The following is a 112,348-nucleotide window of genomic DNA, read 5'->3' as shown; positions in this document are numbered from 1 at the left end:
GGAGGGTGCTGGGAGGGGGGCGGGTGTTTGGGGGGGGCGTGGTGTTGGGTGCTGGTGGGGCGCCAGGCCGGCCCGCCGTGTGCCCCGTGCCGCTGCGCTGGCCTAGGTTTCGTCGGCTGTGTTGGTGTAAGTCGCCCCCCGGGCCCTGGACTGGTTCTTCTGCGTGTGGTTCTGGTGGGGCCATGGTGGTCGTTCTTGGGTTGCTGTAGCTGCTTGGGGTGATCTGGGGGCTTATGTTGCCATTGTTGGGTCCGGGATGGCTGCCCCGTTCTTAGGTGGAGGTTTCACGCATGCCAGATCCACCACTCCAGCACCTATTAAAACTCGTTTAGAGAGTCAACCCCGCACACAGATCTCTGAGTTAGTGGAGGTTGCTGGGTCAGTGCTTGTGGCTCTCACTATGCTCTCTCTCTTTTTCCTCAGATCTGAGAACTTGGTGATCCATACTTTCCTCGAGAGACGAATGTGAACCTGGTCTATTGGGACAACTCTTGGTGATGATTGGATGGAAGGGGTAGAATTAAGGGGCACAAATAAATCCATTGCACTTTCTTCTCAGAACACTGTGTTTTTGTCACTTTTTGTTTGTTCATGTTGTATGTTCACTGCGGTGTGCACAGCCCTCTACGGTGGTAAGCAGGTAATAAAATCAATAAAATAGGAATAGGCTAGGCTGCCAAGAGGGCAGGTGACGGTCACAATCACTATAAGAATAAAAATTGCATAGAACTCCAGCAGTGACTGACGTTATGTCCGTCACTGTGGAGCACGAATGCAGACAAGGTAAAAAAATAAATAAATAAATAAATAAATAAATAAATAAACCAGCGGTCCCCAACCTTTTTCCTGACACGGACCGGTTTCTTGCCGGTCAATTATTTCGCAGACCGGGGGTGTAATTAAATAAAAAGAAAAATGAATATATTCTTAACAATAAACGTTATATTATGCACTTGCAATAACTATTATAAACAAGTATTACACCAATATCTACTCACCATAAATTATGGTCCCAATAATTACTTCTGTCCTTCATGTTCACATTTTTTGTTTAATAAATACCACATTCTTGTGTTTTAATCCAGGGTTCAGGTCTTTTACTTCTGGGTTCTTGTCTTTATGTGCTGAAGCAGTTTTGAACCCTTCATTGCTCGTTAACAAAGCTAATCAGCTGTTGTAGATAAACCGTGTTTTAAGTCTGACTCCTGGTTTGTCTGTGAAAATAAGTTTTATTTTCTTCCTCCTCGGTTGGACTTTCCATTAGCAAAGAAGCTCTGCAAAAACGTTTGTTTTGTAATTTTATTTTCGCTAGATTACGTCTGTTTTTAGTAACGTATCACGTAAAGCATGACAATTCACAGGTGAATTTTACGTTGGCGAAAATCCGGTTGTTTTTCAAAATAAAACAACTTTTAGACGCTAATAATCGATACAACTTAAATTGCATACATTATTTATTCTTTCTGTGCGGCCCGGTAACAAATGCCTCACGGCCGCGGCCCGGTGGTTGGGGACCACTGGTTTAAACAACATCTGGACAGTGTGAAAGGAAAGACCACTGCCCGTGCAGCACTGATGCTGCGTTTAGCCGGAACCACGTGGGGAGCCTCCACCGAGGCCCTGGTCCTTCCTGCTACTGAATACTCTGCCCCAGTCTCGAGCCGTAGCACCCATTTACAAAAGCTGGACGCTGCTCTTAATAGCACACTACGGACTGTCTCCGGATGCCTACGTGCCACTCCAACCAACCAACCGATCATACCCGCCTCAAGTCCAGTCGCCCTTTTGCCGCACAGGCCCAGGAACTGCTTCGCACAACACCAGCTGACATGTCTAAGGAATCCTGGGTGAAGGCCAGATGGAGGGACCAGTGGAAGGCGGCAGTACCATCCAGGCTCCACCGCTGCATTGAGCATCCAACAGATGTTCCTGGCCAGGACCTACTCCGCAAGGATGGGAATACCCTCAACCGGCTGCGGACAGGAGTTGGACGCTTTGGTGCAACAATGCGGAAGTGGGGTCTTGCAGACAGTGCCCACTGTGAATGTGGGGATCCATCACAGACTGTGGACCACGTGCTGACCAGCTGCCCCATATACCGCCGGCCAAATGGTGATCAGGGCTTAATTGACTTGGACAATGACACACTGGACTGGCTTGCTGCTACAGAGCTGAAGGTCTAAGGACATACGACAGAAGAGGAAGTGCTACACAACACAACACAGGGAAGAAATTATACAAAGTTACAGGAACAAACATTGACCAAAGTATGTCTCCATGGTAACCCTCTGGCAACTGAGAGGCTCCTCCCCCTCAGGATGGCTCAGAATTAAAAAAAGATTTACAGGTCATTTGTTTAACCATTTTATGCATCACATTATTTTATGGATGAGTTTACTTGTTTAATCTGTTGCTATGGGAACCCAAACAAACAGTGTTCAAAACAGATTAACTCCAGGAAAGGGAGCAAAGGAAAAATACAGAGCTCATCAAGGATCAAGAAATATGAACGTCCAGAGACAAGACTTCCTGTTTCAGGCTTTTTCCTTCAAAATAAAACAACAGCTTTTTTCGGGTGGAATGAATTTCGAGTGGATCACCAATGAGCAGATTAATGGATTCCCCCTTTGATCCGGATGAACCATGGTTTGTTCTTTCATGCATTCAGTATGCCTCTCTCATCAAGTTGAAAGGGCTCAAGATACGACACAAACTTTATGTAAATTTACCATGACATAAGGCATCTTCTTTATGAGATAATATAACATTTTCAACATCAGCGGCTTCAAAACTACGTCGCCATTCCGTGACGTCGGCGACAGAACCGCTCAGGTTACTACGACTGTGTTACGACCACTGTTAGGAGGTAATTACAAAGTGGAAAGGATTCCTATAAACCTTTCACATTTTCATAAACTACTTCAATGCTGGATCTTGTCTGAACATAGGGGGGTCTGAGCAATGTCGTTACCATACCCCTAACCCATTGACGTCATCAATGTGCACGCGAAAACATGGCGGCGACCACGTATGAATTTATGTTGTAAACAAAACGGATTTGATAACTTAGGAGAAATTTTTATATATTTTTGTAAATGTACTTTTAGACCGATTTGTAGTTACAGTTGAGGTTCCCTTTAAGCTTTTACCCAGGTGCAAATAGTCACGTCTCCAGCGGCTAGCAGGTTGCAAGCAGAACTGTCACACCCACAACACCAGGAAGTTGGGAAACCATAAGGAAGACCCCCAAGGACAAAACTCCCTGGAGTGAGTTTATTGACAGGACAGGGTGTTGACGGATCAATGAGACTGGGAATATTCATTGGAATGGAGATGGAGCAATGGGACTGGGAATATTCATTGGATTGGAGATGGAGCAATGGGACTGGGAATATTCATGGGATTGGAGACGGAGCAATCAGACTGGGAATATTCACGGGATTGGAGATGGAGCAATCGGACTGGGAATATTCACGGGATTGGAGAAGGAGCAATCGGACTGGGAATATTCATGGGATTGGAGACGGAGCAATCAGACTGGGAATATTCACGGGATTGGAGATGGAGCAATCGGACTGGGAATATTCACGGGATTGGAGACGGACCAATCGGACTGGGAATATTCACGGGATTGGAGATGGATCAATCGGACTGGGAATATTCACGGGATTGGAGAAGGAGCAATCGGACTGGGAATATTCATGCGATTGGAGAAGGAGCAATCGGACTGGGAATATTCACGGGATTGGAGACGGAGCAATCAGACTGGGAATATTCACGGGATTGGAGACGGATCAATCAGACTGGGAATATTCATGGGATTGGAGACGGAGCAATTGGACTGGGAATATTCACGGGATTGGAGACGGAGCAATGAGACTAGAAATATTCACGGGATTGGAGACGGAGCAATGAGACTAGGAATATTCATGGGATTGGAGACGGACCAATCGGACAGGGAATATTCATGGGATTGGAGACGGAGCAATGAGACTAGGAATATTCATGGGTTTGGAGACGGACCAATCGGACAGGGAATATTCATGGGATTGGAGACGGAGCAATTGGACGGGGAATATTCACGGGATTTGACGGGGTTTCCAGTCAGCTGTGTGAATTCTTACAAGACAATCAGTTATTTGAGGTTTTCCAGTCGGGTTTCAGAACTCATCATAGCACAGAGACAGCATTAGTTAAAGTCACCAATGACCTTTTAATAGCGTCTGATAATGGACTTGTCTCCGTGCTTATTTTATTAGATCTCAGCGCAGCCTTTGACACAATAGATCATCAGATTCTGTTACAGAGGCTGGAACAGTCTGTTGGTGTTAGAGGATCTGCATTGAACTGGTTTAGATCATATTTATCTGATAGATTTCAGTTTGTACGTGTTCATGATGAATCTTCTACGTACACTGAAGTTAAATATGGAGTTCCACAGGGTTCAGTGCTTGGACCTATTCTGTTCACGCTGTATATGCTACCCTTAGGTAACATTATTAAGAAACATAGCATAAATTTCCACTGCTATGCGGACGATACTCAATTGTACCTGTCCGTTCAGCCAGACAAAGTCGATCAGTTGGTTAGACTTCAGACGTGCCTTAAGGACATTAACTCCTGGATGACCGAGAACTTCCTGTTATTAAATCTAAATAAAACTGAGGTTCTGGTTCTTGGGCCAAAGCATCTCAGAAATGTCTGTTCTAGTGTTGTAGTTGAACTAGATGGCGTCTCAGTGTCCACCAGCACCACTGCCAAGAATCTGGGTGTAATCTTTGATCAGGACCTGTCATTTCAGTCCCAGATAAAGCATATTTCAAGGACTGCGTTCTGTCACCTTCGGAATATTTCGAAAGTCAGGCACCTACTAACCCGAAAAGATGCAGAAAAAATAGTCCATGCTTTTGTGACTTCCAGACTGGACTACTGCAACTCCTTACTGTCCGGCTGCCCCAAAAAGTCTATTAAACATCTCCAGCTAATCCAGAATGCAGCAGCTCGTGTTTTGACGGGGACCAGACTGAGAGAACACATTTCCCCTGTTCTGGCGTCTCTGCATTGGCTTCCTGTTAGGGAACGGATTGAATATAAAATCCTTCTACTTACTTTTAAAGCCCTCACTGGCCAGGCCCCTCCTTACCTTACAGAGATGATTATCCCGTATTGCCCCACTAGGACCCTGCGGTCCCAAAACGCTGGCCTGCTCGTGGTTCCAAAAATTTCCAAGAGCAGACAGGGGGGCAGAGCATTCAGCTATCAAGCTCCTTTATTGTGGAATCGGCTCCCCGTTTTGGTTTGTGAGACAGACACCATCTCTATGTTCAAGAGTAGATTAAAGACTTTCCTTTTTAACAAAGCTTATAACTAATCAATGCAGTAATCAGTATAATCAATCTGCTGTCATTAGGCAGCATTGGTGGCTTAACATCATGACACACTGAGCTCCTCCCCCTTTATCTGATTATTTATGTTATAAATAGATGTGTGCAATATGTCTCTATTCCCCGTAGTCTTGTTCGCTCTCTCCCGCTGTTTGTCCCTCTCTCTCTTTCAGGTCCTTCTTTCCGTGGTGCTGCAGAACCTGGACCTGTGTCCCTCAACACTGAAGTCCACGTCGCTAGCATTAGCATTTAGTTTTTGTCTGCTCCTGCTCTGTCTCACTATCACTTCCCTATCCATCTCCTTGACTCGTCTCCGACCTGCCATTCTCTCTCTCTCTCTCTTTCTCTCTCTCTCAACCCAGCCGGCCAGACAGATGGCCGTCCACCATGAGCCTAGGTTCTGTCCAAGGTTTCTGCCCGTTAAAGGGAAGTTTTTCCTTGCCTCCGTTGCTCTTGTGGGTCAAGTTGGGTTCTGTGTTTCCCTGCAGGTCTTTCCCTGCTAATCCTGTAAAGTGCCTTGAGATGACTTTATGTTGTGATCTGGCGCTATATAAATAAAACTGAATTGAATTGAATTTGAGACGGATCAATGAGACTGGGAATATTCATGGGATTGGAGACGGAGCAATTGGACTGGGAATATTCACGGGATTGGAGACGGAGCAATGAGACTAGAAATATTCACGGGATTGGAGACGGAGCAATGAGACTGGGAATATTCATGGTTTGGAGACGGAGCAATGAGACTGGGAATATTCATTGGATTGGAGATGGAGCAATCAGACTGGGAATATTCACGGGATTGGAGACGGATCAATCAGACTGGGAATATTCACGGGATTTGAGACGGATCAATCAGACTGGGAATATTCATGGATTGGAGATGGAGCAATCGGACTGGGAATATTCACGGGATTTGAGACGGATCAATCAGACTGGGAATATTCATGGATTGGAGATGGAGCAATCGGACTGGGAATATTCACGGGATTGGAGACGGAGCAATGAGACTAGGAATATTCATGGCATTGGAGACGGACCAATCGGACAGGGAATATTCATGGGATTGGAGACGGAGCAATGAGACTAGGAATATTCATGGGATTGGAGACGGACCAATCGGACAGGGAATATTCATGGGATTGGAGACGGAGCAATGAGACTAGGAATATTCACGGGATTGAAGACGGACCAATCGGACTGGGAATATTCACGGGATTAGAGACGGAGCAATGAGACTAGGAATAATCATGGAATTGGAGACGGAGCAATCAGACTGGGGATATTCATGGGATTGGAGACGGAGCAATCGGACTGGGAATATTCACGGGATTTGGAACGGATCAATCAGACTGGGAATATTCATGGGATTGGAGACGGAGCAATCGGACTGGGAATATTCACGGGATTGGAGACGGAGCAATCGGACTGGGAATATTCACGGGATTGGAGATGGAGCAATCAGACTGGGAATATTCATGGGATTTGAGACGGATCAATCAGACTGGGAATATTCATGGGATTGGAGACAGAGCAATTGGACTGGGAATATTCACGGGATTGGAGACGGAGCAATGAGGCTAGAAATATTCACGGGATTGGAGACGGAGCAATGAGACTGGGAATATTCATGGTTTGGAGACGGGGCAATGAGACTGGGAATATTCATTGGATTGGAGATGGAGCAATGGGACTGGGAATATTCAAGGGATTGGAGACGGAGCAATCAGACTGGGAATATTCACGGGATTGGAGACGGATCAATCAGACTGGGAATATTCATGGATTGGAGATGGAGCAATCGGACTGGGAATATTCACGGGATTGGAGACGGAGCAATGAGACTAGAAATATTCATGGGATTGGAGACGGACCAATCGGACTGGGAATATTCATGGGATTGGAGACGGAGCAATGAGACTGGGAATATTCATGGGATTGGAGATGGAGCAATGAGACTGGGAATATTCATGGGAAGAAACAGGTGGGAAATGTGGGATTTTATTGTAAAGCAGAACTTTCTGTCTAAAGAAAGGAACCAGCAGGACGACTTCAGCCTTCGTCTCGTTAACAACACAGGAAGTGATTGTGATCCGTGAACAGACAGAAAGCACTGGGGGAGGGGCGGAGTCCAGGAGGAACAAAGACACGCCTGTTTACTCCGACACCTCCGGACTCGTTAGTGTCCAAGTCCCGCCGCAGGTTCCAGGAGGACTGGAAGCAAAGGAAGGATTTCTGAGGACGGACAGCAGAGACGACTCTAGAGGCCGTCAGATGTCTCTCGTCTCAGATCACATGACCCCAGGAGGACCAATAGGACAAAGGGAAAGCACAAACAACCCAGCAGCCGAAGAGTTAAAGTGTAACGATGGAGGACGTTCTAAGGACGTCGGATGAAGACAGTCTTAAAGATCCTGTTTGACGTCTCCAGAGAAGAGAGACGAGAACAATCCCCGAAATATTTGAATGACACCGTTTAGACTCTAATCAATAAGTATCGATCACTGGATCCTCGTCGCTGATGTCTTTGATCGGATCGTGTTCTGGTGAAGACCCGGTGGACTCCAGTTCAAACAGGATGATGTGGGGACACCGCTCCTTGTCCCAGAACCCTGCGGAGACAGAACCAACAGAACTGAGCAGAAACGCCACGAAGCCACACCCGAACCCGATCAGTCCACCTTAAATGTCCAGGTGGACTCATTGTCTTTGTCCAACAACCTCAGATCCCTTAAGGTGAAACAGCTTCACCTTTTGTTGTGGAAAAGACACCAAAGGACAAAGACTATCTTGTCTCACAAGTCTGACAGAGAATAATCTCCCCGTGTCAGAAGGTTCTTCTACACATAGTTTCACACACGAAGACACTCACTGCGTTCATTCTGTCCTTGTCCCAACGCGCGCCGGCTGGATGACGACCTCTGGCTGGATGTCCACCTCTGGCTGCATGTCCGCCTCCAGCTGCATGTCCAACTCCAGCTGCATGTCCACCTCTGGCTGCAGTCTCTTCGTGAGCTCAGCGCTGTCCTCAGAAGGTGGACGAGGTTTACCTGGATAACAAAGACGCATCAGTCCACCGCTCACGGTTGCAGGTGAACGGATGCGAGTGGATCACCAGCAACACTCCATCAAACAAAAGTAGCTGCTGCTAAACAGAGGAGACGAAGAACGGGACGTCCTCCGAGAGGAACCGGGGACAGTTTAACGCTTGTGTTACAAAAACAGTCCCATTCATGACCCTTCAAGTGGACAAAATGTCCACCTGTAAAATGTAATATTTTTCCTGACCTCATTCTGCACCTGATCCAGTTGGAGAGATAGAGACACCCCACCCCCACCCTGCATGACTGTGTCAAATTCCATAAACATTGATAAATAATCAACTGAGATATTGAGGAAAATATTTTGAATCTCCATTGACTGCAATATTAACAAATAGTTCCAAGTGATCCAGAATCCAGGATCTCTTCTGGATCATCACCTAAATGTAATCATCTGTTCCTGGAAACATTCCCGACAAATCCTGGAAACTTCATCCAGATCCGTCCAGAACCTTTAGAGATATCTTACTAACAGCCGGACAGACAAACGGCGGTGGGAAATATGGGTTTTCAAATTTAAGCCCAAATTACCCCCCTTTCAAAAATCACCCCTCTGTGACCTTTTCTTGGACACTATGTAGAACAAATGGACATGTTTGTCTGAAGGGTCGTGGACAGGTTAAACATGGATTACACAGTCAAATTATGGACGTTGAGATTTTGTGACTCCGCCTCACCAAAGAGGACGGTGGTTGTCCTGGAGGGAGTTTAGAATTTTTGAAATGGACTAAACTGTCCAGGAGTTACTCAAGGGTCAACACAGCACGACTGTCTTCCCTGGTCCGTCATCGTGGTTCTGGACTCTGAAGCTGAAACCACCTCCTGTTTGCTTCATCAGGTCAAAGTGTCCAATCAAAGCCAGGAGACAGAGACTGGTTCTGTCTGGGTCGCTCACCTGTCCTCTGTCTGTACAGCTTGAATCCAACGGCAGCCGTGAGGACGGGAAGAACCGCTGCAGTGATGACGATGATGATGATGGCGTTTACGTTAGTGGGTTCCTCTGGAGAGCAGAAAACAACAAGTCAGAGAACAACGTCCATGTCCCAACAGAACCGTCCTGCAGACGGACACCACCTGGTTGGTGGTCCTGCCGTCCACTTTAGGTGGTTTCATGTCCACCTGTCCACAGGAGGACGGTCTGTGCTGCTTTCTGTCCTGATGTTGGTTCCAGTCTCAGGGAGACTCGTCCAATGTTCTAATGTTCTAGTGTGTTCTAATGTTCTGACAGAGGTTTGACTTTAAAACTAGAAACTTCTGAAAAATGAAATGGATCCAAAATACTCTTTCTCCAACTCCAGACTGAAACCTCCGAAGCGCTGGAACGCTGCGTCCCTCTGCTGAGGCTGGACAGTCCCACAGCTCTGTGGACCTGTCCTCATGGAGAAACACAAGGTTCTGATAACATCCTGGTCCACATCAGGAATATGGGGAACGTTTTACATCCCAGCTTCTGGAGAAACGAAGGAACGTGGTGAAGAACGCTGATTCCATAAAGGAGCGTTAGAATCAACGTGTCTTCCCACGGTACTGAAGGACTTCATGTTGGACCCGTGTCCCACCCTCCTAGCTTCATGTCAACATTCACTGGGTTCTGGATCATCCTGCTAACAGATCCAGGTCCAATCAGAACCTCCTCCGCTGAGGACATGAACTGACTTTACTGACATCGTCCTGCATGAATGAAAGCCCAGTGGACATCGGACCGCCACCACCAACAGAACTATCACTGATTCAAAGGCTTCCGTCTTCTGTGCAGGTACCGGGTTAGGGTTCTGGTACCGTTGTCTGGGTCCCGGGTGGTTTATTGATTATCTGAACTCTAAAGTTACACAGAAAACAGCAAACAACAATAAAAGAAACAAAACTTCTGTCCAACTCTTCAAACCCATGATCTGGACCATCAGAGAGACAGAAATGTGTCCCCACCTTCACCCCCTGATCCCAGTCTCACCCCAGTTGGTCCAGATCTTTCCCTTGTCCAGTCTGGTGACCAAGTCGTCCTTCACACCGAAGAGCTGGAACACACAGTCGTACCTCCTCCAGTCTTCAGCCGCCGCCGATGAAAGGTCCAGGTCCACACTCATCTGGAAGGTTCCGTCATGGTTGGGGAGGATCTCTCCGTGCTCCACCTCCTCATGAAGCTCCTCCCCATCCTTCCTCCAGAAGAGAGCGGCTCTGTCTGGGTAGAAACCTGTAGCGAAGCAGCTGACGGGAGAGGAAGGAGTCTTCTGGAGGAGAAACACTGAGGGGAGGTCTGGAGGAGGAGACAAAGACACGTTATAGAGGGGAGCTCTGGAGGAGAAGACAAAGACACGTTATAGTGGGGAGCTCTGGAGGAGGAGACAAAGACACGTTATAGAGGGGAGCTCTGGAGGAGGAGACAAAGACACGTTAGCGAGGGGAGCTCTGGAGGAGGAGACAAAGACACGTTAGAGAGGGGAGATCTGGAGGAGGAGACAAAGACACGTTAGAGAGGAGAGATCTGGAGGAGGAGACAAAGACACGTTATAGAGGGGAGCTCTGGAGGAGGAGACACAGACACGTTAGAGAGGGGAGATCTGGAGGAGGAGACAAAGACACGTTAGAGAGGAGAGATCTGGAGGAGGAGACAAAGACACGTTATAGTGGGGAGCTCTGAAGGAGGAGACAAAGACACGTTAGAGAGAGGAGCTCTGGAGGAGGAGACAAAGACACGTTAGAGAGGAGAGATCTGGAGGAGGAGACAAAGACACATTATAGAGGGGAGCTCTGGAGGAGGAGACAAAGACACGTTATAGAGGGGAGCTCTGGAGGAGGAGACAAAGACACGTTAGAGAGGAGAGATCTGGAGGAGGAGACAAAGACACGTTATAGAAGGGAGCTCTGGAGGAGACAAAGACACGTTATAGAGGGGAGATCTGGAGGAGGAGACAAAGACACGTTAGAGAGGGGAGCTCTGGAGGAGGAGACAAAGACACGTTAGAGAGGGGAGCTCTGGAGGAGGAGACAAAGACACGTTAGAGAGGGGAGATCTGGAGTAGGAGACAAAGACACGTTAGAGAGGAGAGATCTGGAGGAGGAGACAAAGACACGTTATAGAGGGGAGCTCTGGAGGAGGAGACAAAGACACGTTATAGAGGGGAGCTCTGGAGGAGGAGACAAAGACACGTTATAGAGGGGAGCTCTGGAGGAAGAGACAAAGACACGTTAGCGAGGGGAGCTCTGGAGGAGGAGACAAAGACACGTTAGAGAGGGGAGATCTGGAGGAGGAGACAAAGACAGGTTAGAGAGGAGAGATCTGGAGGAGGAGACAAAGACACGTTATAGAGGGGAGCTCTGGAGGAGGAGACAAAGACACGTTAGAGAGGGGAGATCTGGAGGAGGAGACAAAGACACGTTAGAGAGGAGAGATCTGGAGGAGGAGACAAAGACACGTTATAGTGGGGAGCTCTGAAGGAGGAGACAAAGACACGTTAGAGAGAGGAGCTCTGGAGGAGGAGACAAAGACACGTTAGAGAGGAGAGATCTGGAGGAGGAGACAAAGACACATTATAGAGGGGAGCTCTGGAGGAGGAGACAAAGACACGTTATAGAGGGGAGCTCTGGAGGAGGAGACAAAGACACGTTAGAGAGGAGAGATCTGGAGGAGGAGACAAAGACACGTTATAGAAGGGAGCTCTGGAGGAGACAAAGACACGTTATAGAGGGGAGATCTGGAGGAGGAGACAAAGACACGTTAGAGAGGGGAGCTCTGGAGGAGGAGACAAAGACACGTTAGAGAGGGGAGCTCTGGAGGAGGAGACAAAGACACGTTAGAGAGGGGAGATCTGGAGTAGGAGACAAAGACACGTTAGAGAGGAGAGATCTGGAGGAGGAGACAAAGACACGTTATAGAGGGGAGCTCTGGAGGAGGAGACAAAGACACGTTATAGAGGGGAGCTCTGGAGGAGGAGACAAAGACACGTTATAGAGGGGAGCTCTGGAGGAAGAGACAAAGACACGTTAGAGAGGGGAGCTCTGGAGGAGGAGACAAAGACACGTTAGAGAGGGGAGATCTGGAGGAGGAGACAAAGACACGTTAGAGAGGGGAGATCTGGAGGAGGAGACAAAGACACGTTATAGAAGGGAGCTCTGGAGGAGACAAAGACACGTTATAGAGGGGAGCTCTGGAGGAGGAGACAAAGACACGTTAGAGAGGGGAGCTCTGGAGGAGGAGACAAAGACACGTTAGAGAGGGGAGCTCTGGAGGAGGAGACAGACACGTCATCAGGAGTCACTGTTGTCGCCAGAGACACTGAAACAACGCAAATAAACCTCAGAGGAGAGGAGGCGACAAAAGAAGGGAGGAGCAGAGGAGAAGAAGACTGAAGGAGAGAGACGGAGGACAGAGAGGTAAAGGACAGAGTGTGTCTCTGTGTGAGGGTCAGAAACAGCAGAGGAACATGAAGGTTGTTGGTTTGAAACTCCACCAGGTGATGTGCTTCTACCTGTTCTCAGCAAAGAGCTCCTCCCATACTCCAGATACTTCCTCCCCCACTCAGGACACTCCTGGGTGAAGTAATACTTCTTGTATTCCATCCTAGCTCTATCATGATCCCATCTGTGTTTGGTGATGACAGCCTGAGGACTGGGAGCGATCCATGTCTCCGTCTTCAGGTCCAGGACGATGAAGTGTTCTCCATTATAACCAAACTGCTGAAAACCAGTGACCTCTCCAGTCTCATCGTCCCACTCACAGCCAGTCAGCCGCTGGAAAATGTGGACACCTGAGAGAGAGACAGACTCCAGTCATCGACCTGGTCCTCACTGGACCCAGCAGAACCAGTAGAACCAGCAGAACCAGTCTGTGTCCCGGAGCTTTAGAAACCCAGCAGTGATGCAAAAGGGTTCCTGCAGAGGTGTGTGTGTGTGTGTGTGTGTGTGTATGTGTGTGTGTGTTTACTTCCTACAGCATGAACACAACATTTAATAAACACAAACAAACCTTCTGATTGGTTGAAGCGCTTCCTTAAAGTTTCCATGTTGAATTTGGACTGTTCTTGGATCCCCACTTGGATCCCCGTCTGTCGGGTCCAGTACTCTGGATCCTCTGCTGTGACTTTGTCCATCCAGTCCTGTTTGGGTTCTGCTCTCTTGGTCTTACTGTCATAGTGATACATCTGGACGTCATCGATCAAACCAACGGACACAAACTCCGGGAAGTTTGAGACTCCAGAAGACGCCGTCTCGAAATACTTCAAAGAGTGAGTCTCTGAAAGAAAAACCAGAATCACGATCTGAAGGTTGAACCCGTTTCCACCTGATGACATCACTTCCTGCTCTCCACTCACACCTGAACCTGTGACCGATGACAACTTCTGGTTCTAATCACAGGTTTGAACTCTGAGGCTCCTGCAGCTGAAACCCAGCAGAACTTCTTCTTCTATGGTTTCACAAAGTCGCGCTGGTCATTTTCCACCATCAGCTGATAACTGGCATCATTTTCAAGGCCAGATGTCGGAGAGTTTGTGAATTAAAACGGTTTGACCCTAAAGATTTGGGTTTCAGCACCACAACAAATAAAGGTGTGACCCGGTCCCGAAACACCGTCAGGTCCTGATGGGCAGAACCTGCAGAACCCAAAACCTGTTTCACTCACAACAGATTTTGTGATGAATATTTCTCATTAATATTGATACATTTAATATTTGAAGGACACGGTTCTATATAAGAAAGGACGCCAGTCTAACACCAGTTATAACACCAGTCAGCAGTTATTACAGCAGTTACAATACCAGTTATAACAGCAGTTATAACAGCAGTTATAATATCCGTTACAGTCTGGATTCAGAGCGGATTCTGATCCTCTGACGTTCCAACATTCCCTCCATCATCAGCTGACGTCTCTTCCTTCTCGTCCTGGTTCTAACAGTTGGTTCTGTTCAGGTATCAACAGGAAGGTTCTCTGATTTGTTCTCTTTGAGTTCTGACACTTCCATTGTTGTTCTCCTCAGAACCTCCGCCGTCGTCTGAAGACGTGGACATCCTGTTTCTGTGTCACGTCCAGAATGCTGAACAAATCCGTCCCCTGCTCATAGTTCGGTGTGGAAACCGTGCGGTCCAGTCCATGCTGGGTTCTGAGGCTGACACGGGTCAGAACCCATCCAAACGGATCAGGACATTTGTCAGCTGGAGAATAAAGCTGTCCACTCTCTGGTGGACAAACTCTATCATGAAGACGCAGCTTGGAAACCATCTCTAAACCGGTTTGTTGTTGGACCTCAGCAGAACCACCGACCGACACCAGCACACCTCCGTCATCAGGTCTGATGTCCGTCTGAGCCGGAGGTTCTGAACCCATCAAATTAAAGAGGACAAAGAAGGAAGAACTACCTTTGTCCTCCTGTCCCAGTTTGACCTGAAGTAAATGGACTTTACAGGAAGAACTTTAAGATGACGGGTCGGTACCGTTTGGACATTTCTAGACTCCTAACATATCAGGAAGTCCAACAACAGAACCGTCAACCCAGACAGCAGGATAGAAACTCACCTCCCACCGCCCCAGGTACACCTGTACCCAGAACCAGAACCAGAACCAGAACCAGAACCGAGGTCTTCATCGTGAACTGTCCCATCTGCAGCTCAAACAACAGAACAGCCACAAGATTCTTTAAAGCTTCCAGTCCGACCATCAAGGGTGAAGTGAGGACAAAACACGAGAGGAGCGGACTTCCCCGTCCGTCTGAGCCAATCAGAATTTAGTCTGAGCGATGACGTCGCTTGTTACTCGGCAGAACTGTCACAGGTTGTGAATCAAAAGCGAAAGTAGAATGGATCTTATTTTAAGCTGCGTCAGAGTCTTTGTTTGAGCGTCTCAGCAGGTTCTGAGTTCTGGACGCTGAAAACTTCTGGACCGACAGAAACGTGAGCCGCTGTTGATGTTTGATCCGGATGCTGCTCCGCTTTCTGCTCCACTTTCACTGCGCTCATGTTCCTGGTAGAGTCAATGGGGAGGGGATAGGCATAGGCGGAACTAGGCGGTTGCCTAGGGCGCCACCAGCTGGAGGGGGCGCCACTCCAAGCCTCGAAAAAAAATTATATATATAAAAAAAAAATGAAAATAAACTAATAATAGTTATAATTTATTGCCCCAACGGGCGCCCTTTTCTCATGCTCTGCCCTAGAAAATAAAAAACAAACAAATACAGAAAAAATTAAAAACAACACCCCCCCTCGTTGTTTGTCATTCTTGGTATGACCTGAAACACAATGCCTTGACCGTCCAAGGAGAGGGGGGGGGCGATTTATCAGTGCGCACCTCAGCTAGACCGAGACAGTTGCTGCTGCAGCATACCTGTCAACCAGTACGTTTTTGCCGTACAAAGTACGGTTTTTATGCATTCTAAGACGTGTACGGCGTAGAAGAACATCTGTACGGGAAAACGCAAATTTGTAGCGTCCGTCAGACGCTGAAACAAGGACGAGATGGGTCTCAGAACAAGCTTTTATTAATCGGTAACCCCGCCGCTAACAGAACAGATATCCTCTCCCGTCTCTCTCACCCCCTCCACGCTCACACACACCCCGCCCCTCCTCCCTGGATGCCTTCACTGACTCTCTGCAGAGTAGGAATTACGAACACGAACACGAACTGTTACAGTCCCATCAGGTCTGCACCGAATATCAAGAAACGTGAAAAACATGTTTCCCAATCACAAGCCAGCAAAGGTTTGTATTTTCTGTCCCTGTTTGAAATTTAAATTACAAGCATCATTGATCGATACTTAAGTTTGGTTTACAAAAATAAAAATGCTAACGATTTCCCCCCCCGAAATATCTGTTTCTTATTTAAAAAATTAAATTACAAGCATTATTAATGGATATTTTAGTTTAGTTAAAATATCAAAATTAAACTGTATCCTAATTAATAATGTCCAACTATGTACATAAATAAACGCATTTGAAAAAAAATATATGGTGTAAGGTTATTTTGTATTTTGTAAGGAAGAAATCAACGGTTTGTAAGGCCATGGAGCCTTGGAGGTTGACAGGTATGCTGCAGAGAGGAGCTTCTCCAAACTAAAGCTTATAAAAACTGACCTGAGATCCACGATGTCACAAGAGCGTCTCAATGGACTTGCTTTAATAAGCATAAATCATGAGCTTTCAAGACAGGTATCATTTGATGATACCATCGATGCCTTTGCCGTGAGGAAGTCCAGACGTGTAAAATTTTAAATGTAAGCTATCATGCAAAATTATTTGCTATGTATCTGTTTTGCATTGTTTGTGTGGAAGCTGTCAGGACTTTTAATTTCCTCTTAATCTGAACAGTAACCCTGTTTTATTTCTGTTTATTTATTTTATTTTATTATTTGTATTGTATAGCGTGTGCTTGTTGTTTTGAAGAATAATTAAACTTTTAAGGTCCGTCATATGGCTGTTGTTATTAATGTTTTATATATATAATGTTTGCTGTGTATGGGGGGGGGGGGGGGGGGGCGCAAAATCATAATCTCGCCTAGGGCACCAAAATGGCTATTCTGCAATGCGGAATAATAAAAGTCCCGCCTTGAGTTCTTCAGCTGAGACAACAGAACCCATGATCCGAACAGGGTCCATCTTTACCTGACAGGTTCTGCTGTTGGTGACGTCGAGGCTCGACCTGCTGGTCGTTACCTGAGCTCATCATTTAGCTTCAGTAAGGAAGTAAATGTTATTTATATATTATATATTATTCATAGATCACCTTCACAGACAACAAGCCACAAAGTGGCTGGCCTAACTCTGAAGTTTAACCTAGATAGAAGGCCAAAAAAAAACACCCTGTGGAGACTGAATACTGGACTATTGAATAATAATGCGTTCAAAGCCGAAATGGCACAGGAACTGAAGACCTATTTGGAATTCAACGATAATGGAACAGTTAATCCTGCAATCCTGTGGGATGCTGCTAAAGCATATCTTAGGGGGAAAATCATAGCCAAATGTGTGAGGCTGAAGAGGCTAAGAGACAAGAAATTAGCAGACTTGCAGGCGCAACTAAAAAATCTGGAACAACTGCATAGTATCAATAAGGATCCTTCGACACTGGAGCAAATGAGGCCAATTAAACAGGACATTGATAAGATCCTTAGTGAGGAAATTGAAAAAAAAGCTACGATTTATGAAACAGCGACATTATGAGGCGGGATCTAAAGCATCTAGATTACTTGCATGGAAACTTAGGAAGCAACGAGATGAAAATTCAATCCACAAAATCAAGGATCCTATAACAAACAAGTCATATGATAAACTGGAGGGAATCCATAAGGCATTTGAAAAATATTATCAATCTCTATACACACAACCAGATAAGCCAGATGACTCTTCAATTCAGCAATTTTTAGCTTTATTAGATTTACCCTCTATAGGAAATGATCAAAACAATACATTGGTTCGTGAAATAACAATAGAGGAGATTGATGGTGGAATTTTGGGTCTCAGTGCCAATAAATCACCAGGCTGTGATGGGTTCCCTCCAGAATGGTACAAAGGCATGAGAGAAATGTTACTTCCTCTGCTGAAAGCCTCCTTCAACCACACCCTGAACTGTTGACTCCGCCCACCATCATGGAGTGAAGCATTTATATCAGTAATTTATTTATTTATTTATTTATTTATTTTTTATTTATTTATTTATTTCGACCACGTAAACAACCAAAAATGATAAAACAATGCCAAATACATGTGCACACATATACATAAACATAAATACATATATATACTGTACACACATATGTAAAGACATATTCACACACACACACGCAGCACATGTAATATTAATTAACAATAACTCAGACAATAAATAATAACCATAATGCACTATCTATGCCATTTACGTGAGCGAAAGGGAGTAGGAAGAAGTAAATACTTATTTAACCCTACCCCTTCTAAACTTAAATATACACACTAAAATTAAATATACATTATTTGCTCATATAGATAGCAATTCACCCCATGCTTGGATTCACGTGTGATATTGTCAGGTATTGTCCTTGTATGTTTGCAAAATCATTTCTTTGTGCCTTCTTTTAAATAAAGTCAAACTCAACATATTTTTCATTTCATTACTCAGTCTATTCCACAGTCTTACTCCACAGACAGTAATACAAAAACCCTTCTTTGTTGTGCGTATTCTACGGACCTTTAGATTTGACAGATTTCTGAAATTGTATCCCTGGTGTCTCTCATGGAACATGTTTTGTATATTGAGTGGTAATAAATAGTGTTTTGCCTTATATAAAACTTGAATTGTTTTGTGCTCTACTAAATCAAAAAAATTCAGACTTCGAGATTGCCAGAATAAATCATTAGTGTGTGCTTTATAATCCACATTATGAACGATACGTATAGCTCTTTTCTGCAAAATAAAAATTGGTTGGAGTGCAGTTTTATATGTGTTTCCCCATATCTCCGAACAATAATGTAGATATGGCATGATTAGAGAGTTGTATAGAATAAATAAAGCTTTATGATCTAAGACATGCCGAGCTTTGGCAAGGACTAAAATACTGCGAGAGATTTTTGATTTAACATACTTAATGTGAGGTTTCCAGCAAATTTTGTTGTCGATTATTACTCCCAAAAATTTTGTTTCCTGTACTGTTTCAATGTTGACACCATCAATTTGTACCTGATTCTGTATATTATAATCTCCAAAAAACATAATTTTAGTTTTGCTCAAATTTATTGATAATTTATTTTTGTCGCACCATATTTTTATTTTACTTAATTCCGAAGTGATAACATTCAAAAGTTGCTGCAAATTCTCACCCGCACAAAAAATATTTGTGTCATCAGCAAACAAAATACATTTAACCAGTCTGGATACGTTGCATATGTCATTAATGTAAAGGAGAAATAGTTTTGGTCCCAATACTGACCCCTGGGGGACCCCACACGTAATTGTCAGTCTTTCTGAAGAACAGTCACCAACCTTAACATATTGCTCTCTATTTTCTAAATAACTCTTAACCCAATTCAAAGCCACACCTCTGATCCCATATAACTCCAATTTCTTAATTAATATATCATGGTTAATTGTATCAAAAGCCTTCTTTAAATCAATGAATATTCCTGCTGCATATTGCTTTTCATCTATTGAATCTGTTATCATTTCTACGAGTTCAGTTAAAGCAAGTGATGTTGAATGTTCTGATCTAAATCCATATTGACTTTCAGCGAGTAAGTTATATTTTCCTATGAATTTGTCTAATCTGGAAGAAAATATTTTTTCTAGGATTTTTGAGAATTGAGGTAGAAGAGAGACTGGCCTATAATTAGTGAAATGGTGACAATCCCCAGTTTTATATATCGGTATAACTTTTGCTATTTTCATACGTTGTGGAAATTGCCCAGTTTGAAATGAAAGATTGAAGATGTGAGTAAGTGGTTTAGAGATCCCTATAATGACCTTTTTTAGCATCTTCATGTCCATATCATAATCATCAGTTGATGTTTTGTTTTTACATTTATTAACCGTATTTATTATTTCATTTTCCTGTATTGCATTTAGAAACATTGAAGAGGAATTTCTTTCCTTAACTTCCTCGAAGGGTCCATTCATATCTGTCTTGGGTATGTTTTCTGCCAATTGTGGGCCAACACTTACAAAGAATTGATTAAATTTGTTGACAACCTCCTTCATATTATCAATCTTTAAATCATTATCCATAAAAAAATTTGGAAATTTATGCTGCCTCGAGCCATTTCTTATTATCTTGTTTAAAATATCCCAAGTACCTTTCATATTGCCTTTATTCCTTTCTAATAATTTATTATAATAATCCTTTTTACATATCCTCATAATACTCGTCAACTTATTTTTATATTTCTTATATTTATTTTCAGCTTCTAACGTTCTGTACTTTAGAAATTCTCTATATAATGTATTTTTCTTTTTACAAGCATTTTGAAGACCCTTTGTAATCCATTGGTTATTATTGGATTTTTGTTTTATTCTGTTGTATTTAATTGGACAATGTCTATTGTATGAGGCAGTAAAAATATTTATAAATAAATCATATGCTTTATCACTCTCATTTTCTTTATATACAACTTCCCAGTCCTGCGCTAGTAGATCATTCCTCAGTTTATCCAAAGACTCATCTGTCTTAACCCTTCTATACTGTGGTTTGTTGTCATTCTGGATATTTCTATAGCTATTGTTGTAAATTGTGAAGACTGGCAGGTGGTCACTGATATCACAGACTAGTAATCCACTCACTGTATTATTGTCAATATGATTTGTAAAAATATTATCAATGAGCGAGGCACTATGAGAGGTAATACGACTAGGTCTGGTGATTTTAGGATAAAGACTTAAACTGTATAATGTGTTGATGAATTCATTTGTTATTTTATGTTCGTTTTGGTTCAGTAAATCAATGTTAAAATCACCACAAATAAACGTGACTTTTTGATTTATGGAAAAATTATCTTCCATCCAGTCCCTGAACAGGTCTATATTTGAACCTGGTGTTCTGTATATGCAGCTCACAATGACATTTTTCTTTCTCTCTAATAATATTTCTATCGTAATACATTCAAGAACATTATCCACTACCACAGACCGTTTTTCATCAATTTTGAAAAGCATCTTCCTGTCCACAAACAATGCAACGCCACCACCCTTCTTATTTTCTCTATTCACATACACCAGTTCATAACCATCCAGCTCAAAGTCAACACCCCTTTCACTATTCATCCAAGTCTCTGAGATGGCAATGATGCTAAAAGACTGTGTGAACTGGCTTAGGAAATATTTTATATGATCAAAGTTAGCATACATACTTCTGCTGTTAAAGTGAATTATTGATATTTTGTCTCTAGAAATGATAGTATCGTTAAATTGACCTTCTGTGTAATAGTGGCATTTGTTATTCATGTTAATGAGAAGGTTATTTTCTGGATCAATGTCATTTTCAATGTCCTGTGGATGATGATCAGTGTAATGAAAAGGGTTTATTTCCAGATCCACATGTTCGTTAATCCATTGTTGAACATTCATAATTCCAGGATGCATGAATGTTGTGTGTTCTGTCATTGAACTTGTGCGCGTAGTTACCCATACTGGCTGGCTGGCTGGCTGCTTGCTGTTGTCGCATCTACTTTGAAGCACTGTTGCGAGGACGAATGATCAGTTTGTCATGTCGTAGATAAGCGATGTCTCCTCTTTCTCTGGCGGCTCTCAGGTCTGGCATCAGCTCCTTCCTCTTCCTCCTCACGACATCCGTGTAGTCTTCATTTATGTAGATCTTGGTTCCCTTCAGGTTCTTGGTATGTTGAAGTATGATTGATCTGTCCGTATACCTTAAAAACCTCACCAAAATAGGCCTGGGCCTATCTCCGGCAGGTTTTCCTATACGGTGTGCTCTCTCCAGCTCCATGTCCTTTCGTATCTGTAATTTCTCTACCAAAACGCTTTTCACCTTTTCCTCTGTCTCAGACCAAGTCTCTCCAGGTGACTCGATTATCCCATCAAAGACCAAGTTGTTCCGTCTGGACTGTCCCTCCAGATATTCCATCTTATCAGTGACAGCGGGCAAACTGTCACAAAGTTTGGACAAATCTGTCTGTATAGCATTGCAGTGATTAGCTTGTTTAGCGTTGTCCGTTTTGATGTCATCCACCTCTTTCTGAGTAAATTGCAAGCTTGTTTTTATTTCCTGTACATCTTTTGTTAATGTCTCCAGCCTAGTGTTAGTGGAGTCCATTATCATTTTGACAAAGCCTTTAAAGTTTTCTTGCTGCTGCTGGAGTAAGGCTGTGAACATCTGCTGCTGCTGTTGCAGCATTTCTTTAACTTGTGCGAGCGATACTAGATCGTCTTCATTTTTTCCATCTTGTTTGGATTTCGGTGGCATTTTACTTCAGGCTAAGTTACTCACACTTCCTGAAGTTATCGGCGTTGCCCGAGTTGTTATTGTTGCCGCTGGACCCGTGGTTGTCGGCTGAGGTAAAGCCGCAACACGACAAACAACCCCACCACCGCGTTCCAAAATTAGATCCAAGTCGAAAAAATCCAAAGCCGATATTTTTCCTTGGATTCTATTGTTACTGTCCCATCCACCCGCGCGCCTTTACTTCCTCGTGAAATCAGGAGGGGAAGGATAAAATGGACTGTAAAGCATATAGACCAATTAGTGTGCTGAATGTAGACTATAAATTATACGCAGCTATTTTAGCCAACAGACTGAACACAATAATGGTCGTTAATCGATGAGGACCAGACAGGCTTCATGAGTAACAGGCAAACACGACAATATACGGCGAAAGTCAAGCGCAGTCCTTCTCAGCCTTGATGCGGAGAAGGCTTTCGATTCAGTGGGATGGGACTTCTTATTTCAAGTTATGAAAAGATTTTTATTTTGTGATTTGTTTATAGGAACACTCTACTCCTCACCAACAGCAAGGATAAAGATCAATGGCTGTCTCTCAAACCGTATAAAACTACAGCGAGGATGTAGACAGGGCTGCGCTTTAATTTTTTTATCGAGCCACTGGCACAGAAAATAAGAGAGGACCCTGCTCTGCAGGGCATAACCACAGGGAATGTCAGAAACAAAATGTTTCTGTACGCAGATGACGTTATGGTAACGCTTCCAAACCCTGAATCCAGCATTCCATTATTAATGAACACTCTGGAGATGTACGGGAAATACTCGGGCTACAGACTTAATGTCCAGAAACACAACTGTTACCTTTTTATTTTGTCCCTTCAAGACAACTAAGAGGCAGATATAAATTAAATTGGTCACAACAGCAAATTAAATACCTAGGGGTGTTCCTAACAAAGGATCTCTCACAGATGTTTGATGTTAATTATAAACATATTAACATGGAAGTTTATGATGATCTGGGCAGGTGGGGCTTGCTCCCTCTGGACCTGGGCTCCAGAATTCGGACTGTTAAAATGAATGTTCTCCCTAGACTGTTATATTTATTCACAGCTCTGCCAATTGAGATCCCAGTTAAGCAATTTAGGGAGTGGGACAGACACATTTCAAGATTTGTTTGGAATGACAAAAAGCCAAGAGTGAGATATTCGACACTGCAGCAGCCGGTGGAGAGGGGGGGGGGGGGGGGGGGGGGGCATGGGTCTACCTTGTCTAAAGGATTACTATCTGTCAGCTCAACTGAGGCCCCTGGTGTGTTGGTGCAACCCAGCCTACGAGGCCAGATGGAAGGACATGGAACTGTCTTTAACAAACCTACCAGTTCAGTCTGGATTGGGCTGCCCAAGCAAATCCATTGAACTACAACAATTTGGGAATCAATGTGTTAATTTCTCTTTGAAAATATGGTCAGGGGTGGTGAAAAGATTTAAGCTCCACAGAGAGATTGGACTCCTGAGCTGGCCGGCGTTTCATCCACACTTCCTCCCAGCAGTAATGGACCACAGGTTCAAACAATGGACCGAGCAAGGCATCACTGCCTTCTGTTCGATCGTAAAGGAAGGAAGGCTAATGAGTTTTAATGATCTATGCCGGACTTATGAGATGGAGAAAGAGGATTTTTACAGATATTTACAGATCCGCCACTTTTTCCATAATGAAATACGAGCTTCTGTCAATATAGAACCATCAAAGGTAACACAATTATTCATCGATGCTTATAGTTCAAAGGGTACTAGAGGCATTGTTGGTCAGTTGTATAAAGGATTTAATCTCATGAATAATAATACAACGACATATATAAAACAGCGATGGGAAAAAGAAGCCAACATTATTATATCTGATGAAATGTGGCTTCAAATATGGCATACTCAAACTTCATCCACAGATTCCTTTTTTTGGAGAGATTTTTGTTGGAAGAATATTATTCGTTTTTTTATTACCCCTCACCAGAAAACAAAATCGAGCGGGTTGCAGTATTCCTGTTGGAGGGAGTGTGGAGCAGACACTGCCGATTTTGTACATGTATTTTGGTCCTGCCCACTCCTCCAGCCCTTCTGGAGAAGTGTGGAACATTTAATCTTTGAAACTTTTGGAATATTATTTAAATCCTCCTTTATTTTTCTATACCTCGGGAAATTACCAGACGGGCTCAGAAAGACAGATGAGTATCTTCTGAAGATTTTTATGGCCGCAAGTAAGAAAGCAATAACTAAATGCTGGCTCCAGAAAAACCCTCCTACTATCAAATTATTTCAAAATATTATTAACTCTGTTTGTAATATGGAGAAAATGACCTTCGCTCTCTGCCTACAGAAGGAGACGGGGGATAAACTTTGGGAAAAATGGGACTGCTATATCTTTAAGACCCGCGTTGAATAACTGTTTTGAATTGTACCTGATATGTTTCCTATCATTTTTATATATTGTGTATCATATTATTGTAGCGACCTTGCCCTCACCTGTTCTATGGTTTTTTGTTGTTGTTGTTGTTGTTGTTGTTACTGTTGTTGTGTATATGTAATAAAAAATATCAAAGTCTAAAAAAATTAAAAAAAAATAAACAAGCCACAAAGTGCCTCACAAGGAGAAGACAGCCTCCACGTGGCCTCCGCTGTACCGAGTCTTGCGAAGATGAGTGTGTGGATTACTTTCTCCATGTCTGACCGTTGTAGCATGTGCTTTACTTTTGTAATCAATAGTTGGTGAAAGAAGCACGATCGATCAGTAGAATTGATGTGTGAGGTGAAGTCCAGATTGTGATCAAATATAACTCCCAGGTTTTTTGCAGTGGGTTTGAGGTTGTGTGATAGTGGACCAAGTACTGAAGGACAGAAGGGATCAGGGGGGTTAAATAGAATGATTTCTGATTTGGAGTTATTTAATTGAAGGTTAAAAACAGCAGCTAGGCTTGCTGGGTCACCAGGTCTCAGGGGAAGGTATATCTGTGTGTCGTCTGCATAACAATGAAAGGAGACGTTATGCCGCCGGATGATCTGGCCCAGCGGAAGCATGTAAATTGAAAATAAAATTGGGCCTAAAATCGAACCTTGCGGTACACCACAGCTAATGAGTGCTTTAGAGGAAACAAAGTTATCTATGGTGACTGCAAAAGTTCTTTTAAAAAGATACGATTCAAACCAGCTTAGTGCCTTGTCCGTGATCCCAACTCATGTATTTAAACGATCAATTAAAATCACATGGTCCACTGTATCAAAAGCTGTGCTTAAATCTAAAAGAATTAAGACGCACTGTCCCCCGTCAACAGCTAAAAGAAGATCGTTTGATACTTTGAGAAGTGCCCTTTCTGTACTGTGCCGTGCTCTAAAACCAGACTGAAACTCCTCAAATATATTATTATGACACATAAAATCTAAAAGCTGCGTTAAAACCACTTTCTAAAATTTTAGATAAGAAAGAAAGCTTTGATATAGGCCTAAAATTGCTTAAAACATTATTGTACTACTACTACTGTACTTTCGGCTTGTCCCGTGAGGGGTTGCCACAATTAGTATTTCAGAAAATATAGTGTGCTGCATTTCTTGTGAGGTATTAAATACAGTATTTTGTCGTCTTAATATTCTCTGCGTGCCAACGTAAAGGCCCTCACGTAACCAGCCATCTTAGGTTACCGACTCCTGCACTACAGTATTGAGTTGAACTTTTGCTATTGCTATCAAGTCATGTGAATTCAGTCATTTTCAGGATTTTTCTGGAAAGATAAATTCACATTTGAATCCTTGTACAGATTGTAAAGCTCTCAGAGGCACATTGTCATTTGTGAATTTCAGCGATACAAACAAAATCTGACTTGATACCATTTTGGACACTTCTCAACATCTTGTGCTGAAATGCAGAGATACAGCAAGAACAACATGTGCAGTGGCTTGCAGAAGTATTTATACCCTCTGAACCTTTTCACATTTTGTCACGTTACAACCACAACCAAATATATATATATGTTATTGGAATTTTCTGTGAAAGACCAACACAAAGCCGCGCACAATTGTGAAGTATAAAGAAAAGTGTACATGATTTTAAATTGAAACGCATTTATTTTTACAAATAAAAACTGAAAAGTGTAGTGGGCAAAAGTATTCAGTCCCCCTTTCTCTCCATGCAAACAATTGCACCCAAAAAGATGCAGAAAAGTTAGTCCATGCTTTCGTAACTTCCAGGCTGGATTACCACTGTACTTTCGGCCAAGGAACACACCTGACCATTCAAGAATAAAGTTTTAGGGGTGTGTCAAGGAGGTGAAGTTATAACTTCTTGGCCTAAATGCAAAACGATATGTGTGGATGAACGGCAACATTCTGAACACACCTCGCCTACTGTCAAACATCAAGGTGGCAGCGTCATGCTCTAGGAGTCTTTCACTTCAGCAGGGACAGGACAGATCAGGTCCAGGTTGATGGGAAGAGGGACTGAGCCAAATATAGGACAGTCTTCTTTCTAGTTCAGAATTATTCGTCACTTTGTGTTGCTCATTTACATAACAGTCTAATAAAATATAGTTATGTTTGTGGTTGTGACAAAATGTGGAAAAGTTCTGAATACTTTTGCGAAGCCATTGTACATATGGATATTCCATTTGAAGTTTTACAGTTTGTGAGTCGGAAAACACACAGTTTACATCGGTATTCTGGATACGACAGGCACATGTCCAGCTTGTGTCACGGTCCTAGAGTTTTGGACGTAGGGATCCAACCACGGGCTTGTCTGAGCAGAACTCCTTCCACCAGGATGGCCGCTCAAGCACCTGGCTGCCCTGCATAATCACAGACCACAGATTCCTGTAAAGCTGCAGAAGAGGAAGAACAAAACCAGGATTAGTCAAAGAATATTGACAATAAGCTCATATATCAAATAAACCATTACACTTGATGGCCAACCCACACTGTCACCCACGGAGCAGTGGCAGAGCTCCAGGCGTCTCAACCCAACACCCTCATCACCATCTCTGGGGATGTCAAACATGTCAACATGGACAAAACCCCGACAGCCTTCACCCAGTATGTGGACTGTCCAACCTGGGAGGGGAAGACTTTGGACAAGCTGTATGCTGACATTAAGGGTGCATACAGCTCTTCACCCCCCCCCCCCCCCCCCCTGGGAAGATCAGCCTGGTCCACCTGGAACCCTGTTTTGAGTCCATGGAATGGGATGTACTCTGTAGGTGCGTTTACATGGACACATTTAACCCGGTTAAAATCCTGATCGGAATAAAAATGCTTCATGGACACACCTTAACCGGAATAGTCTAACCCAATCCAGCCTGATCCGGTCACAATTCTATCCCGATCGAGAGGGGTGGTTTATACCGATTTGTGACCCGGTCAGGGCGCATGAAAACACTTATTCCGATGTTTCGGTACAAGTCGTCCTTACTGCGCATGTCTGTGACGTCAGCTACACGCGCTGCTGCTATTGCCGGAAGCTAGTTGAAGCAGAGCGAGCGAAAAGCACGGCAGGCGGAAGACAGAACTGGTCAATATCTGAGACAAACATGTTGCCGGAGACATTAAAGGAGGAAACTAAAAGCGCAAACGGGGAAAACGAGCGAAATAACGCTGACGTTTCAGGCAGGAAAGCACGGAGCGATGATTTGTTTGCAGCGGAAGTTGCTACGCTACGCTTCTTCTTCTACCATTTCCGGTGCTTTGGGTCAAACTGCGCATGTCAGAATATTCTGTTCCGATCAAAAGTGTGATGCATGAACACGCAAATCCTAATCGGATCGGATTTTTAGGGTCCATGAACACGGCGCATCGGATCACAAGTTTACTCTGAACTCTGATCGGAATAAAGAAATGTCGTCCGTGTAAACGCACCTAGTGAGTCACATGGAGACGACATCGACGGACTCACAGAGTGTAACAACGTCTGTGTGGACTCCAATGTCCCAACAAGGACTGTGAAGTGTCACCCAAACAACAAACCCTGGGTAACAACGGAGAGGGCATTCAGGGATGGCAATAGGGAAGAGCTGAAAGTGATGCAGGGGGAGCTGAAAATGTGAAAAAAGAGGCTGTACATGTACTGTATGTGCACATATATATGTACTTCAAACCCAATAAAAAAGATTTAAAGAAGAGAATAGTCTTCCTCCATGATGAGGCCATGGAGGAAGACTATTGGTCGGCCTTGAAGAAATTCTGGCAAATCGTCCGCTGCCTCGGAAGCGGAAAGCGGAGCAACTGACCTCGACTCGGGATATTGTCGGACGCTGGAAAGAATACTTCGAGGGCTTTCCTCAATCCTGTTTCAATGTCTTAAAACAACGTAGTTGCGGTTAGCAGGCGCAACGCCTTCATATTTTTTTTTTACCTGTCCATCAGCATTGCCAATCGGCGAATTGAGAATGAAATCGGGAGGTGCGAGAACATCCACTAAGGCGACTGCATCATCCTTCAACTGCAAGAGAGAGAAAGGGAATAAGAAGATTTAGAATTAGAATAAGCTCTGAGGCAGCAGCACCTACGAGACACAAACTCATCAGCCATCTTAAGAGAGAGAAGACGCCTCAAGAATACAGCGTCTGAGCAGCCGACTACATTTTCAGTTTGAAGGACATGTGGACCACTTTTGGACGTCTTTATGCCTTCAGTGTTGAGACATAAGTGTGGCTGGACTCTGGCTTGGATCAAAGTCCTGAGAATCTGGCCACAGTTTTGTAGAAATGGATCGGCCTACTGTTAGTCACACAGCAGCATGACCAGGAAAGTCTGGCTCTAATATATGAAGGGTCGACTTCTGAATGTTAAACTTTTCCTGTCAGGGGTCTCCAGAGCAAATAAACGTCCTCCACCTCACCCTGTCCTTTGCATCGTCCTCCCCAACACCAGCCACTCTCATGTCCTCCCTCACTACGTCCATGTCTCTTCTCCTGGGTCGTCCTCTAGTCCTGTTCCCTGGCAGTTCCATCTTCAGCGTCCTTCTACCGATATAGTCCCTGTCTCTCCTCTGGACATGTCCAACCCATCAAAGTCTGGTCTCTCTGACCTTGTCTCCAAAACGTCTAACCTTCACTGTCCCTCTTATTGTCTCATTTCTAATCCTGTCCAACCTGGTCACTCCCAAGGAGAACCTCAGCATCTTCATCTCCTCCTCTTCTAGCTCCGCCTCCTGTCTTTTCCTCAGAGCCACTGTCTCTAAGCCGTCCATCAGGCTGTCCTCACCACCGTCTCTAAGCTGTCCATTGTGGCTGTCCTCACCACTGTCTCTAAGCCGTCCATCATGGCTGTCCTCACCACTGTCTAAGCCGTCCATCATGGCTGTCCTCACCACTGTCTTGTAGACCTGTCCCTTCGTCCTATCACAGAGCACACCTGATTCTTTCCTCCCCCGTTCCAGCCTGCCTGCACACGATTCTTCACCTCCTTTCCACATTCTCTCCATCACTCTGCTCTGTTGACCCGAGGTACCTGAAGTCCTCTCCCTTCTTTACGTCTATTCCTTCTAGCTTCACTGTCCCCCCTGGGACCTTCTCATTCACACACATGTACTCTGTCTCACTCCTGCTCACCTTCATTCCTCTCTTTTCTATATGAAGAGTACTGAATCTTAATCCAATGTTTCCAAGGCCTTCTATTCCACAATAGTATGAACAGGGGCACGCAGAGGGACATGGACATTGTCCCTACCTGGGAGCAGAGTGTGAGGATGGTCGTCTGGATCAACTCGGCAGGCTTTGCACCGCTGAAGTAATTACCTGAACAGTAACAAAGCGTGTTAAATAATATTACATCTCATCTTGCATTTCCTCTCAAGCCGTCACCGTTCTATAAATGCACTCTCCAGCCTCAGAGCTGCTCCTTGTCATCCAGGATAGAGGTTCTGATCAGAAACGCCGCCGCAGCTCAATTCATTTATTCATTTAATACCCCTCCCGAGACCGGGGTTATGTAATCACCAGTGTTGGTTTGTTTGTCCTTCTGTTAGGAGGATAGCTCAAACAGTCACGGAGAGATCTTGATGACATTTTCAGGAAATGTTTGAAATTTTACCAAATTTTGTTGCTGATCCAAAAGAGATCTTTACCCTCGCCGGAGGGGAGGCGAGGGTATTGCAATTGGGTCCGTTTGTTTGTTTGTCTGTCCGTTTGTTTGTTTGTCTGTCCGTTTGTTTGTTTGTTTGTCTGTTTGTTTGTCTGTCCGAGCGCATAACTCAAAAACTAGTAACCCAATCGACTTGAAATTTTTACACAAGCAAGGTTCTGTCCGTGGCTCGGTCCTCCACGAGAATGGCGTTGATCCGGATCTGGATCCAGATTCTAGAATGATTTTTACATCTGGAATTGTGCCTGTGCTGTAAACTGCCACTTTAAGAGGGAGGGACACGAATGGCATGATGGGAAAAAGAGTCCAGAAGGAGTCTTGTAGTACGTTCCGGAGCAGCAAGCTAGAGCAGGTTTGGCCCCTCTGATCCGGAAGCCCTGTTTACTGTCTCACAAGATCCAATAGTCTATTGGAGGCGGGGTCTGCAGTCTCTGATTGTCGTTTTCTAGTTGATTATGGATCACTTTAAACTATTGCAGTAAATGGAGCTTCAAAATTTGCTCCTCGATAGTTCGGTTTATTATTGGCTGATGTTTATGGAATGTGACGCAGTCATGCAGGTCGGGGTATCGTATATATTGTTGTACATACCCTGGTACAGGTTGGCCATGTGGCTGCTGAGGCTCCACATTCCATATAAAGTACACAGCTTGCTGAGTACAGGTCTGAGACCAGCTGGCGTGTCCTGATCACAAACTAGCTCTTGAAACCTCTGGAGGCAGTTGGATTCAATGTAGGCCATGGCCAGGGAACGGCAGAAATATACCTGAACAAGCACACATATACGACACACACAAGAGCAGTGAGACAACACTACCACTGTTCAGATCCGATTAGAGCAGATCATGGGTGACAAGTAATGTTTAATAAAACAATGTCTACATTAATTCAGAAAAAAACAATGAATGATTTGGGACAGTTGGTCTTAGATTTTTAAATGCCATTATGTCGGCGAAGTTATCTCACAGTGGGATGGACTTGCGGACCAACTTGCTGGTTACCCGGCCGAACGGTCTTCTTCCCTTAAACTAAATGTTTTGTGGTATTTGAAAAGGTCTTACACCTGATGTGAAGAGATTGTATAAACCTAAAAGATGCCAGTAGATTATAGTAATGAGATTCCCATGAGCTTCAGAAAAAAAGTGTTTTAATAACCCTCCTTAGAATAGGAACAAAGCCTTAGAGAAAGGTGAAGTTAAAAAGAAACTGGTGATGCTCAATGACTATTTCACAGGGGACGTGATGCTTCATAGACTTGTATTCTTTATGTAAACACTGGTGATATGTCCCCACTTTTACATCTAAAAACCATGGAAAAACATGACCTCTAAAAACAGGAAAAATACCTCTAATAACATTAAAAATATATATTTCTCATACATTTATCTCATTATTTCAGGAAAAGATTCAGTGAATGCAATAAGCCTCCGTAAAGGTAAAGCACAAAGCAGTGTCTTATTGTCACTTCTTCTTCTTCTTCTTCTTACCTGGCTGTTGTTACGTGCCTCAAACTCATCCTCCCCAGAGGCCTTCCGCTGTTCCAGCCTCTTCTGGCACTCCACCAGCAGGAAACATACCAGCCACTTGTAGGCCGCCACTGGCACTGATTTAGGATGACATTTAAATAATGACTTATACAAACGCACTGTAACGCAAGGTTGGACCACAAAGTGTCTGACAGGAATGTAATCAGTCGTCATCGGTCACTGTCGCTGAGCTTCCAGACCTTATTACCCTCGCCGAGGGGGAGGCGAGGGTATTGCAATTGGGTGCGTTTGTCTGTTTGTCTGTCTGTCCGAGCGCATAACTCAAAAACTAGTAACCCAATCGACACAAGATTTTTACACAAGCAAGGTTCTGTCCGTGGCTCGGTCCTCCCCGAGAATGGCGTTGATCCGGATCTGGATCCAGATTCTAGAATTATTTTTACATCTGGAATTGTGCCTGTGCTGTAAACTGTCACTTTAAGAGGGAGGGAAACAAATGGCATGATGGGAAAAAGAGTCCAGAAGGAGTCTTGTAGTACGTTCCGGAGCAGCACGCTAGAGCAGGTTTGGCTCCTCTGATCCGGAAGCCCTGTTTACTGTCTCACAAGATCCAATAGTCTATTGGAGGCGGGGTCTGCAATCTCTGATTGTCTTTCTAGTTCTCCTTTTTGTCACAGTGTAACCCAAAGTGTACATTTACTGCACCACATTTGTGTCACTAAACAGTACACTGTTGTGCTACACACGGTGTCAAATGAACACCTGAAGCTCAGCATCAGCACAGCCAACGCAGTCTGCCACTGCAATGCTTCATATACGGACGTTGCTCCAAACGAACCACAAATTCTCAACACGACCGCTTCACACACAAGAATATTCAATAAACTGAATGGAGATGAAAGCAGGACCAATGTTGGATTTTTCAGATATCCCTATCATATCAAGCCAAAATTCTAGAATACCTGCTGGGTCCATACACTCGTCCATTGTTGTTGCTCGAAACCTGCTTTCCAAGATGTTGTGGAAATCATTTAGGAAGTCTACGGTGTGAAGAGGAGACTGAATCCGAATGGCACCTAAAAAGCACATAGCGATGAAAACATTCCTTCTCATAGAACAAGATGATGTTCCCCTCAGCAGTTAGGACATTAAATTGTCTTTGTGCATGGAGAGCTGACCTTGCTGCTTAGCATGGAGCCAGCTGACCAGATAGTTGCTGGTCTGCTGCAGCAGGACATTGTTGTCTCCCTCATAAGTGCAGTTTGGATCGTTGTCGTTCCGCAGCTCACCGAGTCGGTTCACTGGAGAAAAAACATGTTGGTACCGTGTTTTATGTGTGCCCATTATGTACAATAATACCACTATTACGTATCACATGTACAGTATACATACATGTATGTGGCATATGCCCATTGTTAATGCGCTGTACAATTACCTCCGCTGAGGCAACGGTTATGTAATCACATTGTTTGTTAGCAAGATAACGCAAAAGGCCATTGACGGATCTTGATGAAATTTTCAGGAAATGTTTATTTTGGTGATGATCCAGAAGAGATCCTGGATTCTTGATCACTCTGAAATTATAGTTAACATTGCAGTCAATGGAGGTTAAAAATCTGTTCCTTAATATCTTGGCTGATTATCGACGAATGTTTATGGAGTTATGTAGGGTGGGGGTGTCTATCTTTCCACCAAATTTCATCCGGATTGGATTTTCCCATTGGAGGCTTTATGCATTAATTTCACTCACCAAAAATCATGAAATGTCTTCTGGATCTGTGTCTGAGTAACAGACACAAAGGCCTATCTGTGACTACAGCACATGATAAGATGAGAAGCTACACTTGAGAGAAATGTAGTGTAATAAGAGCATTAATGTGAGACCAACCCTGCATTATAAGTCTCATGACAAGCATGCTAGAAAATACAACAATTTAGGCTAGTTAGTTTACAGTCAGGAATCTGTGTGTGTGTGTGTGTGTGTGGTGTTTATTCATATGTTTGTGACTGACTAGCCAAATATCCATGTCCGCCACAGGCCTCCCTACACTCCTGAATCCCCCTCTGTGCGGTCCAGGAGCCCAGTGCTTTACTGGAGCAGCTAATGGCATGGATCTCTCTGCCCAACTCAGCCTAGGAAACACAAAACAGATATACAACAGTTATGATTCATGCTCGATACAGACACACGTGCACCTCATATTTTACAGACTTGTCTGTCACTCTTGTCCTTCATCAGAAGTCCCATCTGGAATTCGATAAAGTTGAAGAAGATGGATTTGGAGAAGTTTCCCAGGGCATATGCTGCTGCCAGGTACGGGATCAGACGCCATTGCTTGAAACAACATATAAAACACTTGATGAATTTGTGTAAATATTCATTAGCCAGACTGAAAATTAAGAGCTATGCTTTAGACATGCGCAGATTTGATAAGGTGCACGAGCTGTACCTGTAACTGGTACTCCAAAACAGGAATCTCTTCCATGTATTTGGGTCCAAACTGTCTTCTTGTGGCCGAGAAGCGGATGGCAATAGTCAGGGCCAGGCTCAGGTTGACCACAGCCATCCTGGTGATTGACAGCCTGCCGCCCGACAGGGCTCCTAGAGAAACCCCGAAACGCTTGTTGGGATCCTAGAGCACACAGGAGAGAAAGCGTGTGCTCTCTGGTACATAGATCAGTACATAAAAGAGTATCGAGCAGCTACCACTAACCTTGAATGGGGTAACATAGCAGCCATCAGGAGTAACATCTCCAGTCCTGTTCAGCAGATTTTCCCGAGGAATTCTCACATTATGAAACAAAGCAAACCTGAAAAAAAAACAATCATGAGAGCCAGGTCAGAAAAGTGACCTTCATTACTTTATATTTTACTGCTCGTAAAAACATTCAGTTGTTTTGTTGGCGAATATAAACTGACCGAATGTGAATTTCCTTTTCATCTTTATAGTTGATCGGGAATGGGCTCACCAAAAATGAAGTCAATCTAGTAACACCCATGGAAGGAGTTTGTTACAACACAAAGTGTGATATTTTATTTTTTTAAATAGCTATAATCATGCGTGCCCAGTTTTGTGCACGTTATAATAAAGGAGCATGCCCATTTCAAGTGATCGTTGAATATGTTCCCGATATGACTTTTCCTATAAAGCATTGTGGCCTGGTCTTTAACATGACTCTATCTCTTGTGATCCATCAGCTGTTTAAGAAGACAGGACGTCAACGCCTCGTCAATATAGAAGTTTCAATAAAGAAAAGTTGTGGTTGTTTTGCTGCTTGAGTGCAGCAGCTGTGGATTTCTACTGCGCCGGATGTTCTGTGTATGCCGGGCAATGTCCAGTCAGCAGTCTGTAAAGTTTCACGTTACCTTTCATTACCTGCCCGGTTTATTGGAAAAGCAATGGAGCAGTTCCCCAAAACAAGCAAAGAGTCGAGAGACGAGCTGGAACTATGCAATGGAAATAGGGATAAAGGCTTTACCTTCTGACCGTGTGCTTTGCTAAGTCAGTCTGACACATCACTGACTCTTAAAGGGGACATTATGAAAAACTCACTTTTACAATGTTTCTACACTATTCTGGTGATTTTGGGTCTTTATCAACCCCAAAACAGCTAAATAAACCATCCAGCCAATCCTTTGTAGTTTGGGTCGGTCTGTAATCCCCTCCTGAAACACGTCTGGAAGAAATCGCTCCCCTTCTGACCCTCACCTGTGGTCACAGGCTTTGGGTAGTGACCAAAAGAACAAGGTACAAGCTGCTGAAATGAGCTCCCTCCATCGGGTGACAGTGGGAGGCGCCGAAGGGAGTGCGAGCACATTTAAAATGTGGCACTGGTGTAAATACTGCTGAACAGGAAGTAGTGTTGTTGTTGTTTATTAAAGTCTCTTTTGTATAAATATAATAAAACTGTCCAGAAAGGCCCTGTATGAAGTACGAACCAACTCACAAAATGTCAGTGAAGTAAATACAACTTCGAAATAATCACGAACCTCCTCATCGACCAAAAAGAAATGTTGAACGATGTGAGAGGTGTGAGTTCTCAGTAAACAATAAAAGTGATGTCCAGTACCTTGTTTGAGTGATTTATTTGATAATAATCACATAATAATGTGATAATGGCGGCGCAGGAGCGGTCTGATAACTATAAGCAGCTAAAACGGTAGAGTTTGAGTCACGGTACGAAGAAGAAAGCAACTGTGTCTGTTATTCAACACGATTACCGGTATGTAAAATCACAGAGCTGAAGAGTTTAGTGCTACCGAAGCAGAGCGACAGCTGCCGTTCAACCCGGGTGTCGGTGTCAATCCTGGCGTGTGTCACCAAAATCTGATGGTTCTGGGTTCGTATTCAGGTTCGGGTTTGGACGGATATAGTGAGCCTGACTGGGATTTGTCAGACGAGCGGTTCCCGTCTGGATCACCGAGGAGCAGCCCTTGTACAGCTGATTTATTGTTAAATAAATGTGTTACCACAGCATCAAAAGCTCTTTTTCAGTGTTGTTTTTATTGTTATCTAGAAGTAAACAACTCTCACTACAGCAATAAATATTAGAGATAAAGTCATCGATCCGCTAGAAATGTTTCTCTAAACAAAAAGCTAGTTTTCTGTTGGAAACTGCTGATTGTGCTGAAATCTGCCTCTCTTCCATTAACTCTAGAATGTAAAACAGCAGGAACATGCCTTTTTTTCCTGATGAAAGATGAGCCTTTGATCTTTAATTCGGTCTCTGCATAGTTATAGTATATAATATTCTGTGCGTCTTGAAATATACGGCAAAATGAGCGAAAACCACCGGTACTGAAGGTACGGCATCGGCTGGTACCGAGTGAGTTAACATTACTTAAAGGGGCAAAGAAAATGTTAAAATGTTCCTTTGATGTAAAATACCCATTATCCAGTCCATTCTGGCCCAGCTTCTTGCCCATGTCTCCAACAAGCACTCCAGGTAGAGCCAGTAAGTTCTTGGGATCTCTCACCTGCAACGTAATGGTTGCAACATTTAATTAATGTGCAAACTGTCTTCTGATCGTTTCATTCGTTGCTTGCCTTTAATACCCGGTCGGCGTGTTACATGATGAGATTAGAGATTTAAAAGGCAAGTTTGGAGAACGCTTATCAAACGATGAGCGACGTCCAGCGGGACAATGGCAAACTGCACCCCTCCTTCTCGACTGTTTCAGGCGAAATGGAGATGATTGAAAAAGAAACGGTCCTGGACATCCAGTCTACTGTTTTAGAGTGTTTTTTGTTTTGGGGGGGTCTTCAATTTTACTCACGGATAATTATATTAACTCTTACCTCATGCATAATGTATCCTTCAAAGTAGTGATTTAATATTTAAAGATAGAGCTTTAACTTTGTCTTAAAGTTAAAGGAAAAGAAATGTATCATTCATAGACGTCATTTTCCATTTAACTTTTGAATCATTAAATTTGACGTAAGAAATGAACTCATTTCTTTCACGGACAGTTCAACTTCGGTGAGGAGACTTACCGGGACGATGAAGGAGTGCAGGCCATGACACACCTGGTCCGGTGTGTAGAGCTGAGCGAACACCACAGCATGTGTTGCAGTCTTACCCAGGTTCCCCACCCAGAACTTAGCAGCCTCAAAGTCCGGGGAGTCGATCACAAACTCCTAGGAAGGAGAAGTTGGTGATTCGCTCAGTTTTTTGATCGATCAAATGAAAGTTTGAAAACCAAAACACTGCTCGCAAAGTGAGCTCGAATGATTGAGAAATATTTGCATAGTCATTTAAATTAGGTGCATTTTATGAGCAGGAATAATAATACAAATTTATAAAATTAAAAATAAAACTTGGAGAGGAAAAAAGACACAACCTTTAATTAAATTCATGTTTATTTATATAGAATCAGGTCATAACAGAACGTTATCTAACACAGGTGTAGCAGGGAAAGACAGAACGCCTCCACAAGAACAAGCACTTTGGCGACTGATGGAAGGAAAAACTTTCCATTAACAGTCAGAAACTTTGAACAGAACCCAAGGCTCATTGTCATTGTGCATTTCATACAAACTCATTTTTGTGCGCTGACCTGGGTGGTGGGGTCATATGTTGCTGTGGTCCTCATGGCTCTGGTGTTGCTGCCGTGGCTCAGCTCCGTCAATGCAAAGCAACCAAAGGTCTATAAACAGATAAACAGTTTGACATCGTGAGTCCATGGAGATGTAAATGTAGTCCTGTGCAGATGACTGCAAATATGTCGATTGCAAATGTCTGTAATTGATCTCTATCAGTGACGTGCGGTGGGGTTCGTGTCTGGTGAGGCACAGTCAGATTTACAAATAAATGAACCTACGGCTTGTTCATCATTTGATTGGCAACATTTAACGTGTTTTGTTTAAAAATTCGTACCAGAATTTTTTACATATTGTCACAAACCTGGCTCATCAGTTTATGACAAAAAGGGGAGACCACACATAATCTCCGTATTTACAAGAGATTTAATGAAATTATTCAACTCTGCGTATCAGTGTGCGTGCAGCGTTGAATGTGTGTGGATGTGTGTGTTGATCAGTTAAAGTTTAACTGATGTTTAACTGTTAAACACATGTTCTGAGACGGGTGTGGGTGAGGGGGCGTGTCGCCGTCCAGCTGGGGCTGCGGAGAGAGAGAGAGAAAGAGAGAGAACACGGAAGAGATATGCCAGCGATGGAGGAAAAGCTGGGCTTCATTTGACAGCTTAAGTTCTCTAGAACGTTACAGAACACTCGTTCACATCCAATGGACTCTGTCAGGCCCAGTCCGCCGCGGTTCTGCTCGAATCGGTCCCGCAAATTGACCATGAATACGCGCGGTCGCTGCTCGTGTTTGGAGGCTTCTCGGTAAATTCTTCATGTCGCAATATCCCATCCGAGTCCAGACATCTTCAGAAGTTGAGAAAAGAAGGCAAGAAAAGCAGAAAACACGGGTTCTTGCTTGACGTCCAGACAGCCAGACAGCCAGCGCTTCCGTGTTTACAAGCCCGTCTCGAACGAGCGGATCAGCTGATGAGTTCGCTGAATCACTCACGGGTCTCCTATTGGCTGAAGGCCGTATTACATGCGGCCTCATTCTGCAGTATTTTAATGCCGCTGAGCACAAGAATACGTGACGCACTAATTGTATTATTTAAAATAAAAAAATCATAAAATATACAATATAATATCACTGATGTTATATTATATATTATATGATTTTTATATTATTTTTAATAATACAAATACATGATTTTTATATGATGACAGCTGAGGCTGTGCCTCACCTGCCTCCCCTGACTGCACGTCACTGATCTCTATGTGCGCCCCCTCACTTCCTCCCACAATTGGGCCCAATCGCGTGCTTGCAGAGTCGATCGGAATCAGGCGTTACCTCCGGATCGGGACTCGGATATATATGGATAGTTATTTCAGATCTGAAGTTACGCGTTGGAACAGAGTGAGCCCTCTCGGCATGACATCACTTCCTGTGACACTATTGGTTGAATGCTGTCAACCGGGGACAAACACAGAAGCAGCTTGAAGCTAGTCGCGCGAATATGTCTGCGGTGTGGAAGTATTTGAAGTCGATGACAAAAACCTCACGATTGAAGTGCTGTTCATATTTATTTTATTTTTTCCGAACTTGTCTGCATTTGTGCTCGACTGTGACAACATACATAACGTCAGTCAGTGCTAGTGTTCTAAACCTGTTTTGTTTTCAATGACATGCTCGTGGAATCGATATCACAATATCTGGAAAAACACGCGTTTCTCAGGTGCCTCATCGGAATAAACCCTGAGCGAGGCAGAAAGGCTGGAAGATGTCTTTCCAACAAAACAGGAAAAGTCACAGTATTTGACATTTCCTGTTGTAACTAGTCCAAGTCCAAAGTGAAAAAAAATATTTTATTTATTACTTGAATGTTCGAGCTATGCCACAGAAGTGCTCTGTTTAAGAGTTAGATGTTGAAATAAGACGAATAGAGTAAAAAATAAGGGACATCCTGGATCCGTTTCTTCACTCCTCTTTAAACATTTTTTTTATATACGATAGAAGTATCGGATCGGTACTCGGTATTGGTTCAAAATCAAATGTCTCGGACACAAATAAAACCGCTGATACACTGTAAAGTTACAGGATATCAGGATAGAGCTATGATGATTTACCGTCATGTCTTCACAGTTCAAAACATGTTTTCTGTGTCTCTCTGATCCTGTGTTTGCCACAGTCGCACCAAACATCTGAAAGGGAAGATGATGTCAGCATCTTTTACAGGAACGCACCAGTGAATGTAAAGATGGCTACAGCAATGCTAACACGCTAATAGTGAATAATGTCTGAAAAATCCGCCTCAGTTCAATTAGAAAGGAAAGCAGATTCATATCAAACAGTGGTCTCAAAATTTATTGCCTCTTCTTTTGTGAGTATCTCAACCTAAACTGTGCGGAATCTTTTAAAGTTTATTAGAAAAACTTGAGTAAACACAAAATACGACATTTTGATTTTGTTTGTGTTACTTTAGAGGAGGGATTGCACCAGGGATTATCTCTGAGCACATTTTTGTTTGTCATAGTGATGGACAGATCATCCCTTTTCCAGTGACGTGCGGTGGGGTTCGTGTCTGGTGAGGCACAGTCAGATTTACAAATAAATGAACCTACGGCTTGTTCATCATTTGATTGGCAACATTTAACGTGTTTTGTTTAAAAATTCGTATCAGAATTTTTTACATATTGTCACAAACCTGGCTCATCAGTTTATGACAAAAAGGGGAGACCACACATAATCTCCGTATTTACAAGAGATTTAATGAAATTATTCAACTCTGCGTATCAGTGTGCGTGCAGCGTTGAATGTGTGTGATTGCGTGTGTTGATCAGTTAAAGTTTAACTGATGTTTATGTGAGGGTCATGTTGCTGCACTCGTTAATTTGCCTTATTACGCACACCTGTTTCTGCCTCTCGCTCCTGGACCTGCGGCGTGGGGATTGGCTGCGGTCACCCCGGGCGCACCTGAGGCAGATTGAGCCAAATCGCCACCAGCCCTCATAAGCCCTGGTCCGCCCGCTGTTCCCCGTCGGACTACTCTTCGGTTCTCGTTTCTACGTGCGGCACGTCTTTCTGCCGCTCCCCGTCCCCGCTCCCCGGGTCTCGCCTCGTCCTTGCCGACCGCAGCTGATCCGTGCGCCCGGGTCCTGCGTAGCGTTTTCTTTTTTTTGTGACCGGTTTTTATTAGAGCTGGCTTTTTGGTTTTTCTTTCTCGGCTGTGTTTTTTGTTATATAGATATTTTCATTGGGCTCCAGCCGCCCCGCAATCCTGTGTGCGGCTCCAGGATATTGTGCTTCCTGATGGACATATCAGTAAAATGTAAAGTCTACGATCGCGACATCTCCGTCCTCTGTTCCCTGGGGTCCCCTCGCACCCCTCGCACCCGTCCATAACAGTATAACTGTTAAACATATGTTCTGACTCTGAGACGTGTGTGTGTGTCTCCAGCCGGGGCGTGCGCGCTGCGGTTCTGCTCGTGTTTGGAGGCTTCTCGGTAAATTCTTCATGTCGCAATATCCCATCCGAGTCCAGACATTGTCAGAAGTTGAGAAAAGAAGGCAAGAAAAGCAGAAAGCACGGGTTCTTGCTTGACGTCCAGACATCCAGACAGCCAGCGCTTCCGTGTTTACAAGCCCATTTCGAACGAGCGGATCAGCTGATAAGTGCGCTGAATCACTCACGGGTCTCCTATGGGCTGGAGGCCATATTACACATGGCCTCATTCTGCAGTATTTTAATGCCGCTGAGCACAAGAATACGTGACGCACTAATTGTATTATTAAAAATGAAAAAATCATAAAATATATAATGTAATATCACTGATGTTATATTATATTACATGATTTTTATATTATTTTTAATACAAATACATGATTTTTATATGGTTTTGTATGATGACAGGTGAGGCTGTGCCTCACCTGCCTCCACTGACTGCACGTCACTGCCCTTTTCGTATGGGGGGATTATTGTACTGTAAAACCTTCTATCTCATTAACTAAAATTATTGTTTAAAACTTATATTTTGTGTCAACTCAAGTTGTGTTTTGTCCGCGTTGAATTTAGATTTAAGATCTGACACAGTTTAGTATGACAGACACACACACACACACACACACAAACAGGTGAGGATCTCGTACTTTCAACCACTCACCCCTTTGTTGAGAAAGTACTTTGCGGAAACGCTCCAGTCATACATGCCCAGACAAGCATTGAGCACCACAGATTTCCAGGGGTTGGAAATCAACTCATCATTTGTCAAGAAGCAATAGCGGAGGAGTTGTTTCACCCTGTGGATTTTCATAAGAAGGTAAATTAATTGCTGCGAGGATGAATTAACAATGAATGAAACTTTCTTCTATGTTGATAAAACGGTACCTGAGGAAGGTTAGTTCTCTCATCTTCTCAAGAGGGATGTCTTCACCAGGATGACGTGCAAACAGTGCATCATTTTCGAGTGTCTTGAACACATGTTGCTGTAGGATGAAAGAAACAATACACTGGATATGTAGAGGGAAATACTAGAGGGATTCAAAGAGGTTCCTTTATTGCTGAGATTATGCAAAGGGATACGGTACTTTTCTTTCCAGGTCCTGCTGAAAGTTTCTTTATAAAGTAAGTAGAATTCTGAATCAGGTCAGTGATCGATTGATTACCTCTGCCAAAGACAAGTTCCCATCATATTTCCTCTATGCAGACATTTGCCACGGCTGTGAAAACTGACAACCAATAACACATGATGCTTTGCTTTCTACCTCAACTTGACACGTGTGATTCAGTGTACTGGTACTAGAAAGCCCTGGCAGTACAAGCATTTCAAATGAGGATAAGGTTAGAGTTAGTGAACGGGCAAGAGAAGGAGACAATATGCATTACATTACACATTTAAATCGTGCCAGAGGATCCTGAACTCAATTCTAAGCATGTGTCACTAAAACGACAAATATTAGAGTCAAAGTCTAGAAATGTTTCTCTGCACAAGAAGATGGTTTTCTCTGGGTTTTTTGTTGGAAACTGGTCATTTCTGCCTCTGTTCAATGGTCAGTAACTCTAGAACGGCTGGTACTCAGCGTATGGCTGATGATGATGATGATGATGAATATATTTATTAGATAGAATGTTAGAGTACAAGTACAGTTACACAGTAGCATGTATTACAGTACAAGTACAGTCAAATAGTAGTATGTATTACAGTACAAGTACAGTTAAACATCCTGTCTAAGAGGAGCATTTCAAAAAAGCCCTTGCGGTCTTGTTTCCGTTGAAAGTCCTTCGTACATAAATCATCCACAATTAACAATACAAATTTAACAATACAAATAAAAATAAAACCAATATTAAATTACTCAACTGATGCAACGTAACATTAGAAAAACAAAAATAAAATGATTTTACACCGCCAGTGCAAACTAACAATTAATCTAAAATAAATTACACCACTGATGCAAGATGACAATGAATCACAATAAATAACTTACATAAATTACAATAAATTACTAAGGCAATTAATATGTGCAACGTAGGTGGACAAAAAAAAGGAGGGGGGGTTTGATCCGGAGAGAGTCGTGATGACTATCTCCGTTTCTGTCCCCCTAAAAGGTGTATTTTTAGGGCCTTTTTGAAGGAGGCCAAAGAGGTGCATGTTTTGAGGGCGGGAGTCAAACTGTTCCACCCTTGGGTGGCCGTATTGTAAAAAGATGATTTACCCATGTTAGTCCTGTAGGAGGGGGTAATCAGGTTGTTATTTGAGCTCCCTCTAGTGTTGTGGCTGTGGGTGTCACTAAATCTGTGGAGGTGTTCCGTCAGGTACAGGGTTATTATAGTTAACAAAAACTAACGAAAAAACGAAAACTAGAATTGAAAAAACATTTTCGTTAACTAGAACTAATAAAAACGATAATTAAAATAGAACACGAAAACTAACTAAAACGGTATTGTCCGTTCACAAAACTAACTAAAACTAATAAAAATTAAAGACACTAATCTCTTCGTTTTCGTTTTTATCAATTTTGAAATTGATTTATTTTGCTCGGAGTTACGTGTGCCGGTGGCTCCGTCCGGCTGTTCCCGTCACTGCTCGTTGAGAATCGGGTTGGTGACGTCACTACCGACAGAAGTCGGCAGGAAGCGCCGAGCGCTCCAGCACCGTGTGGGATTTGTTTATTACGACGGAGGGAAACAAGAAAGCTAACTGCGATTAGCCCCCCCCCCGTAACAGAAGCAGCCCCCCGGCTAGCAGTTAGCACCGCGAAGGAGACAACAATAAGGGACTGCTTTTAACCTGCACCGACTGGAGCCCCCCCCCCCCACACACACACACACACTGGGGGGGCATGGCTCGCTGCATTAATGAGACATGAGAAGAAGACGAGCTGCTTGGAGCCAAGCCCAAAGTGAGGAGCCCCCTGATGGAGCCTCGCTGATGGAGCCCCCCTTAGCCAGAAGGCCCTGGAGATGGTCTGGATGAACCGTGGATTGGATTAGAGACAGACGACGAGGACACTGAACACGTTGGTGAGTGGTTCTAGTCCCAAATACATTAGTCTTGTTGACCTTTTATGCTGATATAAAATGTAACAATAATTAGTGTTGTAAACTTTAATTGATATTAAAACCCCATAAAGTCCCAAAAGGAGAGGAAATAAATTATTTATTTTACTCATTCTGATCCAAAACCTAAAATGCCAATCACAAATGTTGGAGCCTCCATCTGCTAAAACCTGAAATGTATAATTGTCACACTGAAATCATCGTTATTGTCATGTCATGATTTCATATCTAATATTGGGCTTCATTATAAATATACAATATTAAATGGGTTATCCTGGGGAAACTAGTTTAGGGTGCTAACAGTGTAAGAAATTAAATATCATGAAACAAGTAACGTTATTATCCCTGCTGTAGGGGTTATTACAAAGTCCTAATTCATCAATAATTATTAAACTGTACTATTCTTTGTGTGTTTTACATTTGTTTGTTCTTTTTGCTCAGAGCTTGACCTGCCAGATGGAAAAACCAACAAGTTCCAGCTGAAGGGTGCTCTCACCCTTCAGCTCACCCTGAACGCTGCCTGAAGAACCCAAGAACTCGCTGATATCAAGAGCCAGAAAGCTCGTCCACGCTGAGAGCAAATCATCAGCGGCAAATGAAGTATTAAGTCCGAGATTGTAGCACGTTAGCAGCTATGCTGCGGACTGTTACGGTTGGTTGTTTAAAATTACTGAATAAATGTTTTATATGTTATCTTTTGTTGAGTTGTATTATTTTATTATATTTTAATCCTGCATCTGACAAATAACTGAAAGTATAAAAAACTAAAACTAATAAAAACTAAATTAAACTAATAAGAACAAAACTAAAACTAATAAAAACTAAATTAAACTAATAAAAACAAAACTAAAACTAATAAAAACTAACAAATCCACTCTAAAAACTAACTAAAACTAACTGAATTAGAGAAAACAAATTCAAAACTAACTAAAACTAAACTATAATTAAAAATCCAAAACTATTATAACCCTGGTCAGGTATGCAGGGATTGAGGGGACTGAGGGCAGAGCTGCATTGACTATTTTAAATGCCAATCCCATTTTGAGCTGTTTAACCCTGTCTTCTACCCTGAGCCATTTTAGGCTAGCAAAATGTCCAGGAAGAAGGTGGGTCATGGGCCCCAGATTGAGGAGTAGCCGAATCAGTTTGTTTTGGGAGGTTTGGAGCCTGGTTTTCAGGGACATTTTGATGTTTGAATACCAGGAGGTGCTAGCATAGTCAAAGAGGGGCTGAACGAGGGCTGCAGCAAGCGTCCGGAGAGCACTTTTGTTGACCAAAGCAGACATTCTGCCCAAAAATCTTGTTCTCTGATTGACTTTTTTGATCACCTTAGTTGCCATACTATCGCCAGACAGGTATTTGTCAAGAACACAGCCCAAATAGGTAATCTCTTCTTTGCTGGCGATTACTGTATTATCGACTGTGACCTTGAAATCATTAACATTTATATCACGTAGAGAGTGTTTAGACCCAAAAAGAATCGATTTGGTTTTACCAAGATGTAGTGACAGTTTGTTATCGGTAAGCCAAGTACGGATTCTGGTGACCTCAGAGCTGAGAGCCTCCTCAACCTGCACTTTGTCCTCTCCCGAAATCAGGAGTGCTGAGTCATCAGCAAACAGGAACAATTTACAGTTACAGGCAGCACTCATGTCGTTAATGTATAGGAGGAACAGTAACGGTCCTAGAATGCTGCCTTGAGGAACCCCACAGCTCACCGGGAGGGACGAGGACAAGGTTCCGTTTATGTCTACCATTTGTTCTCGTCCCTCTAGGTACGATTTCATCCAGTTTGTTGATGTGCTATCAAAACCAATCGCCCCTAGTTTATTCAATAGGATTGAATGGTTAACGGTGTCAAAGGCCTTCTGGAGGTCCAGCATGACCATGCCGCAGTATTTGCCCGAGTCTACTTCACGCTTAATGTAGTCGGTCAGATATATGAGGCACGTGTCAGTGGAGTGGGATGTTCTGAAGCCTGATTGGAATTCAAAGAGCAGGTTATGCTCGGCGAGGTAGCGGTTGATTTGCTCCTGGATTATTCTCTCCATAACCTTTGGGATGGAACAAAGGATGGAAACAGGCCGGTAGTTGCCAGGTTCTAATTTGTTTCCTTTTTTATACAGAGGGATAAGCCGCGCCGTCTTGAATTCCTGTGGGACGTGGCACTGATTGATGGATAAATTTATCAGATGGGTTACCACGCGGGCGATAGAGACAGCTGCGTCTCTGAGGAACCGGGCGGGTATGTTGTCAAGGCCTGTGGCCTTGTTAGGTCAAAGGGCAATTAGTTGTTTTAGCACATCAACGGTATTTACAGGTGTGAAAGAGAAAGTGTCCTTTTTAGCACCTAGCTTCTCATAGTGAGTTTGGATGTGGTCAGAACCATACAGACCTGAATGTGGGGGGAGTTTGCTGACCAACAGGGTGGCAATAGTGGTGAAAAAGCTGTTAAAACAATTAGCTACCACCAACCTGTCGGTCTGGAGCGAACCACTTGAGTTAATACAGATATTACTGGTTTTTGTTTGGAGTCTGTTGCTGCAGCCTAATTGTTTTAGGGCCTCCCACAGTTTTTGTGGGTTGCTTTTGTTTGCCTCAATGTTCTCATTTAAGAAATTCTTTTTGGCATTTTTTATCATTTTGTTAACCTCATTCCGTAGTTTTCTGCTTTTTTCAAGTAGTTCCTCGTTGTTGGTTTTTCTGTACTCAGAGTAACATTTGTTTCTGAGCTTGATGGCATTCAATATTTCCCCCTTCATCCAAGGTTCTGTACGGGCTCTGACCCGAACAGCTGTTATGGGTGCTATCTTATTGATTACAGACAGAAAGATTTAAAGGAAGACCAGGTCCCCTCGACAGAGGCGGAGTTTAAAGTTTCAGACCAATCAGTTTCCTCCAGCGCTGTTGTTAGAGCTTCTGGGGAGTAATGCTTCATGGTTCTGCAGTTTATTGTGGTGTGACAATGGGCTGCAGGTCTATGAATTTTTTGAGTGCAGAAGATCATGTTGTGATCACTTAGATTGCACTCGATGACACCACTGTTTTTGATTCTAGATTTGTCCGATGTCAGGATTAGGTCTATGATGGTTCTAGAAGTGGTGCTTACCCTTGAAAATTGCTGAATCAGCTGGGTAAAGTTATGCAGATTACAGAAGCTGCTGAAGGATTTGAAAGTCGGGGTGTCTTTCCGAAGGACATTGGTGTTACAATCTCCTATCAGAATGACCTCCGAGCTTCCCAAGCCAATCACATGCTTCTCCAACAAATCATAGAATGATTTTTGGTCTGGGGGTCTGTATACTGCGCCAATGACCAGAGGTTTAGCTCTGGGATAAATGATCTTTACCCAGACAGACTCTGTGTCTGTCCGGCTATGAGTGATCCCGCTACAAAAAAAACAGACCCACAGAATTCAATCACTACCGCCCCATAGCCCTAACACCCATAATAATGAAGTGCTGGTGAATATCATCCTTCCATTTGTCACCCCACACCTGGATCCCCACAGAGGATGCTGTGGCCTGCCTGCTACACCTTCTCCTACAGCACCTGGACTCCCCAGGTAACTTTGCCAGGATACTCTTTGTGGACTTTAGTTCCGCCTTCAACACCCGACAGAAACACCTGCTGATCCGGAAACTACACCAACTCAACACGCCTCCCCATCTGATCCACCTGATCCACAACTTCCTCACCGACAGACTGCAAGCAGTAAGGGTGGGTACAACCACATCTGTACCATTAATACTGGGGTGCCACAGGGATGTGTACTGAGCCCCTTCCTGTACATCCTCAATGACTGCCTCAGCATCTCATCCACCACATCATATCTCAAATACTCAGACGATGCAGCCATCCTTGCACTTCTCTCAGACAACAAGTCAACCCGTGTACACAAGGTTGCGGGTACAAACGGCATGCAGTTGTCTACAAATAAGTAACCAGGATACAGATTTATTCATATTTAAAAAGGAATATTTAATACCTTGAATGAATGCAATTCCTCTCCCTCTATGAAAATCAGCATATCCTTCCAATTGAAAGAGGCCTTTTTTCTGTACAAATCCAGAGGACCAGTGGGAAGGTCAGCCATCTTATGGTCCATCTTCTTGCATTCAGACTGAGGGTTCCTTGAGAAAAAGAACATACCGTAATTGCTGAACTATTATGCGCACCTGTGAAAAAGCCGCACCCACTGAATTAAAAAATATATATATTTTGTACTAAAATAAGCCGCACATATTCGTAAGCCGCAAGTGCATTAAGACAAATGCTATTTAACGGAACACGGCTCGTAACGATATCCGCAGCAGGTCTCCAAGGGAAGTCGGCAAATCAGATCCGTAACTTCGGGATAAGGATTGGCTCTAGGGGCTGGGTCGGTCGGGCTGGGGTGCGAAGCGGGGCTGGGCTCGAGCCGCGGCTGGGGGAGCAGTCGCCCCGTCGCCCTCCCCTCTCCGCCCGTCGGAGGCTGCGCGGCGCGCGCGCCCGCCCGGCGGGGTGTCCCCGTCCCCCTTGCCCCCGTGCCCCTCATCCTCCGTCCGCGGGAGCGCGGTGCGGCAGGGGTGGGGACGCCCGGGAGGTCGAGGGGGTGGGTTCCTTCCCCGCTACGCGGCGCGTCCGACGCCGCGTAGCGGATGGCGGACAGGCGGCGGGGACCGGGTACGGCGGTCCGGCGGCGGCGACTCTGGACGAGCGCCGGGCCCTTCTCGCAGATCTCCCCAGCTACGCGCAAGCGGGGCTTTCCCTCCGGGCGGGCGGGCGTTAATTTTGTAACGAAAATAAATAGGCTTTAACGAAACACGGCTCGTAACGAAAGTGGGAAAATATACGTAAATTTGCCGCGTCGTTGCATAAACCGCAAGGTTCAAAATATTGGAAAAAAGTAGCGGCTTGTACACCGAGAATTACGGTAATAATTATCTTTTTCGAGCGACGCACGTTTTCCAGAGGATGGAGGAGTCGTCGTCTGTTTTTGACGTCCAGGCACTGAGCTCTGACGTCACTTCTGAGTATGGAGCAGCAGACATTGCTGCACTGGCAGAGAAGTGTGAGGCTGTTCTGCAGAACCCACATTCTGGAGGTCATTACTGTGAGGCTGTTCTGCAGAACCCACATTCTGGAGGTCATTTCTCGTGAATGTGTTGAATTCAAGTCCATAATGAGTCTAGAACTTAAACATGGCCATTTTGGTGCCCTAGGCGAGATTATGATTTTGTGCCCCAACCCCCATAACGGCAAACATAATATATATAAAACATTAATAACAACAGCCATATGACGGACCTTAAAAGTTTAATTATTCTTCAAAACAACTAGCACACGCTATACAATACAAATAATAATTAAATAATAATAAAATAAATTAAAATAAATAAACAGAAATAAAACAGGGTTACTGTTCAGATTAAGAGGAAATTAAAAGTCCTGACAGCTTCCACACAAACAATGCAAAACAGATACATAGCAAATAATTTTGCCATGATAGCTTACATTTTAAATTTTACACATCTGGACTTCCTTGCAGCAAAGGCATCGGTGGTATCATCAAATGATACCTGTCTTGAAAGCTCATGATTTATGCTTATTAAAGCAAGTCCATTGAGACGCTCTCGTGACATCGTAGATCTCAGGTAAGTTTTTATAAGCTTTAGTTTGGAGAAGCTCCTCTCTGCAGTAGCAACTGTCACTGGAGTAGTGAGAGCAATTCTCACGGCCACCCACATGTTGGGATAAATCTCCTTCAGTTTCTTCTCCTGTATGAAACTGAAAAGTTCCAAGGTGGTCATTTTGGGTTTTGGCAAATCTGGGAATGATTGCAACTCCAGTGCCAGTTCCTGTCCATCGAGGTCGGACTGCCCATTCCAGCTCAGGGCACTGCTCAGTCTCTCACACGGCTTTTCCAGCTCTTCCTTGGGCAGCTGAGGGAAGTTGACAAGCACACTGAACTTTTTCTCGACTTCACCCATTGTCTGTGATCGTTCCCTTAGTGACACAATGCAGACAACTACCACCATATTGAAAAAGGAAATCTTCAGTCAGTTCCTCACCAGGAGCCTCGTAGGAGAACTGTCTCTTAGTCTCTTCTGCTTAAGAACAGCTTCAACGTTCATCTCCTCACACATTTCTTTGGCAGGTGCTTGTGCAGAAGCAAATCCAGTGTCTCTGTAGCTGGTAAGAGAGGCTTCAGTTTTCTTCAGGAGATCAACTGCAACATCCGTCTGCATTGTCTCAGACTGCAATAACTTGTTGACATGCTGAATTTCTGTCAGGATGTCATCCCATATCACAGTACAGACAGAGAAACGGTATGATGCAACCTCTTCAGCTAAAGACTGTGCCTCAATTTTTATCACCGGATCTGTGGTGTGGTCTCTCACTTCCAAAAGTGCATCTCTGACTTTTGCAGCCTGGTATCTCACAGCCTGTACACTGTTTATCCGACTTTCCCACCGAGTATCTGACCAGGATTTCAGTGTTGTGTGGACATGTGTTTTTAAGATGGACCATCTCTGAGTGGAGGCAGAAAATAGTGTGAAAAGCTTCTGCAGGTAGCCAGAGTAACCACTGGCATCTGCAGAGCTTTTTGCCGCATCAGCTACCACCAGATTTACTGTGTGTGCACTGCACGGCACAAATAAAGCTCGATTTATTATGCTGTGTTCTTCTGGCATGTACGCACATCACTGAACAGAAAGAAGTAGAGAATATCTGTAAAGACAGATAAGCCACGGTGTTACTGCTATTAAAATGCACTAATTAATTTGTTGACCTAAAATGTTCATTAAGATGTTGGTTGTGGTTATTTTCCCGCACGTCTGTTTCTTGTGTACGACCGGAACTAATGTTTGCCGTCACATGTGTTGCTACGACGGAGTTAGGTGAAGCGCAACACTAAGACTGCTGGCGCTGTGGTTGTTTTGACGTTTGTATGAAGATGGTGCTTTATTGAAGACATCCTTTTGTTTGTATTTTTGGTTTCACCGTCTGGGGTCTAAGCATCGACCGCAGAACACCCAGAGAATTGTATTTTTACTCTTTTCAGGACAAGCGGCCAACGAGGTATTTGTAGTATTGTTAGCTAGCGCCAGCTAGCGTGTGGCACTCAATATTGTTTGTTATGTATTGTGCAACAGTGACGTGCAGTCAGTGGAGGCAGGTGAGGCACAGCCTCACCTGTCATATAAAATCATATAAAAATCATGTATTTGTATTATTAAAAATAATATAAAAATCATATAATATAACATCAGTGATATTATATTGTATATTTTATGATTTTTTTATTTTAAATAATACAATTAGTGCGTCACGTATTCTTGTGCTCAGCGGCATTAAAATACTGCAGAATGAGGCCACATGTAATACGGCCTTCAGCCGATAGGAGACCCGTGAGTGATTCAGCACACTCATCAGCTGATCCGCTCGTTCAAGACAGGCTTGTAAACACGGAAGCGCTGGCTGTCTGGATGTCTGGACGTCAAGCAAGAACCCGTGTTTTCTGCTTTTCTTGCCTTCTTTTCTCAACTTCTGAAGATGTCTGGACTCGGATGGGATATTGCGACATGAAGAATTTACCGAGAAGCCTCCAAACACGAGCAGCGACCGCGCGTATTCATGGTCAAATTGCGGGACCGATTCGAGCAGAACCGCGGCGGACTGGGCCTGACAGAGTCCATTGGATGTGAACGAGTGTTCTGTAACGTTCTGGAGAACATAAGCTGTCAAATGAAGCCCAGCTTTTTCTCTTTCTCTTTCTCTCTCTCTCTCTCTCTCTCTCTCTCTTTCTCTCTCTCTCTCTGCAGCCCCAGCTGGACGGCGACACGCCCCCTCACCCACACCCGTCTCAGAACATGTGTTTAACAGTTAAACATCAGTTAAACTTTAACTGATCAACACGTTAAATGTTGCCAATCAAATGATGAACAAGCTGTAGGTTCATTTATTTGTAAATCTGACTGTGCCTCACCAGACACGAACCCCACCGCACGTCACTGTCGTGCAATGTATTAATATTTCTTTGTTGTGTACATTTAATGTAGTTTTCACGGCGTACGGTGTATGACAGAAGGAGAGAAAGAGAGAAGAGCAATAAACGCCCGTTTCAGAGAACCAACCTGTGTCTGTGTTGTCATGCAAAGAGCTACACACGGTATAATGGCGTTCTACCGTCGTCTGGAGAGGGAAACTGTTCCAGCTTGCTGCACACGGAGATGACGCATTCAAGGCGTCGGAGAACCATGGTGTGTTCACGAACATGGGACATGTGACAACTCACGTCAGAACGAACAATTATCGGCTGAAAACGCGTCTATGAGCCGTGCAACGCCAAACTAATAATATGGGCTTTCTAAAATACGTTTATTAGTTTATTATTTTCCTTTTTTTTAATTTATTTATATATATATATATATATTTTTTTTTGAGGCTTGGAGTGGCGCCCCCTCCAGCAGGTGGCGCCCTAGGCAATCGCCTAGCTCGCCTATGCCTCCGCATGTCGCTAAAGAGTAGTTGCAAGGTTGCATGCTCTTTAAGCTGTTGGGTTTCTGCTTTTCCTCGGTTCTTTTATTATATCTCGTGTTGGAGGTGTTTATTCAATAATGAGTCAGGATTATAAAACGAATCAAGTTTACTGAAGGTTTTCAGTAATTACAAAGCTGGTAAGGAAACACAGCGCCGGACTCTGCCGAATCCCAACAAGCCAAGCGATGACCCAAAGGGATACGGGCCAATCTCCCTTCTGTGTGTACCCTTCAAACTGCTGGAACGCCTCATCCTGGCTTGCCTCACCCCAGTGATCGACCCCCAGCTCCCCAAAGAACAAAAGGCTGGTGCCGTCTTCTTGGACCTCACAGCTGCCTGACACTGTCTGGCTGCGCTGGCTACATATGAAGCTTCTGAAGACCATCCCGGACAAGCACCTGGTGAGCTTCATTATGGAGATGCTGACTAACTGCAGCTTTAAGCTCCAGACCAGCAACGGCCAAAGCAGTAGGGTGAGAAAGCTCAGGAACGGTGTCCCACAGGGCTCTGTGCTGGCACCGATGTTATTTAACATCTAGGGCGATGGTGGCGCAGGTGGTTGAGCGGGTCGTCCTATGATCGAGAGGTTGGCGGTTCGATTCAATTCCCGACCTTCACATGTCCACTGTCGTTGTGTCCTTGGGCAAGACACTTCACCCACATTGCCTGTGTGAATGTAGTGAGCGAGTGAATGTTGGTGGTGGTCAGGAGGGCCGATGGCGCAAATTGGCAGCCTCGCTCCTGTCAGCCTGCCCCAGGGCAGCTGTGGCTAGTAGCTCCACCACCAAGTATGGTGTGAATGAATAATACACAATGTGAAGCGTCTTTGGGTGCCGAGAAAAGTGCTATATAAAATCAAGCATTATTGTTATCTACATCCACGACCTACCCCTAACAACATCAAGGAAGTATGCCGTCCTTGTACATAAGTATGTCGTCTGGCTATGCAGACGACATGGCAATCCTGCTTATCAAACCCTCTTGGGAAGCAGTAGAGGAAGGCCTTACAGAGGATATGGCCATCCTATCCTCTTATCTGAAGGACTGGCGACTCAAGCTCAGAGTCGAGAAGACTGTTGCAACAATGTTCCACCTCTACAACAGGGAAGCAACACGTGAAACCAACATCATCGTTGACGATGCACAGCTACAGTCCCAGTCCTCCCCGACACACCTTGGCGTGAAGCTCGACAGAACATTGTCCTTTAAACCAGCGGTCCCCAACCTTTTTCCTGACACGGACCGGTTTCTTGCCGGTCAATTATTTCGCGGACCGGGAGTGTAATTAAATAAAAAGAAAAATGAACATATTCTTAACAATAAACGTTATATTATGCACTTGCAATAATATTCACGGGAATATTCACGGGATTGGAGATGGATCAATCGGACTGGGAACCTTTTAGACGCTAATAATCGATACAACTTAAATTGCATACATTATTTATTCTTTCTGTGCGGCCCGGTAACAAATGCCTCACGGCCCGGTGGTTGGGGACCACTGGTTTAAACAACATCTGGACAGTGTGAAAGGAAAGACCACTGCCCGTGCAGCACTGATGCTGCGTTTAGCCGGAACCACGTGGGGAGCCTCCACCGAGGCCCTGGTCCTTCCTGCTACTGAATACTCTGCCCCAGTCTCGAGCCGTAGCACCCATTTCCAAAAGCTGGACGCTGCTCTTAATAGCACACTATGGACTGTCTCCGGATGCCTACGTGCCACTCCAACCAACCAACCGATCCTTGCTGGAATCGCCCAGGCAGAAATCAGGCGAGACGCAGCCATACTAGCTCTCGCTTGGAAGGCACATCTGAGCGAATCCCACCTCCTCCACAAGGTTGTCATGGAGACGCCACATCATACCCACCTCAAGTCCAGTCGCCCTTTCGCCGCACAGGCCCAGGAACTGCTTCGCACAACACCAGCTGACATGTCTAAGGAATCCTGGGTGAAGGCCAGATGGAGGGACCAGTGGAAGGCGGCAGTACCATCCAGGCTCCACCGCTGCATTGAGCATCCAACAGATGTTCCTGGCCAGGACCTACTCCTCAAGGATGGGAACACCCTCAACCGGCTGCGGAGAGGAGTTGGACGCTTTGGTGCAACAATGCAGAAGTGGGGTCTTGCAGACAGTGCCCACTGTGAATGTGGGGATCCATCACAGACTGTGGACCACGTGCTGACCAGCTGCCCCATATACCGCCGGCCAAATGGTGATCAGGGCTTAATTGATTTGGACAATGACACACTGGACTGGCTTGCTGCTACAGAGCTGAAGGTCTAAGGACATACGACAGAAGAGGAAGTGCTACACAACACAACACAGGAAAGAAATTATACAAAGTTACAGGAACAAACATTGACCAAAGTATGTCTCCATGGTAACCCTCTGGCAACTGAGAGGCTCCTCCCCCTCAGGATGGCTCAGAATTAAAAAAAGATTTACAAGTCATTTGTTTAACCATTTTATGCATCACATTATTTTATGGATGAGTTTACTTGTTTAATCTGTTGCTATGGGAACCCAAACAAACAGTGTTCAAAACAGATTAACTCCAGGAAAGGGAGCAAAGGAAAAATACAGAGCTCATCGAGGATCAAGAAATATGAACGTCCAGAGACAAGACTTCCTGTTTCAGGCTTTTTCCTTCAAAATAAAACGACAGCTTTTTTCGGGTGGAATGAATTTCGAGTGGATCACCAATGAGCAGATTAATGGATTCCCCCTTTGATCCGGATGAACCATGGTTTGTTCTATCATGCATTCAGTATGCCTCTCTCATCAAGTTGAAAGGGCTCAAGACACGACACAAACTTTATGTAAATTTACCATGACATAATGCATCTTCTTTATGAGATAATATAACATTTTCAACGCCAGCGGCTTCAAAACTACGTCGCCATTCCGTGACGTCGGCGACAGAACCGCTCAGGTTACTACGACTGTGTTACGACCACTGTTAGGAGGTAATTACAAAGCGGAAAGGATTCCTATAAACCTTTCACATTTTCATAAACTACTTCAATGCTGGATCTTGTCTGAACATAGGGGGGTCTGAGCAATGTCGTTACCATACCCCTAACCCATTGACGTCATCAATGTGCACGCGAAAACATGGCGGCCACCACGTATGAATTTATGTTGTAAACAAAACGGATTTGATAACTTAGGAGAAATTTTTATGTATTTTTGTAAATGTACTTTTAGACCGATTTGTAGTTACAGTCGAGGTTCCCTTTAAGCTTTTACCCAGGTGCAAATAGTCACGTCTCCAGCGGCTAGCAGGTTGCAAGCAGAACTGTCACACCCACAACACCAGGAAGTTGGGAAACCATAAGGAAGACCCCCAAGGACAAAACTCCCTGGAGTGAGTTTATTGACAGGACAGGGTGTTGACGGATCAATGAGACTGGGAATATTCATTGGATTGGAGATGGAGCAATGGGACTGGGAATATTCATGGGATTGGAGACGGAGCAATCAGACTGGGAATATTCACGGGATTGGAGATGGAGCAATCGGACTGGGAATATTCACGGGATTGGAGACGGAGCAATCAGACTGGGAATATTCACGGGATTGGAGACGGATCAATCAGACTGGGAATATTCACGGGACTGGAGGACGAATCGGACTGGGAATATTCACGGGATTGGAGACGGACCAATCGGACAGGGAATATTCATGGGATTGGAGATGGATCAATCAGACTGGGAATATTCATGGGATTGGAGACGGAGCAATCGGACTGGGAATATTCACGGGATTTGAGATGGATCAATCAGACTGGGAATATTCATGGTATTGGAGACAGAGCAATCGGACAGGGAATATTCACGGGATTTGAGACGGATCAATCGGACTGGGAATATTCACGGGATTGGAGACGGAGCAATGAGACTGGGAATATTCATGGGATTGGAGACGGAGCAATCAGACTGGGAATATTCACGGGATTGGAGATGGAGCAATCGGACTGGGAATATTCACGGGATTGGAGACGGAGCAATCAGACTGGGAATATTCACGGGATTGGAGACGGATCAATCAGACTGGGAATATTCACGGGATTGGAGGACCAATCGGACTGGGAATATTCACGGGATTGGAGACGGACCAATCGGACTGGGAATATTCATGGGATTGGAGATGGATCAATCAGACTGGGAATATTCATGGGATTAGAGACGGAGCAATCGGACTGGGAATATTCACGGGATTTGAGATGGATCAATCAGACTGGGAATATTCATGGTATTGGAGACAGAGCAATCAGACTGGGAATATTCACGGGATTGGAGACGGAACAATCAGACTGGGAATATTCACGGGATTGGAGACGGAGCAATCGGACTGGGAATATTCACGGGATTTGAGACGGACCAATCGGACTGGGAATATTCACGGGATTGGAGACGCAGCAATGACACTAGGAATATTCACGGGATTGGAGACGGAGCAATCAGACTGGGAATATTCACGGGATTGGAGACGGATCAATCAGACTGGGAATATTCACGGGATTTGAGACGGATCAATCAGACTGGGAATATTCACGGGATTGGAGATGGATCAATGAGACGGGGAATATTAACGGGATTGGAGACGGAGCATTGCGACTAGAAATATTCACGGGATTGGAGACGGAGCAATCGGACTGGGAATATTCACGGGATTGGAGACGGACCAATCGGACTGGGAATATTCACGGGATTTGAGACGGATCAATCAGACTGGGAATATTCATGGGATTGGAGACGGAGCAATCGGACTGGGAATGTTCACGGGATTGGAGACGGAGCAATGAGACTAGGAATATTCACGGGATTGGAGACGGAGCAATCAGACTGGGAATATTCATGGGATTGGAGACGGAGCAATTGGACTGGGAATATTCACGGGATTTGAGACGGATCAATCAGACTGTGAATATTCATGGGATTGGAGACGGAGCAATCGGACTGGGAATATTCACGGGATTGGAGACGGAGCAATCGGACTGGGAATATTCACGGGATTTGAGACGGATCAATCGACGTCGGATGAAGACAGTCTTAAAGATCCTGTTTGACGTCTCCAGAGAAGAGAGACGAGAACAATCCCCGAAATATTTAAATGACACCGTTTAGACTCTAATCAATAAGTATCGATCACTGGATCCTCGTCGCTGATGTCTTTGATCGGATCGTGTTCTGGTGAAGACCCGGTGGACTCCAGTTCAAACAGGATGATGTGGGGACACCGCTCCTTGTCCCAGAACCCTGCGGAGACAGAACCAACAGAACTGAGCAGAAACGCCACGAAGCCACACCCGAACCCGATCAGTCCACCTTAAATGTCCAGGTGGACTCATTGTCTTTGTCCAACAACCTCAGATCCCTTCAGGTGAAACAGCTTCACCTTTTGTTGTGGAAAAGACACCAAAGGACAAAGACTATCTTGTCTCACAAGTCTGACAGAGAATAATCTCCCCGTGTCAGAAGGTTCTTCTACACATAGTTTCACACACGAAGACACTCACTGCGTTCATTCTGTCCTTGTCCCAACGCGCGCCGGCTGGATGACGACCTCTGGCTGGATGTCCACCTCTGGCTGGATGTCCACCTCCGGCCGGATGTCCACCTCTGGCTGCATGTCCGCCTCCGGCTGCATGTCCAACTCCGGCTGCATGTCCACCTCTGGCTGCAGTCTCTTCGTGAGCTCAGCGCTGTCCTCAGAAGGTGGACGAGGTTTACCTGGATAACAAAGACGCATCAGTCCACCGCTCACGGTTGCAGGTGAACGGATGCGAGTGGATCACCAGCAACACTCCATCAAACAAAAGTAGCTGCTGCTAAACAGAGGAGACGAAGAACGGGACGTCCTCCGAGAGGAACCGGGGACAGTTTAACGCTTGTGTTACAAAAACAGTCCCATTCATGACCCTTCAAGTGGACAAAATGTCCACCTGTAAAATGTAATATTTTTCCTGACCTCATTCTGCACCTGATCCAGTTGGAGAGATAGAGACCCCCCACCCCCACCCTGCATGACTGTGTCAAATTCCATAAACATTGATAAATAATCAACTGAGATATTGAGGAAAATATTTTGAATCTCCATTGACTGCAATATTAACAAATAGTTCCAAGTGATCCAGAATCCAGGATCTCTTCTGGATCATCACCGAAATGTAATCATCTGTTCCTGGAAACATTCCCGACAAATCCTGGAAACTTCATCCAGATCCGTCCAGAACCTTTTGAGTTATCTTGCTAACAGCCGGACAGACAAACGGCGGTGGGAAATATGGCTTTCAAAAATCACCCCTCTGTGACCTTTTCTTGGACACTATGTAGAACAAATGGACATGTTTGTCTGAAGGGTCGTGGACAGGTTAAACATGGATTACACAGTCAAATTATGGACGTTGAGATTTTGTGACTCCGCCTCACCAAAGAGGACGGTGGTTGTCCTGGAGGGAGTTTAGAATTTCTGAAATGGACTAAACCGTCCAGGAGTTACTCAAGGGTCAACACAGCACGACTGTCTTCCCTGGTCCGTCATCGTGGTTCTGGACTCTGAAGCTGAAACCACCTCCTGTTTGCTTCATCAGGTCAAAGTGTCCAATCAAAGCCAGGAGACAGAGACTGGTTCTGTCTGGGTTGCTCACCTGTCCTCTGTCTGTACAGCTTGAATCCAACGGCAGCCGTGAGGACGAGAAGAACCGCTGCAGTGATGACGATGATGATGATGGTGTTCACGTTAGTGGGTTCCTCTGGAGAGCAGAAAACAACAAGTCAGAGAACAACGTCCATGTCCCAACAGAACCGTCCTGCAGACGGACACCACCTGGTTGGTGGTCCTGCCGTCCTCTTTAGGTGGTTTCATGTCCACCTGTCCACAGGAGAACGGTTTGTGCTGCTTTCTGTCCTGATGTTGGTTCCAGTCTCAGGGAGACTCGTCCAATGTTCTAATGTTCTAGTGTGTTCTAATGTTCTGACAGAGGTTTGACTTTAAAACTAGAAACTTCTGAAAAATGAAATGGATCCAAAAGACTTTTTCTCCAACTCCAGACTGAAACCTCCGAAGCGCTGGAACGCTGCGTCCCTCTGCTGAGGCTGGACAGTCCCACAGCTCTGTGGACCTTTCCTCATGGAGAAACACAAGGTTCTGATAACATCCTGGTCCACATCAGGAATATGGGGAACGTTTTACATCCCAGCTTCTGGAGAAACGAAGGAACGTGGTGAAGAACGCTGATTCCATAAAGGAGCGTTAGAATCAACGTGTCTTCCCACGGTACTGAAGGACTTCATGTTGGACCCGTGTCCCACCCTCCTAGCTTCACGTCAACATTCACTGGGTTCTGGATCATCCTGCTAACAAGCAGATCCAGGTCCAACAGAACCTCCTCCGTGGTTCTGGATCATCCTGCTAACAAGCAGATCCAGGTCCGATCAGAACCTCCTCCGCAGTTCTGGATCGTCCTGCTAACAGATCCAGGTCCAATCAGAACCTCCTCCGCTGAGGACATGAACTGACTTTACTGACATCGTCCTGCATGAATGAAAGCCCAGTGGACATCGGACCGCCACCACACACAGAACTATCACTGATTCAAAGGCTCCCGTCTTCTGTGCAGGTACCGGGTTAGGGTTCTGGTACCGTTGTCTGGGTCCCAGGTGGTTTATTGATTATCTGAACTCTAAAGTTACACAGAAAACAGCAAACGACAATAAAAGAAACAAAACTTCTGTCCAACTCTTCAAACCCATGATCTGGACCATCAGAGAGACAGAAATGTGTCCCCACCTTCACCCCCTGATCCCAGTCTCACCCCAGTTGGTCCAGATCTTTCCCTTGTCCAGTCTGGTGACCAAGTCGTCCTTCACACCGAAGAGCTGGAACACACAGTCGTACCTCCTCCAGTCTTCAGCCGCCGCCGATGAAAGGTCCAGGTCCACACTCATCTGGAAGGTTCCGTCATGGTTGGGGAGGATCTCTCCGTGCTCCACCTCCTCATGAAGCTCCTCCCCATCCTTCCTCCAGAAGAGAGCGGCTCTGTCTGGGTAGAAACCTGTAGCGAAGCAGCTGACGGGAGAGGAAGGAGTCTTCTGGAGGAGAAACACTGAGGGGAGCTCTGGAGGAGGAGACAAAGACACGTTATAGAGGGGAGCTCTGGAGGAGGAGACAAAGACACGTTAGAGAGGGGAGATCTGGAGGAGGAGACAAAGACACGTTAGAGAGGGGGAGCTCTGGAGGAGGAGACAAAGACACGTTAGAGAGGGGAGCTCTGGAGGAGGAGACAATGACACGTTAGAGAGGGGAGCTCTGGAGGAGGAGACAAAGACACGTTATAGAGGGGAGCACTGGAGGAGGAGACAAAGACACGTTAGAGAGGGGAGCTCTGGAGGAGGAGACAAAGACACGTTAGAGAGGGGAGCTCTGGAGGAGGAGACAAAGACACGTTAGAGAGGGGAGCTCTGGAGGAGGAGACAAAGACACGTTAGAGAGGGGAGATCTGGAGGAGGAGACAAAGACACGTTAGAGAGGAGAGATCTGGAGGAGGAGACAGACACGTTATAGAGGGGAGCTCTGGAGGAGGAGACAAAGACACGTTATAGAGGGGAGCTCTGGAGGAGGAGACAAAGACACGTTAGAGAGGGGAGATCTGGAGGAGGAGACAAAGACACGTTAGAGAGGGGAGATCTGGAGGAGGAGACAAAGACACGTTAGAGAGGAGAGATCTGGAGGAGGAGACAAAGACACATTATAGAAGGGAGCTCTGGAGGAGACAAAGACACGTTATAGAAGGGAGATCTGGAGGAGGAGACAAAGACACGTTGGAGAGGGGAGATTTGGAGGAGGAGACAAAGACACGTTAGAGAGGGGAGATCTGGAGGAGGAGACAAAGACACGTTAGAGAGGAGAGATCTGGAGGAGGAGACAAAGACACGTTATAGAGGGGAGCACTGGAGGAGGAGACAAAGACACGTTATTGAGGGGAGCACTGGAGGAGGAGACAAAGACACGTTATTGAGGGGAGCTCTGGAGGAGGAGACAAAGACACGTTAGAGAGGGGAGCTCTGGAGGAGGAGACAAAGATACGTTAGAGAGGGGAGCTCTGGAGGAGGAGACAGACACGTTAGAGAGGGGAGCTCTGGAGGAGGAGACAAAGACACGTTAGAGAGGGGAGATCTGGAGGAGGAGACAAAGACACGTTAGAGAGGGGAGCTCTGGAGGAGGAGACAAAGACACGTTAGAGAGGGGAGATCTGGAGGAGGAGACAAAGACACGTTAGAGAGGGGAGCTCTGGAGGAGGAGACAAAGACACGTTAGAGAGGGGAGCTCTGGAGGAGGAGACAAAGACACGTTAGAGAGGGGAGCTCTGGAGGAGGAGACAAAGACACGTTAGAGAGGGGAGCTCTGGAGGAGGAGACAGAGACACGTTATAGAGGGGAGCTCTGGAGGAGGAGACAAAGACACATTAGAGAAGGGAGATCTGGAGGAGGAGACAAAGACACGTTAGAGAGGGGAGCTCTGGAGGAGGAGACAAAGACACGTTAGAGAGGGGAGCTCTGGAGGAGGAGACAAAGACACGTTAGAGAGGGGAGCTCTGGAGGAGGAGACAAAGACACGTTAGAGAGGGGAGCTCTGGAGGAGGAGACAAAGACACGTTAGAGAGGGGAGCTCTGGAGGAGGAGACAAAGACACGTTAGAGAGGGGAGCTCTGGAGGAGGAGACAAAGACACGTCATCAGGAGTCACTGTTGTCGCCAGAGACACTGAAACAACGCAAATAAACCTCAGAGGAGAGGAGGCGACAAAAGAAGGGAGGAGCAGAGGAGAAGAAGACTGAAGGAGAGAGAAGGAGGACAGAGAGGTAAAGGACAGAGTGTGTCTCTGTGTGTGGGTCAGAAACAGCAGAGGAACATGAAGGTTGTTGGTTTGAAACTCCACCAGGTGATGTGCTTCTACCTGTTCTCAGCAGAGAGCTCCTCCCATACTCCAGATACTTCCTCCCCCACTCAGGACACACCTGGGTGAAGTAATACTTGTAGTATTCCATCAGAGCTCTATCATGATCCCATCTGTGTTTGGTGATGACAGCCTGAGGACTGGGAGCGATCCATGTCTCCGTCTTCAGGTCCAGGACGATGAAGTCTTCTCCATTATAACCGAACTGCTGAAAACCAGTGACCTCTCCAGTCTCATCGTCCCACTCACAGCCAGACATCCGCTGGATAATGTGGACACCTGAGAGAGAGACAGACTCCAGTCATCGACCTGGTCCTCACTGGACCCAGCAGAACCAGCAGAACCAGTCTGTGTCCCGGAGCTTTAGAAACCCAGCAGTGATGCAAAAGGGTTCCTGCAGAGGTGTGTGTGTGTGTGTGTGTGTGTGTGTGTGTGTGTGTGTTTACTTCCTACAGCATGAACACAACATTTAATAAACACAAACAAACCTTCTGATTGGTTGAAGCGCTTCCTTAAAGTTTCCATGTTGAATTTGTACTGTTCTTGGATCCCCACTTCGTTCCTCGTCTGTCGGGTCCAGTACTCTGGATCCTCTGCTGTGACTTTGTCCATCCAGTCCTGTTTGGGTTCTGCTCTCTTGGTCTTACTGTCATAGTGATACATCTGGACGTCATCGATCAAACCAACGGACACAAACTCCGGGAAGTTTGAGACTCCAGAAGACGCCGTCTCGAAATACTTCAAAGAGTGAGTCTCTGAAAGAAAAAACAGAATCACGATCTGAAGGTTGAACCTGTTTCCACCTGATGACATCACTTCCTGCTCTCCACTCACACCTGAACCTGTGACCGATGACAACTTCTGGTTCTGATCACAGGTTTGAACTCTGAGGCTCCTGCAGCTGAAACCCAGCAGAACTTCTTCTTCTATGGTTTCACAAAGTCGCGCTGGTCATTTTCCACCATCAGCTGATAACTGGCATCATTTTCAAGGCCAGATGTCGGAGAGTTTGTGAATTAAAACGGTTTGACCCTAAAGATTTGGGTTTCAGCACCACAACAAATAAAGGTGTGACCCGGTCCCGAAACACCGTCAGGTCCTGATGGGCAGAACCTGCAGAACCCAAAACCTGTTTCACTCACAACAGATTTTGTGATGAATATTTCTCATTAATATTGATACATTTAATATTTGAAGGACACGGTTCTATATAAGAAAGAACGCCAGTCTAACACCAGTTATAACACCAGTCAGCAGTTATTACAGCAGTTACAATACCAGTTATAACACCAGTTATAACAGCAGTTATAATATCCGTTACAGTCTGGATTCAGAGCGGATTCTGATCCTCTGACGTTCCAACATTCCCTCCATCATCAGCTGACGTCTCTTCCTTCTCGTCCTGGTTCTAACAGTTGGTTCTGTTCAGGTATCAACAGGAAGGTTCTCTGATTTGTTCTCTTTGAGTTCTGACACTTCCATTGTTGTTCTCCTCAGAACCTCCGCCGTCGTCTGAAGACGTGGACATCCTGTTTCTGTGTCACGTCCAGAATGCTGAACAAATCCGTCCCCTGCTCATAGTTCGGTGTGGAAACCGTGCGGTCCAGTCCATGCTGGGTTCTGAGGCTGACACGGGTCAGAACCCATCCAAACGGATCAGGACATTTGTCAGCTGGAGAATAAAGCTGTCCACTCTCTGGTGGACAAACTCTATCATGAAGACGCAGCTTGGAAACCATCTCTAAACCGGTTTGTTGTTGGACCTCAGCAGAACCACCGACCGACACCAGCACACCTCCGTCATCAGGTCTGATGTCCGTCTGAGCCGGAGGTTCTGAACCCATCAAATTAAAGAGGACAAAGAAGGAAGAACTACCTTTGTCCTCCTGTCCCAGTTTGACCTGAAGTAAATGGACTTTACAGGAAGAACTTTAAGATGACGGGTCGGTACCGTTTGGACATTTCTAGACTCCTAACATTTCAGGAAGTCCAACAACAGAACCGTCAACCCAGACAGCAGGATAGAAACTCACCTCCCACCGCCCCAGGTACACCTGTACCCAGAACCAGAACCAGAACCAGAACCGAGGTCTTCATCGTGAACTGTCCCATCTGCAGCTCAAACAACAGAACAGCCACAAGATTCTTTAAAGCTTCCAGTCCGACCATCAAGGGTGAAGTGAGGACAAAACACGAGAGGAGCGGACTTCCCCGTCCGTCTGAGCCAATCAGAATTTAGTCTGAGCGATGACGTCGCTTGTTACTCGGCAGAACTGTCACAGGCTGTGAATCAAAAGCGAAAGTAGAATGGATCTTATTTTAAGCTGCGTCAGAGTCTTTGTTTGAGCGTCTCAGCAGGTTCTGAGTTCTGGACGCTGAAAACTTCTGGACCGACAGAAACGTGAGCCGCTGTTGATGTTTGATCCGGATGCTGCTCCGCTTTCTGCTCCACTTTCACTGCGCTCATGTTCCTGGTAGAGTCAATGGGGAGGGGATAGGCATAGGCGAACTAGGCGGTTGTCTAGGGCGCCACCAGCTGGAGGGGGCGCCACTCCAAGCCTCGAAAACAAATTATATAAAAAAAAGAAAAAAATGACAATAAACTAATAATAGTTATAATTTATTGTCCCAACGGGCGCCCTTTTCTCATGCTCTGCCTAGAAAATAAAAAACAAACAAATACAGAAAAAATAAAAACAACACCCCCCCTCGTTGTTTGTCATTCTTGGTATGACCTGAAACACAATGCCTTGAACGTCCAAGGAGAGGGGGGGGGGCGATTTATCAGTGCGCACCTCAGCTAGACCGTGACGGTTGCTGCTGCAGCATACCTGTCAACCAGTACGTTTTTGCCGTACAAAGTACGGTTTTTATGCATTCTGAGACGTGTACGGCGTAGAAGAACATCTGTACGGGAAAACGCAAATTTGTAGCGTCCGTCAGACGCTGAAACAAGGACGAGATGGGTCTCAGAACAAGCTTTTATTAACCGGTAACCCCGCCGCTAACAGAACAGATATTCTCTCCCGTCTCTCTCATCCCCTCCACGCTCACACACACCCCGCCCCTCCTCCCTGGATGCCTTCACTGACTCTCTGCAGAGTAGGAATTACGAACACGAACACGAACTGTTACAGTCCCATCCGGTCTGCACCGAATATCAAGAAACGTGAAAAACATGTTTCCCAATCACAAGCCAGCAAAGGTTTGTATTTTCTGTCCCTGTTTGAAATTTAAATTACAAGCATCATTGATCGATACTTAAGTTTGGTTTACAAAAATAAAAATGCTAACGATTTTCCCCCCCGAAATATCTGTTTCTTATTTAAAAAATTAAATTACAAGCATTATTAATGGATATTTTAGTTTAGTTAAAATATCAAAATTAAACTGTATCCTAATTAATAATGTCCAACTATGTACATAAATAAACGCATTTGAAAAAAAATATATGGTGTAAGGTTATTTTGTATTTTGTAAGGAAGAAATCAACGGTTTGTAAGGCCATGGAGCCTTGGAGGTTGACAGGTATGCTGCAGAGAGGAGCTTCTCCAAACTAAAGCTTATAAAAACTTACCTGAGATCCACGATGTCACAAGAGCGTCTCAATGGACTTGCTTTAATAAGCATAAATCATGAGCTTTCAAGACAGGTATCATTTGATGATACCATCGATGCCTTTGCTGCAAGGAAGTCCAGACGTGTAAAATTTAAAATGTAAGCTATCATGCAAAATTATTTGCTATGTATCTGTTTTGCATTGTTTGTGTGGAAGCTGTCAGGACTTTTAATTTCCTCTTAATCTGAACAGTAACCCTGTTTTATTTCTGTTTATTTATTTTATTTTATTATTTGTATTGTATAGCGTGTGCTTGTTGTTTTGAAGAATAATTAAACTTTTAAGGTTCGTCATATGGCTGTTGTTATTAATGTTTTATATATATAATGTTTGCTGTGTATGGGGGGGGGGGGCGCAAAATCATAATCTCGCCTAGGGCACCAAAATGGCAATGCGGAATAATAAAAGTCCCACCTTGAGTTCTTCAGCTGAGACAACAGAACCCATGATCCGAACAGGGTCCATCTTTACCTGACAGGTTCTGCTGTTGGTGACGTCGAGGCTCGACCTGCTGGTCGTTACCTGAGCTCATAATTTAGTTTCAGTCAGGAAGTAAATATTATTTATATATTATATATTATTCATAGATCACCTTCACAGACAACAAGCCACAAAGTGGCTGGCCTAACTCTGAAGTTTAACCTAGATAGAAGGCCAAAAAAAAACACCCTTTGAGTTCTGACACTTCCATTGTTGTTCTCCTCAGAACCTCCGCCGTCGTCCGAAGACGTGGACATCCTGTTTCTGTGTCACGTCCAGAATGCTGAACAAATCCGTCCCCTGCTCATAGTTCGGTGTGGAAACCGTGCGGTCCAGTCCATGCTGGGTTCTGAGGCTGACACGGGTCAGAACCCATCCAAACGGATCAGGACATTTGTCAGCTGGAGAATAAAGCTGTCCACTCTCTGGTGGACAAACTCTATCATGAAGACGCAGCTTGGAAACCATCTCTAAACCGGTTTGTTGTTGGACCTCAGCAGAACCACCGACCGACACCAGCACACCTCCGTCATCAGGTCTGATGTCCGTCTGAGCCGGAGGTTCTGAACCCATCAAATTAAAGAGGACAAAGAAGGAAGAACTACCTTTGTCCTCCTGTCCCAGTTTGACCTGAAGTAAATGGACTTTACAGGAAGAACTTTAAGATGACGGGTCGGTACCGTTTGGACATTTCTAGACTCCTAACATTTCAGGAAGTCCAACAACAGAACCGTCAACCCAGACAGCAGGATAGAAACTCACCTCCCACCGCCCCAGGTACACCTGTACCCAGAACCAGAACCAGAACCAGAACCGAGGTCTTCATCGTGAACTGTCCCATCTGCAGCTCAAACAACAGAACAGCCACAAGATTCTTTAAAGCTTCCAGTCCGACCATCAAGGGTGAAGTGAGGACAAAACACGAGAGGAGCGGACTTCCCCGTCCGTCTGAGCCAATCAGAATTTAGTCTGAGCGATGACGTCGCTTGTTACTCGGCAGAACTGTCACAGGTTGTGAATCAAAAGTGAAAGTAGAATGGATCTTATTTTAAGCTGCGTCAGAGTCTTTGTTTGAGCGTCTCAGCAGGTTCTGAGTTCTGGACGCTGAAAACTTCTGGACCGACAGAAACGTGAGCCGCTGTTGATGTTTGATCCGGATGCTGCTCCGCTTTCTGCTCCACTTTCACTGCGCTCATGTTCCTGGTAGAGTCAATGCGGAATAATAAAAGTCCCACCTTGAGTTCTTCAGCTGAGACAACAGAACCCATGATCCGAACAGGGTCCATCTTTACCTGACAGGTTCTGCTGTTGGTGACGTCGAGGCTCGACCTGCTGGTCGTTACCTGAGCTCATCATTTAGCTTCAGTAAGGAAGTAAATGTTATTTATATATTATATATTATTCATAGATCACCTTCACAGACAACAAGCCACAAAGTGGCTGGCCTAACTCTGAAGTTTAACCTAGATAGAAGGCCAAAAAAAAACACCCTGTGGAGACTGAATACTGGACTATTGAATAATAATGCGTTCAAAGCCGAAATGGCAGAGGAACTGAAGACCTATTTGGAATTCAACGATAATGGAACAGTTAATCCTGCAATCCTGTGGGATGCTGCTAAAGCATATCTTAGGGGGAAAATCATAGCCAAATGTGTGAGGCTGAAGAGGCTAAGAGACAAGAAATTAGCAGACTTGCAGGCGCAACTAAAAAATCTGGAACAACTGCATAGTATCAATAAGGATCCTTCGACACTGGAGCAAATGAGGCCAATTAAACAGGACATTGATAAGATCCTTGGTGAGGAAATTGAAAAAAAAGCTACGATTTATGAAACAGCGACATTATGAGGCGGGATCTAAAGCATCTAGATTACTTGCATGGAAACTTAGGAAGCAGCGAGATGAAAATTCAATCCACAAAATCAAGGATCCGATAACAAACAAGTCATATGATAAACTGGAGGGAATCCATAAGGCATTTGAAAAATATTATCAATCTCTATACACACAACCAGATAAGCCAGATGACTCTTCAATTCAGCAATTTTTAGCTTTATTAGATTTACCCTCTATAGGAAATGATCAAAACAATACATTGGTTCCTGAAATAACAATAGAGGAGATTGATGGTGGAATTTTGGGTCTCAGTGCCAATAAATCACCAGGCTGTGATGGGTTCCCTCCAGAATGGTACAAAGGCATGAGAGAAATGTTACTTCCTCTGCTGAAAGCCTCCTTCAACCACACCCTGAACTGTTGACTCCGCCCACCATCATGGAGTGAAGCATTTATATCAGGAATACCAAAGGAGGGGAAGGATAAAATGGACTGTAAAGCATATAGACCAATTAGTGTGCTGAATGTAGACTATAAATTATACGCAGCTATTTTAGCCAACAGACTGAACACAATAATGGTCGTTAATCGATGAGGACCAGACAGGCTTCATGAGTAACAGGCAAACACGACAATATACGGCGAAAGTCAAGCGCAGTCCTTCTCAGCCTTGATGCGGAGAAGGCTTTCAATTCAGTGGGATGGGACTTCTTATTTCAAGTTATGAAAAGATTTTTATTTTGTGATTTGTTTATAGGAACACTCTACTCCTCACCAACAGCAAGGATAAAGATCAATGGCTGTCTCTCAAACCGTATAAAACTACAGCGAGGATGTAGACAGGGCTGCGCTTTAATTTTTTTATCGAGCCACTGGCACAGAAAATAAGAGAGGACCCTGCTCTGCAGGGCATAACCACAGGGAATGTCAGAAACAAAATGTTTCTGTACGCAGATGACGTTATGGTAACACTTCAAAACCCTGAATCCAGCATTCCATTATTAATGAACACTCTGGAGATGTACGGGAAATACTCGGGCTACAGACTTAATGTCCAGAAACACAACTGTTACCTTTTTATTTTGCCCCTTCAAGACAACTAAGAGGCAGATATAAATTAAATTGGTCACAACAGCAAATTAAATACCTAGGGGTGTTCCTAACAAAGGATCTCTCACAGATGTTTGATGTTAATTATAAACATATTAACATGGAAGTTTATGATGATCTGGGCAGGTGGGGCTTGCTCCCTCTGGACCTGGGCTCCAGAATTCGGACTGTTAAAATGAATGTTCTCCCTAGACTGTTATATTTATTCACAGCTCTGCCAATTGAGATCCCAGTTAAGCAATTTAGGGAGTGGGACAGACACATTTCAAGATTTGTTTGGAATGACAAAAAGCCAAGAGTGAGATATTCGACACTGCAGCAGCCGGTGGAGGGGGGGGGGGGGGGGGGGCATGAGTCTCCCTTGTCTGAAGGATTACTATCTGTCAGCTCAACTGAGGCCCCTGGTGTGTTGGTGCAACCCAGCCTACGAGGCCAGATGGAAGGACATGGAACTGTCTTTAACAAACCTACCAGTTCAGTCTGTATTGGGCTGCCCAAGCAAATCCATTGAAGTACAACAATTTGGGAATCAATGTGTTAATTTCTCTTTGAAAATATGGTCAGGGGTGGTGAAAAGATTTAAGCTCCACAGAGAGATTGGACTCCTGAGCTGGCCGGCGTTTCATCCACACTTCCTCCCAGCAGTAATGGACCACAGGTTCAAACAATGGACCGAGCAAGGCATCACTGCCTTCTGTTCGATCGTAAAGGAAGGAAGGCTAATGAGTTTTAATGATCTATGCCGGACTTATGAGATGGAGAAAGAGGATTTTTACAGATATTTACAGATCCGCCACTTTTTCCATAATGAAATACGAGCTTCTGTCAATATAGAACCATCAAAGGTAACACAATTATTCATCGATGCTTATAGTTCAAAGGGTACTAGAGGCATTGTTGGTCAGTTGTATAAAGGATTTAATCTCATGAATAATAATACAACGACATATATAAAACAGCGATGGGAAAAAGAAGCCAACATTATTATATCTGATGAAATGTGGCTTCAAATATGGCATACTCAAACTTCATCCACAGATTCCTTTTTTTGGAGAGATTTTTGTTGGAAGAATATTATTCGTTTTTTTATTACCCCTCACCAGAAAACAAAATCGAGCGGGTTGCAGTATTCCTGTTGGAGGGAGTGTGGAGCAGACACTGCCGATTTTGTACATGTATTTTGGTCCTGCCCACTCCTCCAGCCCTTCTGGAGAAGTGTGGAACATTTAATCTTTGAAACTTTTGGAATATTATTTAAATCCTCCTTTATTTTTCTACACCTCGGGAAATTACCAGACGGACTCAGAAAGACAGATGAGTATCTTATGAAGATTTTTATGGCCGCAAGTAAGAAAGCAATAACTAAATGCTGGCTCCAGAAAAACCCTCCTACTATCAAATTATTTCAAAATATTATTAACTCTGTTTGTAATATGGAGAAAATGACCTTCGCTCTCCGCCTACAGAAGGAGACGGGGGATAAACTTTGGGAAAAATGGGACTGCTATATCTTTAAGACCCGCGTTGAATGACTGTTTTGAATTGTACCTGATATGTTTCCTATCATTTTTATATATTGTGTATCATATTATTGTAGCGACCTTGCCCTCACCTGTTCTACGGTTTTTTGTTGTCGTTGTTGTTGTTGTTACTGTTGTTGTGTATATGTAATAAAAAATGCCAAAGTCTAAAAAAAATAAAAATAAATAAACAAGCCACAAAGTGCTTCACAAGGAGAAGACAGCCTCCACGTGGCCTCCGCTGTACCGAGTCTTGAGAAGATGAGTGTGTGGATTACTTTCTCCAGGTCTGACCGTTGTAGCATGTGCTTTACTTTTGTAATCAATAGTTGGTGAAAGAAGCACGATCGATCAGTAGAATTGATGTGTGAGGTGAAGTCCAGATTGTGATCAAATATAACTCCCAGGTTTTTTGCAATGGGTTTGAGGTTGTGTGATAGTGGACCAAGTACTGAAGGACAGAAGGGGTCAGGGGGGTTAAATAGATTGATTTCTGATTTGGAGTTATTTAATTGAAGGTTAAAAACAGCAGCTAGGCTTGCTGAGTCACCAGGTCTCAGGGGAAGGTATATCTGTGTGTCGTCTGCATAACAATGAAAGGAGACGTTATGCCGCCGGATGATCTGGCCCAGCGGAAGCATGTAAATTGAAAATAAAATTGGGCCTAAAATCGAACCTTGCGGTACACCACAGCTAATGAGTGCTTTAGAGGAAACAAAGTTATCTATGGTGACTGCAAAAATTCTTTTAAAAAGATACGATTCAAACCAGCTTAGTGCCTTGTCCGTGATCCCAACTCATGTATTTAAACGATCAATTAAAATCACATGGTCCACTGTATCAAAAGCTGTGCTTAAATCTAAAAGAATTAAGACGGCACTGTCCCCCGTCAACAGCTAAAAGAAGGTCGTTTGATACTTTGAGAAGTGCCCTTTCTGTACTGTGCCGTGCTCTAAAACCAGACTGAAACTCCTCAAATATATTATTATGACACATAAAATCTAAAAGCTGCGTTAAAACCACTTTCTAAAATTTTAGATAAGAAAGAAAGCTTTGATATAGGCCTAAAATTGCTTAAAACATTATTGTACTACCACTACTGTACTTTCGGCTTGTCCTGTGAGGGGTTGCCACAATTAGTATTTCAGAAAATATAGTGTGCTGCATTTCTTGTGAGGTATTAAATACAGTATTTTGTCATCTTAATATTCTCTGCGTGCCAACGTAAAGGCCCTCACGTAACCAGCCATCTTAGGTTACCGACTCCTGCACTACAGTATTGAGTAGAACTTTTGCTATTGCTATCAAGTCATGTGAATTCAGTCATTTTCAGGATTTTTCTGGAAAGATAAATTCACATTTGAATCCTTGTACAGATTGTAAAGCTCTCAGAGGCACATTGTCATTTGTGAATTTCAGCGATACAAACAAAATCTGACTTGATACCATTTTGGACACTTCTCAACATCTTGTGCTGAAATGCAGAGATACAGCAAGAACAACATGTGCAGTGGCTTGCAGAAGTATTTATACCCGCTGAACCTTTTCACATTTTGTCACGTTACAACCACAACCAAATATATATATATGTTATTGGAATTTTCTGTGAAAGACCAACACAAAGCCGCGCACAATTGTGAAGTATAAAGAAAAGTGTACATGATTTTAAATTGAAACACATTTATTTTTACAAATAAAAACTGAAAAGTGTAGTGGGCAAAAGTATTCAGTCCCCCTTTCTCTCCATGCAAACAATTGCACCCAAAAAGATGCAGAAAAGGTAGTCCATGCTTTCGTAACTTCCAGGCTGGATTACCACTGTACTTTCGGGCCAAGGAACACACCTGACCATTCAAGAATAAAGTTTTAGGGGTGTGTCAAGGAGGTGAAGTTATAACTTCTTGGCCTAAATGCAAAACGATATGTGTGGATGAACGCCAACATTCTGAACACACCTCGCCTACTGTCAAACATCAAGGTGGCAGCGTCATGCTCTAGGAGTCTTTCACTTCAGCAGGGACAGGACAGATCAGGTCCAGGTTGATGGGAAGAGGGACTGAGCCAAATATAGGACAGTCTTCTTTCTAGTTCAGAATTATTCGTCACTTTGTGTTGCTCATTTACATAACAGTCTAATAAAATATACAGTGGTACCTCAGCTTACGAATTTAATCCGTTCCGGGACTAACCTCGTAACGTGAAAATATCGTAAGTAGAGACGCATTTTGAATGTAAATGCAGTAATCCGTTCCAAGCCCCGCAAAAGTATGATATTTTTTTATTGAAACATAAAAGCACATCAGAACATGAAACAAATGCATGTTAAAATTAGATTACCGCACAATAAACATAAAACGAGAGGCACATCATGTAAAAAATCCAAAGAATAAAGAAAATAATAAAAATCTTATTTTACCGTTTAGCTGTTATTTTTTGTCCTCTGTGTTTATTGGTCCTTTGCGGTGTTTCCTGCGTCGCGTTTCTTAAAGTACTGATCCAATGACGCCTGCTTTTGCCGGCTTTTGGCAATCTGTCGGAAATGTCCGAGGCAGACGTCATCATAGTGAGCAATAGCCCGACTTGTCAACACTTTCTCCGGGTGATTCTTTTCCACAAATTCCGAGACTTCATGGAATTTCGCTAAAATGTCTTTAATTTGGGCTGTTGGAATGATGGCTGCGTCTTCCTCCTCCTCGTCTCTGAACTGCTCCTGCACAGCGGTGTGTTGCATCGCCTCCAATTCCTGCAGCTCCTTCGTGGACAGCTCCTCGTTGTGCTCCTGAATCAGCTCGTTGATGTCCTCCTCATCCACCTCAAGACCCATGCCCTGTCCCAGCGAAATAATTTGGTCAACTTCACTGTCCACCTCGAGCCCCTCAACATGTCGTGGGGCAACTGCATCAGGCCACAGCTTTGTCCAAGCTGCATTAAGGCTACGTGTGGTCACCTCCTGCCAGGCCATGTCGATCATCTTGAGGCAAACAACAATGTCGAAGTGCTCCTTCCAAAAGTCACGAAGAGTAAGCTGGGTGTTTTCAGTGATGTCAAAACATCTCCTGAACAGGTTTTTTGTGTAGAGTTTTTTGAAGTTAGCAATGACTTGTTGGTCCATGGGCTGGAGGATAGAGGTGGTGTTAGGTGGGAGGTACAGCACCTTAATAAACGAAAACTCCTCCAGGATATCATCTTCAAGGCCGGGCGGGTGGACAGGGGCATTATCAAGAATGAGGAGGCACTTGTAGGGGAGATTGTTCTCCTCTAGGTACCCCTTAACAGCAGGGCCAAAAACCAAATTAACCCATTCAACAAAATATTGTTGGGTGACCCAGGCCTTGGCATTTGCCCTCCATAGCACATTAAGTTTTTCTTTTATTATTTTGTGAGCCTTGAATGCTCTGGGATTTTCAGAGTGGTACACCAGCAGGGGCTTGATCTTGCAGTCCCCGCTGGCATTGGCGCAAAGGGCGAGCGTGAGGCGGTCCTTCATGGGCTTGTGGCCCGGCATTTTCTTCTCCTCCATTGTGATGAAGGTGCGGCGTGGCATCTTCTTCCAAAAAAGGCCCGTCTCATCACAATTAAAAACTTGCTGTGCACCGTAGTCCTCGTCGATCATCAATTGTGTGAATTTTTGCACAAATTCGGCGGCCGCTTCGTGGTCGGCGCTGGATGCCTCGCCATGGCGAACAACAGAGTGAAGTCCAGTCCTCCTTTTAAACTTCTCGAACCACCCACGCGATGCCTTAAACTCCGGGTGTGGTCCTTGTGCCGAATTTCCTTCGCCTGTGTCCTCCTTCGCTATGTCGGTAAAAATGGCGATTGCTTTTGCGCAAATTATGGCCTCCGTCACTGTGTCACCCGCGATCTCTTTGTCTTTTATCCACATGAGTAGCAACCTCTCCATCTCGTCGTTCACTGCTGACCGCCTCTTGGAAATTACAGAGAGGCCTTTGGAAGGAACCGTAGCTTTTAGGGCTTCCTTTTGTTTTATTATCGTGCTGATCGTTGATGTATTACGACCATATTCTTTTGCGAGATCGCTCAAACGCATCCCCTTTTCGTACCTTTCTAGTATCTCTTTCTTTGTTTCTATGGCCAGAAAAAGTCTCTTCCTCTTCTTATCTCCTGTTTTGGGGTCCATTGCGAATAACGTGGGTTCTCTCTCTCTCTCGCTGCATACACACGAACACGTAGCATGCCGGGATACACGTAGCATGCCGGGATACACGCATACGCAATGGGTTGCCGGGCAGATTTTAGGCGATAGCCAATGGCAGAGCAGCTACAAGTTTGTTTACGTTCGGGGAACTCTGGGAGCTCGAATAGCGCTATTCGCCGCTCCCAGAGTTCACCTCGTATCCTGAAATGCTTCCGTAACAAGAGGCAATATTTTCCCATTCAGAAACTTCGTAACCTGAAAATTTCGGATGTAGGGACATTCGTAAGTCGAGGTACCACTGTAGTTATGTTTGTGGTTGTGACAAAATGTGGAAAAGTTCTGAATACTTTTGCGAAGCCATTGTACATATGGATATTTCATTTGAAGTTATACAGTTTGTGAGTCGGAAAACACACAGTTTACATCGGTATTCTGGATACGACAGGCACATGTCCAGCTTGTGTCACGGTCCTAGAGTTTTGGACGTAGGGATCCAACCACGGGCTTGTCTGAGCAGAACTCCTTCCACCAGGATGGCCGCTCAAGCACCCGGCTGCCCTGCATAATCACAGACCACAGATTCCTGTAAAGCTGCAGAAGAGGAAGAATAAAACCAGGATTAGTCAAAGAATATTGACAATAAGCTCATATATCAAATAAACCATTACACTTGATGGCCAACCCACGCTGCCAAGCCAACAGCAGCGTGTGACGTCACCCACGGAGCAGTGGCAGAGCTCCAGGCGTCTCAACCCAACACCCTCATCACCATCTCTGGGGATGTCAAACATGTCAACATGGACAAAACCCCGACAGCCTTCACCCAGTATGTGGACCGTCCAACCTGGTAGGGGAAGACTTTGGACAAGCTGTATGCTGACATTAAGGATGCATACAGCTCTTCACCCCCCTGGGAAGATCAGCCTGGTCCACCTGGAACCCTGTTTTGAGTCCATGGAATGGGATGTACTCTGTAGGTGCGTTTACATGGACACATTTAACCCGGTTAAAATCCTGATCGGAATAAAAATGCTTCATGGACACACCTTAACCGGAATAGTCTAACCCAATCCAGCCTGATCCGGTCACAATTCTATCCCGATCGAGAAGGGTGGTTTATACCGATTTGTGACCCGGTCAGGGCGCATGAAAACACTTATTCCGATGTTTCGGTACAAGTCGTCCTTACTGCGCATGTCTGTGACGTCAGCTACACGCGCTGCTGCTATTCCCGGAAGCTAGTTGAAGCAGAGCGAGCGAAAAGCACGGCGGGCGGAAGACAGAACTGGTCAATATCTGAGACAAACATGTTGCCGGAGACATTAAAGGAGGAAACTAAAAGCGCAAACGGGGAAAACGAGCGAAATAACGCTGACGTTTCAGGCAGGAAAGCGCGGAGCGATGATTTGTTCACAGCGGAAGTTGCTACGCTACGCTTCTTCTTCTACCATTTCCGGTGCTTTTGGTCAAACTGCGCATGTCAGAATATTCTGTTCCGATCAAAAGTGTGATGCATGAACACGCAAATCCTAATCGGATCGGATTTTTAGGGTCCATGAACACGGCGCATCGGATCACAATTTTACTCTGAACTCTGATCGGAATAAAGAAATGTTGTCCGTGTAAACGCACCTAGTGAGTCACATGGAGACGACATCGACGGACTCACAGAGTGTAACAACGTCTGTGTGGACTCCAATGTCCCAACAAGGACTGTGAAGCGTCACCCAAACAACAAACCCTGGGTAACAACGGAGAGGGCATTCAGGGATGGCAATAGGGAAGAGCTGAAAGTGATGCAGGGGGAGCTGAAAATGTGAAAAAAGAGGCTGTACATGTACTGTATGTGCACATATATATGTACTTCAAACCCAATAAAAAAGATTTAAAGAAGAGAATAGTCTTCCTCCATGATGAGGCCATGGAGGAAGACTATTGGTCGGCCTTGAAGAAATTCTGGCAAATCGTCCGCTGCCTCGGAAGCGGAAAGCGGAGCAACTGACCTCGACTCGGGATATTGTCGGACGCTGGACAGAATACTTCGAGGGGTTTCCTCAATCCTGTTTCAACGTCTTAAAACAACGTAGTTGCGGTTAGCAGGCGCAACGCCTTCATATTCTTTTTTTACCTGTCCATCAGCATTGCCAATCGGCGAATTGAGAATGAAATCGGGAGGTGCGAGAACATCCACTAAGGCGACTGCATCATCCTTCAACTGCAAGAGAGAGAAAGGGAATAAGAAGATTTAGAATTAGAATAAGCTCTGAGGCAGCAGCACCTACGAGACACAAACTCATCACCCATCTTAAGAGAGAGAAGACGCCTCAAGAATACAGCGTCTGAGCAGCCGACTACATTTTCAGTTTGAAGGACATGTGGACCACTTTTGGACGTCTTTATGCCTTCAGTGTTGAGACATAAGTGTGGCTGGACTCTGGCTCGGATCAAAGTCCTGAGAATCTGGCCACAGTTTTGTAGAAATGGATCGGCCTACTGTTAGTCACACAGCAGCATGACCAGGAAAGTCTGGCTCTAATATATGAAGGGTCGACTTCTGAATGTTAAACTTTTCCTGTCAGGGGTCTCCAGAGCAAATAAACGTCCTCCACCTCACCCTGTCCTTTGCATCGTCCTCCCCAACACCAGCCACTCTCATGTCCTCCCTCACTACGTCCATGTCTCTTCTCCTGGGTCGTCCTCTAGTCCGGTTCCCTGGCAGCTCCATCCTCAGTATCCTTCTACCGATATAGTCCCTGTCTCTCCTCTGGACATGTCCAAACCATCAAAGTCTGGTTTCTCTGACCTTGTCTCCAAAACGTCTAACCTTCACTGTCCCTCATATTGTCTAATTTCTAATCCTGTCCAACCTGGTCACTCCCAAGGAGAACCTCAGCATCTTCATCTCCTCCTCTTCTAGCTCCGCCTCCTGTCTTTTCCTCAGAGCCACTGTCTCTAAGCCGTCCATCAGGCTGTCCTCACCACCGTCTCTAAGCCGTCCATCATGGCTGTCCACGCCACTGTCTTGTAGACCTGTCCCTTCGTCCTATCACAGAGCACACCTGATACTTTCCTCCCCCCGTTCCAGCCTGCCTGCACACCATTCTTCACCTCCTTTCCACATTCTCTCCATCACTCTGCTCTGTTGACCCGAGGTACCTGAAGTCCTCTCCCTTCTTTACGTCTATTCCTTGTAGCTTCACTGTCCCCCCTGGGACCTTCTCATGTACACACATGTACTCTGTCTTACTCCTGCTCACCTTCATTCCTCTCTTTTCTATATGAAGAGTACTGAATCTTAATCCAATGTTTCCAAGGCCTTCTATTCCACAATAGTATGAACAGGGGCACGCAGAGGGACATGGACATTGTCCCTACCTGGGAGCAGAGTGTGAGGATGGTCGTCTGGATCAACTCGGCAGGCTTTGCACCGCTGAAGTAATTCCCTGAACAGTAACAAAGCGTGTTAAATAATATTACATCTCATCTTGCATTTCCTCTCAAGCCATCACCGTTCTATAAATGCACTCTCCAGCCTCAGAGCTGCTCCTTGTCATCCAGGATAGAGGTTCTGATCAGAAACGCCGCCGCAGCTCAATTCATTTATTCATTTAATACCCCTCCCGAGACCGGGGTTATGTAATCACCAGTGTTGGTTTGTTTGTCCTTCTGTTAGGAAGATAGCTCAAACAGTCACGGAGAGATCTTGATGACATTTTCAGGAAATGTTTGAAATTTTACCAAATTTTGTTGCTGATCCAAAAGAGATCTTTACCCTCGCCGAAGGGGAGGCGAGGGTATTGCAATTGGGTCCGTTTGTTTGTTTGTATGTTTGTCTGTCCGAGCGCATAACTCAAAAACTAGTAACCCAATCGACTTGAAATTTTTACACAAGCAAGGTTCTGTCCATGGCTCGGTCCTCCACGAGAATGGCGTTGATCCGGATCTGGATCCAGATTCTAGAATGATTTTTACATCTGGAATTGTGCCTGTGCTGTAAACTGCCACTTTAAGAGGGAGGGACACGAATGGCATGATGGGAAAAAGAGTCCAGAAGGAGTCTTGTAGTACGTTCCGGAGCAGCAAGCTAGAGCAGGTTTGGCCCCTCTGATCCGGAAGCCCTGTTTACTGTCTCACAAGATCCAATAGTCTATTGGAGGCGGGGTCTGCAATCTCTGATTGTCGTTTTCTAGTTGATTATGGATCACTTTAAACTATTGCAGTAAATGGAGCTTCAAAATTTGCTCCTCGATAGTTCGGTTTATTATTGGCTGATGTTTATGGAATGTGACGCAGTCATGCAGGTCGGGGTATCGTATATATTGTTGTACATACCCTGGTACAGGTTGGCCATGTGGCTGCTGAGGCCCCACATTCCATACAAAGTACACAGCTTGCTGAGTACAGGTCTGAGACCAGCTGGCGTGTCCTGATCACAAACTAGCTCTTGAAACCTCTGGAGGCAGTTGGATTCAATGTAGGCCATGGCCAGGGAACGGCAGAAATATACCTGAACAAGCACACATATACGACACACACAAGAGCAGTGAGACAACACTACCACTGTTCAGATCCGATTAGAGCAGATCATGGGTGACAAGTAATGTTTAATAAAACAATGTCTACATTAATTCAGAAAAAAACAAAGAATGATTTGGGACAGTTGGTCTTAGATTTTTAAATGCCATTATGTCGGCGAAGTTATCTCACAGTGGGATGGACTTGCGGACCAACTTGCTGGTTACCCGGCCGAACGGTCTTCTTCCCTTAAACTAAATGTTTTGTGGTATTTGAAAAGGTCTTACACCTGATGTGAAGAGATTGTATAAACCTAAAAGATGCCAGTAGATTATAGTAATGAGATTCCCATGAGCTTCAGAAACAAAGTGTTTTAATAACCCTCCTAAGAATAGGAACAAAGCCTTAGAGAAAGGTGAAGTTAAAAAGAAACTGGTGATGCTCAATGACTATTTCACAGGGGACGTGATGCTTCATAGACTTGTATTCTTTATATAAACACTGGTAATATGTCCTCACTTTTACATCTAAAAACCATGGAAAAACATGACCTCTAAAAACAGGAAAAATATCTCTAATAACATTAAAAATATATATTTCTCATACATTTATCTCATTATTTCAGGAAAAGATTCAGTGAATGCAATAAGCCTCCGTAAAGGTAAAGCACAGAGCAGTGTCTTATTGTCACTTCTTCTTCTTCTTCTTACCTGGCTGTTGTTACGTGCCTCAAACTCATCCTCCCCAGAGGCCTTCTGCTGTTCCAGCCTCTTCTGGCACTCCACCAGCAGGAAACATACCAGCCACTTGTAGGCCGCCACTGGCACTGATTTAGGATGACATTTAAATAATGACTTGTACAAACGCACTGTAAAGCAAGGTTGGACCACAAAGTGTCTGACAGGAATGTAATCAGTCGTCATCGGTCACTGTCGCTGAGCTTCCAGACCTTATTACCCTCGCCGAGGGGGAGGCGAGGGTATTGCAATTGGGTGCGTTTGTCTGTTTGTCTGTCTGTCTGTTTGTCTGTCTGTCCGAGCGCATAACTCAAAAACTAGTAACCCAATCGACTCAAGATTTTTACACAAGCAAGGTTCTGTCCGTGGCTCGGTCCTCCCCGAGAATGGCGTTGATCCGGATCTGGATCCAGATTCTAGAATTATTTTTACATCTGGAATTGTGCCTGTGCTGTAAACTGTCACTTTAAGAGGGAGGGAAACAAATGGCATGATGGGAAAAAGAGTCCAGAAGGAGTCTTGTAGTACGTTCCGGAGCAGCAAGCTAGAGCAGGTTTGACCCCTCTGATCCGGAAGCCCTGTTTACTGTCTCACAAGATCCAATAGTCTATTGGAGGCGGGGTCTGCAATCTCTGATTGTCTTTCTAGTTCTCCTTTTTGTCACAGTGTAACCCAAAGTGTACATTTACTGCACCACATTTGTGTCACTAAACAGTACACTGTTGTGCTACACACGGTGTCAAATGAACACCTGAAGCTCAGCATCAGCACAGCCAACGCAGTCTGCCACTGCAATGCTTCATATACGGACGTTGCTCCAAACGAACCACAAATTCTAAACACGACCGCTTCACACACAAGAATATTCAATAAACTGAATGGAGATGAAAGCAGGACCAATGTTGGATTTTTCAGATATCCCTATTGTATCAAGCCAAAATTCTAGAATACCTGCTGGGTCCATACACTCGTCCATTGTTGTTGCTCGAAACCTGCTTTCCAAGATGTTGTGGAAATCATTTAGGAAGTCTACGGTGTGAAGAGGAGACTGAATCCGAATGGCACCTAAAAAGCACATAGCGATGAAAACATTCCTTCTCATAGAACAAGATGATGTTCCCCTCAGCAGTTAGGACATTAAATTGTCTTTGTGCATGGAGAGCTGACCTTGCTGCTTAGCATGGAGCCAGCTGACCAGATAGTTGCTGGTCTGCTGCAGCAGGACATTGTTGTCTCCCTCATAAGTGCAGTTTGGATCGTTGTCGTTCCGCAGCTCACCAAGTCGGTTCACTGGAGAGAAAACATGTTGGTACCGTGTTTTATGTGTGCACATTATGTACAATAATACCACTATTACGTATCACATGTACAGTATACATACATGTATGTGGCATATGCCCATTGTTAATGCGCTGTACAATTACCTCCGCTGAGGCAACGGTTATGTAATCACAATGTTTGTTAGCAAGATAACGCAAAAGGCCATTGACGGATCTTGATGAAATTTTCAGGAAATGTTTATTTTGGTGATGATCCAGAAGAGATCCTGGATTCTTGATCACTCTGAAATTATAGTTAACATTGCAGTCAATGGAGGTTAAAAATCTATTCCTTAATATCTTGGCTGATTATTGAGGAATGTTTATGGAGTTATGTAGGGTCTTTCCACCGAATTTCATCCGGATTGGATTTTCCCATTGGAGGCTTTATGCATTAATTTCACTCACCAAAAATCATGAAATGTCTTCTGGATCTGTGTCTGAGTAACAGACACAAAGGCCTATCTGTGACTACAGCACATGATAAGATGAGAAGCTACACTTGAGAGAAATGTAGTGTAATAAGAGCATTAATGTGAGACCAACCCTGCATTATAAGTCTCATGACAAGCATGCTAGAAAATACAACAATTTAGGCTAGTTAGTTTACAGTCAGGAATCTGTGTGTGTGTGTGTGTGTGTGGTGTTTATTCATATGTTTGTGACTGACTAGCCAAATATCCATGTCCGCCACAGGCCTCCCTACACTCCTGAATCCCCCTCTGTGCGGTCCAGGAGCCCAGTGCTTTACTGGAGCAGCTAATGGCATGGATCTCTCTGCCCAACTCAGCCTAGGAAACACAAAACAGATATACAACAGTTATGATTCATGCTCGATACAGACACACGTGCACCTCATATTTTACAGACTTGTCTGTCACTCTTGTCCTTCATCAGAAGTCCCATCTGGAATTCGATAAAGTTGAAGAAGATGGATTTGGAGAAGTTTCCCAGGGCATATGCTGCTGCCAGGTACGGGATCAGACGCCATTGCTTGAAACAACATATAAAACACTTGATGAATTTATGTAACCATTCATTAGCCAGACTGAAAATTAAGAGCTATGCTTTAGACATGCGCAGATTTGATAAGGTGCACGAGCTGTACCTGTAACTGGTACTCCAAAACAGGAATCTCTTCCATGTATTTGGGTCCAAACTGTCTTCTTGTGGCCGAGAAGCGGATGGCGATAGTCAGGGCCAGGCTCAGGTTGACCACAGCCATCCTGGTGATTGACAGCCTGCCGCCCGACAGGGCTCCTAGAGAAACCCCGAAACGCTTGTTGGGATCCTAGAGCACACAGGAGAGAAAGTGTGTGCTCTCTGGTACATAGATCAGTACACAAAAGAGAATTGAGCAGTTACCACTAACCTTGAATGGGGTAACATAGCAGCCATCAGGAGTAACATCTCCAGTCCTGTTCAGCAGATTTTCCCGAGGAATTCTCACATTATGAAACAAAGCAAACCTGAAAAAAAAACAATCATGAGAGCCAGGTCAGAAAAGTGACCTTCATTACTTTATATTTTACTGCTCGTAAAAACATTCAGTTGTTTTGTTGGCGAATATAAACTGACCGAATGTGAATTTCCTTTTCATCTTTATAGTTGATCGGGAATGGGCTCACCAAAAATGAAGTCAATCTAGTAACACCCATGGAAGGAGTTTGTTACAACACAAAGTGTGATATTTTATTTTTTTAAATAGCTAAAATCATGCGTGCCCAGTTTTGTGCACGTTATAATAAAGGAGCATGCCCACTTCAAGTGATCGTTGAACATGTTCCCGATATGACTTTTCCTATAAAGCAGTGTGGCCTAGTCTTTAACATGACTCTATCTCTTGTGATCCATCAGCTGTTTAAGAAGACAGGACGTCAACGCCTCGTCAATATAGAAGTTTCAATAAAGAAAAGTTGTGGTTGTTTTGCTGTTTGAGTGCAGCAGCTGTGGATTTCTACTGCGCCGGATGTTCTGTGTATGCCGGGCAATGTCCACTCAGCAGTCTGTAAAGTTTCACGTTACCTTTCATTACCTGCCCGGTTTATTGGAAAAGCAATGGAGCAGTTCCCCAAAACAAGCAAAGAGTCGAGAGACGAGCTGGAACTATGCAATGGAAATAGGGATAAAGGCTTTACCTTTTGACCGTGTGCTTTCCTAAGTCAGTCTGACACATCACTGACTCTTAAAGGGGACATTATGAAAAACTCACTTTTACAATGTTTCTACACTATTCTGGTGATTTTGGGTCCTTATCAACCCCAAAACAGCTAAATAAACCATCCAGCCAATCCTTTGTAGTTTGGGTCGGTCTGTAATCCCCTCCTGAAACACGTCTGGAAGAAATCGCTCCCCTTCTGACCCTCACCTGTGGTCACAGGCTTTGGGTAGTGACCGAAAGAACAAGGTCGCGGGTACAAGCGGCTGAAATGAGCTTCCTCCATCGGGTGACAGTGGGAGGCTCCGAAGGGAGTGCGAGCACATTTAAAATGTGGCACTGGTGTAAATACTGCTGAACAGGAAGTAGTGTTGTTGTTGTTTATTAAAGTCTCTTTTGTATAAATATAATAAAACTGTCCAGAAAGGCCCTGTATGAACCAACTCACAAAATGTCAGTGAAGTAAATACAACTTCGAAATAATCACGAACCTCCTCATCGACCAAAAAGAAATGTTGAACGATGTGAGATGTGTGAGTTCTCAGTAAACAATAAAAGTGATGTCCAGTACCTTGTTTGAGTGATTTATTTCCACACAGGAGTGATAATGGTGGCGCAGGAGCGGTCTGATAACTATAAGCAGCTAAAACGGTAGAGTTTGAGTCACGGTACGAAGAAGAAAGCAACTGTGTCTGTTATTCAAAACGATTACCGGTATGTAAAATCACAGAGCTGAAGAGTTTAGTGCTACCGAAGCAGAGCGACAGCTGCCGTTCAACCCGGGTGTCGGTGTCAATCCCGGCGTGTGTCACCAAAATCTGATGGTTTTGGGTTCGTATTCAGGTTCGGGTTTGGACGGATATAGTGAGCCTGACTGGGATTTGTCAGACGAGCGGTTCCCGTCTGGATCACCGAGGAGCAGCCCTTGCACAGCTGATTTATTGTTAAATAAATGTGTTACCACAGCATCAAAAGCTCTTTTTCAGTGTTGTTTTTATTGTTATCTAGAAGTAAACAACTGTCACTACAGCAATAAATATTAGAGATAAAGTCATCGATCAGCTAGAAATGTTTCTCTAAACAAAAAGCTAGTTTTCTGTTGGAAACTGCTGATTGTGCTGAAATCTGCCTCTCTTCCATTAACTCTAGAACGTAAAACAGCAGGAACATGCCTTTTTTTCCTGATGAAAGATGAGACTTTGATCTTTCATTCGGTCTCTGCATAGTTATAGTATATAATATTCTGTGCGTCTTGAAATTTACGGCAAAATGAGCGAAAACCACCGGTACTGAAGGTACGGCATCGGCTGGTACCGAGTGAGTTAACATTACTTAAAGGGGCAAAGAAAATGTTAAAATGTTCCTTTGATGTAAAATACCCATTATCCAGTCCATTCTGGCCCAGCTTCTTGCCCATGTCTCCAACAAGCACTCCAGGTAGAGCCAGTAAGTTCTTGGGATCTCTCACCTGCAACGTAATGGTTGCAACATTTAATCAATGTGCAAACTGTCTTCTGATCTTTTCATTCGTTGCTTGCCTTTAATACCCGGTCGGCGTGTTACATGATGAGATTAGAGATTTAAAAGGCAAGTTTGGAGAACGCTTATCAAACGATGAGCGACGTCCAGCGGGACAATGGCAAACTAAACCCCTCCTTCTCGACTGTTTCAGGCGAAATGGAGATGATTGAAAAAGAAACGGTTTTAGAGTGTTTTTTGTTTTGGGGGGCCTTCAATTTTACTCACGGATAATTATATTAACTCTTACCCAGGGTTATAATAGTTTTGGATTTTTAATTATAGTTTAGTTTTAGTTAGTTTTGAATTTGTTTTCTCTAATTCAGTTAGTTTTAGTTAGTTTTTAGAGTGGATTTGTTAGTTTTTATTAGTTTTAGTTTTGTTTTTATTCGTTTAATTTAGTTTTTATTAGTTTTAGTTTTTCATACTTTGTGTTATTTGTCAGACGCAGGATTAAAAAATAATAAAATAATACAACTCAACAAAAGATAACATAAAATAATTTATTCAGTTATTTTAAACAACCAACCGTAACAGTCCGCAGCATAGCTGCTAACGTGCTACAATCTCGCAGTTAGCTTTCTTGTTTCTCTCCGTCGTAATAAACACATCCCACATGGGGCTGGAGCGCTCGGCGTTTCCTGCCGGCTTCCATCGCTAGTGACGTCACCAACCCGAGTCTCAACGAGCAGTGACGGGAACAGCCGGATGGAGCCGCTGGCTCACGTAAAACTCCTCGAGCAAAATAAATCAATTTCAAAAACGATAAAGACGAAAACGAAGGGATTAGTGTCTTTAATTTTTATTAGTTTTAGTTAGTTTTGTGAACGGACAATACCGTTTTAGTTAGTTTTAGTTTTCTCTTTTAATTTTAGTTTTTATTTAGTTCAGTTAACGAAAATGTTTTTTCAATTCTAGTTTTCGTTTTTTCGTTAGTTTTCGTTAACTATAATAACCCTGCTCTTACCTCATGCATAATGTATCCTTCAAAGTAGTGATTTAATATTTAAAGATAGAGCATTAACTTTGTCTTAAAGTTAAAGGAAAAGAAATGTATCATTCATAGACGTCATTTTCCATTTAACTTTTGAATCATTAAATTTGACGTAAGAAATGAACTCATTTCTTTCACAGACAGTTTAACTTCGGTGAGGAGACTTACCGGGACGATGAAGGAGTGCAGGCCATGACACACCTGGTCCGGCGTGTAGAGCTGAGCGAACACCACAGCATGTGTTGCAGTCTTACCCAGGTTCCCCACCCAGAACTTAGCAGCCTCAAAGTCCGGGGAGTCGATCACAAACTCCTAGGAAGGAGAAGTTGGTGATTCGCTCAGTTTTTTGATCGATCAAATGAAAGTTTGAAAACCAAAACACTGCTAGCAAAGTGAGCTCGAATGATTGAGAAATATTTGCATAGTCATTTAAATTAGGTGCATTTTATGAGCAGGAATAATAATACAAATATATAAAATTAAAAATAAAACTTGGAGAGGAAAAAAGACACAACCTTTAACTAAATTCATGTTTATTTATATAGAATCAGGTCATAACAGAACGTTATCTAACACAGGTGTAGCAGGGAAAGACAGAACCCCTCCACAAGAACAAGCACTTTGGCGACTGATGGAAGGAAAAACTTTCCATTAACAGGCAGAAACTTTGAACAGAACCCAAGACTCATTGTCATTGTGCATTTCATACAAACTCATTTTTGTGCGCTGACCTGGGTGGTGGGGTCATACGTTGCTGTGGTCCTCATGGCTCTAGTGTTGCTGCCGTGGCTCAGCTCAGTCAATGCAAAGCAACCAAAGGTCTATAAACAGATAAACAGTTTGACATTGTGAGTTCATGGAGATGACTGTACTGCCCCTAAATGTAGTCCTGTGCAGATGACTGCAAATATGTCGATTGCAAATGTCTGTAATTGATCTCTATGTGCGCCCCCTCACTTCCTCCCACGATTGGGCCCAATCGCGTGCTTGCAGAGTCGATCGGAATCAGGCGTTACCTCCGGATCGGGACTCGGATATATATGGATAGTTATTTCAGATCTGAAGTTACGCGTTGGAACAGAGTGAGCCCTCTCGGCATGACATCACTTCCTGTGACACTATTGGTTGAATGCTGTCAACCGGGGAAAAACGCAGAAGCAGCTTGAAGCTAGTCGCACGAATATGTCTGCGGTGTGGAAGTATTTGAAGTCGATGACAAAAACCTTTGCGATTGAAGTGCCGTTCATTTTATTTTATTTTTTCCGAACTTGTCTGCATTTGTGCTCGACTGTGACAACATACATAACGTCAGTCAGTGCTAGCGTTCTAAACCTGTTTTGTTTTCAATGACATGCTCGTGGAATCGATATCACAATATCTGGAAAAACACGCGTTTCTCAGGTGCCTCATCGGAATAAAGGCGAGGCAGAAAGGCTGGAAGATGTCTTTCCAACAAAACAGGAAAAGTCACAGTATTTGACATTTCCTGTTGTAACTAGTCCAAGTCCAAAGTGAAAAAAAATATTTTATTTATTACTTGAATGTTCGAGCTACGCCACAGAAGTGCTCTGTTTAAGAGTTAAATGTTGAAATAAGACGAATAGAGTAAAAAATAAGGGACATCCTGGATCCGTTTCTTCACTCCTCTTTAAACATTTTTTTTATATACGATAGAAGTATCGGATCGGTACTCGGTATCGATTCAAAATCAAATGTCTCGGACACAAATAAAACCACTGATACACTGTAAAGTTACAGTCAGGATAGAGCTATGATGATTTACCGTCATGTCTTCACAGTTCAAAACATGTTTTCTGTGTCTCTCTGATCCTGTGTTTGCCACAGTCGCACCAAACATCTGAAAGGGAAGATGATGTCAGCATCTTTTACAGGAACGCACCAGTGAATGTAAAGATGGCTACAGCAATGCTAACACGCTAATAGTGAATAATGTCTGAAAAATCCGCCTCAGTTCAATTAGAAAGGAAAGCAGATTCATATCAAACAGTGGTCTCAAAATGTATTGCCTCTTCTTTTGTGAGTATCTCAACCTAAACTGTGCGGAATCTTTTAAAGTTTATTAGAAAAACTTGAGTAAACACAAAATACGACATTTTGATTTTGTTTGTGTTACTTTAGAGGAGGGATTGCACCAGGGATTATCTCTGAGCACATTTTTGTTTGTCATAGTGATGGACAGATCATCCCTTTTCATATGGGGGGATTATTGTACTGTAAAACCTTCTATCTCATTAACTAAAATTATTGTTTAAAACTTATATTTTGTGTCAACTCAAGTTGTGTTTTGTCCGCGTTGAATTTAGATTTAAGATCTGACACAGTTTAGTATGACAGACACACACACACACACACACAAACAGGTGAGGATCTCGTACTTTCAACCACTCACCCCTTTGTTGAGAAAGTACTTTGCGGAAACGCTCCAGTCATACATGCCCAGACAATCATTGAGCACCACAGATTTCCAGGGGTTGGAAATCAACTCTTCATTTGTCAAGAAGCAATAGCGGAGGAGTTGTTTCACCCTGTGGATTTTCATAAGAAGGTAAATTAATTGCTGTGAGGATGAATTAACAATGAATGAAACTTTCTTCTATGTTGATAAAACGGTACCTGAGGAAGGTTAGTTCTCTCATCTTCTCAAGAGGGATGTCTTCACCAGGATGACGAGCAAACAGTGCATCATTTTCGAGTGTCTTGAACACATGTTGCTGTAGGATGAAAGAAACAATACACTGGATATGTAGAGGGAAATACTAGAGGGATTCAAAGAGGTTCCTTTATTGCTGAGATTATGCAAAGGGATACGGTACTTTTCTTTCCCGGTCCTGCTGAAAGTTTCTTTATAAAGTAAGTAGAATTCTGAATCAGGTCAGTGATCGATTGATTACCTCTGCCAAAGACAAGTTCCCATCATATTTCCTCTATGCAGACATTTGCCACGGCTGTGAAAACTGACAACCAATAACACATGATGCTTTGCTTTCTACCTCAACTTGACACGTGTGATTCAGTGTACTGGTACTAGAAAGCCCTGGCAGTACAAGCATTTCAAATGAGGATAAGGTTAGGGTTAGTGAACGGGCAAGAGAAGGAGACAATATGCATTACATTACACATTTAAATCGTGCCAGAGGATCCTGAACTCAATTCTAAGCATGTGTCACTAAAACGACAAATATTAGAGTCAAAGTCTAGAAATGTTTCTCTGCACAAGAAGATGGTTTTCTCTGGGTTTTTTGTTGGAAACTGGTCATTTCTGCCTCTGTTCAATGGTCAGTAACTCTAGAACGGCTGGTACTCAGCGTATGGCTATGAGTGATCCCGCTACAAAAAAAACAGACCCACAGAATTCAATCACTACCGCCCCATAGCCCTAACACCCATAATAATGAAGTGCTGGTGAATATCATCCTTCCATTTGTCACCCCACAGCTGGATCCCCACAGAGGATGCTGTGGCCTGCCTGCTACACCTTCTCCTACAGCACCTGGACTCCCCAGGTAACTTTGCCAGGATACTCTTTGTGGACTTTAGTTCCGCCTTCAACACCCGACAGAAACACCTGCTGATCCGGAAACTACACCAACTCAACACGCCTCCCCATCTGATCCACCTGATCCACAACTTCCTCACCGACAGACTGCAAGCAGTAAGGGTGGGTACAACCACATCTGTACCATTAATACTGGGGTGCCACAGGGATGTGTACTGAGCCCCTTCCTGTACATCCTCAATGACTGCCTCAGCATCTCATCCACCACATCATATCTCAAATACTCAGACGATGCAGCCATCCTTGCACTTCTCTCAGACAACAAGTCAACCCCTGTACACAAGGTTGTGGGTACAAGCGGCATGCAGTTGTCTACAAATAAGTAACCAGGATACAGATTTATTCATATTTAAAAAGGAATATTTAATACCTTGAATGAATGCAATTCCTCTCCCTCTATGAAAACCAGCATATCCTTCCAATTGAAAGAGGCCTTTTTTCTGTACAAATCCAGAGGACCAGTGGGAAGGTCAGCCATCTTATGGTCCATCTTCTTGCATTCAGACTGAGGGTTCCTTGAGAAAAAGAACATAATATTTATCTTTTTCGAGCGACGCACGTTTTCCAGAGGATGAAGGAGTCGTCGTCTGTTTTTGACGTCCAGGCACTGAGCTCTGACGTCACTTCTGAGTATGGAGCAGCAGACATTGCTGCACTGGCAGAGAAGTGTGAGGCTGTTCTGCAGAACCCACATTCTGGAGGTCATTAAAGTGTGAGGCTGTTCTGCAGAAGCCACATTCTGGAGGTCATTACTGTGAGGCTGTTCTGCAGAACCCACATTCTGGAGTCATTAAAGTGAGGCTGTTCTGCAGAACCCACATTCTGGAGGTCATTAAAGTGAGGCTGTTCTTCAGAACCCACATTCTGGAGGTCATTACTAGTGAATGTGTTGAATTCAAGTCCATAATGAGGCTAGAACTTAAACACGGATCAATCAGCACCTTCTCAGACGTGGTTCTGCAGCACTAAAATCTAGGAGCTCAAACATCTCAGCTGTTTGTGCTGCATCTCAAGCATCCAGAGCAGAATGAGAAAGAGAACTTAGTTCAATGAAGCGTATTAAAATAGCATCCAGAAATGCTCCTGAAGTGTTTGGAGCAGCCGATGCATAAAGTCAAAGCTGCAGGCAGACGAGGACGTCAACCTGGACAATGTGTCCAACCGTCAACGTGAGAAGGACACAGGACAAATGAGGTTATATGCTGTATTTTGGAGACGAGTAGTTCCACATGAATGAATGAATCAATTTTATTTTCGAACATGTATAAAAATATGTAAGTATTTGTACATACAAAAGAAAAATACTGGGCATTCCTCCCAATGATGCCCCTCCAGGCCTCACTGCCACTCCCAACGTGAGCAATGAAGTCCCCCAATGGAAGGAGAAAATACCCAGAAGGAGCACTCTCCAGTACCCCCTCCAAGGACTCCCAAAAGGGTGGATACTCTGAGATGCTGTTTGGACCATGGGCACAAACAACAGTCAGGATCCCCCCCCCCCACCCGAAGGCGGAGGGCGGCTACCCTCTCGTTGTAAACTCCTACAGGCACCGAGCCAGGCAGCCGATAAGGACAAGGCTTAGTGTGCGCTCGCAGAACAGATTTTATGTGTGGAGCTAGAGCTGGGCGATAAATCGAACACGCTCGATATATAGAGGTTGTTTTCTGAAATGTGTGAAATGATCATATTGCTATGATTAGTTAGTTATTACATTCGTTAATGTAAATGTTTTAACGCATTGCTAGGTATTTCCCTTTGGAGTGTTACCCCCCCCATTCTCTCCCGGTGCACCTCTCATGGCAACCAATCAGCACACTCCCCTGCCCATCAAGAAATGTGTCCCGCGCGTGCGCACGCGAGTTTGTGTGTTAAGAGAGAACATGGAGAGAGCGGAAAAAAGTTACGACCCCAGCGAGTTTACGAGTTACTAAGGCGTTCACTTAAGATGGAAACAAGGTTCGAGTTGGGCCAAGTCTGATTGTATTACACCTGTTGGTAATAAAACGATTTAATTCCTGTACTTAAGTATTTTCGACAGCAAATACTTCTTTACTTTTACTGAAGTAAATTTTTAGCAACTTTTACTTTTATTTGAGTAGTATTTGACAAGTAGTACCTGTACGTTTACTCAAGTAATTAAGTTAAGTACGTCGACCACCACCCTTTACACTATATCCAGTTATTTTCATGTTACTTGATTCAGAATATATGTTCTATTTTTATTCCACTATCTTATTCCCCCATAAGAACTAACTCCAGTTGAAATAAACACCTGTTTCATTCAAAGCGAAGTGAACCTTTGTAGTCTGGAGCAGAGTCCAGAGGTTCACCTAAGCAGCGTAACGATGACGTCACAGCGATTCCGTCAGAAGCCACATTCTTTTCTCGGCGGAAGTACGGCGGAAGCGCTTGTAGTTGAGTGTGAAGTTAGATCAAGGACGGACCTGAGACGCGCTGACGTCTTTAAAGACTTTCTATCAATGCGTCGTGTCTTACCCCGGAAATAAAGTGTCCTTCCTCGCTCCGCGGTGTCCCCTCTTCAGCGGATGTCCTCGAATAGCGTCCGGTGCATGAATGATTTACGTAAATATGTGTCCAAGTCCAAGAGTCATGTGCGGATTGATACTGAAATCAATATCTCCGATACCAGATTTTACACTCTAAATCGATTCAAAGATCAATCATAAAGATACTTCCATCGTTGCAGGTGATGTACGGGACCGTGTATATCATGAACACGGTGGAAACAAGCTAAACTATTGGGATCGTGTCCAATCGATACGCGAGTGGAGAGAACTACTTCTTCTTCCGCCATGGTAAATGCGTACTTTGGCACGCGTCCCAGGCCACGTACACCTGACGTACACACGGAGCCGGGGGGGTTTTAAAAAACGAATGTCTTTCCCCGTACTACGGTGGCCGTGAGGTTTAAAACATATTTACAAATCCCAAAACACTTTTATTTTTCAGGAAACAAATTTAAAAATTCCGAAACACTTTTACATTTCAGGAAACAAATTAATAAAACACTAAAATAATTTACATTTCAGGAAACAAATTAACAAAACCGGAAAAAAAATATCTAATTGGTGGGTGCAAACGACATTAACAATTTGTCTAATGGAAAGGGAACGCCCCAAATCTCCGGTTGTTTTCTGAAATGTAAAAGAGTTTCGGGATTTTTAATTGTCTTTTGCACTTCACGGCCACCGTATTACGGTTTGTCTGCCGTTTTTAACGCGCCGCCTGAAAGGAAGCGGACCTCCTTCACATTCCACGCGAGGTCCCGTGCAGTTCATTTAACCAGCGGAACCTTTCTCTTGCTATGCGAACTAGTCGGGCTGTTTTATCTGTTGCACGTTAACCGGAAGCGTCATACCTCAATTCTGCAATGGCGGATCAAGGGACGATGACCGATCTTGTCAGAGGATTTCTATTGACGTATTTCATGCCTGAGTCGTGCTACGATGAGTTCTTCCTTGCTTTGAACTTCCTGCACCGTAAGTTTCTCTGTAGGAAAGCGGAAGGAGATTTATTTTATTTGTTTCCATTATGAATGGAGTTCTCTGGTCGATAAAAATAGTTTCCTGAAAGTTTGGTTGATTAATTTCAGCGGGGAGGAAATGAACAGGAATCAATACATTTACGTGGTTGTGATCAGTGATCCATTGTTGTTGCCCTACTTAATACATACAGTATATTGTAGTAAATGTACACACTGTATTTTAACCATGATGGGGTGTTTAAGTGTCAAACCTGCTCCAATAAAGGTTTTTGAATTATTGTCTTATATTTATTTATATATATAATTTAACAAAAAAGAAGGGAAATATAATTATCACTTTCTTTCACTTTCATGCCACGTATCAAATCATTTATTGATCGCTTGCCTCTACACGCGTGTGTTTTCGGATCCTCCCTGGATTGAAATGATTTTACTGATTGATGATTTAGTGTGTGTTTCTATACTTTGGCGTTATCTGTGACAGTTAATCAAATGTTTTTTTCTATATATTTTTTCCAGTGCCATGTCTGAAGATTGTTCTCAGCAAAGTCTTGGGGATGTTCATCATCCTGGGATCAGTGCTGGGTAAAGCATTTCACCACAATCGTCTGATTTTTGGGAGACTGAATTGTAGATGAATTCCAATCAACTTTATTAGTTATTGGAGTTTTAGATAGTCGGGACTGAGGGACGATTTTCTGTCTCTCGTGAGTATGTCCAAACACATGTTGTCTCGATAGTCTTGGGGAGAAATTGCACCTGCATATATTTAGCAATCCTGTAATTCATACGTCCCGTAGAACACGCTGCTGTACTCGTCTACATTTTAGAGGATTTTAGTTAGAGTGGACTCGTGGAGATTCTTCTTCTTCTTTATTAAAACAATCTTTGCATTTGTGTGTAGTTATGTGTACTATCGGTACTTGTCCTCAGTAAAACTACCTCAGATCTTAAAGCTGGTTGGAGCGCAGAGCGCTGAGGGGCTGAGCTTCAACACGGTGTTGCTGGAACTGTTCGCCATCACGGGAACGGTGGCTTATAGTATCGCCAACGAGTTCCCGTTCAGGTCGGCCTCCGTTCAAACCGGCTCTGGGGTCGTTCACCTTTCTCCGTCGCCGTCTGATGATTTCGTTTGTTTAATCTGACTTCAGCGCGTGGGGCGAGACTCTGTTTCTCATGCTGCAGACGGTCGTTATTGGATTCCTCGTTCAACATTACCGAGGGAGATCCATCGCAGGTAAGATTGAAGAGTCGTTCCACTCATTCAGTGTGTTTAATGACCATTGTGCCCCCCCCCCCCCCCCCATGCAAAACGTGCTGCACCGTGTAGTTGTCCCAATTTAAACACGTTTTTTTTTGTATTAGTGATCGTGGTACTTAAATCATTTGGGGGATTGTGTTAGCCGTACTCACAGCCAGGGCCACAGCATCCTCTTTGTGTTTATTTTGTTTCTGAAAATAGCATCTCTGGAGAATGAGGTGCGACTAAAGGTTTCATAGTAAACTGAATTACAGTCTTCCGCTGCTTTAAGTAGATTTCATTAACCTGCAGAAGTTTTCATCTGTCCCATAAAGCCCTGGATTAATTTATATTTACACCGTGTATTTAGTTTGGTACTCATGATTGAGTGATAGTTTAGATCCTGTGGGGTCGAGCTGTGCGACACTTGCGTTCCATCCTTTGGGTAACTTACCGGTACTTACTGGATGTACATGTAGTCGCTATTTGCTGATTGATAAAGTAAGTTTTCCATCAGCTTCTTGTAACTATAGCATATGCTGTTATAAATAGATGTTATTGATAGACTAAGCTCCATTTTCCCTGATCTCCGCACCGTTATTTGATCCTCTTCTCCCAGGTCTCGTGTTCCTGGTTGTGCATTTCGGCCTGCTGGCCCTCCTGCTGTCTCCGGTCACTCCCATGTCAGTTGTTACTTGCATGCAGTTCTTCATCATGCCGGCTGTAACTATTGGCAGGGTAAGCAGAGACTGAATTCAGATATAATAATAACATGATAGAAAGCCTTTATTGTCACTGCGCAGTGGATACACAACGAGATTAGGATGATGCTTGGCCTTTTGTACACTTTTCTCTTTGGTGGTACAAACAAGTGGTAAACTATTGTTTTTTTTTGTGTTTTTTTCATACGTATAAATATTTATCCCATGGTACACACACACATATATGTATGTGTGTGTATATATATATATATATATATACATATTCATATTGTGTCGGTATGCCAGGTGATTCTTAAAATCATTTTTAACTGTTCTTGGGCACGGTGGCGGAGTGGTTAGCGCTGTCGCCTCACAGCAACAATGTCTTGCTTCAAATCTTATCTATGTGGAATTTTAATGTTCTCCACGTGTCCGCTTAGGTTTTCTCTGGGTTCTTTAGGTTCCTCTTACCTCCAAAAACATGCGTTCGGTGAATTGGCTCCTCCAAATTGTCCATAGGTGTGAGTGTGTGCGTGAATGGTTTTCTGTCCCTGTGTGACCCCGCGATGCGCCGGCAGTTCGGTGTGCACCCCCCCCTCTGGCCCATAGCGAGCAGGGATAAGCTCCATTACGGGGGGCCTCATGTACCAACCGTGTGTACGTACAAAAACCTGCCGCACGTACATTCTCACGGCCGTGGGAATCTCAGCTGCGGGGGTCATTTACATATGATTTGCGTATGTAAATGGGGGCGTGGACAGGGCGGGGTCTGTGAGAACAATTACCTGTGCCGTGTTAATTAGGTTCCGAGAACGAAGGTTCAAGGAACCTATTGTTTTTTGAGAAATTATTATTTTTATTTTTATTATTCTTTTTAAATGGCTTTTTGAGGCACTTCCCGGGCACTTAGAGGTGTCGAAACCATATAGGAGTGTCGCATCTGGTGTCTAGTTTCTAAATCTGGAATTTGATTGGAATTGTATATGGATTGGGGGCTCCATAGCGCCACCTGAAGTCGGCTTTTCTCCGAAAAGGTACTCGGATCTTCGTGAAATCCGAGTTCGTCGTACCTCTGGGGGTCCCGGGGCTAGTAAATATTTTTGTGATTTTATACGCAAACACGAAGTCAGCCATCTTGGATGGCGTGCGAAAATTTGAAATGTACGAACGCGTTTTTGAGGACTTTAGGATCGACGAAACCCCACGAAACTTTGCTCGCGGGTTCGCACCGGTACTTCCGAGGATTTGATTGTGGAATTTTAACGTTACGTCGCATATTGGCTCTTTGGCGCCCCCTTGAATTTTTTTCCCTTGTAGCGTAGCTTTGACCCCCTCAACATACGCGAAAACTCTTGAAAATCGGTCGGGAGACGGACATCGGCCAACTCGACCGGCTCGTAAAGCGATTGCTCTCAGCGTGTTTCTGGGGCTCCAGAGCGCCCCCTAACGCACTGGCGGCCGTAGTTTGAACGTAGTTTGTCCGATAGTCACGAAATTTGGTGGTAACATCCAAATCGTCATTCCAGACGTATTTGTAATTGGCTTTCTGTAGCCCCGCCCACCCGGATGTCGGCCATATTGGATTATGTACGTTTTTTTGGCATACTTTGACAAACTCCTCCCAGACGCTTTATCGGATTCGCGTCGAATTCGGATGACGTGATCGCCAAGTACCCGCGACGTTAAATTGCGAAGGGATTTTTGATCGATCGAACGATGAGGTCACAGGCCACGTTTGAATGTGCCATTTTCCCATTTTATAGGTCTCGAACTTTGCGATACTCCTCCCAGAGGTTTCGAGATATCGATCTCAAAGTCGGGCGACGGCCTCTCGACTCATTGACGACGCTAAATTGCGAAGCTTTTGTGTTTTCGCCAATCGCTGTTGCCGTGGCGGCCTTGCGAACTTTGATGTTGTGCCGTGACGTGCGTGGCTGTTGGAGCTTCACTTTGCACGGTCCGACCGTCTCCAAATTTCACACGCTGGATGAGAGTCCAGACCTGAACTCGAGTAAATGCCATTGACGGTGATAGTCTCAGCGCCACCTACAGGAACAGGAGCATACATTGTCCGATCGGTCCCAAACTTGACACGCTTCATCAGGGTCACGTCTAGAGGACGTACGCGTGTTTCTGACATTCGTGGATTGCGAATAAGCGCGTACCCCAACGTACGCCGGGTTCGAGGAACCTCTCAAGGCTGCTCGCAGCTTTAATTCTTGTTATTACCCGTTGAGTTTTAGGTTTTATTTCTTGTAGAGCAAAAAGAAAAAAAATGCCCAAAAATATTCTATTGGGCAGATCAGGCTTTTTAAAGATTGGTGATCGACCAGAAAATTGCAATCCGTGCACCCCGAGAGAAACGTTTCTGTTACGATCTGGCGCTGCAGAAATAAAAATCATTTGAATTGAATTGAAATAAATGCACAGACGCGTACTAAAGTTTTTCTTGTTTATTTAAAATTGCTCTTGCCTCACAGCGACATAGACGAAGAAGAGGAGGAAGACTGGTGCATCGAAAGCGAGAGAAGGAACGGGAGAGTTTAGGATTGAGCGTCGGGACGTTGAGATGCAAAATCAGGCCCATTGGTGACACTAAATTGTCCATAGGTGTGAGTGTTTGTGTGAATGATTGTCTGCGACAAGCTGGTGACTTGTCCAGGGTGTACCCCGCCTCTCGCCCGTTGCTCCTGTCCGGTTATGGACAAAGCGAAAATACTGATTCCAACTGTACATTCAAAGATTACATTTGGAAAATGCTTGTAAATCAAGACGAGCTTCTCGTTCACACAGAAGCTGAACGTCTGTCTGTCTGTCTTAGTTGATTCAAGCACGCTCCAACTACCAAAATGGGCACACTGGCCAGCTGTCTGCTATTTCTGTGTTCCTCCTGTTTGCTGGGTCCCTCGCTCGCATCTTCACCTCCATTCAGGTCAGTGTGTGTTTAAGATTTAAAGCGACCCCTGACTGTTTTGACAAATCGGTGCAAAAACACAAGGATTTTCCTCTCCTACGTAAGTACATAGACAAAAATATATCATTATTTCTTGTAAGATATAAAATCCGTTAATGTTGTTAAGTCGCAAAGCATTCTGGGTGTGACGTGAAACGGCTGCAGCACCCAGCTCACTGCTATTGTTTAGTATGGCAGCGATTGAGCCGGAGCCAGAGGGGCTATCGTGGAAGGACACGCCCCTGCATGACGTGTACCGCCCACAAATTGAAGCGGTAGCCGACATGGGGAAAACATACAAGGCGGGATTGAAAGGAGGCACTAATCATGGCAGCACAAGAACAGGCCCTAAACACAGGATCAATAAAGGCCGGGGTTGACCCCGTCGGGCAGGATGACCCCCCCCCCAGGTGCAGGATGTGCAAAGAAGCCCCTGGGAGAGTGCAGCACATCACAGCAGGGAGTGAGATGCTGGCAGGAAAGGCATGCATGGAACGACATAACCACAAGCACATTTTACAGTTTATATATATATATATGTATATACATTTATTCTGAGTGTATACACACACTCACAAGAAATGTTAAAAGAAAATACAGGTCTCCCAAATGTCAATAAACCTGGTAACGTTTTTCTTCCTTACAGCAGTAAAGCATCCACTTTCTGGATTAACTCGCGGTTAAACTCGTATCTGGTATCGAGTCTCCCTTCATTCATCGGCGACAGCTATCTCAACATTTTTAGGATCGAGCAGCGTCCAAATAAGCTTTGTTATGATTTATAATAAACAGATTAGTGATGTGAAAACGTGATGTTTTCTACTTTTAAGATATGTTTCATGTTTGATATATTTATGCTGTGTTGATTAAATGAACTAGATTTGTGCTAGAAAGCACCTTTCTGGTCCAACCACTGAAATCCAGCATTCGACCCAACGCACAGACACTGATAGAGACTGAACTATTTGCTATAGCTACTAGTTTGTGGAAATATCACAACTGTCATCGGTACAGGTTTTGACGCTCTGTATCTTGTTCTGTTACAGGAAACTGGAGACACACTGATGGCCCTCACCTATGTCATATCCTCTGCCTCTAACGGCATCCTTTTGCTGCAGGTTCTTTACTACTGGAATTGTTCTCCAGAACACAAGAATAAGAAGAAGAGAGAGTAGGCAAAGGAAAGTCCCAACTCATCATAGAGCAAAACTTCTTTTCTTCCCTAACTTGGTAAATATTCAAAAACAAATGGAACCGCAGAGATACTGGAAAATGTGAAATATTGAATCTTCTTTTGGGTTTAAATTACAAATGTGAACGTAACATACTGAAAAGACTTTCCAAGCCATCCCACCGGCCTTGAGAATTATGAGCAGAGCATCTGATTTTGACTGACATTCTTTTTGATTCAGCCATCCTTAGTGTGGACAGTCTGTACTTTCTATTTCATTTTTTTTCCCACTCGCCTGCTAATTTTCTGATTACCATTAAAATTTCGCCTATTTGCAAATGAACTTTCTGCGGATCATATTGCCCACGTCCCTTTACTCCTCGGTCCAGTTCTGATGCTCGCATCAACCCAAAGTGTTGAAAATGATGTGATATTTTGCATTTGATGGCAGCGACACTAAAAGAACACCTGTTGTAAAATGGCATTCTAGTGGCAACAGGTTAGTGACATCGTGACTCCTGTCCTATATTGAGATTCACAACGCTCTCTTAAATCACATCCCACAACCAGATTTAAGGCAAAAAACGAAAAAAGTGTGAAACTGAAAGGATGTAGAAAAACACAAAATGTATCAATTCAAAGTAAACAATAGAGGTTTTGTCATATATGCACGCGCTGCTGTAACAATACGTATCAATGTATAAATACTCAGATGTTCACTGCCACTCAAAGGGCTATAAGCACATAGATAAATATGGAGAGCGTCTCTTGTTTGAAAAAATGGGCGGGAAGGAAGTTTCTGTTGCATTATTTCCTTTGAACTACTTCTTTGTTGAGACCACTATAAACGATGCACTGGAACAACAAAATGAACCGGATTGGGTGTAAAAAGGGCTTACGGAGAGGAAGAGTCCCCGAAGTGGAGATGGAGCGATGGGGTTCCCCCCTCTGTGGAGGATCATTGATCTTGTTAATTGTTGAGCTGTACTTGTACTGTGATGAAAATGACGATAAAAGCATTCCGTTAAATGTGAATTTGTCTTCAGTCTCGGGATGGGAATCTCTAGTCTGTCCGATTCGAATGGTATCTTGACACACTTGTCACGATCTGATTCATTCAAGATACGTCTGCTAAAGCCGCCAATACGATTGGATTTTAAACGCTTACCACGATGCATCGTGATTCAGTTGGTTTCCGTGTTTTAGGTTTACGTACTCTACACTCATTCCCGCCTTCTTTTTGACTTTATTAATAAAAGCAAACAATGTAGTTATTTTATAGAAATGGATAAAGCAGTTCAGTAAATTTATTCAATTCAAGGCATTTCAAAAATTGACGTATTTTTCAAAACTAAACAAAGTGGCATTGCACTCTGCTAAAAGATGTAAACAATACATTCAAATGTGGTCAAATAGAACTGTTTACTGTCATTAACAGTAACATAACCAGGGTTTACGTAGGTAGCAAAATACTATATTTATTTGCTATAAACAAAAAACACGTGTGCATATTTCACGTCTTAAGATTCACAAACATTCCATTAGAGGCTGCTGCTGTTCATGGTTCTCGGTGTTGCTTCCGGCATCGTGCGGATTGTATTTGGTTTTCCGTGAGTTGAAATGTGCTGATTTGTGTGAAAGTTGGAGGCAGTGGGCCTCCGATAGGGCCACTCAGGTAGCTCCCGTCCGCCGCTACGCTTTGGAGTCGGGATCCAACATGGAGACGACCCACCTCGGTTATAACGTTGAAGGACATGCCATTGAATCCATTATAAAAATAACGTCTATAACTGTATCCCGTGGTTTATATTATACGTAATATACTTTACTATTGTAACAACACATTAGATTAAACTAAAGAATTGTTGGTAATCACATTTACATGTATTCTTAACTTTGGGATAAGACATATTTTCTTCACTTTCGGGCAGGTAGGAATAACAGGAGAAAAGAAGGAAAATGTTAAAACCGAGGCTACTGCGTTAGCACCAGCATGAGCACTAGATGGCGGTATATGAGTGTGTTTTTCCATACGTAATCTGATTCACGTTTTATTATTAGGCTAAAGGGACAGTTTTAAAGACATAAGATTATTTATTTATTTTACTACCTCCCACAATAAAATCTTTTGAGGATACTTTGAAAAGTCAACAGATCTATGACCTGTGGGGGGGGGGGGGGGGGGGGGTATATTGTCCCTTCCTATGACACACTCAGCTCCTCCCTCTCCATCTGGTTATTCACGTTATAAATATATAGCACCTCTTTAGTCGGCGGTTTGCTCAGCAGGATGTAGTGTAAATACATTGTTTTTGTCTGCTCCTGCTCTCTCTCTATCACTCTCTCTCCCTCTCTTTGTTTTTTACGCTCCAAATTTCCTATCTCTATGTAGGAAAAACATTTCGCCTCATCCAACAGGTGTCCTCAGTTCTATTCAGAAACTTTCTGCCTTGCTGGGACTTTTGCAGTCACAACTTTTTGGAGATGAAATCAAATTCAAAACAAGCCAATAATAATTAAAATAATTTTCCTAATTTTACATTTTGTCATTGTGCATAAGGATTTTCAATGTTTTGCAACTCATCGCATTACACAGAATCCAAACTTCATCGGAAACAGGTTTGTGGGTAAAATTTCAAGTTATAATGTAACTTGAAATGCCAGCTCCTGGAGGGTGCATGGGAGTTTGCCCAACCAGTCCACATGTGTTTTGTGGATTTGGAGAAGGCATTCGACCGTGTCCCTCGGGGAGTCCTCTGGGGGGTGCTCCGGGAGTACGGGGTGTCGGACCCCCTCATACGGGGCGTCCGCTCCCTATAAGACCGGTGCCAGAGCTTGGTCCGCATTGCCGGCAGTAAGTCGGACCTATTTGTGCGGGTTGGACTCCGCCAGGGCTGCCCTTTGTCACCGATTCTGTTCGTAACCTTTATGGACAGAATTTCTAGGTGCAGCCAGGGCGTTGAGGGGGTTCGGTTTGGTGACCTCAGGATTGGATCGCTGCTGTTTGCAGACGATGTGATCCTGTTGGCTTCATCAGGCCGTGCCCTCCAGCTCTCACTGGATCGGTTCGCAGCCCCATGTGAAGCGGCCGGGATGAGAATCAGCACCTCCAAATCCGAGGCCATGGTTCTCAGCCGGAAAAGGGTGGAGTGCACCCTCCAGGTCGGGGGGGAGCCATGCCTTTATAGGCAGACGCATACATGGAACTGAATCTATCACTTTCACACTCTCCAGTGGCGCCTCAATGACCAGAACAAAGAATTGTTCAATATGATGGAAACGCAGAGAGCGCAGACCTCCGCCAAGCAGCTCATTCACCATCCAAAATTTAGGAATTGATAAATTGTTCTTGGGAGTTTGGAATCAATAAATGGAGTTTTCAATGTTAAAATGTAATATTTTTTCCTGACCTAATTCTGGATCAGATCCAGAAGACATTTTGCATGGTAGTGCATATTGGACCCCTTTATGACTGTCTCCATTATAAGCAAATGGGAAAATCCGGATAAAGTAAAATCGTGACAGTATCTGCAATTCAGATTGGAGCCAGATGAACTTCGGTGGTAACATAGAGCTCCCCTCCCTACATGAATGTCTCAAATTCCATAAATATCGGTCAATAATCAACCAAGATATTGATGAACACATTTTGAAGCTCCATTGACGGCAATGTCAACAAAAACTTCAGAGTGATCCAGAATCCAGGATCTCTTCTGGATCATCACCAAAATGTACTCATCTGTTCCGAGTAACATTCCTAAAATGTCCTGACATTTTCATCAGGATCCTTTGCGTCTTCATATTCAAGGTTACATTTGTTGTGCTGCAACGTGATTTCTAAAGCCTTCCAATGTCATTGTATCAGCTGTTCCATCCAGTTAACATGACTGCATTTGATGGTGGTTTTCTGAAGTTCTCCTGCCTCTCGCTAGTTGGAATATTCATTGAATTAGTGGAGCTTCGCTTGCAGCCGAGAGTACATATAAACTTTGCACGGGAGAAGCTGGAATCGAAATTCAATCATTGCAAAAACATGGCAGTTATGATTGTGGTGTGTTGCAAGGTAAATGGCCATTTGCATGAAAATCCCTCTTGGTAATCACCACCTGATTCTCACCCATACATTCTCACACAAGCTGACCGCAGCTCTTTGTCAAGCCTTTTAAGTCACTGTGGATAGATCCATGGCAACCCCTTGTTGAAGCCTCGCTGCTCGTTGCTAAGTGATGAGATGTATTGGACCAGAAAATCCTTCCATTGACACTTTGTCCACCCCCGTTCTCCTCCCATTGCTCTCTGTGCCCCATCCCGACTCACCCATGGACAATAGCCAAGACAACCAACTAACTGCACTAACTTCTGCCAGTTCTGCAAGAAATGTTTTGCCAAATGCAGCCTGTATCTAAATGCAATGTTAACCAAGAGGTAAAAGTTGCTCATCCTTCTCCCATTCACAGAGAGCAATATTTCACATTTCCTGATGCATAATTATTCAGTTAATAATACTTCACGAGAAATATTAAATTGTGGTTCTTTCTTAATTTCACTTTTTTTTGTAAATAGTCAGATTTGGTTGTATCGATGCACCCGAGGCAAAGAAGTTCTTCAATATTTTAATTATTCCACTGTAAGAAATGTTCATAGCTTCTTTCTAGATTTCAGTGAAGTTCAGAGGCTCAGTAGAGCCTTCTTTGACCGCTAATGAGTAGGAGCTCGAGTTAAATGTTGATGAGCTACAATTGCTATCATAATTATAGCAAAGTTTACATATATGTACTAAAATGTACCGCTACCAATGAAATCAACATGCCCCTGCACCTGTTTCCCTCATCCGACCCCCCAAGCTCAATCTACCCCATCCCCCTCCTCTCAGTGACCGATTAGCCAGTGTAAGGTCACTCACATTTCCATGAGAAAGGCGGCGGACGGTGAAAGGGTTAAGCCTGAGGACCAAGCCCTAAAAAGCATCTCTAATTCTATGCCTGGCAGGAGGGTATGCGTGGTGGGGTTTTTGGGCCGGGTGGGGAACAAAGACGCCCGTGGGAGGAGCGGAGATTCCGTCTTTACTATATGCACCTGCGGCCTGAAAAGCCTCAGACAATGCGCCTCCGACACGGCCAATTACAAACGGGCCATCCACCCGCTTTCTCTGTCGAGAGACGTGGGGGAGAGAAGGGAGTGAAAGGGAATATGAGGGGAAAGGGGAAAGTGAATTTTAAGGAGGGTAACGATTAAAAAAAGCAAATAATCGAGCTTTAAATCATTCTGGACAGCATAGTCTTCCGCCCTCTATTCACTCTCACCCATCAACCCGTCCCTTCCCCCGGCAAGACACTCGGGTTTTCTCGCTAATGTTCACTTTTGTCCAGAGTTTTTTTTTCTGAACCGCTCCAGACACCGTGAGAGCGGACAAAATGCCGGATTGCGAGCGTTCCGTCCTCGTTTCTGCAAAGGTTTGGATGGATGAGGTCACGCCAAAAGCCTCAGCAGACAAACAGCCACCTTTTCGTTGAAATGTTCGTTAGAAATAGCCTCTGCTCAAGTCTGAGCAACACGGACGCCATAGACAATGCACGGCAAGCATTTTAGATTACGACGCCGTGACCGTTTCTAGTGCAGAACTTATTTATTCCAGCGCAACAGTTGAGACTCGATTTATAAGCTTGTGAAATATCGTTTACAGGATTACTCACACGCTCACGGAAAGGCCATCTGGTGCAATTTAGAATTCACCTCGACAAAGGGCGGCACCACAGCCCCCCCCCCCCCCCCCCGAGATTCGTTCAGGCCAGTTGTTTCAGTTCATTTCCTTTGGTCCAGAGCTCTAAAACTTCCGCCTCTGCAAGAAGTTAATCTCAACACCATTATTACAACGATTAAATGCAGAACCTGAACTTCCAGCAATGTACAACATCCGCCCACTTTCTTGTATAACAAATTCGCTGAATTTGTGGAAACTGACCATGATTTTCTAAAATTAGAAATTGTACATCCTGATTTGATTAGATCTACGGCAATCCTCCAATTGCACTGCATCATATTATTTTAGTGCAGCACTTTTAGTCGGATCAATAATAGTAAAAAAAATATAACCCAGCAGCTTCACGAGAGAACCGAGAGCTCCAATCAAACAAACGGTTAACTGTTGAATGACATTGAATTAAATCGTACTAACGCACTCGATAAAGGGGTCTCTGGACACACTTCTGAAATTACATGTTTCACTCAAAATCCTGCCTGACCTCCATCAGATACAATTCTGCTAAAAAAAAAAAAGTTAGAAAAAAATCACACAGACAGTATTTAGCATCACAAAAATAAGAAAAAAATACTTTTATTCTTAATCAGGAATGAGATAACAGCCTTTTTAAGCAAAAGGGAATCCAGACTCTTATACCAAGAGCCCACACATTTATACATTATTTACATGGATGCTACATCCAGTGATTCTACAGCATAAGAGAATTCAATCTAAAAGAGTTACAAGTCAGAAAGAAAGTGAAATTTAACATTTGTGTAGCAAGGTAATGTAAGAATTCATACATGACCTCGCTCCATTTCTAAAAACAAACCAAACCAAAATAAGACATTTCCAGTTTAGCTTCCAAGTGAAGTTTTTCCACATTTGTAACTTGCAGTTCTCTTTAGGTCTATAGCAGCATTATAACCAGACAGCGGGCTAAACCAATGAAAACAAAGACAAATGTCAAACAGATAATGTTATTGTATAGAAAGAAAAATCAGAAACGGGACGCATGGAAGGTTCGTTGAAGATTGTGACTGAGATGTAGTTTGATCTTTACGGGTGGTAAACGACAGAGAGGTTATTAAAAACACACGTCAAGGAACTTTTCGTCAATCCTTAATGAGCTGTTTGGAATACAGTGTAAAAAGAAACTCAATGGAAATGTACATTTCCTTTTAAACTTAACAAAATCCTATAACAGTAGTAGCCTAGAGCCAAATTACAAATATACGAAGTAATGCAGATGTTAAGAGCACCTCTGGATATCTAGAACTAATTATGGTAGCGAGTGAAACTTTCCTCGGACCTCTTCTTAAACTCAAACCTCCAGTGATCTCGTGTGACTGAGAACCAAACTGGTTCCACATTCTGTTCTGGATTCCGTTCACTCTCAGTCAACGTAGCGCCGACTGTCCAACGGGCGTCGTCCAAAAGGTTTCATCAGTTAGAAGTCAAATATATATATAAAAAAAAAAATTACAAATACAAACAAGCCAAAGCCAAGGCACAAAGAGCTCATTTTAAAGAGTTTTGCATTCACAGATTTTCCTGACTGGCACCCACCTTCACTTATGCATAAACTCCAATAATAAAATACAAAAACAAGTGGTATTTCCTAATTTGTGCACCGTAAAGGAATATAACGCTCCCATATTCACACCCTTCCTGGCACGAAGGTTGTGAAGGACGTGGCAGCAGGCAGGGAGACTTTTGCGTTGTACATTTTGGGGTGTGGTAAAATCGAGCGTTTATCTGAACTAACTTGGCACTGAAGAGGTAGAAATACAGCTTTCTGATTCTGTAACATCATCAATGCTTGTTTCTGCAACCACAGGCACGTTTGAGCCGCGAGACTCCAGAACGCAGGCGAAGAGAGAAAACTTTCCTTCGCCGAATCTCTCGATTTTAGCATTTTAAACACTCCCCACAACAGACTCCATTCCCCGCGATCATTCATGGTCCTCCCAATCAGATCACCCTTTGCTCCCAAGTTTCCCCCCTCAGTTTTAGATGTGAGTGAGCGGGACAGTTCCAGTGAGGTAGTGCTGCTGGACACTAGCGTAGCCTCTCTGTGTAGCCATGGGGTCACCTGCATCCCCTCCTGAACCAGGAATGTACATGCTGATCATATCCCTGAGGTCGCCCTGCAAAGGTCCCCGGTGGTGGCTTGGTGTCCCCGTTGAAGGAGGGTGGGACGCTGGTTCTGCCTTCACCATGGGCATGCTGACGGGACTCGGCTGCTGGGGGCCGTTGCTGTATGATAACGGGCTGTGGAGCAGAAAGGTCGATACAAATTAGATGCCATTAAATGGTAAATTCAAGTCAGTTTTACTTCTCTAGCGCCAGATCACAACAGAAAGTCATCTCAAGGCACTTTAGAGTAGCAGGGAAAGACTGAACCCAACTCGACCCACAAGAGCAAGCACTTTGGCAACGGAGACAAGGAAAAAACTTCCCTTTAACAGGCAGAAACCTTGGACAGAACCTAGGCTCATGGTGGACGGCCATCTGTCTGACCGGCTGGGTTGAGAGAGAGAGAGAGAGAGAGAGAGAGTGGCAGGTCGGAGGATAGTCAAACACAAGGCGATGGATAGGGATTCACTGCACTTATATTTACGATTTCACGCATTCACACACGCATTCACACCAGAGGCCTATCGCTGCCAGACCCACTGGGAGCAATTTGGGGATCAGTGTCTTGCCCAAGGACACTTCAACATGTCAGAGCCGGGATTCAAACGTGTGACCTGCTGATCACTGGACTACCCGCCCTACCAACCGAGCCCCAGCGGGTCCTGTAGTGTTACACTTTCGTTTGCCCAGCTACAGATTCTGCTCGTTAAAATAGAACAAATAGCAACTTTTTTTGTTGAAACTGACTAACTTTAATTTGTGTTGCGTTTAATCATGTTCACCAGCGTCTCTCCTCAGTCTCTGACTCGCTCCACGGAGTAATAGAGACGGGCAGAAGACAAATTGCTCCAATCCTGGAGTCAAGTCAAATTTTTGTGGGTTTCAACAAAGAATTGAAGAAAATATCTGGAATAATGTAAAATAGAAAATGTAACAAAATATTTAACACTGTTTTTAAATTCCAAACTTGTATAGTTTTTACAAACGCCTTCATTAAAGGGTGATATAAAGTCTGCCCTGCTGTGCAGTTTGACAACTACTGACATGTATAGTATGAGATGTTTTATTATTTATTTGATGGACTTTTAGCCGTGTTGAACTTTCATTTGTGGTTTACCCAGAAAGCATCCTGTTACTCTGCTCGGTCAGCAGCTTTATTTCTTCAACAATGCAACAAGAAGACACGATAACAACCAACATAAGTCAAAACGTATTTCACATTTACTCCAACCATCAAAACCCAATATTCATAAAGGGGACATGATGGAAAACTCACTTTCCCATGTTTCTACACCATTATGGTGATTTTGGATCCTTATCAACCTGTCCTTTGCATCGTCCTCCCCAACACCAGCCACTCTCATGTCCTCCCTCACTACGTCCATGTCTCTTCTCCTGGGTCGTCCTCTAGTCCTGTTCCCTGGCAGTTCCATCCTCAGCATCCTTCTACCGATATAGTCCCTGTCTCTCCTCTGGACATGTCCAAACCATCAAAGTCTGGTCTCTCTGACCTTGTCTCCAAAACGTCTAACCTTCACTGTCCCTCTTATTGTCTCATTTCTAATCCTGTCCAACCTGGTCACTCCCAAGGAGAACCTCAGCATCTTCATCTCCTCCCCTTCTAGCTCCGCCTCCTGTCTTCCTCAGAGACACTGTCTCTAAGCCGTCCATCATGACTGTCCTCTCCACTGTCTCTAAGCCGTCCATCATTTCTGTCCTCACCACTGTCTCTAAGCCGTCCATCATGTCTGTCCTCACCACCGTCTCTAAGCCGTCCATCATGGCTGTCCTCACCACTGTCTTGTAGACCTGTCCCTTCGTCCTATCACAGAGCACACCTGATACTCTCCCCCCCCGTTCCAGCCTTCCTGCACACGGTTCTTCACCTCCTTTCCACATTCTCCATGCGGACAGACGACACCTGACCAAACATTGGCCTGAACTCCAAATTGAAACTGTTCTACTGGTTCATCGCACAAAGTGTTTAAGATACCCAAAATCTGTCAAACTATTGCTCATGTAGAAAGTAACACGTTTAAAATGTTTGAGAGGAAGGGAAGATTAACTACCGGTAGGTCAATAGATTCAAGAGAAGAGCTTCTTAAGAAGTTGCTGGTACCAGCTGAAGGCAGGAGGAAGGGCTGCAGCAAAGAAATTATTTCCCCACAACATCACCTGCTTTACGTTTAACAAAATACAGCAAACTATTCCGTGGCAATTACATAAGTGTCTACAAATTAAAAGTCTCTCCTTTTTAAAAGCATACATGAACCGAGCCCTCAAAAACTACCTCACCAAGAGACTTGTACAATCGACTCAAGTCCAATGGAACACCAATGCTTTCGCAAAAATAATAAGTATATCTGCTTTTTCAGGAAGGATACGTGATCTTTCAGGACGTATAGTATAGAAGTAACCCTTCCCTGCCTCAGGGAATGATTTAGACAGCATCAAGTGTACTGCATGAAAAGGCATTCATTTAACGTCTACAGTTAGTAGGAGCAGGTTTTACACGCAGACAGATTGCCCTAACATGATAGGCAGTATTAGTTAATCACCTGCAGTAGAGAATCAGAAAGAAGAAAAGGTTTAGCGTCCCCGTGAGGGGCAATCTGCTGCGCAGCCAGCAGGGAACACGCAGCGATTCACACAACTATAATAAAACAAGTGCACAAGTTGCATAGAGGCTGGTCAAAACAGGCTGTAGAAAAAGTAGTCCGTGCTTTTAAAACTTCCAGACTGGATTACTGCAACTCCTCAAAAGCTCTATTCAACATCTTCAGCTGATCCAGAACGCAGCAGCTCGTGTTCTGACAGGAACCAAACAGAGAACACATTTCCCCTGTTCTGGCGTCTCTGCATTGGCTTCCTGTTAGAGAATGAATTGAATATAAAATCGATCTACTCACTTTTAAAGCCCCCAACAGCCAGGCCCCTCCTTACCTTACAGAGCTGATTATCCCATATTTCCCCACTAGAACCCTGCGGTCCCAAAACGCTGGCCTGCTCGTGGTTCCAAAGAATTCCAAGCGCAGACCGGGGGGGCGGAGCTTTCAGTTATCAAGCTCCTTTATTGTGGAATCGGCTCCCTGATTGGTTCGTGAGACAGACACCATCTCCATGTTCAAGAGTAGATTAAAGACCTTCATTTAAAACAAAGCTTATAGTTAATCAATATGCTGCCATAGACCAGCACTGGTGGCTTAACCTCCTATGACATCATTTCATTTTATTCATATGCACAATAATAAACAAACAAAACATTACAAAGGCAAATAGTGCAGGAGAGGAAAAGAAGCCGAAAGGGCTTATATAAAAATCCTCCCCTCAAGTTAAAATTAACTAAACAAAATCAATCTATATATATATATATATATATATATATATATATAAAACAAAAAAAGGAGGTATGAATAAAAGCTAAAAGGGAAAAGATACACGGAAAAACCCAGCAAACAAACTGAGTAAAAGAAAGAAAGAAAATAGAGAAAAGAAAATAAAGTAAAATAAAAACATGATTATTCATGTTATAAATACATGTCAGTAATCTCGCTCTCTTCCTGTAATCTTGTGCTCTCTCTCCCTCTGTTTGTCCCTCTTTCTGTCTCTGTCTGCTGCAGGTCCTCCTGTCCGTGGTGCTGCAGAACCTGGACCTGTGTCCCTCACCACTGATGTCCATATCGCTAGCATTAGCATTTATATAGCAGCCCCTCAACGCCCCGGCCGCACCTAGAAACTCTGTCCATAAAGGTTACGAAAGCTGGAAGAGCTGAAGGAGGGAAGTCTCAATGTCCCTGCTGAGACTGTTGCCCCCCCGGATCGTTGACCGGGCCCGACATCACTTTGGTCCACTTTGGTCCTTTGCAGAACTACACCAACCCAGCCTCACATTTCAAGATCTCACTACATCACTAAATGTGCTCTTGCCCCGTATTTCTCAGAGGATCAAAAATAAACTCCTATGGTGGCACCTCGACCTGGATGACCAAGAACCTACATAGGTGTCAATGATAAACAGGGCGATTCACACACACACCAGGATCAATATGCATCACATGTACAGTATAAACGACATGCGTACATATATGTATAAACGTAAAAAAAGATTTCGGCCAAGTTGTCGGTTAACGGGGTTTCATTTAACGACGGAATCGTTTGGCGACGGGGTCTTCGGAACGTAACTCCGTCATTATTTTGTACGTTGCCCTTCGCCCTGCGGATTGCAGCGTCTGCGGAACGAGCCGCCCACTGATAAGCGTACGAGCCCCCGCAAGACACCCAAAGCCGTAAACAGACAGCGTGCACCCGGTAGCTAAAGGGTTAAAGCGCCGCCCCCCGCAGGAAATGGAAACGAGAAATAAGT

At 44.1% G+C, this 112,348-nt stretch overlaps 6 protein-coding genes across 6 annotated transcripts; 1 reads left to right on the top strand and 5 right to left on the bottom strand.

The window, feature by feature from the left end:
* Positions 1 to 7,362: 7,362 nt before the first annotated feature.
* Positions 7,363 to 15,036, bottom strand: LOC137915596 (major histocompatibility complex class I-related gene protein-like; the record flags this gene model as incomplete). Its single annotated transcript, XM_068758791.1, has 7 exons — positions 7,363 to 7,996; positions 8,257 to 8,434; positions 9,381 to 9,485; positions 10,437 to 10,739; positions 12,952 to 13,246; positions 13,423 to 13,715; positions 14,994 to 15,036. Coding segments are annotated over 6 exons (1,212 nt in total), but the record flags the coding sequence as incomplete, so codon positions are not given.
* Positions 15,037 to 27,064: 12,028 nt separating this feature from the next.
* On the bottom strand, positions 27,065 to 48,615 carry LOC137915594 (peroxisomal acyl-coenzyme A oxidase 3-like). The gene is made up of 18 exons (XM_068758789.1): positions 48,496 to 48,615; positions 42,336 to 42,433; positions 42,112 to 42,247; positions 40,078 to 40,152; positions 37,986 to 38,075; positions 37,423 to 37,566; positions 36,817 to 36,905; positions 34,642 to 34,738; positions 34,378 to 34,560; positions 34,140 to 34,262; positions 33,940 to 34,060; positions 33,106 to 33,228; positions 32,890 to 33,003; positions 31,928 to 32,043; positions 31,032 to 31,206; positions 30,027 to 30,094; positions 28,711 to 28,797; positions 27,065 to 27,184 (listed from the first exon to the last, which is right to left on the bottom strand). The coding sequence occupies exons 1-18, from the start codon at positions 48,613 to 48,615 to the stop codon at positions 27,065 to 27,067; spliced, it is 2,079 nt and encodes a 692-aa protein (XP_068614890.1).
* A 7,657-nt stretch (positions 48,616 to 56,272) lies between these two features.
* On the bottom strand, positions 56,273 to 65,151 carry LOC137915598 (major histocompatibility complex class I-related gene protein-like). Its single transcript, XM_068758793.1, has 7 exons — positions 65,028 to 65,151; positions 63,483 to 63,749; positions 62,995 to 63,273; positions 60,855 to 61,157; positions 59,688 to 59,792; positions 58,728 to 58,770; positions 56,273 to 56,333 (listed from the first exon to the last, which is right to left on the bottom strand). Exons 1-7 carry the CDS (start codon positions 65,104 to 65,106, stop codon positions 56,273 to 56,275), a joined length of 1,137 nt encoding a protein of 378 aa, XP_068614894.1. The 5' UTR covers positions 65,107 to 65,151.
* Positions 65,152 to 74,007: 8,856 nt separating this feature from the next.
* On the bottom strand, positions 74,008 to 75,699 carry LOC137915597 (tigger transposable element-derived protein 1-like). Its single transcript, XM_068758792.1, has one exon. The coding sequence runs from the start codon at positions 75,697 to 75,699 to the stop codon at positions 74,008 to 74,010; it is 1,692 nt and encodes a 563-aa protein (XP_068614893.1).
* Positions 75,700 to 76,188: 489 nt separating this feature from the next.
* LOC137915593 (peroxisomal acyl-coenzyme A oxidase 3-like) lies at positions 76,189 to 91,025 on the bottom strand. The gene is made up of 18 exons (XM_068758787.1): positions 90,906 to 91,025; positions 89,593 to 89,690; positions 89,369 to 89,504; positions 88,742 to 88,816; positions 87,690 to 87,779; positions 87,127 to 87,270; positions 85,826 to 85,914; positions 83,661 to 83,757; positions 83,397 to 83,579; positions 83,159 to 83,281; positions 82,959 to 83,079; positions 82,137 to 82,259; positions 81,921 to 82,034; positions 80,943 to 81,058; positions 80,050 to 80,224; positions 79,093 to 79,160; positions 77,846 to 77,932; positions 76,189 to 76,308 (listed from the first exon to the last, which is right to left on the bottom strand). Exons 1-18 carry the CDS (start codon positions 91,023 to 91,025, stop codon positions 76,189 to 76,191), a joined length of 2,079 nt encoding a protein of 692 aa, XP_068614888.1.
* A 2,902-nt stretch (positions 91,026 to 93,927) lies between these two features.
* On the top strand, positions 93,928 to 101,141 carry LOC137915595 (mannose-P-dolichol utilization defect 1 protein-like). Its single transcript, XM_068758790.1, has 7 exons — positions 93,928 to 94,036; positions 94,561 to 94,626; positions 94,975 to 95,107; positions 95,193 to 95,278; positions 95,901 to 96,019; positions 98,804 to 98,914; positions 99,982 to 101,141. Exons 1-7 carry the CDS (start codon positions 93,928 to 93,930, stop codon positions 100,108 to 100,110), a joined length of 753 nt encoding a protein of 250 aa, XP_068614891.1. The 3' UTR covers positions 100,111 to 101,141.
* The last annotated feature ends 11,207 nt before the right edge of the window (positions 101,142 to 112,348 follow it).

The sequence above is a fragment of the Brachionichthys hirsutus genome, unplaced genomic scaffold (assembly GCF_040956055.1).
Source record: "Brachionichthys hirsutus isolate HB-005 unplaced genomic scaffold, CSIRO-AGI_Bhir_v1 contig_1181, whole genome shotgun sequence".
Classification (NCBI taxonomy): domain Eukaryota; kingdom Metazoa; phylum Chordata; class Actinopteri; order Lophiiformes; family Brachionichthyidae; genus Brachionichthys; species Brachionichthys hirsutus.
This window is presented reverse-complemented; position numbering and strand designations above follow the sequence as displayed.

Bases quoted from the DNA above. Each gene is read 5' to 3' on its own strand.
- LOC137915594 (XM_068758789.1), bottom strand. From the start codon at position 48,615: ATGGACCATAAGATGGCTGACCTTCCCACTGGTCCTCTGGATTTGTAC. The intron at 34,263-34,377 runs GTACAGCTCGTG...TGTTGTTTCAAG, and splicing joins TTTTGGAGTACCAGTTACAG to CAATGGCGTCTGATCCCGTA. The intron at 28,798-30,026 runs GTAGGGACAATG...TCTCTCTTGCAG, and splicing joins TCCTCACACTCTGCTCCCAG to TTGAAGGATGATGCAGTCGC.
- LOC137915598 (XM_068758793.1), bottom strand. From the start codon at position 65,106: ATGGGACAGTTCACGATGAAGACCTCGGTTCTGGTTCTGGTTCTGGTT. The intron at 59,793-60,854 runs GTGAGACTGGGA...TCTGCTCTCCAG, and splicing joins AAAGATCTGGACCAACTGGG to AGGAACCCACTAACGTGAAC. The intron at 56,334-58,727 runs GAGACTGCAGCC...TGGGTGTGACAG, and splicing joins GACAGCGCTGAGCTCACGAA to TTCTGCTTGCAACCTGCTAG.
- LOC137915597 (XM_068758792.1), bottom strand. From the start codon at position 75,699: ATGGACCCCAAAACAGGAGATAAGAAGAGGAAGAGACTTTTTCTGGCC.
- LOC137915593 (XM_068758787.1), bottom strand. From the start codon at position 91,025: ATGGACCATAAGATGGCTGACCTTCCCACTGGTCCTCTGGATTTGTAC. The intron at 82,035-82,136 runs GTCAGCTCTCCA...TGTGCTTTTTAG, and splicing joins GCTCCATGCTAAGCAGCAAG to GTGCCATTCGGATTCAGTCT. The intron at 80,225-80,942 runs GTAAGAAGAAGA...GTGCTTGTTCAG, and splicing joins AGGCACGTAACAACAGCCAG to GTATATTTCTGCCGTTCCCT.
- LOC137915595 (XM_068758790.1), top strand. From the start codon at position 93,928: ATGGCGGATCAAGGGACGATGACCGATCTTGTCAGAGGATTTCTATTG. The intron at 94,037-94,560 runs GTAAGTTTCTCT...TATTTTTTCCAG, and splicing joins TGCTTTGAACTTCCTGCACC to TGCCATGTCTGAAGATTGTT. The intron at 98,915-99,981 runs GTCAGTGTGTGT...GTTCTGTTACAG, and splicing joins GCATCTTCACCTCCATTCAG to GAAACTGGAGACACACTGAT.